General features: G+C 40.6%; 1 protein-coding gene and 1 pseudogene across 2 annotated transcripts; one reads left to right on the forward strand and one right to left on the reverse strand.

Moving 5' to 3' along the window:
- Positions 1-12,376: 12,376 nt before the first annotated feature.
- On the reverse strand, positions 12,377-13,055 carry LOC149990945 (peptidyl-prolyl cis-trans isomerase A pseudogene; annotated as a pseudogene).
- A 19,909-nt stretch (positions 13,056-32,964) lies between these two features.
- Positions 32,965-96,034, forward strand: AMOT (angiomotin). Of its 2 annotated transcripts, none has more exons than XM_090264614.1 (14): positions 32,965-33,347; positions 40,909-40,984; positions 47,957-48,105; positions 49,972-50,905; positions 58,527-59,028; positions 62,550-62,694; positions 63,521-63,613; positions 66,086-66,231; positions 80,253-80,402; positions 81,172-81,362; positions 89,076-89,198; positions 89,954-90,186; positions 91,330-92,010; positions 92,371-96,034. In XM_090264614.1, exons 4-14 carry the CDS (start codon positions 50,034-50,036, stop codon positions 92,466-92,468), a joined length of 3,234 nt encoding a protein of 1,077 aa, XP_090120740.1. In that variant the 5' UTR covers positions 32,965-33,347; positions 40,909-40,984; positions 47,957-48,105; positions 49,972-50,033; the 3' UTR covers positions 92,469-96,034. The 2 variants fall into 2 exon arrangements, with proteins under 2 accessions (XP_090120740.1, XP_090120741.1); XM_090264615.1 differs by having other exon boundaries at positions 58,935-59,028.
- Positions 96,035-144,179: the final 48,145 nt, after the last annotated feature.

Consider the following 144,179-nt stretch of genomic DNA (forward strand, 5'->3'; position numbering starts at 1 on the left):
CTTGGCTAGTTCTTGTCAGATCCTTTTCTCTGGGAATAAACTGTGCATAATACGGAAACCAGGGAAGCTTGGCCTTCAACCTTGAACAACATTGCATATGTCTTAAGAGGTAAATTAAGTTACATGTGTAAAGCACTCAAAACAGTATTATATGGCAGACACTCAGAAAGTGTTAGTTCCCAAATGGGTATTGAAAATTTCTTTAACTAACTCTGCCATTCATTCTATGCTTTTCTTTTTGTTTTGTACATTTTGATATTATTTATAATTTTTAAAACCACAAGCATGAATTACCCTTATTTTAAAAATTAAAATAATGAAATAAGCCAGCCACAAAATGGTAAGTGCTATATGATTCCACTTACATGAGGTATCTAGAGTAGTCAAATTCATAGAGCCAGAATGTCGAATGGTGGTTGCCAGCAGCTTAGGCTAGGCAGAATGGGGAGTTATTTTTTAATGAGTAAGCAGTTTCAGTTTGGGAAGATGAAAAAATTCTGAAGAGTGATGGTGCTTACAGTCACACAACAATATGAATGTACTGTCAATGAATTGTATACTTAAAAATTGTTAACATTGTAAATTTTGTGTTAGATGCATTTTACAACTTAATTTTTAATTAAAATTTTTTAATTAAAATAACTAAATGAAAATGTTTCTCTCCCTTCTTGTTGTCCTTCTTAGAAGATTTCTGCTTCCTTTTTGTCTCCCATTCAACTAATTTTCCATAATGCTACTAGAATGCCAATCTGACCACAACAGGCTCCACTATAGGATAAAACTCAGTGTTCAGCCTGATATAAAAAGCTCTTCACCTAAAGCCTCTGCCTAGCCCCATCTCTTTAACACTGCTCTATTTTGTTTCTCCAGTCAAGCCATACCAAATTTCTCTTATATTTCCAAACATGTGGCATTAATGACTTATCTCTGCTAAAATGCCTTCTCAGAGTCCCTTATCTGCCTGAGGAACACCTCATCCTTCAAGACTAGGCTTAGTGTCTGCTCTGTGGAGCCTTCTTTGAGACACCCTACCTAAGGCCAAGCAGAATACTACCTCTTTTGTACCCCCACTCTACTAGTATAGCAGTCTACCACTGCAGGTAGCATGCTGCATTGCAAAGGTTTGTTTATATGTCTGTGTCCCTCACTAGACTGGGAGGACCTCACGGCTCGTTCATGTTGTATCCCAGGGTTTAGAGCACAGTGCCTGCAACACAGGAATTGATTAATACATTGTTGAGTGAGTGAATGAATATAGAAAATTGGAAGCACAGATTTGTTCATTTTTATCCCCATTTCTACCATGACTATCAAAATCATTTTTCTAAAAAATCCTAGCCCTGGCTGCTGTGGCTCAGTGGATTGAGCATCGGCCTGCGAGCCAAGTGTCGTTGGTTCAATTCCCAGTCAGAGCACATTACTACGTTGCATGTCAGGTCCCCAGTTGGGGGCGTGGGTAAGAGGCAACCACACAGTGATGCTTCTCTCCCTTTCTTTCTCCTTCCCCCTCTCTCTAAAAATAAATAAACAAACAAACAAATAAATAAATTATAAAAAAAATCCTTAAAGAGACTCTGTGTTGTCAGGGCAGCAGGCAGACCAAAACCTGATGATGGCAAAGAAAAGGGGTAGCCGGCCTCAAATGCCTAAAGTCTCTGCATTTCTTCTTCTCTCCTGCCCCTAAAGAAACCACATCAGTCTTGGAGCAAAGGGTGTTTTTCCTTTATACTGCCTGACTGATAAAGGATTCAAAGTTGGGGAAGGGAGAAGCAATGGAGAGAAGTCACAGAGGAAAATAAATTTTGTGTTGGACGTGAATATTTTTTTTCATAAAAATGCTATTGTGTATGTTGTATACACCACTTTACTTCAAGAACATTGTGGTTAAGTAGCCTTGGGGGGACTAGAATGTGCCCATAATTTATAACATTGTTTATGTGGGGAAACTGTTTCTGAGTTCAGAAAAACAAACCTTTGGAACTTAACTTGGAGACTTCCTGAATTCTTTTTGAAAGAATTGTCAGTATTTCAATGGGAATCTAGAGATATATGAAAATGAAGAGTTTTAATCAGGGTAAAAGTGATCATGGCTACATTTAACTCTAACAGTGTAGGTATTATGACTATATTATACCAATCTTATTCTGTAGTTCTCAAAATATCCATCATTGCAACTAGTATTATATTCTATAACAAGGTAATTGAAATAACATAGAAAACTGCAGGTGTCCATTTTAACCGTGCCTCATAAAGATTCATCATATGATATAACCTACATGTGTCACACACAATTCCTGCAACTTTGCTTCAGGACACAAGCAGCCTGTAAATTGATGCACCCTCTCTAAAGCACTTTTATACATTTTCAGACCATGAAAATGACTCACTGACTTATAGTTTGTCATCAGGGTAAAATATTCCCTGAAATAAGTCTTCTATGTAGGGAACCTCTGTACATAAACAAATGAATTTGAAAGCCCATATGACCTAAATTGTTATTTCTGGTCATTCCCCTTCCCACATCCAAATGTTTGTGATATATCACTGCATAGTTGAAGGCTGCAAGGCAATATGCATTATTTGAGAGAAAACAGTTCATTTACTGACACTACACAGAAGAGTTGAAGAGGCATTCTTCTTAAAAAAATAGAAGCAGGAACCTAAAACTGGTTTAAAGAATCACCATTTTCTTGTTAGAGAAGCAATCATGGATATCTGTCAAATACTAATGGCAGTCTGTCAATCATACTTCAGCCCCACCCCCCCTGTTTTCAAGAGCTTGTCTTCTTATTGTAAAACTAGTTTTTAACTATTTCCAAAGCAACAGAATTATATTGCTGCTATGTGTGACTGAAATGTGTGACAGGTTATTTGGATTGTGATTCCAAGGCCCCAGTTATATATGACCCTATGAGCGAACACACTCTCCTCATTCAATAGAGCCTTGTGTCTACATAATGTCAAACAAATGGTGGGGCATTAAACAAATAATGAGCTGATTCAGTAACCTGTGGAGTGTCTCAGGTCATGTCTACATCATAGGTTGGCAACTTGAAATTATTCTGAGAGGCATAATCAAGCCTGCCCCACAGCAAGACAAATTGTCTGGGCTACCCCCCCCCCCGCCCACACACACACACATCCCCTCTGGATACAGATTACTGAATGCATTGAACACACTCATTCACTAAATATTTAAATGAATGAACCTTAAGAAGGCTCTCAGGTGTCTGTGAGATGTACTAAAGTCATCTGATAGTGTTTCCAGTTTTAACCACCTGATTCATACTCATTTAAAGGAATCACCTACTCTTATATATAACATTTTTTTAATGTTTGCTCAGGGATATTTTAGGCAAATTAAGGGGATTACTCTGGTTGTCTACTGACTGGGGCAAGGCTGGATTCAAAGGAATGGATATATTAAGGGTAGGGCCTGTGGAGGGTAGAAGGGGTAGGCAATAGGCGGAAGAGTTAAGGGAAGGAGGCAAAAGATATGGGCCTCAGGATTTGCTTTTTTTTTACTCAGGAGAACAAGGTTTATATTTGGGGGAAGATCTGCAATCTTCCGCCATGTCAAATCTGATTCTTTGAACTGGATTTTTTTTTTTTAATTGTTGTTCTATTAAAGTTGTCCCAATTTCCCCCCATTGCTTTCTACTGCTCTACCCACCTCCCACCCTGCTCCGACAGTCAATCCCTGCCCTGTTGTCCATGTCCAGGGGTCATTTATACTAGTTCTTTGACTACTTCTGGTATCCTTATGATACGGATATTATTATGTTTCTTGTTGTCCTGCAGCTCTCTTAAACCCTCTTCTTTCTTTTTCAGTATTTTTTCATTTTGTTGCTCTTTCTGGGAATTTTTTTCTATCTTGTCCTCCACTCGCTTATCCCATCCTCTGCTTCGTCTAGCTTGCTTTTAATTCCTTGTACTATGTTCTTCATTTCAGATATTGTATTCTTCATTTGCTCCTGGCTCTTATTGACACTTTCTATGTCTTTTTTTCATGCTGGTGTAGTTCTCAGTAAGTTTCTTGTAGCTTCCCTGGAGTCCTTTGTTGTTCTCCCTGAGCTCATTGAGCATCCTTATAACCATTATTTTGAATTCAATGTCTGATAGTTTGCTTTCCTCTATTTAATTTAGCACGTTTTCTGGGGATTCCTCCTTTCCTTTTGATTGGGATTGTTTCTTTGTCTCATATTTTAGGTGACTCATTTTATTTGTTTCTGCTTCTTAGATTCATCTTTTTGACTCCCTGTCTTCACAGTATGACCTTCTGTGGGAGATCTGTGGGATTCAGTGGTGCAGTCTCCTTGATCTTCTGAACTTGATGCTTTTGGGATACCCTTTATTCCGTTTATGAGGGCTGTCTAGTTTTAATTCAGTTTTGGTTGTTGTTGGGTTGTTCTTTGGTGACTCCTTCCCTTCAGCTAGCTGACAGGGTCACTCCACCCACCATGACTTGTATGCTGTTGTAGAGGTGCTGCCAGAAAAACCAAACAACTCAGGAAACAAACCCATATCCACAAAAATATCCCCCATCCACAATCACACTATCAACAGCAAATGAGCCAATATTAATAAAGGTGTAAAGAGATTAAGACTATTATAAGAAAGGGAAAAGAGATGACTGAAAGAAAAATGATTTGTGAGAGAGGAGAGGGAGAAGCAATAATAAGAGTCATGAATAGGGACAAGGCAATGAGAGAAAGTAAAATTTACATTGTAAATAAAAAAGGCAGGGAAGAAGGCAGAATGAAGAGAAATGAAGCATATAGTGTATATGTGTGTGTGTGTATGAGAGAGAACAAAAGAAGAAGAAAAAGAAGAGAGAAAAATAGGAACCAAATTAGAGAAAAAGTTTCACTACAGCACTATTGACATCCAATGAGCAAGGTGGGATGGGACTAAAAGAGGAAAAAAAGAAAAAAATACCTTAAGAGATGTCTAGAATAAAGGGAAATGCTTTTGAGATGATAGAGAGAGAAGGAATACTAAGAATGAGGAATGAAAACATGGCTATAACAGGGAAACATTTAAATTTAAAATGAAAAATGAAAGGGCTGGAGGAAAGTAAAATGGAGTAGGAGAGGGGAATAAGATTTGAAATACCAAAGTAGTGACGATCTATGAATAAAATTGAAGAAATGCAATAACAACAACCAAATCCACAACCAATGAGCAAAGATTGATCAAGGTGGAGAAAGAATAAGGTATTTTAAGAACGGGAAAAAGAATGCGAGATGACTAATGACAAGAAAAATGATTTTGAGAGGTGGGAAAGGGGAGAAATAGGAAGAGTATGGGATAGAAACAAGTCATAGCAAGAGAAAAGAAAGAATTTAAAATGAAAATAATAAGAGAAAATAAGATGGTAACATAGAATAAGAGAAGGAGCAAAATATGAGATTTGAAATAAACTATAATAAAAAACTAGTGACTTAATATGCACAAACTTGAAGGACAGGAAAGGAATGTTAAAAAACTATGCAGGAAAGAGAATGATGCAAATCATGAAGAAGTCTGTGATGGAATTTGTCTCGGTACTATCTAGTTACTGCTTTCTTCTCTTTCTGGATCTGCCACTGGTGATGTCAGATCATGTCCCAGTATGGGCCTAGGCAGCCTGTTACAGACTACCAGCATCCACAACCTGCAGCTGTCTCCTTTAGTTGTTAATCTCATCAATCTGGAATCAGCAGTCAGGTTTACCACAGGGTAGGGCACAATAATTCCTGCACATGGGGATACTGCTTTCCCTGAGGCTGATGACAGTTGGAGGGGAGTGCTCAGCCTGAGCAAGATGGCTCTTGCAGTATGTGGATTACTCAGTACAGGGAACCCATTAGCTGCTCCCTGAGTTCTCTCCCCAAGCCACTGCCCTCAAACACTCCTCAAATGTCTCTAGTCCACACTACCCTCCCTCTGCCAGAGCCCAGGGTAAGTGACTACAAATGAGATTTTGTGTGTTGGCCCTTTAAAAGGCTCCCTGTGACTCCAGCTGTCTCTCCCTGGCAGGCAGAAACTCTGTTGCTATTCACAGCTGGATGTTATCTGGATTTCTCTCAACTCTGATGTTGTAGGCTGGGGAGCCCAGCTTTGGTTTAGACCCCCCACTTCTCAGGGAGAACCCTCTGGCCACTGAAATGTTCCTCCATACCTTCAGCTGCAGCCCATGGGGCACAGCCAGCCCTCTTGTGTCTCCTCCGCACTCCATACCAGTCACATTATGATGAAGCAGTTTCTTCTGTCTGTCTGTGGTTATAAGGTTTCTCTCCAGCTATTTTTCAGTTGGTTATTCCAGACGATTTCTCTACAATTTAGTTGTAATTCCAGATTGGTCCTGGGAGGAGGTTAGTGTAGCTTCCACTTATTCCTCCACCATCTTGGATCTCCTCTCAGGCCCTTTTTAAGATGGGTAAACTTGGCCTCCTTCCCTCTGCTTTTCTCTATCTCTGAATCCATGTTTTCATCCTTCCCTCCAATCTCAAAACAATATGTGCACCCAGCCATTGTCCAAGCTCAACCTTCTAGCCTTCCTGTGAACATTTCTAGCACTTACTGTCGCATTTAGCATGGATGGTTCAACTGACTAACATAGTCAGTGTCATGGCTTGCCAACAGAACTGCATTATAATCTACCTGAAAGGAGGGATCTTAACTTCTACTTGTTAAAATAGCTGTACAATGCTTCTCATACAGTTCTTGCTAGATGTTTTAACTTGCTTTTCTTTACTTACCAGTGTGCACTGCATCTTCTGACTGAAAAAGACAATAACAACTAAAACATGACTCTACCTTCCCTAATATTTTATCATCTTACTATGTTCTGTTCTTTTGGTGATATTACCCACCCTCAGGATTTCAACTGTCAGCTATGAAAATGGTTTCTAATTGGCCATCTTCAGTTCTAATTTTGCCTCAGAACCCCAGTCCTACCTCTCAAAAGTTACTGAGGAGTTAGATACCCTGCTGTCATCTTATACTTAGCCTTGGAACAAAATCCCCCTATTCCTCCCAAATTGATTTTTGCTCCTTGACATACAGATTTCTGCTAATGGAACATGAGTCTCCAAATTGTTTGTTTACTATGAACAAGACATTGAGCCCAGAAAGCATGTTGGCATTTTAAAATCTTCCCTCTCATTCTCTGTCTTCAGTCTATCCTGAAGCGCAGTAAGCTCTTCCTTGAAATGTCAAACTAAATTTCCAAACCTTCCTCTCGATTCCTTTTGTGACCCACTCCAGCAATCCCAGAACTCATGATCGTAAGCTTGCATTATAATAGTCTTCCAGCTGGTCTCCATGCTAGTATTTCCTTCTTCCATTGCAGTGGTTCTCAACCTTTGATGCATATTAGGAATACCTGGAGGTCTTTTTAAAATACTAAGGCAAAGACTCTATCCCATACCATTAAACCAGAACCTCTGGGGCTAGAAAAAAAGACATCAGTATTTTGTAAAGCCCCCAGTTGATTTTAATGTGCATCCAAGTTGTGAACTAGTACTTATTCCATTCTACTCACTACTGCCAGGACCTCTACAAACACTGCTTTGAGTCTGTGACATACTGGTTCAAAACTTTTAATAAGCCTCCGCTGACCAACTTGAAGGCTCCTTACAATCTCACTCAATTCTATTTCATGAAACCTATGCCTTTCCAATTCCGTGACCATCTGCTGGAATGCCTTTCTTCTGCCTGTCCAAAGTTTGCTCATCCTTCAAGGTCCAGTTCATTAAAAAAAAAAAAAAAAAATCTTTCCCTAAGGGATCCAGGTCAAAGTGATTATCTAACCTCTGGGTACTTATGGCATTTTTGGCCTATGTAGTCATTTCCTAAGCATCACCTTGTACTGTAGTAATATTTTCTGTTTTTATGTCTCATTTTCCTAGTTAGTTTTTAAGACCTAAACATAGTCTATATCTACCATATGGGCCCACTGTATTCATTCCAAAGCTATGAAAAGTATATACATTCAATAACTATATTGATTGGTTTATGTCTATCCTATCATAAAGAATGTTTAACTAATTTATATGCTTGTGCCATGTTGTAATATTATAAAATTAAGCAATATGTTTAATATCTATTCTTTTCAATAGACTGACAAAACAGGATCAAGGTGGAGAGAGAATAAGGGTATTTTAAAAATGGGAAAAAGAATGTGAGATGACTAATGACAAGAAAAATGGCTTTGTGAGGTGGGAAAGGGGAGAAATAGTAAGAGTGTGGAATAGAAACAAATCATAGCAAAAGAAAAGATAGAATTTAAAATGAAAATAAGAGGAAGTAAGATGGTAACATAGAGTAAGAAAAGAAAGAAGCAAAATATGAGATTTGAAATAAACTATAATATAAAAACTAGTGCCTTAATATACACAAACTTGAAGGACAAGAAAGGAATGTTAAAAAGCTATGCAGGAGAGAGAATGACGCAAATCATGAAGAAGTCTGTCATGGAATTTGTCTCGGTACTATCTAGTTACCGCTTTCTTCTCTTTCTATATCTGCCATTGGTGATATCAGATCATGTCCCAGTCTGGTCCTAGGCAGCCTGTTCCAGACTACCAGCATCCGCAGTTTGTGGCTGTCTCCTTTAGTTGTTAGTCTAATCAATCTGGAATCAGCAATCAGGCTTAAACACCACAGGGTAGGGCACAATAATTCCTGCGGGCGGGGCTATTGCTTCCCCTGAGGCTGGTGACACTTGGAGGGGAATGCTCTGCCTGAGCAAGATGGGATTATTTGTTTGATACACCTTATGGGTATAGCTAAAACATGTAGATATTCTGTACATGATAAACCCAAGGGAGGTTATTAACAATTCAACATTTCATGTTCACATGAGAGTGCTGATTCCATTTATCAAACAAGGACAGAAACATTGTTTCTTTAGACTGATCCTCACTTTTGGGTGCTTCAGGGCCCCAATCTATATATACTCTCTAGTGGAGCCAGAGAAGATGGAAAACCCTCTCACTGACCTTCTGATCAATGGGTCAGAAAGTCAGGCTGACAATAAATATTTCTATGATCAGAAATGTTGAAATGGGCCATTTGTACCTGGATGTCATGGTGGTGTAGTGTAAAAACCACTAGACCTGGTGTCAGAGGAGCTGGATTCAAATCCCAGCTCTGTCACATAATTGTCCTGCAACTTTAAGCATATCACTGGGTGTATATGGACCTTAGTTTCTTCATCAGTAAAATGGGATTAATAATAAATAGCATAGTTTTTGAATTTATTAAATAAGAAAATATATGTAACTGTCCCTGGAACATAGTAGGCACTCAATAAAGGTTAGCATGTTTGAATAATAATGCTAAAATATGTTATTTACTTATTTAGCATAAAATATAAGTATTTTAACAAAGGGGAGACATTCAGTTCCCCAATAATTATTCCATAGTTAAAAATATTTTATTTGAAAATATTTTCAAATAGAAAAATTGTAAGAATAAAATAGCACATAGAACACCCACATACCCTTTACCCAGTTTTACCTATTGTTAGCATTTTATCCCCTTTCCTTCTATGTAACTATCAAATCTGTCTATATTTGAGAGTAAGTTGCATGCATCATGACCTTTTGCCTCTAAATTATTTGGTGTATAGTTCCTAGTTATATGGATATTCTCTTACATGCCACAGTACGGTTAACTTCAGTGATTTAACATTGGTACTATATTTTAATCAATCTACTACTTGTTTTCTAGTTTTGTCAATTAGTCCAATAATGTCCTCTATAGCATATTGTCCCCCTGCAATACAGGACCCAGTCTAGGATTGTGTGTTTAAGTTAATTGCCGTGTCTCTTTAGTCTCATGTAATCTGGAAGATTTCCACAATTCTTCTTTATCTTTTACAACATTGGATGGTTCATAAATTTTAAAAGTGAAATGGGGTACTTTTATAAAGTATAGTAGTTAAGAACTTAGCCTTTGAGAGTCCAAGCTCTGCATCAATTAGCTGTGCAACCTTAAGCAGGTTACTTAATGTCTCTGTGTTTCAGTTTTCTCACATGAAATATAGGGTTTATAATGGTACTTCTTAAAGTTGTTGTGAAAATTAAATGAATTGATATACATACAGTACACTGAATAGCACCCAGCATATGATAAGTGCTCAATAATGTTAGATATATCAATTTTTCTATGATTCCAATGCTAAATTAAATGTATATAAATTTACTGAGTACCTCTGACTTGCAAGATATTTTACTAAGGCCAAGTTACATTTACCTCACCATTTACAGAATCATAGACTATTGTACTTCAAAAGTTCTTAAAGATCACTGTTTCTTGATTTTTCTTTGTGTCATAGACCCTTGAGAATCTGGTAAACTGTATGCAAATGCCTCCCAAGGGGTAAAAAACAATGCTGTAGTAGTGGATTGAATGGTGGCTCCCTAAAAATTATGTTTATCTCCTAGTCTCCAGAACCTGTGAATGTGACATTAATTTTTAAAAAGCATCTTTGCTGCTGTAATCAAAAGAAGAATTTTGAAATAAGGAGATCACCTTGGGTTATCAAAGTGGGCCTTGAATTCAATGACAAGTGTTCTTATAAGAAACACACATAGGACATGGGAGAAGAGGAGGTAATTTGAAGATGGAGGCAGAGATGTAGCCAAAAGTCAGGGAATTCTGGAAGCTACCAGAAGCTGGACAAGGCAAGGAACAGAATCTTTCCAACAGACTTTGGGAGAGCATGGCCCTGCCAACACCTTGATTTCAGACTTCTGGCCTCCAGAACTATGAGAGAATAAACTTTTGTTAAGTAACCAAATTTGTGATAATGCATTACATCAACCACAGTAAACTAAAAGAAACACACATATTTACTCACAATCTTGAAAACTTCAATTAGTCAGTGAAACCCAGGTTGAGAAACTCTCTTATTCTTTTTCATTTACTGATCAGGAACCAGGGACTCAGGTAGGACCTAAAGCAAGGTATTGAACTAGGAGGTGTGAAGGCTGATTGTGGCAACCCAAAGGCCCTGATGTGGGACAGGATATGGAAGAATTTCAAGGAACACAGCCATGATAGCTGGGCCTAACAAATCAAGGAGTAGGACTGGAACTTTTTCTGTATACTTCATCATCATCTCAGTTTTTCCTGCTTCCTTAAGAGCCCTCCTTTCCCCACTCCCAATATTTGAAATTCTTTCACATTGAAAGAATTTGAACAAAGAACACTTTAAAAAGAAAGCAAGCAAACCTAATGCAATGGGAATGGGCATACCATTTGTCCAAGTAAATTAAAATATTAGGACTTCCTGACAAGATGGAGTTGTAGATAGACACGCTTCACCTTCCTCCACAACCATAAGAAGAAATACAACTATCTCAAAACAAAAAACAACCAGAACTACCAGAAACTGCATGGAAGTCCAACAAACAAAGATATAAAGAAGTAATACTCATCCAGACAGATAGGAGGGGTGGAGCTGGGGTGGACAGGTTGCGGTGTGGCAACAGTGGCAGTGGCGGCAATGGAAGAGGCAGCAACAAGGCAGTAGCTGTGGCTGGCCAGTGGAAAGTGCAGTCACACATTTTATAAGTCGGGAGGGACAGCTGGGGAGCAATCCCAGACTAGACCAGCCATGGCAGCTCACAGTTCCAGCCCCAGGAAAAATAAAGCTTCATTGTTTCTGACTGTTAAAACAGTGGGGGTTGAGGCGGAGGAAGAAACTGCCGGTCTCTTAGCAGTCTGCTTGTTTACAGGCCCCCACAGTCCTAGAATGTCCACAAACCCACCCACCCTGGGAGCTACAACTATGGCAACAGTTAGGGGGGCACCAGAAGTGCCTGGAAAAGGGGCAAGCTTTGAACAAGCATCATTGTTCCCTCTCAGACCCCTCCCCCACAAACAGCACCATAATGTGGTGAAACAAGTTGCCCCACACTGGTGAATACCTAAGGCTCCGCCCCTTATATTGTAACAGGTACAACAGCTCTACCTAAGACACAGAGGCAAACACAGGAGGCTGTCAAGTTCAGTAGACAGACAGTATGGCCCAAAAGAGGGAGCAGGTCAAGGTTCCAGTGGGAGAACTAAGAGACGAGGAGATAGCCAACCAAACAGACAGAGTTCAAAACAATGGTGATAATGATGCTCATAGACTTGACAAACATGCTTGAGTACAGCAAGCGCATAAGGGAAGAAGTGAAGGCTATACTAGCTTAAACAAAGGAAAATCCACATGAAACCAATGGTAAAGGGAAGGATGCTGGGGTTCAAATCAATGATTTGGAACAACAGGAAGAAATAAACAATCAACAAGTACAGAATGAAGAAACAAGAATTTTTTTTTGACAATTGTTGATTAGTTTTTATTTCATAATCATAAACTTAACTCTGCAATCCAGCTAGACTTGGAAGGGGTAAGAAAAATATGGAACCCAATGAACTGCGGCGAGAGCACGAAGATTACAGAACATTTCCAAGCAGAGAGGGGTGAAGGGGTGCTCTCCTGAGCTACAGAAGGAATGGTCTGGTGGTTAAAATAAAACCCACATCAAATGTATTAGAGTTGTCCACAGTCAGTAATGGTAATCTTCTTGCTGGTCTTGCCATTCCTGGACCCATAGCGCTCCATGGCTGTCACAACACCCGTGCCATCTTTCACCTGGCCGAAGACCACATGCTTGCCATCCAGCCACTCGGTCTTGGCCTTGCAGATGAAGAACTGGGAACCGTTTGTGTTGGGTCCAGCATTTGCCATGGACAAGATGCCAGGACCTGTGTGCTTCAGGATGAAATTCTCATCATCGAATTTCTCCCCGTAGATGGACTTGCCGCCTGTGCCATTGTGGCGTGTGAAGTCCCCACCCTGGCACATAAATCCCGGAATAATTCTGTGAAAGCAGGAACCTTTATAACCAAATCCTTTCTCCCCGGTGCTCAGAACACGAAAGTTTTCTGCCGTCTTTGGGACTTTGTCTGCAAACAGCTCGAAGGAGACGCGGCCCAAGGGCTCGCTGTCGGCAGCGATGTCGAAGAACACGGTGGGGTTGACCATGGCTGGATGTGGGAATATCCGGGGCGGCGGCGGCGGCGTCTGCAAGGCGCAAGAATTTTTAAAAAATGAGGAGAGGCTTAAGAACCTCTGGCACAACTTTAAACATGCCAACATCCAAATCATAGGGGTGTCAGAAGGAGAAAAGGAAGAGCAAGAAGTTGGAAACTTGTATGAAAAAATAATGCAGGAAAACTCTCCAAATTTGGCAAAGGAAATAGACATACAAGCCCAGGAAGCACAGAGAGTCCCAAACAAGCTAGACCCAGGGAGGACCACACCAAGAAACATCATAATTAAAACGTCAAAGGTTAAAGATACGGAGAGAATATTAAAAGCAGCAGAAGAGAGTTACCTGCTAAGAGGTGTCTATAAGACTATCAGCAGATGTCTCAAAAGAAACTTTGCAGGCAAGAAGGGACTGGCAAGAAATATTCAATGTAATGAAAAACAAGGACCTACAACCAAGATTACGTCCTCTATCCAGCAAGGCTATCATTTAAAATGGAAGGGCAGATAAACTGCTTCCCAGACAAGGTAAAGCAAAAGGAGTTTATAATCACCAAGCCATTATTTCATGAAATGTTAAAAGGACTTATTTAAGAAAAAGAAGATCAAAACTATGAACATTAAAATGACAACAAATTCACGACTATCAACAACAGAATCTAAAAAATAAAAACAAACACAAACCAAGCAAACAACCATAACAGGAACAGAATCATAGGTATGGGGATCATTTGGAAGGTTACCAGCTGGGAGTGGGAAGGGGGAGAAAAGGGGAAAAGGTGCAGGGATTAATAAGCATAATAGATAGGTACAAAATAGACAGGGTTATATTAAGAATAGTATAGGAAATGGTGAAGTCAAAAAACTTATATGCATGACCCATGGACATGAGCTAACGGGGGTGGGATTGCTGGAGGGAAGCAGGGTACTGGGCAGAGGGGAGCAAAGGAAAAAATGAGACAACTGTAACAGCATAATCAATAAAATATACTTTAAAAAAATATTAAAAACACAACCATTTCAGAAAAGACTATACATGTGGCCATGTTAGAGTTCAAACCTGAAGCTAGTTTTGGAGAAAGTTCATGTTCCCCAAACTCAATAGCCAAGAAATGCTTTTAGGGACCTGGTCTCATTTAGACCTTGTTGTGGGTTGAATCGTGTCCACCAAAAGATGTGTTGACATCCTAACTTGTAAATATGACCTTAAAAATAGGGTCTTCGCCGATGTAATCAAGTTAAGATGAGGTCGTTAGAGTGGGCCTTAATCTAGTATGACTGTCATTCTTATAAGAGGAAAACCTATGTGGAGACATAGAAACACAGAGAATGAAGATGGCCATGTGAAGACAGAGGCAGAGATTGGAGTTATATTGCCAGATGTCAAAGAATGCCTCTGGCTACCAGAAGTTGGAAATGACAAGGAAATATCCTTCCCTAGAAGCTTCAGAGGCAACGTGGCTCTGTTAAACCTTGATTTTGGACTTCTAGTCCTCAGAAATGTGAGAGAATACACGTCTGTTCTTATAAGCCATCCAGTTTATGGCACTTCGTAAAGGCAGTCCTAGGAAACTAATGCATGCCTTTATTTGGGTACCCATGAGACATTTACTGAATAACTATGGTCTCAGGCACTATGCTAGACACTGGGGAACACAGAACTAGGACCGGCCATATTCTTGTGTTAAAGCAGACTTCAGTTTTCTACGATAGATTAGGGTATTTCCAAGGCCCCACAGATGCCTTTTTCCTACACTGGGGCCTGGAAAAGACATCTTTTTTTGCCTTATTTTCTCATGTATATAGAGTATGTAGGTGCTCTAAAGACCAGATTTCCCCTGGCATTTCTGACAATTCCTTTTATCTAGGGGCACAGACATTCACACAGCTCCCTCCCATTTGGGGTAGCCATCAGAGGAGAGTGGAAAAGGAGAAATTGGTAGGAATGATCTTATTTTGTTTTCTGCCTATATATTATTACCCAATGAATCCATATTTGCAGTGGTATTTCTCCTGCTCTAAAATGAGGAGCTCCTCCTCACACACTTTATGAAACACTATGTGGGCACCACACTGGGGCACTACTTCATTCCTGAAGTTTAATAGAATACACAGTTAATTTTATGTCAAAATATGAGGCCTTCACCTCAGGGTTTATTTTGAGTGTGAGGGAAAGGTGCATGTTGAATGCCAAATAAAGATCAACCTCAGTAATAGAGCCTAGGCCTTATCTCTTGGACCTTGCTGCCACCATGATAAGCCCTTAGCAAATTGATGAAGTAGGCAGTATTTGTCTTTATTTCAGTCCCAGATTTATGGTTGGAAACCCTGTTTTATATCATGCTCCACTTTCTTCTCTCTGCCTAACCCCAGTAAAGTAACCTTACTTGAGTCCTTGTTACATTCTTGGTTTAGCTCACTATGGTAATTTTACTAAGGTACTGATAAGGAGTGACCTTTCAGAGAAGTATCTTATTTTTTATTTTAAAAGAGGGCTATCTTAGAGATCAAAATCCCTCAAAACCAAAAGATATATAGCTTTAATGAAGAACTGGCATGCAGTAGATGAATCCTTTGGGGCAGGTCCTATACCCTGTCCTACTCATGTACTCAGTTCCAAAGGACATATATGGAGCATGTACTCTTTGCCTGGTCTTACGACACATTTTATTTCACTCATTCAGCTCATTGTATTCTTTACAACCACCTTGTTAAGTAGATATTGCCATCTTTGTTTTAAGGAAAAGGAAACTAGGGAACAGAGAATTGAAGTGACTTCCCATGATCACAGAGCAATAATGTATAAAAGTTAGAACTAGTTCCCAATGTCTGTCTTCCTCCCAGTCCAGTACTCTTTCTTCTGTACCACACTGCCTTGTTTAGCTTGTTATAAATCAAAAGAATGCCTCCTTATCTGCAAGATTCTGCTTTGAGCCTTAAGGGATGAGGTGGAAATGAGTACAGCATGTTCATGCCCTTTAAGAACTTAAATATATTTCCTTCAAATCATATCATGTAGTCAGTGCCTCAAGGCTAGTCCTCCATCCCTAGAATATCTCATAGATTGTCTTACAAAGGTCTAAGGAACTCTTATTCAGAGAATCACTCATGGTCAGGGACGAAAGAGGGAGGTGGTTGGTGATGCTTTCATTCAGATGCTGTCTTATATCCAAAATTCTGAAAGACTTCCTTCTACAATATAAGCATGATATTTCCCTGAGTAAGCAGTAGCCTCTTGTTAACGTCCAGTATATTGCTAACCTCCTGCCTCCCAGAAAGAAGTCAGCTGACTCTCCTAAATAGGTTGTACTTTTTCTGTTGAAATACAGATTCCTATATCCTCAAGTCTTGCCCTCTCCAAGAATGGACAGTTTCTGTGACTTTTTCCCTGCTCATAGCATCCCCTAATCCTCCCTGCCCCTGTATTTTCAATCCTCTGTCACTATCATGGTTTCCATGCTCTGTACCTATCAAACCTGCTCTCCAGAAGGGATCAGGTTTCAAACTTATATATATCATGTGAATATATTTAAATTCATTCATCCATCCCAGTAACAAATCTATATCTAGACATCACTGATAGAAAAAAAAGACATGAACACTTTCCCATAAAGAACTCATTTTCTAGAGGGAAAAATAGACAGATTATAACAATATAGTAGAATATCATTAAGTTTATATTCAAAGCATGATCATAGTATCATCTAAGATAGGGAAACATCTTACCCACACTAGGAGAATTGAGGAATGGTTTCTCAAGAAAGTAGTGGCTAAGATGAGTCTCCAAGAATAAACTAGTAAATAAATAAACAATGAAGAAGTAAGGATTTCCAGAGAGTTGAGGGTGGGGGCAGGGCTTATAAATTTCCTGTGGTTCTGGCTCAGATAATTAGGCAATAAGGTAAATGATGGTATCATTCATGGAGATGGGTAATATAGGAAGAGGCAGATGAGAAATATGGGTAGGGATGGAGGCAGATGATATGTTTGGTTTTATACATGTTAATTTTGAGATGCCTATGTAATTAATATTCAGGGGATTTCAGCAGGCAGTTTGATACACTGACGTTAATAAGAGATGTGGCAGGTGGTATTGATTTTGGAATCATTAGTCAACCTGTCTCCTTGTTTTTCTATGAGGTTGTAACAAAACCCCTGGGCTGCTCCGATTGAAACAGACCCCACGGGCTGTTTAGTTAGGGGCCCGATTGCCCGCCGCCAGAATTATAACTCTGAATACCAGAGTTTGGTGAAAAGAAAAACGATTGTTTATTTACACATAGTCCTGCCTCCCCCTTCCAGACCTGGCCAGTCTTAGGAAAGTCAGAAACCCCGTTTCCCTACTTTCCAAACACAGTTCAGCTTTACCAGTAGCTGCCAATCACTCAGTTCTGATTGGGGAGGTTCTTTCTGTGCTGTGGTGCCCTCCAGTTCTCAATGCAGGACCGCCTGGATTCTCAGCCTCCTTGTAAACCGCCTTCTTCCTGCAAACCGCATGGATCTCCTCTCCTTCTCAAAGCAGCCTGGCAAGAGCCTCTTCTTAAAGCAGCCTGGAGATCCCTTCTCCAAGCCAGATGGAGGGAGCCCACAAGAGCCAGAGAGTGAGGGCGTGAGGGACAGAGAGAGCCTGAGAGAGAGAGAGCCTCCTAGAGCCAGAGCCAGCCCAAAATATGTCCGCAGCTGCTCCTCTCTCCCTCCCTGCCTCCTCTCTCTCCTCCTGCGTCCTCTCATGCAGTGGGTGTTGCAAAGAGTCCTGACCATTCACAGAACCCTACGTAGGCTCTGTCTGCTTCTTCCATACCAGCCCACAGTTCAAGATCCCTCCCATCTTCCTGAGTCTTGGAAGTAAAGGGGATCTTTGCAACAATGTATCTAGCCACTAGCTCCAGGCACGCAAGGGCATCCTGAAAGCTGCTTCCTTTTCCCTATCTCCCAGCTGCAAACTCTGGGGTTTGTTTTTGGACTCCCCTGTTTCTGTAACAAGGTCATAAAATGTCTTTGGCTTCTGAATCCTCAACAGCAGGTGGAAGAGATATTTTTACTGGGGAAAAACTTCCAGGTATCCTTGAAACACTTTCATGGTTTTGGCTATTGGCTGGCCTTGCCCTGCCAGCTCAGTCTAGCTGCTCTTGACCCAGGATAGGTTTGTGGACTTTGGTTGTGAAATATGATGTGCGCAGTGATTAAGGTATTCTTCAAGGTGGTGGTGAAAGTCACAATAAAGTCAAACTTGGTACCTGCCGGTCTTGGTCCCTCACTAAATAGCACTTATGCATCAAGGAGAACAGGATGGAATGTATATAAGAGGTTGTATATTCCTGGCTTTGGCCTTCTTTGTTCTTAATGCTTTGTAATGTCTTTCTGACCTCTAGTTTACACATCCTCTAAACCATTCTGCACCACCACCAAAATTGTGTAAAACACAATTTTCATCAGTCCCCTAAGCCTCCAAATGAAAAAGTTCTGATTATTTTAGTTGGCATTCAAGTTCCTCAAAAATCTGGTCCTACCTTAGTGTCAAAAAAAGGTTGCTGATACCAATCCCATGCCAACAGTAGTCATCAATCTAGGATGCAGTAAAAGGAGAGACTTTATTCAGGAGAACAGCTTGCAAAACTGAGAAACACAGCCTCCAGTGGAAACTGAAAGTGTGCTCCTGAAGACAAATGGGAGGCCCACTTATATACTTATATATAGGAAATGCCTGCCCAATACCTGATTGATCTATCTTTATGCAAATGAAGAATCCAAATTTGCACAGTCTGACTAGTCTAAATAGCGCTGTCCTGATTGGTCAAAATTGCACATCCTAATTGGTCCTTATGGAGCTGCTCTGATTGGTTGGTAAAGATGCAAGTGAGGATATAGCTACAGGACTCCAATTGGATGCTCAGCTCTTTAGTAGAATTACAATTTCATGAACTCCTATGTAAAGGTAGGCTTAGCCAGCAGGAACATTTTGCAGGAGGCGTGGCAGACCAGTCTGGCTTTTCCCTATACTGCAGCACGCTTGAGAGGCCCCCTGAAAACATTGGCTGCTAGACTCTGATTATAAATTTGGGCCCAGTTAACCACAGGAGTCCTTTTTGACCCATATATTCCTTCTCCAGGTCAACATTAATTACATAGCTGAACTGAATTTTTCCTAGCCTCTACACAAACTGTATACTCACTTGTACTGAAAACAAACCAGAGATTTTCAGATTGTAAACCTCAGTAATGATATTATTGCCTGAGCTTGGAATGTCCTCTATTAACTAGGAATCTTCATTGAACACATTCAGTATACCCTCTTAGCCAAGCAAAGTTCATACAGCTCTCTTCCCTATTATATACAGCAAGCATGGTTACAACAACCATATATTCAAAATAAAATGACAGTTTGACAAATATATGCTTGCAATCAGGACAATCAGGAGAGACTTTAAAATTGAGGTTATTCTCTCATCTGAATTGTATTAGAGAATGCTTTACACAGTTACTTTAGCATTTGTATTTCCAGCTACACTGGAGGCTGAGTCCAAGTTTGTACTTCTTTGTACCCCATCAATCACATGCTAGGTATCTCATAGTTGTTCAGTGTTTGTGTTTAGACTAACTGCTGATGTTCTTTGTTTGAGTCTGATAACAGTCTTTAGGTGTGCCCCACCCTCAGTAACTATGAAGGTAGTGCACAAAAAACAAAACAAAAAAAAATGAGTAAGATTAAATTCTGTCAGAAAATACATTTTAACAGAGGAGATTAGCCCTTCTGCTGAGTAAGCTGAGCCCTAGTAAACTGATCCTGCCTTCTCCAGAGAGCTATGGAAATAAATCACCTGGTGGGTAAAACAGAGTTAGTTTCCATTTGCAGGGGTATTTTAAGTGTCTCCATGGTTTATTCTTCCACAGAAATCTTCCCATATTTAACATCTGCTCCGTCTTCAAATTACCTTGGGCGCTCCGTCTTCAAATTACCTTGGGCATTTTACTAAGACTCGGTGAAAATAAACAAGGATCTCTCACTTTCCAAGTGTCCACCAAAGCCAAAGGGATATTAATCAGAGGCAGCAGGGAAAGGAGCTGGAAGCTGGTCACTCCAAAGGAAGTTAGTTTATTCCCTGGGAAAGAAATGAAATATGAGTTCATGAGGTAGAACAGAAACCTTTTAAACTCTTCACAACTAGACTAGAAATTGAATGGAAGACATAGACGAGAGGGTAAAATGTGGCAATAAATAAGTCAGAAATTTCCTGTAACTTGGGAAAAAAGGTGATAAGGTCAAAACTGCTTAAAAGTCTGTTTTGGATATTGTAGAACATTCTAGGAGTCAGAAAACTTTTTCTGTAAGGGCCAGATAGTAAATATTTTAGGCTTTGGAAGCTACACATGTAGTCTCAGATACATATTTTCTTTTGTTTCTTTTAACAACTCTTTAAAAATGTTTTTAAAAATTCTTTGTAGCAGTTTGTCCACCCTTGCTCTAGAGGATGGTGTGGTGTGTAAATTTCAATTTGATTTCTACTTGAAGAATACTTATTGTGGTAAAATCAACTCTGTGCAGAGGATGGAAACCTAGGGTAAATGTGAAAAGGATTTTGAATGAGCGAAAGAGTAAACCCGAGACTAATTAACCAGAGATCCTCAGCCTGCAAATAGGGCAACTACTCCCAGCATGAAGAACTAGTTGGAGGAGGGGCCAGGTTTGAGTGAATATAAGGGTCTGTGCAAAAACTATTCAAGTTGAGAAAAATAATTGGGAGTGTGATTTGAGCAGGACAGTAAGCATCTGGTCAAATTGAACCTGGGGAACTCCCCCAGGAGCTTTCAGAGCAGGCCCAAATGCAAAGACAGGGGTCAAGGAGAGGCAAACTCTCAGGGTGTTTTTTGACCACAAAGCCAGGGCGGGGGATGTGCTGGGCTTTGTACCAAGCAGCCAAGCCTGCACTTTGGGGATAAGTGAAATCTCTGCAAAATGTAATCTACCTGCCTGGGATCAGTGTAAAATACCTTATAGGGTAGACCCTTAAGGATTTAAAGAAATTATGCCTGAAAAATTGTAGTCTGGGGACCCTGGGAGTTCTGATGCAAGAGAGGAAGAATTTAGAAATGTTCCCTTTCCCCTTCCCCCACAGGAACCACTTTTCACTAGGGAGGAGGAGATCAGGCCTGAAGGTAGAAACTACAGAGTATCTAAAGAGCACCTGACAAATCTGCTGTTGAGAAACCAAGGGAGGGGCTCCCCCTGATGCTGACTGAACACCCCTGAGGGCAATAAGTCTTAAGCTTAGATAAACCTGTCAAGAAGATAGGAAGAACAATGATTTCCTCCATCCACTATAGCCACAGGCTAGAGCCTTTAAGACTGAATAAGTGCTTGGTGCCTAATTGAGAGGAGGAAGGGTTAGTGTGGGCGGTAAGCACACAAACCACAGGTCTCCTCTAAAAATAACCATATATTTCAGTTTCCAAGGTTTCACAAACATTGTTTGATCTGAAGCTCACAACAAGCCAGTGTGGTCTTAAAACAGGACAGAGATTATTCTCCATACTTTTACAAATGAAGGAATTGAGAGTAAGAAGGGTCACACTCAAATCTCTCAAGATTCCAAATCCAATGCTACTTTGACACTACTGCCAGTGTTCTTAGTGAGAAACCCAAGGTGGTAAATGAATGGCAAAAAAAAAGTACATTGCTGGAGAGGCTGGGAGAGAAATGAACAATTAAGTAAGGATGGAGGAGTTGTGAAAAAAACTTAAGGCTTCCGGAAGGCTGGGAATTGAGAAGACTTTTAAATTGAAACAGTTCTGAATCCAGAGTTTGTTCCAAGGAAACAGGGTGATGAGTTTTTTAAATGTTCAGGGTAACCTGGGAAAGCCTGGTCGGGGTGGGCATGGCTTCAAAGGGTTTCCACCTGGGGCAGAGGATTACACCAGAGCAATGAGTTTACCTGCTCAGTTTACCAGAGCTGCTGAGAAAAATAACCTTGATTTTTGATTTAAACACAAAGTAGGATGGGGAATTGAAAAGAATTATAAATGCCTCATTTACACAAAAACCTGTCATGAAATACATGTTTCTTTCACCCAATAAATAATTCCTGAGCATCCACTATGTGCCAGATGTAGCATGTGCTAGGTATTGGGATACAACAGCAAATAACACACTGTCTGTGACCTTGGGGAAACCTAAAGCCAGGTTGGGAATCCAGAAAAATAATGACGAAGCAATGTGATAAGTAACCTGACAGACAACTAGGATGAGAACTGAAACCTAGGTCAAGGGAGGAGAAGAGAGGGTGCTGCTAGCCCACAGCACACCATGTTTCCTTAACACCTGATCCGTGCCCACTCCTACAGGAGTGGAGAGGTAATTGAAATGCTAGAAATGTCATAGTACATGAAACATGACACCTTGTGAAATGAACTACCTAAATTGTGAAACATAAGTCATGGTTCTATTGTTCTGTAACAAGGTTAAAACTAACTTTTTTTCATCAAACTAGAAACTATGAACCATGAAAAAATACAAGCACATTCCCTTTCTTGCCCCTTTCTGACACTATGCTTCTAGAAAGGAGACTGTGGGACTAGAGGGGTGGGACATTCAACTAATGTTAAAAGTTTGCTTGGTTAGGGTCACCTGGGTAGGAGCATGACAGAAATGGTTGTAAGGGAATGTCATGATCCCAGAGTTACACTCTTTGATCACCTGGAGAAAATGAAGGAGGAAAGTTTACCCAAATGGAGGTTAGACACAGTGCTGAGGGCCACCCTGGTCTATATTTGGCTGTAGATGGAACTCTATTAAGAAAACCATAGTAGGAAAAAATTACCACCTAGAATGGAAAAACTAATACAAACCACTTGCTGTTACTATTTTGCAAGAACTTTGTTCAAGATATCTATTATCTCTTGTACAGAAATTAGCTGGCTTCACCTGAATTTCCTTCTTTGTTTCTTTTTAGCAACCCTTTGGATAGAAATTTTAAGTTTGCATAGAAATTACCTGGTTTCACAGACGGTAAGCACTTTGTTAAAATGTACTACTACTACCACTAATAATAATAATAATAATTATTATTATTATTAATAGATCCTATTTATTGAGTACCTTCCATAGTCCAGCACTGTTGGTGGCAACATCACAAATCCTTAAAGATCTTTAAATGTCTACCCACCATTCCCACATCTCTCCAAAATGTAAGCTCCATAAAGGCAGGAATTTTGCCTATTTTGCTCACCAATGTATCCCAAGTGATTAAAATAGTGTTGAACACACAGTGAACACTAAATATATATTTGTTCAATCAATAAGTTATAAAATTGAGATGAGAGGATAAGTGTTTTATACAAGATCACATAACCAGTTGACCGTGGAGATATTATCCCAGTACTACCTGAATGAAAATTGTCTGTCTTTCTGCAACTACACTAGGCTGCCTTTTAGTAAGTCTATTCCAGGTTTACAGTTCTGGTTGGGGTATAGGAAGCAACATTATTCATAAAGTTAGGTGGAACTACCTTCTGGCCATCAAAGGCACTGAGCCAGCCAGTGACACTCTAATTGACCTACTCCCTACTGCTTATGCCTGCACTCTTTCTTCTGATCCTCACTTATTTGCTAGGCACCAAATAAACATACCACCTTATGCTTAAAAAGTTCACACCCACATTTCCTCACCACACTTTAAAGCCCCCTTTTATACACCAAGATCAAGGAACTGGGAGGTGGGAGGATGTGGCTGACACTTCAAATACAGCTCTACACTCTAGGATTTCATCAGCATTCTGAAAACTGTCAGCAGTCAAAAGGTACAAGGAACCCTAAAGATCTTCTAGTTCAATATTCCCACCAAGGGCAGGAATAACTATAAAAAATTACTAACTCAGGCCATTCCATTGGTATCCATAAGGAAGTAAAAGAAGTAAATAGGAAGGTGCCACATGTACACAATGCTACAGGATAAGCCTGACACTTCTTCCTTGACCAATAATTTTCTACTCTGGGAGACAATCTTAAATAATTTACATATTGAGGACTGCCGGCCAAGATGGAGGCATAGACAGACACGCTGGATCTCCCTCCACAACTAAGAAGGAATACAACTACCTCAAAACCAGAAACAACCAGAAGTTGCAGAAAATTGAGCTGCATGGAAGTCCAGCAAACAAATATATAAAGAAATACTTATCCAGACAGGTAGGAGGGGCTGAGCCTGGGCAGAGAGGATACAGTGTGGTGGTGGCAGCAGCGGTGGCAGTGGCAGGCTGGCAGAAAGCACAGTTACAGGTTTTAAAAAGTCAAGAGGGACACCTGGGGAGCATTTCCAGCTCCTCACCAGACTGTGCAGCTCATGGTCCCAGCACTGGGGAAAATCAAGCCTCATTGCTTCTGACTATGCAAACCAGTGGGGGTTGGGGCGGAGGCAGAAACTACCGGTCTCTCAGCAGAGTCCACTTGTTTAAAGGGCCTCCATGGATCTAAAACATCCACAGATCCACCCACTCTGGGAATGATGGCCAGAGCAACAACTAGAGAGACACTAGTCCCACATGGAAGTGGGAGAAGTGCCTGGAAAAGAGGCCAGTGCTGGGCAAGCAGCATTGCTCACTCTCAGACCCCTCCCACACACATAGCAACACAACGTGGTGAAACAGGTCGCCCGGTACTGACGAAAACACCTAAGGCTCCACCCCTTACAATGTAACATGAGCAAAAGCTCTACCTAAGACACATAGGCAAACAAACATAGGAACCTGTCAAGATAAGGAGACAGAGATCTATGGCCCAAAAGGGGAAATGGATCAAGGTTCCAGTAAGAGAACTAAGCGACAAGGAGATAGCCAACCTAGCAGATGAGGAGATAGACAATCTAACAGATGCAGAATTCAAAACACTGGTGATAAAGATGCTCACAGGCTTAACAGATATGCTTGAGTACGGCAAATGCATAAGAGAAGAAGTGAAGGCTATGCTAAGTGAAATGAAGGAAAATCCACATAAAACCAAAGGTGAAGGGAAGAAAACGTGGGTTGAAATCAATGATTTGGAACATAAGGAAGAAAAAAACAGTCAACCAGTACAGAATGAGGAAACAAGAATTGAAAAAAATGTGGAGAGGCTTGGGAACCTCTGGGACAAGTTTAAACGTGCCAACATCCGAATCATAGGGGTACCAGAAGGCGAAGAGGAAGAGCAAGAAATTGAAAACTTATGTGAAAAAATAATGGAGGAAAACTTCCCAAATTTTGTGAAGGAAATAGACATACAAGTCCAGGAAGCACGGAGAGTCCCGGGCGAGCTGGACCCAGAGGGGACCGCACCAAGACACATCATGATTAAAATGCCAAAAGTGAAAGATAAAGAGAAAATCCTAAAAGCAGAAAGAGAAGCGGAAAATTGCCTCTAAAGGGGTGCCTATAAGACTGTCAGCTGATTTCTCAAAAGACACTTTGCAGGAGAGACGGGACTGGCAAGCAGTATTCAATGTGATGAAAAGCAAGGACCTACAACCGAGATTACTCTACTCAGCAAAGCTATCATTTAGAATGAAAGGGCAGATGAAGTGCTTCCCAGACAAGGTAAAGCTAAAAGTGTTCATCATCACCAAGCCGTCATTATGTGAAGTGTTAAAGGGACTTATTTAAGAAAAACAAGATCAAAACTATGAACACTAAAATGACAGCAAACTCACAGCTATCAACAACTGAATCTAAAAAATAGAAACAAAATCCAACTAAGCAAACCAGAATAGGAACAGAATCATAGGTGTGGGGATCATTTGGAGGGTTATCAGCTGGGAGGGGGGATGGGGAGAAACAGGGAAATGGTGCAAGGATTAAGCATAATTGGTTGCTACAAAACAGACTGGGAGAAGTTAAGAATAATATAGGAAAGGGTGAAGCCAAAGAACTTATAGGCATGACCCATGGACATGAACTAAGGTGGGGTGGGGTTGCTGGATGGAAGTAGGGTACTGGGCAGAGGGGAGCAAAGGGGAAGAAATTGGAACTATTGTAACAACATAATCAATAAAATATACTTAAAATAAAAATAAAATAATTCACCTATTTATAAGTTAAATGTTATATCATTATATTAAAACTATTTCTGATATAGTTTATAATATAGAATATGCAATTCACATGAATGCTTAAAGATAGACATGAGACTGGGATAGAGGCTACTGCTCAGGAGAGATCTGTCTGAAGAAGTGACATTTAGCTGAGGCCTGAGAATGAGATTGAGTCAATAAGATGAAGAGTGGGAAAAGAATAGATAGAGTACAGGGGTTATGTGTAGTGCCAATGGCAGAAAAAATAATATATGCTAGGGTTCTAAGGCAGCGGAAAGTGTGGAATTTGAAGAGCTAGAGGCCTAATTGTCCCAGGCCCACATTCTACAGTGACAACATTCTATTATCCCAGAACCTCCTTTAGTACCTCCTAGAGTCCATCTCTTTGCTCACCTACTTCCAAAGCACTATGAAAATCTTGTGGGGGTGGTGGTGGAGAAGGTCCAACAACCTGAGATGTCTACAGATGCTCCAGTGCCACCCCAAATTCCTTATCCAAGTCCAGGAAGCCAGGAACACATAGCTGTCGTTGCTTAAGAATTTTCAACACTTGCTAAAACCATTTACTAGTTTAGATTAGAAACTGCTTGGTATAACAAAAAGTAAACACTGGTCAGCCCATTGCACAAAATATTACAAATAACAATATCAGCTAATGGTTGTAAATGGTGCTCGTTTTATCTTCACCACCATTCTATAAAAATAGGTGCTATTACTACATATTTACAAATAAGGAAACAGGCTCCAAATGTGTCCAAAGTCACATAGCTAGTGATCAACAGAACAAAGATTGTGATACTAGGTCCTTTGGTTCTAAAGCCCATATACTTAGTACCACATTGCACTGCTGAAGAGGGTTGATAGGTAAGAGTGATTCCAAGGGCCTTGATCCCTGTAGGCCACTAAGAAAACCCACTGATCTACCTCCTGGAATTCCCTGAAGAGATTGAATGGAGGGACAGAAAAGAATAAGCTGCGTTAAGTGACTACTGCAAGGCACCATGAGAGGGCCTCTAAACGTTATTTCCTTTGATCCTCACAACAACCCCTCATGGCAGAGAAATTACCCCCACTTTACAGATGAGGGAACTACGGCATGGGATGGTTCAATAATTTACCTTCTTAGTAAGTACTGGAGCTGTGACTGGAATCCAGGCTTGAGCGACTCCAAAAGTCTATACCCTTTCCATCAGAGCACACCTAAGATGGTTTCATATTTAACCCTTCTCGGGTTGCATATTTGCACTCGAATAGATGTCTTTCCTATGTGAATACCACAGGACCATAGCAGATCTGAAGAGAAGGCTGATTGAGGCCCGCAAGGTGGGTCTGCTTTAAATCACACCAGAATGGCACTGACCTACATTCTGCCTGTAGTTCCTGAAGTTGGGCAGCATGCCAGAGAGGATAAATCTCTACTGTAGTCACAGCCTTCTTCTCCTCCAATTGGGATAACAACTCTCAGACACTTCGGGAGCTATAGAGACAGAGAGCACCGAATCAATCAAGAGTTTATTTGCAAAGAGTAATGTTGGAGCATGAACTTCCTTTCAATCGTGAAAACTTCATACATTTAAAGAGTTATTGGCTCAGAAATTTCATTTCTCTCTGACTCTCTTGCAGTGATTTATTTTTTATCATTGACTAAATCACGTTCTTCTTCTCATCCCATCACTTTTTACAGTGCAGACTTGGATGTGTGTTCCTCGGTTTCCCTACCTCCCTCTTGCTCCAGTGAACCTAGGACTTTGCCAACAAACCCTACCAAGAAGTATGGCCAATCTGGCCCTTTCCAGAAACTCAAGCTGCAAAAGGAGATATGGTATTTAGTTAAGCTGAAGTGAAGCCTTACATAAATCATAAAGAGGCAAACCCAGGTTACTCAAACAGGACCCTAGGAGGTTTTTGGGGAATAGACTTGCAGGCAGCTTTATTTCTCTACAGCCGATTTATTTCCAAAATGCTGGGGCCCACAAGTACCCCAGGAGTAACTTGGCTCCCAAATGCTATAGCAGGTCTTGGCCTTGGAGCACAGTTCTGGTGCTGTTTCCTGAATTCCCACATTGCTGTTTTCCACACATGGATCAGGCTTCAAACTTCCTGTGTCTGGACCGTGTGTGTGTGTGTGTGTGTGTGTGTGTGTGTGTGTGTGTGTGTGTGTGTGTGTGTTTCTAAAGAGTGGGAAGGGTGGAGGGGAATCCAAAAGGAAGAGCACTTACCTCAATGCTTGTGTTGCAATTTGTGTTCCTTTGTTCCTCTCCCATTCAGATAAAGCTGCTATTTTGTGATCAGCAGGCTTCTGCGCAAGCAGGGCTAGGGTCCTTGTGAATAAACAGAAGACTAACTTTAGGAGGTGTCCTGGAGAAGGCTACAGTGTTTGTCTCATGTATTTGTAGGGTGTTTTTTGCGAGGGGAGGGGAGAGTTATGTAGAGTAATATATCCTTAGGATTTATTTTCCCTGGTTTATGTGCTTGCCTCTGCTTTTGTTTCTAAATGCATTTAAATGATTTAGTTATTCGCCAGGCAATTAGAGGAAGATGTCCTCATTTCACACTCATAGTTGACTTGGTGGGTGGGTAAGAATGTCATTCAATACAAAGCACTGTGGTTTTGTGATCTTTTCTTCTAGAAGAACTTAGCCAGGGATTGAAGAATTGACTGTGAACTGTGTTCTTCCTACTTTTCTTGTACATTGGGCAAAAATATTGCATGCAAAGGGCAAACTTTTAAAATTAAAACATTTATTAGTTGCTAAAATTAAGAACCAGGAGATTTTTACATTAAAACATTTGATTTCTGGTTTCTCTTGAAAGATCCAATGTCCTGGCCACATTGGACCTACATTTCCCATGGTGTTGACCATGGAAAAGCTGCCCCCTTTACATGGGTCCTTCCTTCTTCTTGACAGCCTCCATCATTTGTCTTGCTTCTTAACATCAAGCCTGAGGGTTGTTACCTTTATATATATAACCACTTTACAATTCAGTGACATTAAGTACATTCAAAATGTTGTACAACTCTGACCACTGCTTCCAGAACTTTTTTATCATCCCAGACAGAAACTGTGTTCATTTAATAACTTTCCATTCCTCACTCCCCTGAGGCCCTCATATCCACTATGCTACATTCTGTCTCTATGAATCTGCCTATTCTAGGTACCTCATAAAAGTAAAATCATATGTTTGTCCTTTTATGCCTGACTTCTTTACTTAGCATAATGTTTTTATGGGAGACTGGGTTTTTTAGAGCATAGACATTGATTTTATTGTATATTAAAGGAGTTGTGTTTTATTGAAAAAATTAAAGGTCAAACAAGACAGGTAATTGGGGATGGAGATTCTTGACTTTTAAGCATAAAGTGATTATTATATTCATTATCAATCAATATATGGAGGTTCTTAATGTTCTTAGGCAACTCAGCATCTTTACACAAGGTGTTTTATAGTTAGTGGTTAATTCTCCATGTATTCTCCAGAGGCTTCTCCATAATTTACAGTCAAGATATGAAGACATAGGGTTGCTTTGGGGATTAGTTAAATGTGTGTGGCATACTTTGCTGTATAAACTCACTCTCTGGAACTAGTTTTCACTCCTACTTTGAACTTTCACAGCTCTTATTGTCAACCCATTCACTTAGCACTTAGCATATGTTTGTTAGTTGTCTTTTTCTGTATATAATCTTCAAGGTAGGAGCCAAGTCTCATCCCTCTTTGTTTTTTCAGTCTTGTCCATAATAGTAACTTGATCAATGTTTGTTGATGTTTGTCACCCCTCCCCCTTCATTTTAAGTAGAGCTGGCAAAGCAGAGCTTTAAATTCAAACTCGGTTAAAACAAACTGGAGGGTTTTCAGGGTAAAAACAAAAGGGAGTCTTGAGTAGCAGGAGACAAGGAACACCTAAGACGCTTAGAGACCTGGGCAAAGCCTCCAAGGTACCAAAAAACCTGTTGTTTGCCACAGGCTAATAAGTGACTCACACACAACCTGATCCACCCACCATTCATTTCAGAGCTGTGCTCATTCTACTCTATCAAAATTTAAATTTGTAAGAGAAAAATAATGCCCCAGGTAGGATTTGAGGAGGGGGTATTAAAGAAATTCTGTGTTTTCGGAATTTTCATTTTATTAAGGCCCCTTAGCTGTGGGGAAGTGAGGTTGGAAAAGTCTTTTGAGGACAACTTCAAGGGTGGCGGCAGGCATCCTAGAAACACAGCCACCAAGCCTTAGCTACTAGGATTTGTCCCCCAGCATCTTCTGTAATGGCAAAAGGTGAGAAATGGCTGAAATTACCTCTCAACAGGAGAATGAGAACAAGAATTTTGTCACATCTATGCAATGGAATACTGAGCTATTATGACTAAGAATGAGGTAAAGGAAGTTATCCTGAGATGGAAGGATATTAAAAAGACATAATATATTTTGAAGATTATGCACAGGAATAGAGAGAAAGGGAGAAAAGGACTATGAGAATGGAGTGGTAGAAAGGAATTCTTCACTCTTTTTAGTAAGGTTTTAATTTTGCCATATTCATATTTTATTTTTTCCATTTTAACTGCATTGTTATTTTAATCACTATCCTGTTGCCACTGTGACCAGTAGTATCCTGCAGCATATACCCACTCTGTCTAGCTCTGCTGTCCACCCCAGACCCAAATAACAAGGCAGAAATAATTTTCCCTTGATTCATAAACCAGGTGTCTCCATGTCTTTAACGATCAAAATCTCACCATGCCCATGAAAAAATCATCTGAATAACTTCACCTCATACAGAATCATACCAAGAATACATTTTGTCCATGCAAATCTTTCAGCAGCACTAGCAGAGTGCTCCGCGCATTGAGGTTACTGAGACCCTGTTTGCGGTGTGACATTGTTTCCTAAGAGCACACTTTCTCTTGTATGCCTTGATCCATGGCTCTTCAGGAAGCTCCTGTTAGGCAGGCTTGAATTAGATGTCAATTTTTCATTGACATGAGTTCATTATAATAGCTTTGTGTTGTCAAGGCCTCTATATTTATTTAGACTTGCTTCCTCCTTCTAACATTTTCTAGGAAATATGGATCTGTAGAGAATGGCGGTTTCCATGGTAAATGTTCCCTCATATTTGTTTTCTCAAGTTCACTTCTGATATACACAGCATGATTTCCTTTTTTCAGTACCAGCACCACAATAGATTTAGGTTGTGGCGCCACTGCAGAACTTGTTTAAAAAAGAAATCTCACCCACCCTGGTTAGAAAAGGGATAATTTATTATTCTAACTGTAGGGAGCCTACTTCATATCCACCACAAAAACTGTAGGAAGAAAAGGTTGATTTTTAAAAATACAGTCACAAAACCTACACACCTTAGATGTAAATGCTTAAAACAGATGAGCAAAATATTTGATTCTCAAACACTTGTGAGACTCTCCACCATGTGACATGCACAAGTAGAAACACATACATGTGTGAGGTGCTTTGTGACTTACAGTTTTCAAACAATTCATTTTATTTTCATATACCAGTGCCATTAAGTTAATAGGGTATATCGTACAGCCTTTATTTACACAGGAAAATTAAGGCTCAGAGATGTTAAGCGACTTAAAAGTCGCACAACAGCCCTATATGAGTTCTTTAGTTCCAAATTCCATGTTATTCTGCTACCTCTACACTGTTTCTTTGTGCTTTTATTTCCCAGATATTAAAACGGTAGATTTTCAGTGTCCCAGTATGCTGTTCTCAACCTTATGTTCTTAAGCTATATCGACACAGTATTTTGCTGTTGGGAAGTGTGAACAGCACATGGACACTTCACGTACTTTTTCCCCCTCGTGGCCTAATGAATTCAAGGGGGAAAAAAGTTAACCTATTCCCAGAGGGCCGGACAAGGCCATAAAGGTGTACCAGAGCCGGCCGGCACACGCTCTTCGGAGACTGAAAAACCAAGCGTCTCATCTTTCTCCTCTCAGCTGTAGCTAGGCGAGAACGGAGAGCTAGACAATAGTCTCTTGTTTAGTTTTATTAATTTTGAGGGCGGGGGGGAAAAAGGATCAGATCGACGGCGTAAAAGACCAATTGCAAGCAAATCCTAGGCCAGAACTCGCCAACCGGTAGCAGAAAAAAAAAAAAAAAGTGGGTGGGGCTTACACTTATCCGTCTGCTCCACCCAGGTCGGACCGCCCAGCCTGCCCAAGAGGCGGAGGCTCCCCAGAGCTCTGCCCACGCCAGCCCCGCCGCTAGCGCAGCCCGCCACTGGGAGGGGGGCGGGGACGTGGGTGTGAAGGCGTGTGGCTGGTGGGGGTGGTGGGAGACGGGGTGCGGAGGAAGAAAAGAGGGTGTCTCGCAGAGCTGCGACCTGGTTGGGAGCCTGCTGGTAATAGGAAGCAAGAAGGGAAGGAAAACGAACAGCGCGCTGCTCCTTCCCGCATTTTAGGCTTTGCGAGAAGCTGCTTTTCAGCGTTTCTATTTTTTGTTCCTTCCTCCTGCTTCGGGTCGAGGAGCTGTACTGGCTCTCCCACGCGACTCTACTCCGCTGTTGCCGTAGATTATTATTGTAGTTTGCAAAACCCTTTCCTTCCTTCCAGCCAGTCCTTGCGTAGACTGTAACCAAATTGTGCCACGTTAGTAGGAGGACTAGAGCTAGGGCCCCGAGTTTTCGCAGGAGGGGCTGGACCCCCGCCGTTCAATTGTTTGAAACTTCCCCGCCCTCTGGCCCCGCCTCTCTTCCGTCCCCTCCTCCCCACCCCCAGCTCCAGTGTCGGGCAAGCTCCCTCAGTTTTTTCCCCGCCCTCTACTCCTCCCCCTTCCATAGTCCACCCCCCCCCCCCCCGCCCCCTGCTCCTGGGTGGTTCCAGCCGCTCACCGCAAGAAGAAAAGCCACCCATTCGTTCCCCTTCCCTACCTCCCATCCTTTGCCCAGGAGCTGCCTTCATCGCAGTCACGCCCCTTCCTTCCGAGGAGATATCTGACTGCCCAAGCTGGTAGTCCCTGATTTATTTCTCCATCTCCTCTCCCTTTCGCTTCATCTTCTCTTAGTTCTCACCGTCCCCTCCACCCCCACCTCGAGTCTGTCTCGCCTCCGACCATCCGCTGCTCCACCCCTCCGGCCCGGTATCCTGCCTGTCCACTGCCACCAAGGAGAACCCGGAGAGAGGCGCGAAGAGGGGAGCAGCCGGGATTTGGGGCTTCCCCCCTGCCCATCCCTGGCCTTTGGCCCGGGAACGAAGCCAGTTGAACGAGAGAGAGTCGTCACCTTGTCTTCGTTGCCTTCAAGGGTAGGAGACTCGTGGTTAATTTTCCCGGGGAACTGGGGCAGGATCCATGGTGGCATGAACTTGATCGTGCCCTCGGCGTGAGTCGATCTACAGGCGTGTGGGGATACCCATGTGTTCTACTTTCTTTGCAGCTGGCCATGAGTTTTCTGAGATGTGCAGCAAGTTAAATTGGTTAAAAATGGGTGCTCCTTTCCCCTCCTATGGAGATGCTAGTGGGTACCACAACTTGATGATCCTTTTACTTTCTTGCCTCCTGGGGTCCTTGTAGGTAGTTAGGTCTCTAGGTTATGAGGCACAAAATAAATTAAAAGACCTGAGGGAACTTGAAATCTACATTTAGCTCAGCAGGAAAGTACGTGCTTATCTCAGATTGCTTAGATGCATTCCTCCTAAATGCTTAGGGCTGGGATGGGGGCTTACACTCCCATCCCCTGGGGGCCATGAATTCTTGAAGTTTTAAAGTCTGTGAGTAATCTACAATAATACACTCTTTTCTTGGTGTGTGTGTGTGTGTGTGTTGGTGTGGAGGAGGTTGCTCCTTATCTGCCTTATATATGTTGGTGACTAGTTTTGTGGGATCGTGCAGGTGTCTTCAGGGTCCCAAACCTGGGTCACTGTAGGCTAGTGCTTCAACAGCAACATGGACTTGTCCATATATGAAAATGAAGAGAAGGAAATGTGAGAGGGTAAGTGACAGTCTTTGTAGACTGTGAGCAATCCCTCGTAAATTGCCACTAATAATATAATTTGCAGTAAGAGACGAAATACAATCAAACGAGTGAGGAAAGGGAACTTTTGTGAGAAATTGCATTTCTAATATCTAGCATGTATTTTAGAAAGAATATTCTGATACCTTGGAATGTCTTAATTTAGTTATTCTTCCTCCCATCTCCCCCACCACGAAGAGTGGAAGTTGGGAGGCATTTTAAAACTTTTTTGAATATAACCCCCTTCTCCCATTTGGAAGGGAAGATAGTCACCATAATCTTCAATAATGGAGAGCTAAGATTATTTAAGTCTTCTTGAACTAAGCTTGTGAATACTCCTTTCTCAAGCCAGCCTTTGTGAAACCTTCTCAGACCTTTCAGCACCCTCATTTAGTAGCTAATAATAGTTTGAGATACCATTTTGGATGCCGATAAATCTTCACCCATCTTCCACCTATTTCCAATTGGGCAACATGACAGACATAAGAATGGTGGTGTTCAAAGACCTATTACCAAGATGTCCCCAACCCATTGCTTATTTGGGAACAAATTATTGACTTAAATGTTTAAATAATTTTGTTGGTTGGTTTTAATGGGGGAAAGGAAAGCAGGAAGGGAGAGAAGGAATGTTACAGGGTGACAGTTCTAAAGGCGATCATGTTTCAGATCAGCTGGGAGGGATAAGTTGGCCCGACCAAACTGCATTTTATAACTGGCCTGGGACATTTTAATAGCCAGGTGGTTGTAGAGTAGTTGCATCTATTTACAGATGATAACTCAGGTTCCAGCTATTCTGTATGGGTTTGTGTGGTGTCATTTACAGACACTCTCTGGCACTACATCATACTTCATTTTAAGATACATATTTCCTTGGAAAAGTCTGGGTCTGTAAAATTGAAAGTGCTTTTCCTAACTTCATACTCTAGATATGAAGTAAATCTCTGACCATGCTTGTATGTAGAATAGCTTTTATGTGAAAGTTGTGGATCTGTTTACCTATTTGAAAGTTTTTAGAAGGGAATTTTAAAAATCATGTTCAGTACTCCTTCAAATTCAGAAATTGAAATCTCATTTCGGGTTTATGAAGTAGGATTTATTAGACTAATGCCCAACCAAGGAATTTTGTGGAGTTGCTTTATCTGAAGTTTAGTAAAGAACGAATCAGACTCTTTCTAGAATGCCATAAGAACAATCTATTCAGAAAGCAGAGGGATGGATACTATGACCTTGAGGTCCCATTGAGTGCCAGAATTCTAAGTGGGTACATCTGCTTCTGCGCCTCTCCTAAGAGCTCTCCCAGGGCCTGTGCCTTCTTTAAAAGGGTGTCTTTGTAATTAAGCAGCCCTTCTCCCCCACCCCCTTTCTTCCTTTGATCCAGCTTTTTAATGCGCTTTTTCCATTTGGAGACTAGTGGAGTTTCTCACACTCTTCTACTTCCCTCTTAAGGTTTTTTTTTTCTTTCCCTCCAAAAAAGCCCCCCAAATTCTCAGGATGGTTAGAAGTTCTTTTGTTTTGTTGGTGGGGGTGGTTACCAATGAGGAGGAGTAGAGGATATATTCCCTCTTTGGAAATGCTTGTGACCAGGTAGCCTCCTCCATGGAGAGTGAGCAATAGGAATGCATGAGAACAGTCTATTCTTAGGAACTGTCTGGAAGAAATTGTCCTTTGCACCCATTAAGCCCAGCTTAAAACCACTGAAAAGAGTGGAGAAAGGTATGTGTGTTCATGACCGGGCATTTTAGGATGGTAAATTGGTAAATGTTATGAAATCTCCTATTATATCACCTCTTATCCCCATGGATTCTGTGGGTTTGAAGATCTGCTTGACAAGTTAATTAGCTTGGGACTAAACCAATTTGTTTAGAATTGTGCTCCATTGATTCCCTGTCCCCAGGAATTTTTGTTGGTGGTTTACTATGACATGATGTCTTTAGTCTTGCTTACTTCTTCGTTCCTTGCTGCCTTTTGTAGACTTTGGTCTAAAATCTAGGGTCCCACCCCCAAGTCAAAGGTTAGGATTCGGTCCCAGGAACGAAGAGAACTAAACAGACTGCCCATACTGCATTACTCTGCTTCGTGGTGGGTTTTGGAACCCTTTTAAACCAGAGAAAGGAGGAAAGTTGCCCCGTCCAATCACAACACACAAAATCTGGACTTAAAAAAAGGGGAATAGGAGGTCATTTGCTTTATAAAAGAATCCACCACAGGTTTCTTTGAAAAAACTAGCTTTCTCCTACTTAGTGCCTTTGAGCTATTACTTGATATATAAAAATTCACTATAACTGAGCCTTCTCAGAAACTTATTTATTGCAGAAAGGAAGACATTATAATTTTGTTGTAATGATTACGTTTGAATTAAGTGAGGCTATTGGTTATCCTTTGAAATCTTTTTGTTGTATGGGTTGGAATTAATTGTATGAATCATTTTGGCCTATAATAATGCTGGCCACATTTAGTCCTGGCCTACAATTACTTGTAGAAGGGAGCTAGTATCAGATTTCACAGATCTTGACAACTGTAAGAATGGGACTCTCTATTCCATATATGTGAAATATTTTAATTCCAGTTATTATATTTGAATAACCTGAGGACACAGAAAATTGCTTCAGGTAAATAACAGCAATTTAAATCTGAGAAGCTATGGTAAGCTTTCCTATTGAGCTTATTGGTAAGAGGGACCTGGACTCTTGGCCAGTTCTAACTCAGTTTACCACCCTTGGTAAGTTTCTTCCTCTGTAAATTGTGAGGGTCAGACAGGGTGATTTTGAGAACCAGTTCCCGAAGTTTATGGTTCTCTTCCTAGGCTTTGGTTTCTGGTGTGGATATGAATGATTCCTACTAGAATGGGGTGCAACAGTTGTTAGAAATACAGTCATGTAGTCATTTGGATATTTTTTAAAAAGCCTGTAAGGCTATATCAATATAAATGTGTTCTGTTTTTTATTTTAACAACATATCTAATTAAAAGCTAAGACCCTGCCCAAAACTTTGTCAAGAATCCCATAATCCTAACAGATCACCTGCTTTCGGTTTTTTCTAGTTCCTTTTAGTCCTTGTTTCTGAACTTATGTTAATTTTACATAATAAGAATCATAGAAATGTCCACTGTTGCTTTTATATAGGTGCCCACTTAAGACTTATCTTTATAAATCTGTGTGGAGGAATGAAGTCAGAACCTGACTGAATTTACATGAAGAAACCCATATGTCTGTTTCTTGAATGCCAGAAGAGACTAGGTGTGATTTAGGGGTGTTCATGCATCTAGCAAGGCTGTTAATTCTACTTTCTTGGCCTCTTGTGACCCCTCCATCATTCCTTTTAAACAACAACAAAAAAATGAGGGTTCACTGTTTGTTTTGTCTAAATCACTAGCAACGATCCTCAAATCACTGTAGTGTGATACCTTATTAAGAGGGTACAAATTTGTGTGGACTGTGAAATCTTCCCACATGACAAAGGAAAAGCAAGAAAGCACAAAGGTTTTATAGCTTTGGAAATAATACATTTAAATTACACCAAAAATAAATAGAAAGGAAACTAAGGATTCTGGACAATTAAATAGACATGTGGGGTGTAGCAAGATAACACACACTTTAATGCGTTCTTCGTCTGAGATCTTCACCTTAGTTACAGGGTCCTTTAATTTTCCTTTGATAATGAAGTTATAATAGGTGTATGATTTCAATTTTTGATGGACTCATTTCTGGAAACCAGTGGCTCATCATAAATTAGATTAAAGTTCTTTAACTAGAATAGGAATATGAAGTATGGGTTTTTACTACTTAGTACCAAGTTCAGTACAGGGATTTTTTAAAATGATATGTCCTCATGGGGAAATGCAGATGGATATATTTGCTAATGTCTCCTAAGATCATTTTTGAAAATCGACTTTTTTAACTCTATTGACTGTCCTTCATATTTGTAGTCACTTTTCACTTTTGCCCCCACTTCATGAAATATCATTAGACTATGCGACTTGAAGCTAGAATCTGTGTTTCTCTGCCCAACCCTCTCTGACTTGCCATATGACCAAGGGTAAATGAATTAGCTGCTCTGAACTGCAGTTACCCTTTTGGGAAGCAAGGATATTACTACTTTGCAGAGGTGTGTAGGCATGCTTCATATTGGGCACAAGTTTTGAGGTCATTGGAAGCAAGCTGGTTGCATGATGGTAGAGCAGGCTTATTATAGGGTCCTGGCAAGTGTTGACTTTTAATAAGATTTGCTCTCTTACAGTGTCCTTTGCTTTATTGCCTTATTGACTATAATTGGTTGTGCCATTATTTCTATTATTGACCCTCTTGGTTCTTAAAATAATTACACATTTCATTATATGTGGGAAGTTGAAGTTCTAGTAAGAGGTCTCTAACATTTCCCAAGGTGATGAAAAATAGCTTCAAAAACAGACATCAGTAGAAATGTGCCATAAAGTTTAGTGAGTTCTTCAAAGCTCTTCCAGAAGATTAAAAAAGAGTAAAGCAAATTTCTGTGTCTGTCTACTTGTGAGTGTGTGTGTGTGTTTTAAAGGAGAAAGTTTTGAGTAATATTTGCTTGTGATACATACTGATGATAGCCAGTAACTGAAACCCAGCCATTGTACTGTTTTATACACAGCTGGTTTTTATTAATGATGGAATATTCATGCTTGCTGTACAATTCGTGGCTCATTTCCATGTGTATGTCAGTACTTAAATACCCCCAAAAGCAACATTAAGATAACATTAAATATAAATGTGGCCAAGCTAGAAAGGGTACGTTTTGAGGAGAGGGGGTCTCTCTTATCCTTTCTGGTATTGTTTCAGATCACAATAACTGCCCCCCCCCAACTTCAGGCACTGATGGCTATCTTTTTTTTCTTTTGTATAACCCATAGCAACCTTTACATTTTGATCCTTTGGATATGGACAAATGATCTCCCCTCCCTTCATAACGCAGATGAAACTGATGTATGTGTTTTTTAAGAGCACATTTTCCCTGCACATGCTTCTCATTATCCGAGAGGCCTGGACTCAATCAGTAAAGGAGCAGAGAAACCACATAATTGAAAGGAGAATGACGGTTGTGCATACTTGGAATATTTGTGGGAAGGGGATTGCTGACATCAGAAAATGTAGTGGCCTGAGTGTTAACAGCATTGAAAAGAAATAAGCTTTCTGTATTTCTGTGCATTGAGAATTATTTTTAAGGGCATAAAAAATATGGGCCAGGTTTGACATCCTTTTGTGAAGTTGCCCTGGAAACTTTGATGAAGGTTGTTATGGATAGTTCAATTAAAACTTTCCCCATTAGGAAGCTAATTAGTGTATTACTTAATCATTTGGGTTGTTTTCAAGAGGCATGTGTTTGTATTGAATTAATGACTTTTTTCATGAGATAGGAAACTAAGATAAAAATCACAGGTGGGGAGAATTATTTAAATTGCCTATATTGAAGAAATCTAATTTTCTCTTTATTACATTAGGTTTTCAGTTCAGATTTTTGTTTCACTCTGCTTATATACAGTGATCACATTTTAGTATAGTAGCCAGTTTCATTTTCTTGACCATGGACTATAAACCGAAGCTTATTAATTTGAGTTTCCCATATGAATTGGAGAAATATGTAAAATGACAATAAATCATTTCACGGTAACATTTGTTTTAATTCTCTTCTGTAGTTTGCTTTGGTGTGTGTGTGTGTGTGTGTGTGTGTTTGGGAGAGGTGAATTTTTTTTTTAAAGCAAACAATTTTTGGAGCTAAGAAAATTTTGATGACCCTCTTCTTTCCCCCAAGAACATCAGGAACATTTTAACTGCCTCGGGCTCTCAGTTAGGCTTGTATTAGGGCAATGTGGTGACTTCTGACATGGTACTTTTTGTGACTAGGCTAGTAGTTCTCCCTTGGCAGCCTGAAGGAGAGTCTTTATGATGGGAACTGGAGTGCAGGATTCCTAGCACATTCTTTCTTCTGTACTCTGCATTTTTAAAGAGAATGAATGCTTGCTCCTGAGGTTTCAGGGCCATTTGAAATAGAATAAGTGCTTAATAGCTAAATACGTAGTGTGGCTCTGCTGTGATGCTCATCACCCCCCCGCCCAAATAGTAGGGGTCATTCTGTACATATATTCCCTGACACTATACTTAAGCACATGTCTGCACTAGAGCTTTGGAGAGTGGGCAAGTTGCCTGGGTTATATTACTTGTAGTTTAACTGACTTTACTCTAGTTTTTCCTGGGAAGGCAGGGTCTAGATTCAGTTTTGCAGTGGCAACTCAGTCAAGACAGGTTCTTGAGGCTTGCAAGTCAGGGTGAGGAGGAGGGGCTGACTTTGGGGAGTGACTCAGGCCTTTTGGTATGAAGATATGAAATGCTGGCTCCTGTCCATGCACCTGTTGGATGCCACACCTGTAGTCAGCACCTGAGCCCCACTCAGACACAAAGGCCAGACTGAAGGCAGATGGGGCTCCCTTCAAAAGGGGTACAGCAAAACAGGGAGCTCCCAATTATGTTCGGGGAGCACTGCTGCAAATTATATTTAGCCATTCCAATGCTGGTAAGGGGAAATCTTGGATATTTCCTTCTAGGTGCAGTGCACTAGCTTGCTCATGATACTGTTGGAGCCTCGAGGAAATCTGCTTTCCTAATGAATTTCTCTTGTGAACTGTCCTCTTAAAAACTGGAAAGTCAGTTCTGTGGAGGTTTGTGTCTAATACTAGCACAGGGCAGGAAGTCACAAGACCTGGATTCTTACCCTGGCCCCACCTGTGAGCCACAGTGGAACCTTGGTCAAATTAGTTATCATTAGCTATCTGTCCTGGACTTAAGCTTCTGCAGTTGTAAAATGGAATTAATCACATCTGCCTTATTTCCTCACAGAGCTGCTGAGAAGGACAAATAAGATAACAACTGAAAGAGATTTTGTCTTCTTAGAAGAAAGTCTGAGAAACTAAAGGTAATAGTATTATTGTTATTGTTATTCTATGTCTTTCATTCCTTTTCTTTTTTTCCTGTCACCTGTAGCAAAATCTTTGGGAAGTTGTTATTTACTCAGTATGCAATTATTAAGCACATTTTATGCACCAATTAATGTTTTAGGTATTAGGAATGACACAGTGAAACCTTGCACTCAGTCCATGCTCTCTAAGATCTTGTAGTCTAGCAACTTCCATTTCCAGCTCAACCTATTACAGTGATTTCATCCTGGGTACTTAGAAGCTTAAAGGACAAGAATTCACTTCTTTTTCCTTTTTGAATTCCAACTGGGGACTTTCATTCCTGGAGCAGTGCATTTCAAGGTCTATATAGAAGGTATAAGGGGAAGGGGTGGGGGGTGGAGAGCCATGGGTAAATAAAAGAATTTCTCTCTCACTCTCACATTTGCAAAGTATCTAACACGTGCTCACTTTTTTTCAGGGGCGCAACCTAGTTTCATCTTCGGTTCCATTCTGTTCCTATTCTATATGGTCCAGCCCACTCTTTGACTTCAGCTGTTATCCATATGCTAATTACTCTCCAGAATATATCTCAACCTATCTTTGACTGACGCCTTCCTTTCTAACTTCCCCAACATGATGGTGGTTCTCAGGTTCCTTGTCTCTTACTCAGCTCACAGGTCTTTTCTCAGGGAAGCTTTGCTCAGGTGGCTCAGAGTTTTTGCAGTGTCCTCTGTGTTGCCAGAGCAATCTGCTCATACCTCTGGTTTCCTGTTGGATCCTGCCCCACTGCTTGACTGGGAGCTGCTTGAGGACTGGACTCTGTTTTATTTCTCTTTTTTTTTTCTGTCCACCCCAGAACCTGTACAGTGTCTGGCTATAGTTAAGTGCTTGATGAATGTTTGTGGAAAATAAGGTATGATAAGTGCTCTAATAGGGATGTGTACAAAGTCCAGTAGAAACACTGAGGAGAGAAAATTAGTTTCCCGTATTGAGCAGAGTTTGGGGGCAAGGGTAAGATGGAGAAGGACTAGGAAAAACCTTCAAGGAGAAGGTGGAAAGCACTGTCCTGTTCTCAGAATTCTCACTAAGCAGCCAAGGAAAGAAATGCCTGTTGTGTCTGCTCTTGCTAAGGAATCTCTGGCCTGTTTCCTTCCCTGCCTTAGGATTAGATGAGTTTTATGGTCAAGTCTGAAAATATACCTCTGTATATAACACATTGACCATTTAAGACAGGTGCCACTTAGCCATGTAATGTTAAACAGGGCTGACCTTAAATGTGCCACCTTAACTGTGGCCGAAAATAGAGGTAAGACGGGCTCATTGGTTATGTATACTTAGTTCTATGTAGCACAATATCCTTTAAAATACATTGAATATTGGTATCTGAAAACTAACCAATTTAATTCTGAGAATTTAGCAGGTTCGGTCAGTAGAACTGAATGAATGTCTTCAGGCTGACTGTCAGATCATTCCAAGGGCAAAAATGAAACATGAGATAAGCCATTACAGGCCATGAACCTGTTCTCACCCACCTGATGCTTTTACTAATTAGCTTCTTGGCTGGGTGGCAATTTGGGACAAGTGCATGCAAGCTGGATTCACAAGGGAGTCCACATTCCACTCTGCCATTTTGAAAGCCACTGGCATACTACACTGCTTCTGTTGGCTTTTTTCCTTTCAGGAGTCCTGCTTTGCCCTGGTGGGAAAATGGGAGCAGGATAACTTTTCATTAAATGAAGGAGAGATTTCATGGGGTTTGATATTATGCTAGTTTTATTTTTTTAGTGGGTCGTCTAAAAAACATTCACGCTCCTTGACCCATTAATTTTACTTTTGGGATTTTATCAGTAGGAAAAATGGCAAAATCACAAAGATGTTTTTGTAACGTTATTTAGACTAGAACAAAATTAAAAGCAATTTAAGTGTCTGAATAATTGTAAAATGCGTAAGTGAATCTTGATACACTGATTTAATGGACTGTTACGTGGTCATTGCAATGTTTGTTATGAAGTCTATGGCACAATGTGGAGAAAGTGCTTATAGTAAAGTGAAATGTGGGATCCAAAATTATATATACATTCATATTTCATTGCTTTGCAAAAACAAATACACAAGGAAAAAAACTAAAGGAAATATTCTGTAATGTTAACAATGTTTGGGTAGAATTAGGATTATGAGTGATTTTTTTCTTTGTTAATAAATATTTGCATATTGTGCTTATATTACTTATAAAATAAAGTACAAATAAAAGTGGGTAGTATGCCATTGAAGACAGGATATTGATAAAGCAGACAACTTCTAGGTATATTCTTAAACTTTTCTCAATTTATGCTCAATCTGATTTCATGGACTGCTTATACTCTTTCTGTGGCAAGAAGAAATGGGATGTGATGGCCTGATCTGTTTATTCCTCCCTTGGAATGGGTGTGTGTGGAGAGAGGAGGAGGGATGGTGGCAACAATATTTTCCTTGTTACTTAGTACTTTCCTGCTTATGTACATTTTAGGGTTAATCACTTTTGTTGATTTTTAACATGTTCAACTTAATTGCTTTATTATACAGAAAAGTAAAGCGGGGACCAAATTGACAGCACCTTTGAGTTGCCATCTCAGAGGCGGTTAAGTGACTCTGATCCTCAGTAAGATTTAGAAATGCCAAGGCCTTACTGTGTTTCTTAAAATAAATTTTTAGCGTAATCTGGATTGAAGTAGAGATGGGAGCAAAGAGATGGGGGTGACTCAAAGCCTTTTCTTAAGCTAGTCTTAGATTTAATTTAAGTAAGAATAAGTACCAAATTGTTATGATATTGACAAGACCTAGAACAGGGGCCTGGAAACATTGATCAGTGGAGGTTCCTGTTACTCTCTGATTTATCTGTATATCTTGGTCTAAAGAGAAGAGATTGTGTAAGGTCCTTCCGCCATAGTTTTTACTAAACACATCCCTCTTACCTATCTGGATTTCCCCTGCTGCCATTATCATTTTACTTCCAATGGAATTGAAAAATTAAGCCAGAGTCATAGTCTCTTAAAACTAGAGTCAATTCAATTTAATAAATATTTATTAAACATCTTCTTTGTGTAAGCTAATATGCTAGATAATATATTTTAGTGGAAGGATTATTTCCCTAGGAGTAATAAAACCTGTATTCTGGTCCTGGCTCTGACCACTTCTAAGGTCTGGTATCTTCATTTATTAAAAAAAGGAGGTTGGACCACTGGATGGTCTCCCAAAAATCTTTTCTTGTTTGAGCATTCACTGATTTAAGAACATCTGCACACAGACTGCATTGCAAATAAAGGTTTTACAAAAACAACCTTATTTTATAAAATTGCTGCAGCCTTCTAGAAAAAAAAAGCCACTTTGAAATAATATTAATAGCTAACTTTATTGAGCCTTTACTATGTACCAGGCTCTGTGTTTACACTTTATATGGATTACCTGCTTTCAGCTTTATAAAAACCCTATGAGGTATGAGCACCATTATCCCTGTTTTCCACATGGTGAAATTTGAGACTTGGGAACGTCAAGAGACATGTATGAGGTCAGTTAGAAAGCCATAGATCCAGGATTTGAACTTGGACAGGGTAACTGTGGGCCCCGGCTCTTAACCATGGTGTTTATACTGCCTTCCCATTACCCATTGAAAGTTTAGGGATAACCTGCAAATGGGCCATTGTTTCTTAGCCCTCAAAGCAAGTGAATTAGAATCCTGAGTTGCAAGACTGTTGGGAAAGCTGTTCCCTAGGACACTTCAGGCCATAATATGGACCAACCTGAGAGGACATGAGAGAATTCAGTGGGTTGTTTTGCCTCTCTTTTTGTGTGGGAGTGTGTGTGTGTGTGTGCACGTGTGTATGTGTGTTATGCACAAATACATGCATGCAGATAAGAGAAAACTTTGAACTGGCTTCTTTCCATTTAGCTGGAAGTAAAGTGGTATGAACAAGTTGACCAAGATTTAGCAGAGAAACAGGTTTTCTAGACTTAGATTCTTCTTCCTGATTGGTGGAGTGAGGGATAGGGGCAGAATTGGAGGAGGAGACAGAAGATGTAGAAAGAAAATCTTATAGGGAGGGATATTTCAAAATTTATGTAAGGGGTGGGAATTTGGTCTGCCCTGGCCACCCTGTGATGTTGATTTTCTGGGACTTGGCTTGGAAAACATTGGGTTTTCACTAATGTGTTTTGGCTCAGCCTCCCAGGTGTACTGAAAGAGGCCAATGAATGCAAATGGAGTAAGAATTTAGTTTGGCCTTGCTGCCCTATTGTTATTATAGAAGAGTTGAACATATAGATTCAAATTGCATTTTTAGAGAGAGAACCATAGATAGATACCCTTTCTCCTTCTATCAAATATCCTCAGGGACAGTCTGTTCATCCAGGAGAAATAAGGTTATTTTATTGATTGGAGATGATGTTAGACCCCTCGCAGTTGGTGTAATTAAAACTATAGGAATATTAAAGGTTGCAGAGTTTATACTATTTTAGTTTGTGCACATGAGAACAGGAATATTTTCCTTTCCTTTCTCTAATAAATAAATGGGTGTAGTGTTTTCCTTTTTATGTGAGTCTTAACATGTACATGAACATAAGTTCCTTGTTTTTGGGTATATTTTATTTTATTATTTTTTATATAATTTCTTTTATTTTTTGGTTTTTCAATTACAGTTGTCCCATTTTTCCCCCATTGCTCCCCCACCCAGCCCATCCCTTCTCCCACAATCATATCCCTCCCCGTTGTCCATGTCCGTGAGTCATTCATACACGTTCCTTGACTAGACCCTTCCCTTACTTATCCCCCTTCTCTCCCTCCCCCCTCCCCGCTACTGACTACTATTCTACTCTTTGTTCTATTTAGTTCGTTTATTTGTGTTGCTCTTTAATTTCCTGTATTAGGTGATACCATATGGTATTTTGCTTTCTTTGCCTGGCTTATTTCACTAAGCATAATTCTCTCTAGTTCCATCCTGGGTATATTTTATTGATTATACTATTACAGTTGTCCCAATTTTCCCCCTTTGCCCCTCCTCCAGCAATCCCCCACTTTAGTTCATGTTCATGGATCGTGCATGTAAGTTCTGTGGCTTCTCCCTTTCCTATACTATACTTAACATCCCCCTGACTATTTTGTTCCTACCAATTATGCTTCTTGATCCCTGCACCATTTCCCCATTCTCCCCCTCCCCCTCCCAGCTGATAACCCTCCAAATGATCCCCACACCTATGATTCTGTTTTTGTTCTTTAAGAAAAAAATCATCAAACTGGAGAGAAATCAGCAAAACTTTTTTTTTTCTTAGATTGAGTTCCTTTTTTCTTTTAAACAGAAACAAAAAAAGGCCAGGGGGCGGGGTAATGGGGAGGGACAATCTGTGTCCAATTGACATGAAATTATCTGGGTTTTCAAAAGGTTATGGAAGATAGAGGACAAAATTAAGGGAAGCGAGTATGACTTTGATAAGTAAAATTTTCTTGGTCAAAATTGGCATGAAGAATCTAAATAGTACTGGCAAAGAATTGTATGGTTGTTTTTCTCCAGGGATTCCAGTTTAAAAGCCTTGGGCTGTTTTCTGCATGTTTCAGTTGAAAAAAAAAAAAAAAGACAACTGTTTTGTTCAGAATTGGACAATAGAAGCACAGTGATTATTTACCATAGCTGTGTTAACGGGCCAGCTTCAATTCCAATTACAAGTTCCTCTCTTTGAAATTAGGGAAGACACCCCCAAATAATTACCTTGCAGATCGGAGACAGTTTGCTTTTGATTGTGATTACATATTCGGATGAAACAAGATGGAAAGACAAATTTCCATGTTTGCTCACTTTGTATCTGTTCACTTTATTTTTGGCAATGTTGCAAGGAAATAATGTTAAATTAATCACTGTGTGGTTTTGTGGATTTTTTAAAACACTTGGATGTTTTGGATATGCTCCCAAAATACAGAGATGCTTGTGTGCTTCCTTTGCACTGCCTTGCTCCACAATGGTGTCTCTGGTGCAGATTAAAGCCTTTCCTTTAAGTGATATGAGTGAGTCATGGCTAAGCCAGGACATAAAATCAGTATGTGGGTCATGTGCATGTCACCTAAACATGTAAGTATTGTGGTGGGACCTGCAGGCCGTTTCTCAGGGACAAAGCAGTATTTAGAAATGAGGACTATCTCAAATCCATATCTGGTGAGTGTTTGCAGCTAATCTTTATAGTGTGAGTCCAGTATTTTCCTTTTGCAGAGATACTAGGGCTGAGAAAACAAGTGGAGGCATCTTCTTGAAGGACAGGAGTTGCCGCTATGCATTGAGAAGGGCAATTGCCTTTGCTACTCCAGTAAGAATGAATGAGTCATCGATCAGATTGTAAGCTCTCTGAGGGCAAGAACTATATGTTGTGTGTCTTTTGTAATCCTCGTTATGTTTAGCATGAGGCTGGCAAATGTCTGGAATAGCCAGTATGCAATAAATACTTAATGACTTGGTTAAAAAGGAGTTTGGATTTGGTTCTGCTCATTTGAGGCTGTAGCAGTTGAATCGGGAGCTCCACTGAACATTAATGTTTAACCAAAAACCTACCTTCTGATGACTGCCTTTCCTTCTGGAATGTGGGGCAGTAAGCCTCACTCACCTGCTCTACCACTGACAGCAGTTTAAAGGTTGCACCTTAAAGGTGACGGTGGTTATGGCTTCTATCATCACCCATCAATCCAACTCAGATTTGATGCAGAGGCTTTTAGGGCTAGAACAGAGGAATCTTTTCCAGTCTCAGACCTGGACATTTCCACATCCTGGAGACTGCCCAACCTTCTGAACACACTGCTGGGTAGTGAGGTTCCTTTTTGTCCTGGTGGAAATGGACCTGCCACTCATATAAAAGGCAAGCACATGGGAGAACAAATTATTCCCTTGGAAGAACTGGTTTGTCTAACTGTTGGCCATTGGTGGCAAAACAGAAACAACATTTTTATTTTTCCCCCCTTCCCCTCCTGAACATTTCAGAGTGACCACTGGTTGGACTCTTGGCGACGCTTAACGTGAACCCGAGTGTTAGGGGAGAGGGAATCTGCCGTTGCGGTTTCTGGAGCTGCTCATAAGCAAGAATTCCCTGTCCTGATCAAGGCTTTAAGCCTAAAAGAAAGCAGAAATAGGTATGGATCATTGGTGTGTGTGTGTGTGTGTGTGTGCATTCAAACCTGTGTGTGTGCAGGGTGGGGTATGTGTGGAATGGGAGGGGGTGGTGTACTTACTTCAGGGTCTGGGGCAGCTCAATATCTGGATTTCCTGCCTAGCAGGAGGGGTTTATAAGTTTTTCTTATAACCATACGTACTCCTGTTTCCATTTTTTGAGAAAGGAAAAGTAGTTTGGTAGTTACATTTCCAGTTTTCAGGCTTCAAGAGAGATATATAAATTATACTTGTCAGTCTTCAGAAAATCCCAATCTGACAGGTTAAATACTGGAGGTGGAATGTGTCAATAGTGGAGAGGAAAAGAGGACATGAGGACATGAGGGCAGGTTGCTCAGGCCCTTGCTGTACACTTTCCCCAAAATTGGATTAATGAGATTTAAAAAGGGCCTTTGGAAGGTTAACTGTGGGGTCGAAGTACTCTGTACAATAATTGGAAACCAGGTAGCAGTAATCATGAAAGAAGTGTGAAAGGGGGACAATGACCTTTCTCAATCTACCATACGTATCTCCTGGGTCACTCACTCCCTGTAAGATTAAATGAAAAGGGGTCATGTGTCCAGAGAGACTGGAGGCTATTTACTGTAGAAATCAGGGGCTTGGAACCAGGATTCCAGACTTCTCATCTAGAAACCTGATAGTGGGTTAGGTTGACCTGTATTGTGACATTTTGTGTGACATCATATCCATTACCCAACACTACTCAAGATTCTTAGGGTGAAAGTTTCATTATTGATCATGAATGTGGACTTGCAGTACATAACACGAGAGACAGGATATGTCCAGAGAGTTTGTGAGCCTGTAATGAGTTTACGTGCACTACTATATACAGAGGGAGTAAGGGAGAGAGACAGAGTGAGAGGTCACCTATACTAATTTTTAGGTGGGGAAACAAAAGACAATAAAAGAAGAATCAATTGTTTAGGTTACCCTATAAAAACATGGCATGCTTAGAATTTGAAGCTTGAGTTGTCTTATTACTGTTATGTTTCACTTAATCCATGTTACTTCCTTAAGAAGAATTAGTGATAGTGGAAGGGTATTATAATTATACCCTTTCCAGAGGCACAATTGAAATGAAAGAGGGTTTTCCCTTTAAACTCCTCCTACCCAACAAAAACAACAACAAAGTCTCAAAGACAATTCCAGGATGGCTGAAAGAGAAACTTTATCAATAACAATTGTCCCAAGCCCTTCTCTTACTAAGCAAGGAGCATCCAAAATGGACAATACAAAAGGGATTCCTGTTTTTTAAAAATATATATGTTTAAGAATTTTATGAGATTGTAGAAAGTGATTTTCATCAAGCAGGGCTCATTTCTATCTGGTGCAAGCCAAGCTCTCTTCACCTTTTATTTATATTACTTATTATTTGGCACTTTATTACTTCCTTTACATTGCTGAACTGCTTTACAGATCCTGTCTATGAGGTAACTGTCCTGCCCCAACTGCCACAACCACAAGAAATGGATTTTTTAAATAGAATACAGAGAGATGAACCTTGTAACTAAGGACCTAGGAAATTTGCCCTTTCTGATCACCCTACTTGACTGCTCCAGGTTTGCCCAGTCCTCTTAGGAGTTATGTCAAGATTGAATATTTAACCCATGCTAAAAGTGAAAGATGAAACAGAACTACTTATGCCTCCAAGTTCCTCACCATGTCAATGCTAGCACCAGGAGTCACAAACAATGAATCTATTAATTCTAGATTCAATTCTCTACTTTGTATCTGCAATGGAATCCTCACGCTTAAATACCCATTTTCTTCCCTTAGAGGAATGATTTATCCATCAATTGGGTGTTAAGCTTCCTGTTTCCCCTTCCTAGGTCAAGGGCAGCCCAGGTGCCCAATTTCTCTCTCTCTTCACAAGGCACCACCAGCAATAGAGATGAGAAATTCTGAAGAACAGCCAAGTGGAGGAACCACAGTGTTACAGCGTCTGCTACAAGAGCAGCTTCGCTATGGCAATCCTAGTGAGAATCGCAACTTGCTTGCCATACACCAGCAAGCCACAGGGAATAGTGCTCCTTTCTCAAGTGGTGGTGGGAACCCTGGTCCTCAGAATGATGTGTTGACTCCCCAGGATCACCACCAACAGCTTGTGGCACACGCTGCTAGACAAGAACCCCAGGGGCAGGAAATCCAGTCAGAAAACATCATCATGGAGAAGCAGCTTTCCCCTCGAATGCAGAATAATGAAGAACTCCCAACCTATGAAGAAGCCAAAGTCCAGTCCCAGTACTTTCGGGGCCAACAGCATGCCAGTGTTGGAGCTGCTTTCTATGTCACTGGAGTCACAAACCAGAAGATGAGAACTGAGGGACGCCCATCAGTTCAGCGGCTCAATCCTGGGAAGATGCACCAGGATGAAGGACTCAGAGACCTTAAGCAAGGACATGTCCGCTCTTTGAGTGAACGACTTATGCAGATGTCTCTGGCCACCAGTGGAGTTAAGGCCCATCCACCTGTTACCAGTGCTCCCCTTTCCCCACCACAACCCAATGACCTCTACAAGAATCCCACAAGTTCCAGTGATTTCTACAAGGCCCAAGGGCCACCTCCAAGCCAGCATAGTCTGAAGGGCATGGAACACCGAGGCCCCCCACCAGAGTATCCCTTCAAGGGCATGCCACCTCAGTCTCTAGTGTGCAAGTCCCAAGAGCCAGGGCACTTCTATAGTGAGCATCGTTTGAACCAGCCAGGGAGAACAGAGGGGCAACTGATGAGGTATCAGCATCCCCCTGAGTATGGAGCAGCCAGGTAAGAGAGTTCCCTTTCTCTAATTTTCTGACCTCATCTCCAACCAGCTTCTGTTGTGTGTTAGGAATCTTAAGGGAAGGAATGGGCAGGTGTTTGGTGTAACAGACTCAGCAATGCATGGCTGGCCCCTGATTTAGTAAATTTCCTGCCAAGCTGAATTTCTATACATAATTAATTAGCACTATATTAACATTCCCTGAACTTATAGGTTGAGTATGGCCTCAACGCCTAGTGGATGATTTCAGCAGCTATTTGCTGTTCCATCTCTTAGGAAATTGAAAGAAAGGTCAGTGTTCCATCTTGTGAGTTATTAAGCCCTTCCTTTAGGAGCAGAAGAAAATTATCTGACTTTAATTAGTTTGCAATATCCTATCACTTCTACTTATTCCCCTCTACAAAGCTCTCATCACATATGTTTGTGAACACATCTTTCTGCAGAATTACTGTGATTCTTTTAACCACTAAACAAACACCCAGATATTACTGTGGGGGAACTATACATGTGTAGGTTCAGAATGTAACTTGTATGTCCTTTCAGTTTATGAAGTCTGGATTAGTTCATCTTTCTTTTGTAGAGACCTTGTTAGCTGCCTGTTATGGTTTTAGACATCTAATTTAAATTTGCATCATATTATATAGAAGTTTTGGTCACATGCTAAAATGTATAAGGCAAAAAATACACCCATGACTTCTGTACCACTTGCTGTTAGTTCAGGAGTACTGTACTGTTTCATATATTCAGTTCTTTTTTTTTTTTTTTTTTAATTCAGTTCTTAAAAAGAGGGATGGGCAAAAGTAGGTTTACAGTTGTGAGTGCGTGAAAGAGTTTATTCTTGTATCATTATTTATTAATTAGTGTATGATTTATTTGTATTACTTTTGCCCACCCATGTATACTTCTGATTTACTTAAGGGGCCACTGTATCAACCAGACCTTAGATTCCATTATCTCATTCATCATTCCTATTGATACTACTGGGACCATGTCTGTGATTAGTAATATTTAAGCATATGGGGCAGAGGGAAGGTTTCAACCATGGGCAGCAATGATGGAAGTTATGTGGTATTCCTGCCCTTTACCATGGGTAATTATGGGTGGCTGTGAGGTTTGAAGTGCCTGGAACTAGGATGGCCTTTTCCATAGAGGACTGCCAGACTAGACTTGTGATCTCCTTGATGTCTGTTTGTCTCCTGTCTCCTTATCACTGCTTTGGGGAAAAGCCTCTGGGCTTGAAGTTCTTCATTAGGTGACTCAGGATACAAGGCAGTCAGGGTGGTGGAGTAGAGGCAGGTAAGAGAATGCCTCTGCATTTCCTGGTATTTCATCATTTCGCCTTCCAGGTCCATTTTTTTAGCCAGAGACAATTCACTTTGGGTTCCACCCTTAACTTTTCCAGTTTAGGATTTTTTTTCCTTAACTCAGGTTGATTTCCTAACCTTTTTTTCGACCTCCTCTTTGCAGCTTTCAAAGGTCTGATAAGTTCTGATAAATGACTTGGAACAGGAAATGGGGTAAGGGACAGGGTCCTTCCAGTTTAAGTGAGAGCAAGGACCCAATTCCCATCTGCCCAATGAAACGGAAGACCCAGGGAGGGGTTGGTCTGTTGGATTGCTTAGCTTAGTGGAAACCCATCCAAGCTCGCAAACTGTCAGTGAAGCTGGGGTTTTTGTTTTGTCCTTCCCATTAGTATGGAAGAGTCTATGGGACTCCCTACCTACCGTATGTGGATGGGCTGACATCTGTTGCCTTGTGGGAGGGGAGTGTGTTGGCTGGGGTGTGGAGCAGAATCCAAAGCCCCACTCAGTACATGGCCCCCCTTCCCAGGAAAGCTATTTTCAGAACTCATTCACCAGTATTGTTCATGATCTGAAATGGCTCCCACAGTGTTTAAAGCTAAAAGGAAAAGTCCTTTGATCTGCCTAAATAAATAATAAGGAACCCCAAAAAGGATATTTTTCTTCCCATGCTGATTAAACCACCAGAGAAATTTAGCTGCGTCTGTTTTACAGGAAGATATTGTATTTTCTCTTCCCTCCTACATTATCTGTGGCTCTATTTTCCTATCCCCAAAAGCAATAGAGCCAATGCTGATTACCCTCTCTTGAGTAGTATTTTAATACACAGCTCTGCTCTAACTTTTTTTTTTTTTCCCACTCTGGGAGAGGAACAGGGTGCTTGATATGTCTGATGAATAATCAAACTTAAAAGATGCTCTGTGTAAAGTTTGGGTCCGCATCAAAAAAATTCCAGCAATAAAATGTTTTCAGGGCATGGGATGAGGGACGGCACCTAGTGACAAATTACTGGCAAGGGGAGGTAGTAGAATTGCTTTCTAGAAATGTACACTTTTAAGTGGTGACAGATTTGTCCTCCTCATTTCCTTTAACAGTTTGTGAATACCTTTCCAAGTAACTGCTGCTAGCACCAAACAATTAGAAGACTAAATTCTTAGTTCTTAATCCCATCCAACCCACAAATTACAGATATGTATGCAAAGCAAGCTCTTCTAACAAAGTGCTGTTCAAAAAACCTTTGCCTTTCAAGGTGCAGTGAAATGTTAGAGATTTGCTGTTAAAATGAATAGAATGTTATAAACAATATTTTTATTACTTCATCTTCCGTGTACCCCCCTCCCCACTTAAAAAATAAATATCCTCAATGCTCAGATCTCCAGATAGGAAACAAGGCCAAGCTATGTGAAGAATTAAAAATTTTCTGAATCTTTGTCTTTTTAAGTGCTGAGCCTTTTCTGCATTTGGGGTTTTAGATTTATCAACTGCTTTAAAAAATTAAGTCTTTTCTGTTTGTAAAGCAGCCACCTCCTTTCAGTTGTTGAAATCATGCCCAGATCTGAGGTTTCTCGAATCCTTGTTTAGTGGAATCTAAGGGTGACCTAACTCTGTAGTTCAGAGCAGAGCTGGTTGTGCAAGAGAAACCATCAAGAATTTGCGGCCCTCTCCAGGATTCACATATTCACCATCACGGAGCCTGGGAAAGGCACTGTTTCTGTGGGGAGAATAAATTGGGTTCCAGGCTGTTGGTGGCATCTGCTCTGGTGAGAGTGTGAGTGTGTGGGCTTGTGCATATGTGGGCCAGGAGCGTGTAGTATGTGTAGGGGAGCTGGATGGATGTGTGGCTGGGAAGGGCAGGGGCTTCTAGTTAGTGAGGAAGCAGGGTAGAAGGTGCTTTGTCAATTCAGTGGATTTACCTTTGCTTTCCTTTTTTGTGTGTGTCTTTGTAAGCTGTCTGTCTCTGGGAGGGAGTTCTCCTTGCTTTGGAGGGGATGCTGATTTTGGCCATTGGCTTCAGTCCTGCATATATGTCTTTTTCCCTTTTCTGCAGAGCACTAGGGACCCACGTTGTCTTAGGAAGGGGCAGGATGAAGGGAGGGAATGGGCAGGGAGGCAGGTCAGGGCTTCCATGGGATCATGTGATTCTATTGTCTGCTGATGGCTTGTTCCTGGTTAATATGTCAGTGGGCAGCAGTTCGTGCTGCTGTGCTGGGTAGTGGACCGCTCACCCAGCTACCAGCTTTATTATTACTGTTATTCTTGTTACTTAATCTTGAGTGTATTTTTGCTTCCTCTGACATCCCCCCAGCTCTCCCATACCCCTGTCATTTTTCAGCCCCCTCCTCTCAGTGGGAACTTCACAAGAGTTAATATGGTCCTGCTTTATTGTGGTGGGCGGATGCTGGAACCCAGATGGAGTTCGTTGGCTGGAGGGCTTTCTCTCCCTTTGCAACTGCCCAAGCCTTGCTTCATGTTTGCAAACCTGCCAGGGACGGACTGTCTTGGTTTTCCCTACACCACGGTTTCACTGAAATCTGCTTCCTTTTCCAGCCTGGGGAACCTGAGAGGCAGCTTTTTTGTTTCCACTTATCTCTTAGGCAATGCCTAGAGTTGTGGCCAGGGTCACTGCAGTCCTGGGCTTATTTGACTCTGGAGACATCTTTCCACAGACCTTGTGGTCTTCTCCTTCCCAAGGTCCCCAGGAGGCCATGAGCTGTTTAGTGAATGGAGGGTCCTTTCAGCCTCCAGGCAGGAGGGAGACTATGGCTAATTTGTTTGAAGGAGAGGCCTGGGTTTCTGATAGGGTCCAGGGGAGTTGAGGGTGGGGAGGAAGCCCAGTTCAGAACTAGGTATTCAGTCTTTAAAAGAGAACACCTCCTAGGCCTTGGGTTTCCAAATTCTGGCAATGAGGATGAAAGTTAATGTGGTCATTTTCCCCTTAAATTTTGAAAATTTGAGAACTGGATTGGAGACCATGAAATGTGAGCTCTTATTTTCTGCCCAGTATATCCAAAAACCCCAAAAAATTCCAGGACATTATATTTACCTCTAGGGAGATTGTATATGTATATAATATATACATACACACACATATATATACGTGGTCAGCCCCTGGCTGGTTTGGCTCAGTGGATTGAGCGTCGGCCTGCGAGCTAAGTGTCGCTGGTTCGATCTTCCAGTCAGGGCACATCAGAGAAGGAAAACTCTGACTCCAAAAAACCTCCGCTGCCTTGCGGCATACCTCTTCAGGGGAAAGGCTAAGGGAGTAAACCCCGACAGAAAATCCGGAGCCGGAGTCCCTAAGGCGGTTTGACGTTGTAGTCAACACCGGCAACTCCTGCGGCGCACCTGAAGCCAAGCTGTATTGACTCCGTCTTTCCCTTGGACCCTTCAGCTGCGAAGAGAGGGGGGGTCTGCTGCATGGGCAACAGCAGACCCTCCATATCACCCTGCCCAGGCTCTGTAGCTTCAACTTCACTGGAGAGGACACTCCAGCGTCATCGCAAGATGTCGATTCAACACGGGAGGAGACACTGTCACTCCCGAGTCGGACTGCACAACCATTCTCGGCGGTGCAGATAGACTCTTAAGAAGCTACACCATCGTCTCTCGAGACGGACGGCTGCCGACAATATACGTGGTCTGTCCAGAAAAAGTACAGCATTGTTAATATAACAAAAATGGTTTATGTCACATGGATGTAACCTGGCAGCCAAGGAGAGTGGACTGGAATGTGCATGCGTCATCAATGACGACTTCACTGTACTAGTTAGTGGGGGCAGTGTTGAGTGAGCGCGTGCTCTTTGTGGCCATTGCATTCAAAATGACGGAGCAAGTAGGTCAACAAATTTGTATCAGATTTTGCATTCATTTTGAACATTCCTCTGCGGAAACTATTTGGATGATTCAGAAAGCTGCAGCTATGGGCAACTGGTAACTGGCAGCTTCATCACAACGTGCCCACTCATGCACCATGTCTTGTGCAGTTTTTTTGGTGAAACATCAAATTACCCAGGTGACTCAGGCCCCCTACAGCCAGTTTTGGTTCCCTGCAACTTCTGGCTTTTCCCAAAACTAAAATCATCTTTGAAAGGGAAGACATTTTGGTCTGTCGATGAGATTCAGGAAAATACGATGGCAATTGGGAGACCTGTGTGAGGCCCCAAGGTGCCTGCTTTGAAGGGGACTGAGGAGTCATTGTCCCGTGTACAATGTTTCTTGTATCTTGTGTGTTTTCCTATAAGTGTACCTATTTTTCATATTACATAGCTGAATGCCTTCTGGACAGAGCATATATGTATAATTATGTATAATATAATATTCGCTTTTACTCAAAGAGGAAGAAGAACATATAGACAATTTTACTTCTAAGGGAAATAAAGTTCCTCAATATGGAAAATGGAGAAAGACTCTTCCCCGAATAAGTTTATAAACAGCTCCCATGCTTTTGATTGGATGAGTGCTTTGAGCTCTTGGCAAAAAGGTTATGTAAAAGCAGTAATTTTCCAGTTGTAATCATGAGAACCATATAAATTTTTCCATCCACAAATAGTTCTCATGCCCTCTTCAAAATTCAGTAATTGTTTATAGTGACATAGGTATGAAATTGGAAGAATGTAGGTACACCAGAGGCATTGATGGGGCTGAGAGACAGAAACTAGGGCCTGAACAAGTTTGAAGACTCTGTTGAACATCCAGGTGTAATTGGGTATCCATGAGCAAGTGTTTGGAATGATTTTCTAGCTGTAAAAATTCCTAATAGTGAGAATCTCTTGAAGGGAATATATAAATGAACAATAATGATAACTGGAGTATGGGTAGGAGGGATGTGCTTTGGCACCTGGAATATGAGTTAAAAGTTAATTGCTCCTGGTGATTTGTCCTGCATCTGTCATGAATTTTGCAATTCAGTGCAAAGATTAAATGGATATCCCACAAGTAAAATCACTTAACAGGGTCAACCAATCTCACTGAGAGGTAGATAAGAGACTCTTTGTAATTCCTGTTGAACTCCAAAATGAGAAGAGCCCAGTATTTTTGTAATTCATTTACAACCTCAGGAATGGCTCTTGCAGATAAAATAACTTGAGCAATGTTATACAGCTAGTAAGCAATAGAAAAGGTCTCTAAACTCTGTTGCAATCCAAATCCCATGCTTTCAGCCATCTGTCTTTCCTGGATGGACAAATATCAACTGTAGAACAAGAATCCACAGCATGTGGGAGTATATGAGGTTCATTGGGCAAAGCTTTTTGTCTTTAGTGTATACTAACAGATACTTTCCTGGTAGTAGTTATGGTGGAAGTGATGTATTCATGTACTCTGATTTCAGTTCCTCTTACTGGCTAGTAGTCCGGTATTAGGTATAAAAATTGGAGAGCCATATTAAGCAATGTACCACAGTTCTCTTTCTGGAACTTCCCTTAAGTAATATAGGCTTGCAATCTGAACCATCAGTGTTAGGAAATCAATATATTATGGTAGTGGATAGAGCCTGGAAATGGGAATTGGGAAACAAGGGTTCTACTCTGGCACTACCACTAACTCACTGTAATATTTGACAGATTGCTTCCCCTTTCTGGACCTCAGTTTCTCCCTCTGTTGAATGACAGAGTTTGACTAAATTATTTCACTGAAGCCTTTCCAGTCCTTATATTTGTAATTCAGTACATCAAAAATTGTATAATAATGTTGCATATAATCCCCTCCAAGCCATGGTATTATTACTACTAGTAGACATCAGTCAGTTATTAATAACTGTTATCAATAACAATTATTTGGTATCTCTAACAAGAATTTACATATCCTCAAGTAATCTTTTGTGGAAATGTTTATTATCAAAGAGAGTTGCAGATAGCAAGAAGGGAGTGGTTTTGACTGCTTTTCGCTATTTCCCTCTGGGCAAGTGGAACATATTTTCTAAATTTGACTCTTTACGTGTGCCGGAGAACATGTAGAATGTCAGAAAAGGTTTAGTTTAAAATGAAGTGAAAAAAAATTACCTCATAGAAGATTCATTTAAAATCTTTCAACTCAAGCACCTATTGTATAGGCATACTCCACTTTGATTTTCACAAAGTGACCTTTAAGATCATCTGGTTCGGTCCTCCATTGGATGACATTCCTGTGTGTCAGGCAGCCACAGAAGGTCAGGCCTGGAAAGAACTACAGAGGTCTTGGCAGAGATCCCGCAGTCTAACACTGCCTGCTCTTCATACTGCAGGTGTCCTGGGGGTACTGGAAGCCTCCTCATCTCACTTCCTTGTGCTCTTCTCTCCCAGTACCTTCAGAGAGAGCTTAACCTTAGCATGCCCTCCATGTTTTACAGGCCAACACAGGACATCTCATTGCCGTTGTCAGCCAGGAACTCTCAGCCTCACAGTCCTACTTCTTCCCTCACGTCTGGGGGTTCCTTGCCCTTGCTGCAGTCTCTACCATCCACTAGATTATCTCCTGCCCAACATCCATTGGTCCCAAACCAAGGAGACCACTCAGCTCACCTACCTAGGCCGCAGCAACATTTCCTTCCTAATCAGGCTCACCAGGGTGACCATTACCGTCTCACCCAGCCGGGCCTGAGTCAGCAGCAGCAGCAGCAACACCACCACCACCATCACCAACAGCAGCAGCAGCAACAGCAGCAGCCAGGAGAAGCCTATTCAGCTATGCCTAGGGCTCAGCAGTCTTCTGCTTCTTATCAGCCAATGCCAGCAGACCCTTTTGCCATTGTTTCCAGAGCCCAACAGATGGTTGAGATCCTCTCAGAGGAGAACCGGAACTTGCGGCTGGAGTTGGAAGGATGCTATGAGAAGGTGGCAAGACTGCAGAAGGTGAGACCCCCGTGTTGGGATATTAGAGTCTCCTTTAAATCTTATATGTTTAATATAAATCTTATATGTTTAATATTGATGTAAAAGTCTCCATTTGTGGGTGCCTGCATGACTTATGGGCAGGTCTTCAGGATTCTTATACCTGAAGGTTAGATATGGATCAAACTTTGGAATAAGTCTCTGCCTGTCTTTCTAGGAGAAGGAACATTTTACATTTATGTGGAGGAAAAAACATATTTATTGGTTTTTTCCAGAGAAAACTTAACTGATTGTTTTAGAATTTCAATAGGTCGAAAACACCGATGATGTCTGTGTAGGTGAAGGACCTGCCAGCATAAAGACTTTTGTCTTGATTGTATTTTCCCAAATACTAAATTTGAATTGTAAATATAAAACCATAGTTCCTAGAAATATCTCACCACCGAAGTTAGATCCTGTCCTGCCTTGTTCTGGAAAGGGCTTAGAGCACTTTTCCAAGTGGGAGTTCCCATGGTAACTCTTACTCAACACTCCCTTCCTTATTCTTTTTGCTTTGGTCCTTCCCTGCAGTTTAAATTCAACATCTGCTCTCTTTCTCTGGTGTATGTGTGTGGGGGGGTGGGGAGGGGGTTTAGCACCACAGCTGGGTGACAGGTGACAGCCCTAGGCTGAGTAAGTAGAAAAAGGAATGTTTGTCCCCAGTTCACATTCTTCCCTGGGCCCCTCCTGTTTCTTGCAGCTGGGACTTTAGCTCTTGAGTGCCCTAAGCTAGGAACCTCAGCTCTTGGCTTCCAGGGGCTGTTGGTGAATAGGGTTATGCCTTTGGCAGCCTCTTTGCAGCTTTTGTCATTGTAGAGCTCAGGTGGTTTGATCTCCGGACAAAGACAATGTGAACTGTTCAGGGAGGTGAGGGTGAAGGTTGGGGAGGGAGGGGAGGTTGCCTGATACTGTTCAACAACTCTGTCCTTAGGAGATACCCACAAGTGGAAATTTCAGGGGTCTGAATGAAGCTGAAAATTTATAAACACCAAATCTGGGTTCTAAAGGAGAAAGGAGGGCTAAGTATATTTATGTAGTTAAAACACTTCCCCCCAATATTCCTAAATCAGGATGGGGGTTGTTGAGGTGAGAACTGTTTTCCTGTGGCTTTGCTCCCAATTAAAATTATTCTCCCTTCATTCATTTAACTATACCAGCCATCTCCCCCATCACGTTGGTTCATTAAATGGGTCATATTCACACATTAGTGGCAGACTGGCCCAGTTTGGCTGATTAGGTTTAACAGTTGATGCCCTTCCCCAAACTCTCTGTCTAGGGTGGCCCCAGCCACATCCTTGCTACAGTAACTGAAGGATAGACCGAAATTGTCTATAGACCCTCTTCACCAAAGGATCCATGGTGAATTTTTTTGAGGAGGGTCGTGGGTGACAGGAAGAGGAGCAGAGTGGGATTTGTGTTGTTTGTTCCCAAATATGGGGAAAGATACCTCAACTGAGTGTAATTGGCACAGCCTGAGTGTTGGGGAAAATGAAGGCCAATCCAGTGCTGCAGTGGATGAGAGGCACAGGTGAAGTGGAAGAGGAGGAGAAAGTGGGGAGAATGAGGTAGATACCAGATGGAGCTAGAACAAATAAGGAGGCCCAAGGTTTATGAGGGGTATAAGTAGATAGAATAAGTCTGGAAACTCACCACCACCTTCCCTCTCCCCTGCCCCCACCGTGATGCAGAACAAACTAGTGGATGTGCCCTTCTGTGACTTCTTTTCCTTGAAGACTCTGTTGACGGTATACAGCTTGCCCTTTTGGAGGGTACAGTATCTACACAGCAGGGTAGGGGAAAGATTGGCACAAGATCTTGAGATAGAACTTTGAACTACGTGAGGAGAGGGACTGCCTTCCAGGTGTGGCATTCTGTGGGGAACTGGAAAGCCTTGTATTCTAAATGCTGCCCAGCGCAGACCAACACCAAGCTGCTCTTTCAAATGGAAATGTTTATTTTCTCTACTGAGCACTTGAATTTCACGCAGAAGCTTTATCAGGCTCAAGCCTTGCAGATCATGTCGCTAAATGCCATTCACCAGTTTTCCCCTTCTGTGCTGCTATCTTGGTGCCATCTGCAAGGAGAAAAACACTCTCAAGTCTGCTCTTTTCTGTGGTGTAAGCCTCATTTGTTTGCGGACAGTCCTGCATCAGGCATAATTTTGGAGGAGGGGCAGGTGAAATCTGAGTTGTTTGGTAACCCCACCTTTCCCCCAGTCTCCCACTGGGGGCCTGATATTTCTCCCCATAAAGCATCCTGAGCTTTGTTAAGGAGGAAAGTGGAAAACTGGGAGGGAATGTAGAATGTTTTCAAGAATCAAATTTAATTTGAAAATTGCTTAATAGACCATAGTGTTTATTTGTCTTATACAAATTATATGCAAATATCTCTGTAGTTATTATATGTGCAATGAAACTATACTGGTTCCAGAAAGATCCTGGAGTCTAATTTCTTATTTTGTTCCTGTTTTGGGCTGATGGAGGGCAAAACCCTTTCTTTCCCTTTGATGTTTTGTGGTGTCCCCCCCCCCATTTACAAGCTTTGCAGGAGCTTCATAAGACAACTTTGATCATGAATTTATGTTCAAAAATCTGTACTGGTTTCCCACTGACTATGGAATAAAGTCCAAATGCCTGGCATTAAAGCCCTTTTATGATCTGAATCCAGTCTATCTTTGTAGCCAGGTCTCATCAGCTTCCTTTTGTGTACCCCACAGTGTCCAGACAAATAGGACTACTGGTCACTCTGGGAATGCATTTGGAAACTCAGAATAAAATACCCCCCCACCTCTGCTCATTGAGACTTGATGAAGCTTTTAGGATCTGACTCTAAATGCCATCTCCTCCCTGAAATTGTCCTCCTCTCCCTTCACCCCAACCAGGAATAACCTCTTCCTCCCCTGCACTTTATAGGACTACACCTACTTTTCTTAGTAATGTCTCTTTCCCTATATTCTTTTGCTTGATTAGCTCAAAAGCTCCTTGAGGGCAGCAATACTGTCCCCACTCATATTTACATATCCACAGTGCCTTAAAGATTTTCTTGTAAATATTTGGCCCTTGGTAAATATTTGCTAAATTGAACTGAACTACTGCATGAGTCTGAGGTTTAGAGTTTTTAGGGTTTGCTTCTGCCACTAATTTCATGTTGGAAAAGGCAACTTAACTCTTTTGTCTGCTAAACTGGGGAGAGGTATCCTTGTTTAGACAGATCTCAGAGTAAATTGAAATAAACATGTGAAAGCCCTTTGAGTGCTCTAGAATAACATTATCTTCATACTATATACATTATTATTTTCAAAATTAAAAAATGCTTAGATATGAAAATCACTTATAACTATACTTATAAAATTTACTCTCTCCTACCATCTTCTCTGAAAACAGAAACTGTATTTGTTTTTAACCTGAGGAACTGTCCTGACCCAGTGAGATAATTACTGAGCTCAAGGTTGAATTCTGAAGTCCTTCTGGGAAACTGTTCTTATCAGTGTTTTTTCTTTTCAGGTGGAGACAGAAATCCAGCGTGTCTCAGAGGCATACGAGAACCTTGTGAAGTCATCCTCCAAAAGAGAAGCCCTGGAGAAAGCCATGAGAAACAAACTTGAGGGGGAGATTCGGAGAATGCATGACTTCAACAGGGATCTGAGAGGTGAGGGAATCACATCTGAAGCATCAGCCAAGATGGTGAAGGAGCATACATTGAGGCTCTTAGTTTTGTTCAGCCTACTAATATGACTAATAAATTACTGTGATAGTACTTGACCCTAAGCTCATTTAATCAAGGTGGGAAGAGCTGGTGTGTTAATCAGATGGTACCCATCCTGGGACTCCTGGACTCACCTAGCTCACCCTCACAATCAGTGCTGCCTCTCTTTCTTTATAGGTTTAGTGGAGGCTGCTCTTTTGGCTGTGCAAGATTGAAATAGTGTTATCTTCCATTGTTTCTAGGACTCCCTCCTTGTGTTTTTACCTTTACATGATAATATTGAAGATGGTGAGAAATAACCCTTTCGCCACCTTCAAAACTGATGACCTTGGGGATATTATTTTCTATCGTTGGATTTAGGTTATCTTATCTATAAAATGAGGGATCTCAACTGTATGCTGGCTATGTTCCCCTTTCAGCTTTGACATTACATGATTTTAAAGACTTTATACTTAATACCTTTGGTGCTTTTTCTACAGGTGAATGAAAGATAAATTTTGCAGGATTGACTCCTTTGTTGAAATTTAGAATTCTGCACTAAGGTTTTGTCAGTGAGGAGTGAAACTGTTAAGTACTCAACTCCTCTTTTGCTGCACATGGTCTGGTATTATTTGGGAATCCACATTTGCAGACCTGTATCTGTGTTGTGCATTTCTGTGTAACAAGAAGAAGCAGGCTTGTTTTGCCTAAGAACAATATTGAAAGGGCCAACAGCATGTGCATAGAAGTTTGTATATGGGGCTCTGTTGATTGTGTTTGAATTCCACAGAGCGTCTGGAAACTGCCAACAAGCAGCTTGCGGAGAAGGAATATGAGGGAACAGAGGATACCAGGAAAACCATCTCTCAGCTCTTTGCAAAAAGTAAGTCTGAAAGCTTTAGCAGCAGGCATTGTGTGGATGGGAACAAGGTGTGGGAAAAAGTCACACAGTTCTATTTAGCCTAGAAGAGCCAGGACAGAGTGAATTTCATCTAGGGAATATTTTCTCCTGTTCAGGCATGAATTTGGGAGAATTTGTTCTTTACTTTCTAGGCCAAGAAGGCTGCTTGCCACAGCATCTAGTCACACCCATATGGCTTTTTTTTTTGTATTAAACCAGAGAAGTCCCTTGAAATACCTACTTTTGTCATGGCTAGCTGAAAAGGACCTTAGTAGCCATGGGGTACCTTAATGTTGACAAGATTTGTTGTTGAAGGCTCCATGTGCTGGCTGTGGTAAAGATGGGATTAGCATGCAGGATTGATAATGTTTGCAATACCTAACCTGCTCCTGGAACTCACTTAGTTAAAACACCTTGTATTATCATATCATTACCCATTCATGGACTAGAAGGGTAGCTAGAGGGGGAGCAATGCTATGGCCTGAACTAGTGACTATGATTATAGAGTTGGAGGATATGGGGGATTGCAGAGCTATGTTTTCCTTATAATAGGGTTCCCTTTGTCTGGAAGTACTCCCAAGACCAGAACAATGAATTAATCCTCTTCTTTATCAGTCCCTAATGGACTCCACCCAGCTAGACAATGCCTCATTCTTTCCAACTGCCATTATAAACAAGCAATAAAAACTACACAGTGGATTGAGCCCATAGGGAGAATGAGTTCGCGGGAAACAGGAATTACCTCCACTTGTGCAGATACCCTTAGTTGGTGTCCTCTACCCACAGCCTCCCTCAGTATGGCTCCCAGCTGGAGTAGTGCTTGGTGGGACTTGTCAGGCCCCATTTTTGCTGGGCCTCCACACGACCCTTTCAAATCATTCCATGTAATTTCAAGTCAGCTTTTACAAGTTTATTTGATCTTCACTTGCAATATTGCCCTCCCTTTCTGGGTTGCTCTGTTGTGCTCTGGCTTCAGAACTGGGACATTTTCTTTCTCGTTTCCCTGAACCTCCTGTTGTTTTGTCAGTATGTCTTAGAGGAAGGAATGCAGTTTTTCTGGTGTCATCAGTGCCTAGTGTAAATTGTTGTGAAGTTGCTTTTCTGGTGTCACGGTTACCCTGGAAGCTAGTTCACTGGTAGAAAGGGTGGCAGCCTCCCAGGACAAAACAAAACAAAACAAAAAAATGTATGGATTCTTGGCCAGGATCTATTAGTCGACAGTCCTCCCTGTGTGGAGTGGCTATTTCAGGTGTCCTAGTAGCTCTGCTACTAATTTATAAAATGTGGTAATTTAGCAAATCAAACTAACAGCAGAGTGAAAGACTTAAATGATTCTAGAAGGGAAGAGGGGGCTCCACCCCGTAGGCATGGAAGAGGGCATGAATTGTGGCCCTTTAATTTCTCTTGCCCTTGGACTTTGCTTTTGGTTGGAACTGTGGCAGGAGCCAAAAAAGCCCTCTTGAAAAGCCTCCCTGATGAATGTGCTCAAACTACTGTACAGTAGAAAGCATTTAGAACAGCTTGGCCTTAAGAATGGTTTCCACTACTTATCTTGCTAATTGTGGTACTTGTGCAAGTTACTCAAGTCCTCTGAGTCTCTGTTTTCTGATGAAAAATGGAGAAGAGAATAATATCTTCCTTATATGGTTGTCCTAAGTATTAAGTTCATAAGTTTATAACAATACTTGATATACAGTAAGTATTCAACAAATGTTCATTTTTTCCAAGTTACATGTGAATAGATACGTAAAGTCAGAGTGGGAAGGAAGGCAAGGCTGCACTATTAACGTTTCTCCTACAACCTCAAGTATTAAGGTCTCAAGAGGAAGAGTACTTCATCTCCAAATGAGAATCAAAACTGCTCATTCGAGTTTCTGGTACAAGGTCTGTCCTAGTTAGAAGCGGAGGGGCCTAGAGAGGCATGGAGAATGGCTATGTGTGTCATGGTCATGTGTAGGTACAATGTGATTATGGATCTCAGTTTTAAAAATTTTAGTAAAGGCAGGATTTGAAGTTTTGGGCATTTTATGAAATACAGTTTTTAGATTGATTTGATACAGTTTCTTGAGGAAACAATGGGGACATTGACAGGGGTGCTTCAATTGTTCTTTTGCCAATGCAAGACCATTTGAGGACATAAAAATGATTAGACAAGCCTACTTGTTCTTCTGATGAGTGTGTCTATTATCTTTTGTGAAATACTTTTCAAAACAGTCTTTATATCTACTTTCTCAATTGCTTCTGTACAACAACCACCATTAAGTGACTGTTCTTGATTTATACAACAAGTTAGTGGTAGAGCTAATCATAGAGTCAAGATCTTGGTTTCCTGGTTCATTTAGGTATGTGTTAGCACACTAGAATATTTAGTAATGGGTGTGATTGACAGTTATGCTCAGGTAAGGTTTTGAGCCAGCTTTAGAATGGCAGTGTTGGTATTTCATGTCTTGATAGATAAGGAAAGCCAACGTGAGAAGGAGAAGCTTGAAGCAGAGCTGGCCACTGCCCGTTCTACCAACGAGGACCAAAGACGACACATCGAAATCCGAGACCAGGCCTTAAGCAATGCCCAGGCCAAAGTGGTAAAGCTTGAGGAAGAGGTATGTGTAGTTTCCTCCGGTAGCCTGAGGGTGAAAGAGCTGGGAAATCGAGGGCCCTGGGGGCTCCCAATTTTGGTGAACTAGCAGTTGCGCAGTCCCCCAACAGAAAAGTACCGTCTGAGGTATGTGGCTTTTGATTTCTTTTTTCTTCAAGTTCCTTCCTTTTACTCCAGAATACAAAATTGCCACAGTCAAGGAGCAATTTCCATTTGCTCATTCATATAATAAGTTAACATGCTCCCCCAAGTTCTTACTGTATACCTAGCCCTGCCTTAAGCCTGTGGCCTGGGAGACACACACACACACACACACTCTCTCTCTCTCTCTCTCTCTCTCTCTCTCTCTCCCTCCCTCCCCCCCCTTATGGGACTTTATTGTGGAAGGACTAGAAAATTATTTCAGATAATTTAAAGTACTCCAAGGATCTTGAAATCAGAATGGTCCTTGTCTCCTCATGCTCAGTGGGATGTTGGTTCCCACAGGTGAAAAAGAATCTTGATGGCTCTGCCTCTTGTTGTTTGACTTACTTCTCAGATTGATTTTAGGATAAAAGCAATCTAGGGAGTTTTGGACAGAATGGAACCCAGGGACAGTTTACATTTTTTGACAAGCCAAAAGATGTGTCCTGACTCTTACCAGCTAGGTTCTGGAATGTAAGTATGTGGTGGGGTGAAGTTTTCAGAAGTGTGCAAGACTGGATCCTTCCCTTGACAAATGCAAGGGCCCCCAAACTATTAAGCATATGATTAATATGTATCTGATTAGTCTTGATATAGATGTTACTCAGTTTCAACAATAAGCTGTGTTTGTGTGAAATACAGGGAGCTTTGCAGTTGGCTTGTCATTAATTGATCTTGGATGACAGTTGTCATTGTATCAGAGTACTTCTAACTCTTAGATGTTTTACACTTCAGGGAGTAGGTGTGTTCCAGCAAAAAGAAAAAAAAAATGGTGGTAAAGTATAACTTGGTAAAGAAAATTTCATAACTTGCTGACTTACCTATTGTAAAATTTAAATTGTAAGTAAACAAGTTGGAAGTTATATAAATTTGAGACCAAAGTGTTTATTGAACAAGCCCTCAACATTCTGGCTATTGTAGGTGAGGTATCTTTCCTACCTTCACTAAGTGCCTGTTTGTTCCTCCCACTCTCAGTAAAAATGGTTCTAGTTCCTAGAGATCTCCCGACATATATATATACACTTTGCTTCCTTTCTTGGGTATTAAAATGTTTGTTGGAGCTGTGTTGTAGGTTTATACTGTTCTAGAAGGTAATACTATCTAACCTATGATGTCCTTTTACCCGAATTGCTTAATTGTTAAACTTCGGGTTGTGTAAAATGACGCCAGTGTCTTGCTTCATGAGTTGTTTATATCAGAAATATCAATAAATGCGCTATTGTAAATAAGGAATACTTATATGTTCCTGGTGTCCAAGTCTAGGGAGTTTAGCACACCCTTTAGCCTTTTGCTATACATCGTATATTCCCTTCCTTGCCCTTTTTGCAAGGAAATCACAGAGTGAATTATATGATGAGGATAAGACTATATTCTTTTAGAGAAGGGAAAACTGAGAGACCCGCTGAGAAGTAGTTTGCTGGTGGTCACATGGCAAGTCTTGGGTAGAGCCAGGAATAAAACTGGAATCTCATGACTCTTCATTCCCTAGACCCTGCTGCCTGTCTCCCAGTCTGAATCATCCGTTGGTTCCATTCCCAAAAAGAAAATGTGGGCACCTGTTCAGATTTAATAACCTTTGCATCTTTTAATTTAAAAAAAATTGCTTTACCCATTGGGCCTCTTTTTCAACATACTATGAGAAGATTATCCCAATTGCTCTGAGGTTGGGTTGTATAAAACAACCTCGTTCTGCCCTTCCAAGAAGGGTGACCAACTAGGTGGAGATAAGTGGGGACGAAGACTCTGCAACCATCTTGGTTTACAGTGTCTGAGGGCTCAATGGTAACTGGTTATTAATTATGAAAAAATACTTGTATGGAGAGAATATTAATCTGTAGTTCCTACTGGGAAGCCCTCAATGAAAGAGTTGCCTGAAAAACATTTCTGCTTTCAAACTCCTGAGGCTTTTCTGGGCATTTGTTCTAGAGATTTTTAGTCCTTTTCCAAGGCCCTGTCACCAAATAGGTAAATTTATAATTTATAATTTAAAGGATAAGTCCTAAATATTGGCCCATGATTTAATGGTTGCATGTAGTGACCAGATATCTCAAATAAGCTCATCAATTATTGTTTTTAGTCCTCAGCCAACTTGTATTTTTTCATGTAATCTAGTTGTTGGGAAATTCTGAGTTGCTGTTGTTACAGAAGGTAGAACATGTGATAGGCAGAGCAGGCTGGTAGCCTTCTCCCCAACAGAATCCAGAGGCAGAGGCCATGTAATGTCTTCAAGACTCAAATCAGATCACCCCTAGCACATGGAGAGGCTTGAAATCACAACTCAGGGAAAACATACTGGTTCTTATTTCCCTTTTTGTTTTAGCAGCTTATCAGAGCAAGGTTTGCTCAAAGTTAGTATTAGTTCTTTGAAGTTTTGCTTTTCTGCTGTGACTCAGCCCCCATTAGGCCTCTTTCTTTCTGGGATAAAATTTTTTTAAGTATGGAACATTAAGGAGATATTTAAGGTGAATAGGTAGCTCTAGAACTAATCTAGTAAGGAGTCTTTATTGTGATTCCTTAACAAAATTAGTAAATTTCTAAATCAAGAAGGGCATTATGAATAGAAAAATATATCCTGCTCTCCGAGATGGCTCAAGTAAGGTCATGTTTGAAAGCAGAGGGCTATGTCAGATCCCTGCCTATGTCTTCTATAAAGCAATAATTTGGTTATGGTTTAGAAATGGCAGCATACATTTTTCTTAGGAGTTCTTCTAAAGGAAACCTTTTTAGTCTGCTTAGCAAATGAGAAGTAGGGAAAATTACCTAAATTAAGCCTTTCATCTAGGAAATATTTTGTTAACTTACTAAGTACAAGGTAGCTCAGGTATCTGTTTTGAACTGCATCAAGATGTTCAGATTAATATATATGTCAAGTCATTGTATCGTACACCTGAAACCGATACAGTGTTATATGTCAGTTTTATCTTAATTTTTAAAATATGGCCCTAACTGGTGTGGTTCAGTTGGTTGGGCATCATCCCGCAAAGCATAAAGTCACCTGTTCGATACCTGGTCAGGGCAGGTGCCCAGGTTGAGGGTTTGGTCCCTGGTCAGGGCATGTACGAGAGGCAACCAATCAACATTTCTCTCTCACATTGATGTTTCTCTCCCTCTCTTTCTCCTTCCCTCCCCTCTCTCTAAACAATAAATAAAGAAATGAAAATTTAAACATTTTTTAAAAGATGGTCAGTGAAAGATTATTACTACTTGAATGGTTTGAGGATCCATGCATGCATTTATTTACCTTTCTCTCTACAGAGTCATAATTTTGATACTTTCCCTGAAATCCATTTCATCTTTCTAATCCCATTAAGTCTCTTGCCCATGATGCTGTATTCACTGTGTTCTAAGCTCTACACAGAAATGGTGTCTCAGGCTTACAGAGAACTTTCTCCTGCACTTCCTCTTTGAGGTTCAGTATAGATTCTCTCATGGACCCTGCTCTACTGACATGGAGGGAGATATCTTGCTGGGAAGAGAATAGCACTCTAACTAAAGAGCAGAACTTTTCTTTTTGTGAGTTACTATGATCCAGGATTTGCCACCAATCTTCAGGCTACGCAGCAGGCAGCCAGCTGAGGCAAATGGTTCCTTTCCATCCTTGCCCTTATCTTTTGGGACACGTATGTCCTATTGAAGTGGAGGCTCATTAAACTCCAAGTCAAAAGAATTTTGTGTCCTACAGCAACCATCGTATTCTCCCATTCAAAGAGACCTTCCCCTGCCCCCACTAATTTGACCTCACTGGAGAGTTTCGACAGATGCCTGGCGTATTCATTCACAAGGCTCAAGGCAGTCTGGGCTTCTGGCTGGCTGTTGTCTTATGATCCAGAGCCGAGCCACCACTTGGGTAATTGTTTTAGGGGTGGTGGGAAAAAGGCCCTGGCAAGATCAAAGAGGGAAGATGCTGTGGGTGGGCTGCTTATACTGAGCAAAGTGTACAGAAAGGAACAGAGAGGAATGAAGGAGGACTGACAGAAAGATGAGTGAGTCTTGTTCTTTAGCTTTAGGCAAGAATGACAACGACAGATATGCAGGAAAAGGGGGCCCAAGTGTTAACCTTTTCTTTCTTTCTTTTTTTTAATTTTAATTTTTTATTTTGTAGAAGGTGAAGGCAGGGAGAAAGATAGGGCCCAAACCAGGAATCGAGCTAGTAATCTTTTGGTTTGCAGGACGATGCCCAACCAACTGATGAGCCACACCAGCCGGGGGCCAAGTGTTAACGTTTTATGAACTGCAATGGCTAGTGATGATTTAGACATCACAGTGATAACTCTTAGTGACAGTACATTATCCAGAGCCCTTTTTCCACTTAACTCAAGCCTCCAAACTAAAATTCTTTACTCCATTTATACCATTAGAGTGTCTATGGCTAAAATTCCCTATTATTTCTAGATATCTTGCTACTTATTTGATTTTTCTTCTTTTTTTTGAGGGGGGGCTTTATAGATGCATAATTATCTGCCATTACACCTATCTACACAGTACCATAACTAGTCTTCTTGGTTCTCACCATTAAAGGAAGATATTCTAAGCATAGACATTGATATGTCTAATCCACGATATTCTTCAAACATTAAGATTTTCTTACAATTCACACAATGGTTATGATGAATTATAAATCTAGATGGAAGATCCAAGGGTGTAAATTATATATTCATTTAGAGTGTTGATAGGAATTCAGATAAAGTACATATCTACCAGGAATCTTTCAGAATGTTTTGATGACTTGTTGAATTATTCGAAGGACATTTCATCTAAGGATGGCATTTCCTATATTTATGGCAGCATATTTTTTAAATAGGTGTTGCTCTACCCAATATGTTAAGAAATTATACCCCCACGCCTAATAGAGATGGATTGACCTCTCTATTGATTTTCTCAGTTTTTCCTGATGATTTTGGCTTTTGCAGTTCCCAAATTGGAAGCCCTGTGTATTTTTATTTAGTTTCTTTAACAGAATGAACTTCATTCCCTTGGTAGCAAGTTTCTAGAGATGGTTTCTACTCTTTAATTCTTTTAATATCCACCAGTAGACCACAGTCTCTTGGCAGTGGACAGAGGCAGCTTGCTAATACCAGGGTAGTGTTACCAAATTGCCTCAGAGGGAACTGTTACTTGGAGCCAGGGACTCCTGGGTAAGGCTAAATCAAATCAAACAAAAATCAGTGAAAGCCCATGGAGCAACATATAGCTGGTTGTATAAAGGAGAGGAGAATGAAAGTGCACTTCCATTGTGACATTTGTGATTCAATGAGTGTTTTTAGAGTTGTAGGCAATAGATTGGAAGACATAATTAAAGATGTCCTCTGTGGCACTGGACTCAGTTCTGTATTATTAGTCTCAATGTCCTTTAGCTCATTCAGTGTTTGTATATGTTAGTGTTCATCCAGCTAGTAATAATAGCCCACCCTCTTTATATATCCATCTGTATACTTCTTCATCATTTATTAAGACTTTATTTTTTAAGAGCAGTTGTAGGTTCACAGAAAAATTAAAGGGAAGGTACATAGATTTTTCCATATTCTCACTGTCCCCACATATGCATAGCTTCCCACATTGTCACCATTTTCCATCAGAGTGGTATATTTGTTAAAATTGATCAACCTATTCGATGCATCATAATCACCCATGGGTGGGTGAAAGTAGGTTTACAGATGTTCATATGGAAAATAATGCAATAATTAATAAATAATAATAATACAAGAATAAACTGTGTCTCACGCCCTCACAACTGCAATCCTACTTTTACCCACCCCTGGAAATAGTAATGTGTATCCATCAATAAGGTATCATACATAGTATTTCCTTTTTCTTTTTCTTTTTCATTGTATTTTCACTGCCCTAAAAATCTTCTCTGTTCTACCTATTCATTCCTACGCCCAATAAATTTTAGCATTTTGAAAGTAGTTCCAAATATGTTATTGTACACCACTCTACAAATCTTTCAAGTTTTATCTTCTTTTGACAAAGTGCACACAGATTATACAGTTAGTGATAAATCTAGTAAAAAACACAAATTTCGTACTTCCAAAATATCCCACCCTATGCTTTGCTTACCAGCGAGTAAATGGAGAAGATTAAGGATTAAGTCATTGCCTTGCAGATGGCTGAGACAAATGGGTAGCTATAGGATCTCTAGAAGTAATTTTGTGTATAGCCATCCTTGAAAAAATAAATTTGAAAGACATCCACAGTTGTTGGAAGGAGGGAAGAGATGCCATCACATGGTATTCATTTACAGGGATCAGATTTTCCTGAGTCAGAAGGGGGTTAAGATATCTGCCAAATGCTTGGGAATGGGTTCAAATTGTTGCAGAAGTGCAATAGAAAAGTATAATTGATTGAGCTCAAGAATATTTGTTGTGTTCTTCAATAAGTTGCTTTTCTGCTGTGCTTTCTCTCCGTTTTCCCCTTTTAAAACTTATCTCACCTATAAGAGGAATCTAATGAACCAAATAAACTAATGGACAAAATAGAACCACAGGCATGGAAACATGGAACAGACTAATGGACCATAGGGGAGGAGGGAGGTTGATGATGGTGGGAAGAAGGGGATGGGACTAGTCAAAGAACATGTGTGAATGACCCACGGACATGGACAACAGTGTGGCGATTGACTGTGGGAGCGGGAGGTGGGATGGACAGAGGAGGACAAAGGGGGACAGTTTTTGACAACTGTAATAAGAATAAAAACTTAAAACATCTTATCTCTTAATAGGAATTATTTGAAACCCTTATCTTGACTTATCAAACAAAGTAAATGCATTTAACAATGTGTGTTTTTTGTTTGTATATTTGCAGTTAGCTAAGCTATACTCGTATTTGTTTTGCTATTTTATAGTTATTTAATAACTGGTCACCAAGAGTATAGTGAACAGTGAATTAGAAGTAGAATCTAAGAGACAATTGAAGGAAAATAGGAGGGCCCTACTCTTAAGTGGCTTACTGAATACTGCCCTCAAATGGAGCAGGGACTTTGACTTCCCATTGCATCACTACTGCTCTCAGGTGTAAAATAGGGCCTGCCACATGATAGTCACTCAATAAATATCTGTTGAATGAATGAATGGATATACGCAGTCTGTCCAGAAAAATATCACATTGTTAATACAACGAGAACGGTTTGCATAACATCAGTGTAACCTGGCAGCCAAGGAGAGTGGACTGGAATGCACATGCATCATCAATGATGACTTTACTGTACTAATCAGTTGGGGTGGTGTTGAGTGAGCATGTGCACTGTGTGGCTGTTGCATTCAAAATGCCTGAGTGAGTAGAGCAACAAATCTGTATCAGATTTTGCGGTAAGCTTGAACATTCCTCTTTGGAAACTATTTGGATGATTCAGAAGTCCACAGCTATGGGCAACTGGTGACTGGCAGCTTTATCACAACGTGCCTGCTTGTGATCACGTCTCATGCAGAGTTTTTTGGCAAAACATCAAATCACCCATGTGACTCAGCCCCCCACAGCCCAGATTTGTTACCCCATGACTTCTGGCTTTTCCCAAAACTAAAATCACCTTTGAAAGGGAAGACATTTCAAACCATTGATGAGATTCAGGAAAATATGATGGGACAGCTGGAAAAACTGTGTGAGGTCCCAAGGTGCCTACTTTGAAGGGGACTGAGGCATCATTGCCCGATGTACAATGTTTCTTGTATCTTGTATTTTCTTCAATATATGTCTCTATTTTTTATAGTACATGGCTGGATACCTTCTGGGCAGACCTTGATATATACATGAATGAAATATTATAAAATGATTACTAGTAGGGTAAACATTATGTATGACATGCTCTAGGGAAAAACAAGGATAAGATTATTCAAGGAAGAAATCCTTAAGAGTTTATTGATATGTTAAGGAAACATGAAATGATCAGACTGAAACCAAAGTTGATCATTTGCATTGTAGGCCTGGTTGAATTTTAAAGCAGTAGGAACCTAGAATATTGATAAAGGCATTTTTAAGAGGCACACCTAGGCTGGACAGGGGAGAATTTGACAGTAGACCATGGGTAAATTGAAAAGTATTAAGTGGTTTGAGATATGGATGAGAGAGAAGAGCTCTTGTCTAAAGAAGTAAGAGAGCAGGTATACAAGTATTTTGGATATAGCAGGTACCTAATCAATACTACTTGAGTGGATATGCTAGCAATAGATTTCTTTTATTCTTTAATAGGGCAGTTTCATAATGTACTACTTGGGGAAGTCTGCTATAACAACTGTATGTAGGATGGAGTGATGTGTGTGTGTGTATACATGTGTGCTTGTATGTAGGTGGGAGAGGGTAACTGAAAGTAAGGAGATATATTAGATTATTATAATAATTTAGTTGTGAAATAAAGACTTAAAATATATAGGGTATAAAAATATAAGGAAATGAAAGAATGTGAGAGATGTTAGTTAGAAATAAGACATAGTGATAGATAAGATATAGTGGGCAGAGGAAAGGGAAGAATAGCAATTCCAAAATTTTGAGACTGGAAAAGTAGGATAAATAATGATAATGGCTGAACTGTCCAAGGGATAGCATTTTGGGGGAAAATGAAAGCAGTCTGGGGCATGTTAAGTGTCAAAGTGAGAAATTTTGCACTCATCTAGAGGTCTGTGATGAAAGACAGCATGATAACCTTAAAAACAGGAATATAAGTAACTGTTGAAAGTGTGGCATGAAGGAGCTCTCCAGTAGTTCTGAGGTATAGAGCAGAGTTTCTCAAGTTCAGTATCATTGACATTTGGTGCCAGATAATTATTTTTTTTTCTAAGAAACTGTTCTGTGCGCTGTGGGATATTTAGCAGCATCCCTGGCTTCTACCCACGACATGCCAGTAGCAACCTACCCCCAGCTGTAACAACCAAAAATGTCTCACACGTTGCTAAATGTTCCCTGGAGGGAAAATTGTGCCCAGACAAGAACTATTGGTATAGAGGTGAACGAGGTGAAATTGGAAGGGAAGGTGGGTCTAAATGGTTAAGACAGAAAGTAAGTGACTTAAGGAATCATATTAGGAGAACCTAGAACTAGGGAAAGGGGGCTTTGACAAGCTTTTGAAAATTGACATTTGGTAAGAAAACTTGAATAGATGGAATGATTTCCCCCAGAATGGATGGAATGATTTCCTCCATTTACTGAATATCTAGAGGGAATTTGGTTTAACTGATGATTCACCTGGCTTCTCCTAGGGAACCATGGCTACCCATCTCTAGATCTGAGTCCCTACCTTAGCTTTGGGAATGTTTTAAGTGAACTTTTACTTCCTTGAACACTGAAAACAGAGAAATAAATCATCTGAGATCTCACAGAAACTACATGCATTTATGTTCTGTCTCTTGCATGCATGTACCTGTATGGAATTCAAGGATCCCATCTTGCCTAGCCTTCTTACTTATTGGTCAGTGTTGAAGGTGAAAGGTGGAAGCTTAGATTCATAAAATATCTGTGAATTAAAAGGCTATTAGAGAACATCTGAGATCATCTGTTCAGCCCAGTGTTGTTGTTTTAACTTCTTAAAACGTAGTACACAGGGTGTTTCTAAGAGCTGCAATGCCATGTCCAAAGGCAATGAGGGGTGAAATACCATGGGGTCCTCGGGAGTATAAGTTATGCAACCATACTAAAATGTTAACTGTTAAAATATGATAGAGTGAAGTAAAATAGGAGTCCCATTTTCTGGAGGAGACAGACAACAAAAACAAATAAATAAACACACACACACACATATATTCATTCTAAGAGTTAACAGTCTTTTTTGAAATGAAGTTTTATGTAAAATCCCAATATATAAAACACATACCAGAGGACCCACCATAGTGGCCTCTGAAGCGCTCCACAGAACACTAGTACTCTGGAACACAGTTTGAAAATCTCTCCAGGGCCTGACAGTTCATCTGTAAAGGACCAGAGAGTAAATATTTTTAGTTTTGTGAACCATACAGTTTCTTTTATAACTGGAACTGGTCATCTCTGCCATTACTGCAGGAAGGCAGCCATAGCCAATGGGTAAGTGAATGGGCATGGCTGGATTTGACCTGCTGCTGACCATTTTGATTTGCTGATTGTGAAAACCCTCCTCATTTTTTATAAATGGGGTCTCTGGAGCTGAAAACAGGTAAGCAGATTACCATTAAGAGCAGAGCTAGGATTAGATTCCAAGTCCTCTGATTACCACCTAGTTCCTTTCCCTTTCATTTTGCTGTCAAATAGAAATTTCTGATATGTATCTGTGTGTGTGTGTGTGTGTGTGTGTGTGTGTGTGTATAAGCATGCATGTGTGTATGTTGTGGGGTATGCACTCTAAGGGTCTTTAGTTAAACAATACCTTAAACTGTAGGTAAAGTATTTATTTCTTCTAAAGTGGAGGTGCCCGTAAATCATATCATTTTGAGAGAATATGGTGTCATGGGAGCTACTCATTGCTTGCATTTAATTGTATCTCTAATGAACGGTTTTTATCCTATAAAGATACCTGAAACTGTATATCATGAAGTGTTTGAGGCCTAATGTTATATGTCTTTCTGGGAAAAATTGCTGCATTTTTAGTGTTTTAATTAGAGATTGATGTGATTAGAGTTACTGAGATAATGAGAACCATGTCAAGGCTATCTAGAGTGAATGTTGAAAGTTGAAAGGACTAGAGCATGTGTGACTTGGCATTAACTTTTTCTTTAAAAAAGAAAAACTCTTGAGTACTTTTTGTACCAGATACTCTACTAAATACTTCATATGTTATCATCTCCATATTATTGATGAATGAGTAAATGGAAGCTCAGGGAGATTAAGTAGCTTGCCTAAGGTTGCATACCTAGTGAATGGGAGAGCCAAGATTTGGACTTGGGCAGTCTGAGGCCAGAGCTCATGACCTTTACCATTTTACTATATGGCCTCTCTCTTTACCTAAGAAGAACCACTGACATTTCTGCCAGCATTGGAAGGTGAAATTGGGGGCCCAGGATGCCACAGATACTGATCTAACATTTCAGAAGCCTAGCACAGAAGATGAATTTGTAGACGTGAGGCTGAAAAAAGAGAGGATTTTCATAACAAAGGTAAAATTGAAGCATATAACATCTAGGATAGTGGTGAATTTAATAAACCATAAAGACCTTTGTTTCTTTCTACATATAGATGAGATATAGAAAACAGTATATAACTTAGATGATAGATGACTTTGTTGATTGCATTTATAGGGTCATGCATTGGTAGCATCCAGGAGTTGTCTTTTTCCATTTATTTATTTATTTATTTATTTATTTATTTATTTATTTATTTAGGAGGGAGAAAGAGAAACATCAGTTTTTGTTGTTCTATTTATTTATACATCCATTGCTTGATTCTTGTGTGTGCCTTAACTGGGGATTGAACCTGCAACCTTAGTGTATCAGGGCAATGCTCCAACCAACTGACATATCTGACCAGGGCAAGAGTTGTCTTTTTCTATCCTTACTCATCTAGAGATTAAGTATTTTCTAGGTGATCATGGTGTTTATGGGTGAGCTGCACTCTTTCTTTTAAAGGAGGTAGAGGAATTATGTCAGCAGCACCGGTCCTTGTACCTTGTGGGACATCATCCTAGTGATAAAGAAAGAAAGCGTAAAGGCATTTTTCATGGTCTGCTTTGTGGAAGTTCTCTGATCTGCATGCCTATGTTCAGTCAACTCAGAAAACTGCCTAGTCCTTTATTATTTTTCCCGTCCAGAGAGGTGGCTCAGCTACAGAATGTTTTGGGGATGCTTTGGTAAGACATTGAGGTTTTCTTTCTCAAGAAAGTCAGAGCATGGAGAAATTTACCTGACCTGGACTGCTTATTTTTCAGTTCTCTGAGATTACATCACAGTATTTTACCATCAAGGCAAGAACTACAAGCTATCTAACTTTAATTGCTTTTATGTATAACTGCTATAAGCCTTAGAAGTTATAGCTAACATTCTTTGCATTTACATTACACTGATCTCCTAGGATTTTCAGAATGATTCACAAATAAACACATTCAACTTTAAATAGCTCATGAGGATTATAGAACCCAAAAAGTGAAGGATAGAGGATTATTTCCTGCTTTCCAATTATTCAAAGCTTAGCAAATAGGAAGGCAGAAACATCCATGGCCTAAAAGGTCTTCAACACTCTAGTTAGTGTTGTTCCAAATAAATAGTCATCTATCCAAGAAAAGGAAGGCTTAAGCTTATTGAGACAAAGAGAATCATAATTTTTGTTCGTTTGTTTTACTTCTTAGGAAAAGATCTAATGGATAAAAAACATCTAGATTTATAATTCGCTGCATCTGGTTTATAAGATTAGGTTGAACTAGACCTTGGAATGAAAGGAAATGTCAAGAAAGTATAGAAAAAAATTTTAAGTTTTTTTTTTTTTTCAGTCACCTAGAGAAAACATACCATGGGGCTGGTTGGAAAATATAATATAGGTTTTCTTCTACCTGGAGAAAGTTCAGCAATTCCAATTTGGGGCGACAGCAGTTAAAAGACAAGAGAGTTTCCCCACTAGAACATGAGATTGGTGTCTGACTGGACATTCTAGATAGCAGTGATTTGAACACATTACCATTAATCAGTTACCTGGCTTCTGCAATGGGGCAGCCAGGTTATTCTGGCTTGGCCCCAGCTAAGTGGGTATGGGCAATGCTGGTAGGTAGCTTAAGGGCTTAGGAATTTCTTGGAAAGTTACAGCTTAGCTGAATTCTTGAATTTCCTTTTGATTAACTTATCAATAATGTTTTCAGACTTAAGTCATAATAGTGAAAGTATCCCTAACCTCAGCTTCCATGAAAATGATGATGACAATTGGAAAATTGTCTGCTTTATAAATAGTCCATGGGTTGATTTTATTAGCAAGGCAGGCATTCCACAAGTCTAATAAAAAAGCATAATCTGTTCATTTACTAACAAATTGGGAAGGATGCACTTTCCCCCGCCTTCTTAGTTGTTGAGGGTGTGTTTACATTCTTTAAAGGGAACTTCTCATTTCTTCATTCCCATGGAGCCAGGATTTGGCTAGTAAGTTGCAAGGGTACAAGAATTTATATTCTTAACCCAAGCCTACTTCTACCTTCACTTTTGGATATGACTCATAGGCTTTTAAAGAGGAAGAGGCACCTTTGACTTAGTTAGTTTTAGATTTGATTCATTAATTTGAGTGTTTTGGAATCTTTAAAGGTGACAGAAAAAAAGGTTGGGAGATTATAGTCCAGTATTATCAACTAGGCTCATAAGTGAGGCAGAAATTACAAATAATCTCTGTTCTTCTAATAAAAGGTAATTACCAGGACTGCAAATTCAAAAAAAATTATAGACTCCTTGTACTTTCAGCAATTGACCACCCTTTTTCTCTCATTTGGAGAGGAGACAGCTACATAAAGGGTGGTGTGGGCTTCCTTTCCATGCCAAATTAAGTCTTTCTCTCTAGAGTGTTCTTTTTTTGTTTTTAGCATATCTCTGCTGTAATGACCAAAGTAAGATACACCTTTCCCCAGAATATTATAGTTTGGAGTAAAGAACAGAAGTGAGGTCATCTAACAATGGGAATCTTAAGAGCTTGCCATCTACTATTATTTCCATCAGTAGAGTGTTCCTTAGACTCTACTAGTGGAAATAGATACGGGGAAGGAGGAAGAGATTAAAAATGGGCTCCTAATTTCTGTCCCTTGTCACATTCTCTGTATAATAAATTCAAGGCATCCTGCTACTCATTGTAAAAAAAAAACTTCATAATTTACTATTTTAGAGCTGGAGAGGAAGAGATCTAAACAGAGGGCTGAATTGGGGGGTGAGCACATAACTGATCTTCTCTTTCCTTCCATCTTGTGACTGCGTGAACCTGGGTTTTCAGCTGAAAAAGAAGCAAGTGTATGTAGATAAGGTGGAGAAGATGCAGCAGGCCCTTGTACAGCTCCAGGCTGCATGTGAAAAACGTGAGCAGCTGGAGCACCGTCTCCGGACACGACTGGAGAGAGAACTGGAATCCCTCAGAATTCAACAGGTTTGGAGAACTTAAAGAAAAGGAACATTCCTGATTGGTTTTTTCCCCCTTGATGTTTGACAAAACATGAAGACAAAAAACAAACAAACAAAAACACACCTCAGGCCCATCTTTAGGATTTTTGCCCCACTTGATCTTACTCCAGAGTGCCTTCTAATTATAAAGATGAAGCCTGCTTACTTAGCTTCCTATCCCAGCAAAATCTTTAATGTCTATTATCTTGCACCTTTTATTTTTTCACATGAACCCCAGAAACTGTAGATCCAATAAGAAGTGAAGATGCTATACAAATAGACTCCTAATCGTTTTAGAATTGGAAATGGTCTTTGGAACCATCTGGCCATATCCCTCCTCATTTTTAGATGAAAGAAAATCAAGACCCAGAAAAAGTTGTATGACTCACTGAAAGTCAAACAAGTTAGGGCCAAGGTAAAGACCACAGCCTAGATTTGTAATTCCCATTTTTTATCGTGTACCATGCAGGTAATAAGAGATGGTGGTTTGTAAAACATTGATCCACTTTCTGAGCAGCATGACAATTTAATATGGCAAGCTCCTTTCTTAATCAAGGGAGTCCATATTCAAGGCCAAGATAGACTGTCCTGTGGGATTAGGAGGAAATTTGAATTCCTTTTCTTTCAGAATCATAATCCAAACTGAAGTGGCTTGGGCAGTAATCCTTTCCAAATATAGGGACTCTTCAGATGGGACTTGACCACCATGCTGCTGTTTCTGCTAATCTGAGGGGTCTCGACATCTCCCCCTACAGCGCCAGGGCACCTCACAGCCTACCAGTGTTTCAGAATACAATGCCACTGCACTGATGGAGCTCCTTCGTGAGAAGGAAGAGAGGATCTTGGCCCTGGAAGCTGATATGACTAAGTGGGAGCAGAAGTATTTAGAGGAAAATGTGATGAGACATTTTGCTCTGGATGCTGCTGCAACTGTAGCTGCTCAGAGGTAAGTACTTGGCTGGTATAGTCACTCTTTGAAAGGCAGGGAGCGGGGCTTGAGGGTCAGGGAGAACAGAAAGTTGACTAATTAGATTTTCCAGCGTGTTATTTTTTCTTCTATAATGTTCCGTTTTTCACCCTAGTTTCTGCTTAAGTGTGTTTTCTTTCATCTGGTTATGCAGGAACTGAATGATTGTGGGGGCAGAGGGTCCAGGATTTGAAAATGAAAGTTACTTATAAACTTATTGGAATCATAGTTCAGCTTTCCTCAGGAGCCAGAACGATCACAGATGGGACCAACTGAACGTTTGCACACCTACTTCACCAGAGCCACAATTTCTTTAAGCAACCTGTGTAGGTTTCTTTGTTTAGCCCCTGAACTGGAGTGAAAAGCTCTCCAGAGAAATGCCACTCAGAAATGAAATGTCACTCGGGAGTGGCTCTTGCCATTTGATAGCTCTGACTCCTCTAAGGTATGCCAAAGGCTATGCTTAACATGAATCTATCCCTGCCCTTTGAGAAGATCTATATTTGAAGGCTGCATTCTCTATGTCCATGAGCCTATCACATGTAGGCCATCACATTCTATTTGATAAAGGAAAGAAAGTAGCAGGAGGATTGTTCCCCTCTTCACAGTATGAACATTGATTTTTGATATTTGGAGGAAACGATGTTCTTATTCAATTTGTCTGGCTCTCTGCTGTTCATAATCATCAGTTGGGAAAGAATGAAACAAAGACAAAAACTAGATTCAAATCATGAGATGAGATGGGCTATGGAGATAAAGATGGAGCCTTGGTCTGAGTTGGGTATTCAAGGTGGCCTATAGCATATTGCATCCAGCTAGGTCTCTATCTAGAAAGTGACTAAGAGTCATAGTGTCGTTTTTTAAACATTTTCCTGAACATGGTGAGCTGGAAGAGTCTGGAAGCACTTGCCAGACTGGGCTGGGATGTGTGTGTGGAGGAGACAATTTATACATTTAGTTTTGAGTCTTTCTTGTGCCAAGTCAGAGGGAGGTCAACTTAAAAGGTGGACTGGTGGTTTGTAAACCTATTGCCAATTTTCCAGGAAGATGTCTTACATTTCTTTGATGTGCTCTGCCTGTTTTCACATACCTTCTATAAACCTTAAATAGATTAAAATGGCCTGTGTTTTGATTTTGAGTTACTCATGGAATTAAGCTTACCTATCTTTCGTTTCTGAGAACAGTGTGCTCAGTACATTCCAGTGTAGTGACAGAGTGCACAGAAACCCATACTATGCTAGAAAATGGTCGAGAAGTTTATAGGTAGGGTAGAAGCAGAATTCATCCTAAGTTTAGCTCCTTGCTCCCAAAGAAACACCTGTGCCCAGCACTTGTTCAGAATTTATTCAGGAAACCCCAGCACTGAAAAGTAGATTTAAGGTAGTTTTGTTGTCTTTGAGCAGAAACATAGACAGATATGGCTCATGAAGTTATGCAGTGTGAGAAAATATCAGAAAGCCAGGGCTCTTTGTACTGGGAAGTTCACTGCTGAAACTAACTTCAGAATAAGACTCCAGGTCAAGAAAAATATGAGGAGATTGTCACTGGGGCCTGGTGTGAAGAAGTGACCCCCCTTCCTTCCTTCCTGGAAAGAGTTGAGTATTAGGGGAAACCCCTTTCAAATGGATTTCTTTCCTGAATCTATTGGCTCCCACAAGGTAGATTTAATTTAAATCGAATGCCTTTAAATCACCAGGTAGAAAGTTTTCTCTATTTTCAGAAAAATGTGCATCCTTATCATTTAAGATGATAAAAAAGCAGCCAGTTCCCCTCTACTAGAAACACCTTACGATAATTCCTCAGGCAAATGTTCCATAACTGTATTGTGTGCCTTTTGCACACCTATTAATCCAGTCCATGGGAGAGATTGAGAGATTGTATTCAAATTCCTGTAAAAACAAAGAATTGGGCCAGATGATTTCTTCATACCCTTTCATTTCTAGAATTATACTGTGTTTACAAAGATAGTGCCCCTTAACATTCTGTCATAGACATTGGTTTCCTTTTTTTACTTTTATTTACAAGATTTCAGATTCGGAAAGTAACATTCAGAAAACTTTATTTCAGAATCTGTGGGCTCTTATGCCTTCCTTTCTGACATCTTCTGCTATTCCTTTCCTGTCTAATGGTTTCAGTCTCCCTCCACCAAGCCCTAAATATAAGTATTGACCAATATCTGCTCTTTTTCTCTTTTTGGGGTAAAAGCTTTATACAGTATTCTGTTTTGTTCCAAAATAATTTTTGAATGCCCAGGATATGGGCTACAGATGGAAAGTGCCCAACATATATTTGAGTAAGGAAGAAAGGAAAGAAAAAAGAAGAAGAAAGGAAAGAGAAAAAAAGAATGAAAGAAAAAAGGACATGGTTTCTAACTCTGTAATTGAAATCCCTAAATCTAGTGCCCCATTTTAATGGCATGCTTGGGTTCTATGTTCGAGGGGGTGCCCCCAAAAAACACTGAAGATATTTATTCTTACATGTTTAAACTTCAGTCATATTCGAAGTATTCTCCATTTGATGCACTACTCCTTTTGAGGTGTTTTTTCCACTGCTCAAAGCAGTTTTTGAACTCATTGATTCTGATGCCTTTTAGTGCTTCTGCTATTTTTTGTTTCACCTCTTCCACATTGGCAAAATGTTTCCCTTTGAGGACTTTTTTCATTTGGGGAAACAACAAAAAAAGTGACATGAGAGATCAGGAGAATAGGGAGGGTAGGGCACAGGGGTCATGCCATTTTTGGTCAAAAACTGCTGAACATTCAGCATGGTGTAGGCAGGTGTGCTCGTAAATCACCCATCATGATATGCATGAACATGTTGAAAGAATCTTCAGAAAAATTCACTGAAGCTGAGCCAAGCCTCTCACAACAACACCAGCTGGTACACTGATACAGATGGGTTCCTAGAACACTCACCTAGCGGGGGAAGCCTTACTACAAGGGGCCTGCCCTCCAGAGGATAACTCCTGTTCTTTTTTTGGAGGGGGGGGGCTTGTATTCTCCTAGTATCTCATGCTTAATGTATCCCCATCATAGCAGCTCATAGTTAAATAATAGGTTGCATAACTAAGACATGTTGTTTGGATGGTACTAATGGTAGTTGTACAATTTTTTCAATTAAGATATTATTTATGTCTTAAAAAATTACCTACTTAAGTTTATGGTTTGATGAATGTTAGTAATTGTATACAATTATAGAGCCACCACCACAATCAGGACAGTGGCCACATTCTAAAAGTGTCTTTGTTCCCCTTTAACTTGATCCCTTCCTCCCATGCCTGCCTCTGGAAAACTAATTTTCTTTTTGTCATAATTTTGCCTTTTCTAGAATGTCATATAAAAAGAATCATATGGTACATACCTTTTGCTTGACTTCTTTCACTCAGCATAATTATTGTGAGATTCATCCAGGTTGATGCATGTATTAGTGGTTTATTCCTTTTTATTGCTGAGTAGTATTCAATGGTATGGATTTACCAGAGTTGTTTATCCATTCACTTGATGATGGATACTTAAATTGTTTACAGTATTTGGCCTTTGAAAATAATAAAATACAGATTTTAACATAAAGGTAGACAACTGTCTTTCCTCAGGTGAGGAGATATATTAAGTGATCTATTTATACCCTTTCCAGCACTGTGATTCTGTGAAGTACCTCTTGTCAAAGGGGGAAATGTCAAAGCAAGAAATCACATTGATTATTTACTGTATGAAGTACTGTTCTAAGCACTTTACAATTATTGCTCATCCTCACAATAATTCTTTCAGATAAGCACTATTATTCATTCTACCGATAAGAAAACTAAGACACAGTTTAAATAGTTTGCCCAAGATTACACACAGCTATCAAGAGGCAGAAGAAACTGGATTTAAATCTACATTTTGACACCTTAACCTCTATACTCTGTGCCTCCCAGATATCATGATTTCAAAGATGATGAAATAGGGATTAATATCTGTTTGAGAGTTGCTATTTGAGGCTTATTATTTAGTCACTTAAAAACATAACTAATCACATTGTAGGGCTTATAGTACAATTCCATATTATTGTGTCCCTGCAGATTCCAGTCTAAATGCTTAATGTAGATGAGGAAAATTATTACCGAGTAGGAGTTCAATCCCAGAAGAACAGAGTTGGCAGTGCAGATTTTTAGCTTCAGCACACAAACAACTCACAAACTGAAGAGCAGCAAAAGCATAAAAGATAACACCTTGTCAACCATGTAGTTTATAAATTTACATTTATTAAATCAGGTTGTTACCTTTCTCAGAATGTGGAAGTTTCATTTTTATTTTGGGCAAAGTAAATTTGGGAAAGAAGGAAGGAAGGGAAAGCTGGAGATAGAAGCTGGTCACACACATTACATGTGTCTACCTTTTCCTTCATTGTAGGCTTTTCTCAGTTTCCATCCTCAGCTTTTTTCCCATTTTACATTCTGTATTAGTTATCTCATTCTATACTGTAGCTTCAAATAGTTAACTCTGATGTCTCTAAGATTAAAGTTAGAATTTTCAAAAACTTGTTGGATATTGTTATATGGTTATTTATATGACACCTTAACTCCAGTGTACCTAAAATCGAAACCCACTATAGAGGTTTTTGAAAAAAATCTCTCTTTAGTTTCCTATCTTAGAAAATGTGTGGTATGCCATCTAATCTAGTCATTTGAGTTAGAAACAACAAAGTTCTCATTCATTCTTCTCTAACCCTAACGCACAAATTTAAACAGTCTCCAAGTCCTAGCAAATCTGCCTTCAGTAGTCTGTTTCCATTTCCCTTGCTATTTCACTGGTTTTTGTTTTCATTATCTCTTGCTGGGATTATTACAATATAATCTTTCTGACCAGTTTGCTTGAGTCTAGTATTATTGCTTCTCTAATCCTTCCATCACCTTTCAGCCAGAGATAATTCTATCGTACTTACACACAACTGGAATCATTGCATTCCTCTTGAAAAACTCTAATTATTTTCAGTACCTGTTGGAGTAAAGTCCAAACTCATTTCTGTAATTGTTAATTATTAACTTCTTTGTCTCCCCACACAAGTTTCTTGCAGCCAGGGACTAGTCTTATCCACATCTAGCTACTCTCCAGCCTCTTACTAGTAACTTTACATACAGAGCTGTACTCACGGTTGAGTTCACATATTAAGTAAACAAAAAGATGCTACCTATGTGAAAAGATGGACTTGAAGTTTAAGAGGCCACTTGATTTTTTAAATTAGGAGGTCATGGGTGACATTCTAGAAAGTAAAGTAAGTAATGTGATGGGGATAACTTTGTTGGAGAAAGGAGTGAGAAAATAACTAAGGTAGTTGCCAGGAACTGTTTACTTCAGAGCTGGAAATGGAGGCTGGAAAATTTAGGATTTGGGATTTGCAGGTTGTGTTTTCAAGCTCAGTGGTTTTCTACTGATGTGCTTAAGGACAGTTTCACAGTATTAGAAGTTAGTAGGTAAAGTTGCTCCTTCAAACACTGTGCTTACTTGCTTTGACCTAACTCATTTGCTTAGTAGCCCATCTTCTAGAATGAAGGTTGATGTGGAAGGCCATCCTAGCAGCTCTGTAAGAATTCACTAAGTGCCCCACATTTTCAGGCTCCATTCCTGAGGAGCTCACAGTGTTCATATCAATTAGCTGGCAGAGCTCTGAGTCCCCAAATGGTCTTTTATGCAATGAACATGGCAGTAAGCCAGCACTGGCTCCCGTAGTGACAAACCATATGCTCAAGTTCCCAGTGTTCATAGATACCATGCACTTTTTAGAGAGGTCTAGCTCTGAAGCCTCAGCCATCACCTGGGAACTCTGTACTTCAGGGATTGCCTCTAGGATTATACCAAGAGCTGGAATTCTTTCAAGTCATACTCTCTAGAATGTTATTTGCCTTCTACGTATACTTTTCTCTCCTAATAATATATATCTTTGTTGAGTGTTTTTACTCTGTCTGGCATACTTCAATTTCATCCCCTAAAGATTCCATGAGATACAGGTACAATTATTATTTCCATTTTACATACGAGTAGACTGAGACTTAGAGCAGTTAACTAACTTCCTGAGTTCATAGTTTGTTAGTGGCAGTGTAGTTGGGAAGGCTGGGACTTGACACTGGTGTGGTCTATAGTCAGAGCCCATGCTCTCAACCCTATACCATGCCACTTCTTCTAGGGTACTTTGAACTTAGGGGCCATTCCCAGTAGGTCTTCAAGTATGTGAACTGCACTAGAGCAAGTGTGGAATTCTGAGATGCTATAATATTTTGAATTTAGCAAATGATGAGAGCCACCGTAGTCCTTCCCTTTCTTTCTCTCCAGTTATTTCTCTATTCAAAAAATTGTTTCAGTCTTGCATACAAGGCACAAGTTTTGGGGGAACAGTATTTTTGCACAAGCACATCAAAATTTCCCAATTTTAATACCAACTTTCTGCCTCTTCATTCCACTGCTCCTTTACTCCCATCTGCACTGGTCAGAATCTCTATGCTAAGACAACACAGCTAGCTGCCAGCAGAAAATATGCCTGGAGTTCTCCCACAGATCTGCGTTCTCATAGAAAATATAATGAAGCAGTGCCAGTTCATTGTTTTCCAAGCCTATTGTCTGATTTCCTTTAAGAGCAATATAATTACATCAATATTCTTCCTAATCTCTTTTTCTTTCCTCCGAAGTTTCTCAAATAAGATCCAGTTTTCTTTATTTCTTTTCCTTTTTTCTTTACTGCTAGTTGTAAATGAACTAAAGGAACATGCATGACCTCACTTATCAACAGGATAAAGGATTTCCATATGTTTTTGACTTGTGCTATTTAGGCATCAGCCATGTCTGTGGCGTAGACCCTCTTCTTTTTCTCCTCTCTCTCTCTTTCTTTCTTTCTTTCTCTCTCTCTCTCTCTCTCTCTCTCTCTCTCTCTCTCTCTCTCTCTCTCTCTCTCACACACACGCACACACACACACACTTTTCTCATTCATTATTCTTTGAGTCAGTGGCCTGAGACACTTTCAGATGGAACATGATGGTCCCTCATGCTGTTGGGATGCTGGCAAGAGAACAGTCACTTAGTTGGGGGAGACTCAATGGAATGGTTTGGAACCAGAATGTTTCAAATGTACATTAGATAGGGATCACACGGCACTGACTCAAAGGCCCTGCTTCTCACTCAGCTCACATGCCCTCCCTGTTGATGTGTCTGTAGTTTTTTTCTAGCTCTCAGATGTCGTTATTGCTATTCATCTGTAGCAATAGCTGTTTAGTATGTTCTCTGATTTCCTTCAAAGTCTAGCTTTCTTTTTTGAAATTTATGACTGTCATGGGAATAAAATGAAAATATATAATATATGTAATATAAATAATATAAAGTGGAAATATCAATATCAATATCTTTCTATTGCCTGGCCATAATCTAAAAACCAGAAGATTTTGGATGGTTGTTTGGCTAGTTTTGAAGGCAAACCCATGCACACTCCTCATAGAATCCCTTACTAACTTTTGCAGCTACTTCCATGCCAAGAACCTCTTCTAGCTCTGAAAGCTATACTTTCCTATCTTGAAAGCTCTTATCAGTAAGTCACCCAGAAACCAATTATTCCTAATAAGTTTGATTTCAGTTTAGGGCTTTCCCAGCAATATCTTTGACTTAGGAAGTAGATAGGATTTATTGATTTTGCTGCCCTCCCATTATTATTGCCTTTTTCCTTCCCAGGGACACAACAGTCATCAACCACTCTCCTAACACCAGCTATGACACAGCTCTAGAAGCTCGCATCCAGAAGGAGGAGGAAGAAATCTTGATGGCCAACAAGCGTTGCCTTGACATGGAGGGCAGGTAAAATGTTGATCTGGACTGTGACAGATCTGAGAAGTTAATGTGGAGACCAGATAGTTCAATAGGGAAGGGCAAGCATCTTCATTCACAACTGGGAAACTTGACAATGTACCCTCACCCACTCCAAGACCTCTGCCAGCCTGTTAGGATTTGAGATTCAATGACCTTTACCTTGATTATTCTCACTCACTGTGGAATTCCAAGTAGTATTTCTTTCCTTATTGGCTTTGGTAACTGCTTTCCATCTGCCCTCTACCAGAACTGAACTGTTGGTATTTGCCCTCCAGGGTATTCTTTCTAGCACTACACATCAGAGTGCTCAGTAAAGAACATCCTCTTATACAGTACCTGATGTATCTTATAAACTCATGATCATTTACTTATTACCTGAAAGTTGTGGCCCATTTATTGAAGCTCTCACCTTCTCACTAACTTCATTTCTGTTGACTCAAATTCTTCACTACACCACCCACTATTATCAATTTACTCTCATATACAGTTTTCTTTTCAGTAGTGTTTTACTTTGGTTTCCTGAAATTTTAGCAGCAACTCCTGGATGCTCTGCTCTATTCATTTGGATGAGCAAAAAGGCACTTAAAAAAATATAGCACACTCTCCCTTGTTTTACAGCTGAGAAATAACTCAAACACCCTTTAGTCAGAAGGATAACAGAAGCTCAAACACATGTAGGCAGTGAAACCATAATATAGAGGTGAAAACATGGTCTTTATATGTTCTTTGTTTTTGGCTCCTAGGATTAAGACCCTCCATGCCCAGATTATTGAGAAGGATGCCATGATCAAAGTACTCCAGCAGCGTTCCCGGAAGGAGCCTAGTAAGACAGAGCAGCTGGCATCCATGCGGCCAGCAAAGTCTCTGATGTCCATTTCCAATGCTGGATCAGGATTGCTCTCCCACTCTTCCACCCTGACTGGAACCCCTATCATGGAAGAGAAGCGGGATGACAAGAGCTGGAAGGGAAGCCTAGGTAATGACAATAAATAGGGGAGATTAAAGTGACGTGTTTAAAGAGAGTCCTGATTTAAATATGTGCTCACACAGCAAGGGAAAGGAGTGATGGTCCAGATTCTAGAGAGGAAAACATAGTATTGGGTTTTTGTCCTCCTGAGATGCTAGCTGCACAGTAGGAGCTCCTCCACACTCTGAAGTCTCACTGAGAGAATGTTGGTTGAATCTGAGACCTTAGAAGATAAGAATCCTGAGTTCTATTTGGGTGGGAAGGAAAATAACTTGATTCCTCTAAAATATTCTCAGATTTGGCCTTTACCATGTAGGGTCTTTTGTCTGTGTTCAAAGTCCATGCAGCCTTCCAATCCTGCAGTAAAATTTTTTTTTTTTAATTCCAGCTTTTTGTGTTCTTTTGTCCCATAAAATTCAAGGACTCAAAGTTCTAGTTAAGCTAAATGCAGCTGGGTGGCAGACTTTTGTTACCAGAATGTTCTGATATGAGAATAGAATGTACTTTTTCATTTCTTCTCTGTCCATTCCTTCCCCTCTAATCAAAATCCCAGAAGTATTTGGGATACCATGAGGCACATTGTTATGGCCTGAGGAAGTAAGCTGTGTATATTTTAATTTTTGATCTTTTTGTTGTTCCTAATACCTTTCTTGGTTCTGTGACACTTGCAGTGTCCTTTGGTTAAAGTAGGCACTTTGGGGACCATAGTCATGGTTAGAGCCTTAGATCACACGATTATTATCACACTCCTCTGCGACTACAGACTTCTTCCACCAATCCTTTCCAGATGTCTAGTAATGGATGGTGTTGGTTAAAAGTGGAACCAAGTGGAAGCATTCTGACAGCTCAGTGGAAATCAATCACCATTGGAAAAGTAAATCCAAACACATACCCAAGACGCTTAAAGATTTAATATAATGTGCTGGGGTTTGGAAAAGGAAAACCAGAAGGGATCTACCAAGTCTGAAAGAAACTTTTAGCCATAATGGGAGGTGCCTGACAAACTGATTTCTGGGTTTGCATGAGGACAAAGTAAAGAATTTAGACCCATTCATATTTCTCCTGAACCTCCTACAAGGAAGAAGAGATAATGGCATGTCTTTATTTGAATAAAATAGAGTTTTCTAACCCTTTTCTCCCTTTCCTTTGTAGGTGTTCTCCTGGGTGGAGACTACCGTGTAGACTCTGTCCCTTCCACACCCTCACCTGTGCCACCGTCAACTCCCCTGCTCTCAGCTCACTCTAAGACAGGCAGCCGAGACTGCAGCACCCAAACGGAACGGGGAACTGAACCAAACAAAACCTCGGCTGTTACTCCAGTCTCTATTCCTGCTACAGTTGCTGCTGCCATCACGGCCAATGCTGCCACCAACACCACCACCATGATAGCTGCTGGTCCAGTGGCTGTTGCTGCTGCCACTGCCACTGCTGTCCCGTCTCCAGCAACTGCTGCTGCTGCTGCTCTTGCTGCTGGTGTTTCTCCAGCTGCTGCTGTTCAGAGTCCAGCTGCTGCCTCTGCTGTTGCTGCTACTGTTGTTGCTCCTACTGCTGCTGCTGCCGCTGCTGCTTTTCAGGTTGCTCCAGCTGCTCTGGCTCCAGTTCCAGCTCCGGTTCCAACTCCGGTTCCAACTCCAGCAGTGGCTCAGGCTTCTGCTCCGGCTCAGACTCAGACGCCAACTCCATCTCCAGCTGCAGCTGCTAATCCAGCTCCAGCTCCAGCTCAAGCTCCAACTCCAGCTTTGGCTCAGGCTGAGGCTCCTGTAACTCCAGCGGCTGCTTGTGGACCACGGCGTTTGTCTATACCAAATTTGACCTGTAATCCAGATAAGACAGGTAATAATTCTCTGTACCAGGTAGCTTTTGATTCTGCCCTCAATTACAGATTTGTTTGTTTATGCCTACTGTTTGGGCACAGTTGGTCATTTGGAGGGAGGTCTTTCATATTTTAAAGAGAATTAGAAGAGATAAGGGCAGAGAGTTTGTAAATTACTCATCTGACACCAGGGTGGGAACAGGGATGAGTCTAGACCTTTCTCCAAGTAGAAGTTAAGAAATGCTCAGGTGAACAAGGCAGGGTGGCAAGCAAGTCTTACTTGGCCATTGGCTTCATAAGGCCTTTAAAACTGTCCATTTATAGAAATTTGTGTTCTTATGCTGTCCCTAAGTGTTTTCTAATCCCTTATTTCTATTTAGATGGTCCTGTTTTCCACTCCAATACTCTGGAAAGAAAAGCTGCTGTTCAGATCCTGGGACAACAGCCTGATGCAGAAATGGTGGAATATCTCATCTAAATGGCCTAATCAAGAGCTGCAGTTTATCAGCAAGAATACTTTTAATCATTTTCCCATTTGTTCTTATTTTGAGGGTGAAGACAAGGGTTGGAATGTTTTCTAAAGGGACTTTTTATTGAGCTGTTATAGTACTTACATAATACCATATGAACTCCAGTCTGTTTTGGTACATTTAGAGAGTACTTCTAAAGACAGATTAATCAGAATGTGCTCTAAAGGTTATTGCTTGGATTCATACAAATACTGGGATGTTAACAGCTGGATATACACCAGTGTGTTCAATGTGCTTAAATTTGTTTATCATTTCCATGTCCCAGGTCATTTTTATTGAAGAGCATAGTAAGTTTGGAAGACAGCATGCAACATGTAGTTCAGAAGTGGGAATCCAGAGAGAATTTTGTAAAGTCACCATCTAGGCAGCATCCAGAGAGAGTTCTTGCTTCAGGCTCATGAAAGGGAATAGTTTTGGGAGCCATATAAACTGGAAGAAAGGCAGGGAGTGTTTGTGTGTGGAAGGGTGCTGGAGCTCATTTTCCCTTCCAGTTTCTCAGCTCCCTGTGCCAGGGATTATTTCTATCATCATTTCAGTGGTGCTTTGGAAGTAAGTTCTCTTGGTTTCCTTTTGGAGGTTCATATATTCATATATATACTCTGGAGTAATTTATGCATTTGGGTAATTAATATATTGCTTTCAGCTGCTAGGATAGTAAATTAGCTGAAACTTCCTCTCTCTTAGAGGCCTTGATGGAGAGTTGCATGAGGTGTTTGCTATATGTGCGCCTTTATGGTCTGTGTCTAGCCATGTACAGCTTGTTTGCCTTTCCTGAGACCAATCTGCTTAAGGTTTGTTTCTTCTTTAGCACAAATTCACTGGCTGCGTCACCAGTCTCAAGCTGCCAACCATTTGAAAAATGAGGAAGCATTTTTGATGACTGGTTGAATACTTTGATTTTCTGGTGACTATTTTGAAATAACTGATTTTGTTTTCCCAAATTCTTAGGCGTATTTGACTGTCACCTCCAAGGGAATAGCATCAGAAGCCCAAAGTACTATGCTGCAGCCAGGGAGAGGTGGGCTGCAGCAATGTCCTCAGCTACCTCTTCTCATGGCCAGTGACTCCATCTTGGAATACTTTTGTAGAACAGCAGGAAATGCACATGTGGGCAGGGACCAAGGAGGCCATGGCTCTAAGCTTTGCCTAAGGGCTGCCTCCAGGGACACAGAGGGGCTTCCTCTTGCCACAGGTCCCTGCTCTGTGTCATTTACCCTTCATTAAGATGATAAAGTGATAGTCAATGTCATTAATAACAGTTTTCAAGGGGTATAGGGGGAGGTGAGGGGAATGGGAGTATTATGTAAGGGTTGGGGGTAGGGGTTTAGGGATGTGTTAGTTAGAAACCAGATTAATAGAAAAGTAGGCCTGATATATTACATTGTGAGGCATAGTGGCTGGAAGGAACTTTAGCAGTATAATAGTCCTACCCCATCATTTGAGTGATGAAGAATTTGACATCTGGATAGTTTGAGTGACTTTTTCAAGATCACACAACACAACTTTCCACTCTGCCAAAACCATGATTATTTGGGGAAACCTTTATATACAAAAAGCCCCATTTTAAGAAAAGGTATCTCCACAGTCTAGGGCATATGTATTTTCTAAAATGTTCCTGCCTTGAGTAGTTTCTTCAGGGTTCTGAGTTCCTGTCTTGCCACTCCTGCAGTGCCTTTTGCACAGTTTTCCTCTTTCCTGACTCTGACTTCAGTATAGAGTCACATGAAACATCTGCCCTAAGAAATCAACCTCACTTCTCTTGCTGTGAGATCAGCTATCTTGGATTATCTTACAGGGTTCCTCTGTAAGTATAGAAATGGCCTATTTAATAGTATTCTTGTGTCATTCCTAATTATCTTCCAAAGAAATGATTTCATGTGTGGGTAAGGAAGAGATAAGAGAGAAAGAGATGTGATTTTTTTTCAGCCAGTCTTGACATTTTCAATAATGAAGTAATTATTCTACACATTAGTCCTGAGTTATTAAGTGAATCCCAAATAGAAATTAAAGTATAGTTGTGATAATACTCGTTCATACTACCCTTTAGTCATAGGGGGAAAAAACTGAAATAATAAAAGCAACAAGTAGCAAAGTTTAGGACTGCTACTTTCTATCTAAATAAATAAATAAAAATAAAAATCAACCTTTCATTTACTCCTTTTATGGTTATAACATATTGCCAGAATTTTTGTTAGCTCTGGGAGCTATAGTTTTAATTACATTCTGTTAAGGTGACAAACATCATGCATTCCACATTGTGTGGCAGCCATCTCTTTAAGCCCATGTATTTTGGGGAAGTAGGAAATTCTTAGTTAAGTATTATTTTGAACTTTCCACAGCCTCTCTGTCCCCTCACACCAGAGAGGGTCCTTTCTGGCTCAGTTTTTAATCCCAGGTAATTTGCTGAAATAAATTGTACAACTAAGAGATGGAAGAAGTCCATGTCAGTGTATTATGTTTACAAAGAAGATAGATTAAGCCTTTTTAGAAGATCTCTAATAGGTATCATTTTAAAAATTCAGGTTTATATGAGAAATCTCAAGGTAGCCACCTTTTCACAATTGTATTGATGTAATATTTGGGGGATCTTTCTGGACTCCCACGTATCTATGCATTTTACTGGCTCCTTGGAACAGGAGGATGACCTTGTTGTGTTGTACTGCATGGTGGTCTTGGGGGACCTTCTAAGTCAGTTTTAGTTCAATGTCTCATGTACAGAAAAACTTCATTAGAACAAACTTTACTTGATATATAATTCTTACTAACAATTTTTATTAAATAAAAGTAGATTGAGCTTTCCTATAAAATTATGTATCTTGATTGTTGTTTTAATGAAGGATTTGTTTTCAGTGCTGCTTTTGAGCTTCAGGATGAGATGACAGCAAGAACCTCAAATATTTGCCATAGGAAACATACTAAGAGACCTACCACATTCTGTTTTATTTATTACACAGTTGGGTGTGTACAACAATTGGAAAATGAACAAAATTACTGTGCAAACTACCTTTTATAAAGAGCCTAAACACTAATAATGTGGCAACTTAAAGTGCATACATATACACTAATTTTTATAAATTATACTCCTGTCTGTTAGCCATACAATCTCCTGTTATCTCAATCGCTCATTCACATATAGACTGTTACTAAAATGTGTGCATTCTTACTGAACATGTTATCAAAGGAAGGAATCAGCTATGGAGTAATTGCCACCAATTCCAGCCCAGCATGATCTTTGGAATATATATTCCAAATGTCATCCATCATCAGTAGGACCAGCATTGGGAATTTGTTTTGTTTTGTTTTGTTTTGTTTTTTCTAGTAGCAGTAATCGGTTACATCTTTCTGGCATCTCTTGTGATTAATGGCATGTGTTTGTAAAATTGATAGCTGGGGTTGGCAGATGGCTAGAGAAGAATCACTTCTGATTTGAAATGTATATGGCCCCATAATGATTAAGACTACATTCTGTAATCAACTAGGCTAGTTCCAATAAAATTAAGCAGGTTTGAATCCACTTCGTGCCTATCTTTTCACTGACAATAAAGTTAGCAATCTTAAAATGCAGTACTGTGTGGAAAATGCTTTGGTCTTCACCCAACAGATGTTTTATCTGAGCTTGTATCCGTGATTACTTTCAATTCAGTACACAGTGAAATTGCCTTTTAAGGGCAGCATGCAGAAGAATTTGTATTTGCTTAAAGTATGGAATTTGATTATAAAGTATTAACACCAACTGGCCTCATGCTCTAAATTGACTTATATATATATCCAGGCAGCATCTATTAAAAGCTTTGCATCTTTTTATCTCCTGGTTCCAAGGGATAAAATGATGGTCACCCAAAGCAGACAATTCATCATTTGGTTAGCATTGTGGAAGGTCCCGTGATGTTCCTTTTGTACCCTTGTTCTTATGCCAATTCATCAGTTTTGGTTGAGAGAGCTTGTTAAAAGCAAATCAATACCACAGACAAGTTGGCTCTTTTCACTGAAAATGTTAAAGCTGCCTTTACAGTGCCCTCCTTGTGCCTCCTGTTTACCACTGAGTCCCAGATTGACTAGGATGCTAAGATCCCCACAGGTTTGTAAATGATGCTTTCCCAATGAAACAGGCTTGATGGGTGTTACAAAATAAATGGGGAGAAGGCATAGAATTCATTCTAAATTTGTATTTTTTAATTAAGTTGGGGTTGCATTCCTCTCTATACTTATGATAAGCACTTTGAAAACTATATGTGTAAAAGCCCACCCCGCTCTTTCAGGACAAAGAAGATGGTATTAAGTTAACCATACTTTCTTACAAAGTGCTGTGAAGCATTCCTTTCAGAAATATATTGTGCCTGGTTCCTAATGAACAAGTCATTTGTGGGAAGAATAAGCAAGTGTTCCTTCAAAAGATCCTTTCTAGATATTATCCAGTGTTATAACTGATCTGATTATCTGTGTGGTACTTCATCTTGCTTCCTGTGGACCTGTCCTACTGTGATAAGTGACTTGTACAGTCTATGAATTACACAGTTGTGGAAACAAACACCTCCTGCTTCCCACCTTCTCCACCTCCATCTTTTCCTGCAGGAAGGTTTTTTACTAGAGGAAAAAAAGTATAAGTGATTTGGTCTTTGAACACTTTCTAAATTTATTGGCAATCACCCTGGCATTTGAGTGAAGACCCCTAAGTGACTTAGTTTCCAAAAAGAAAAATTTCTCCACAACTCCAGAATTTCATACCACATCACAAGTACTCCTCAGATGCACAAACTGGCCAAGTTCACGGTATTTATTTTGGCTCCCATGGTTTTGTTTTATAATTTGCCTTTGTCTCAACCAATGATTTCAGGCATGTGTGATTTGTTGAATAACTACATATTACATGTCATTATGTAAAAGGCCCTAAAGTTTAAAAAATACAGTCCATGATTCTAGTTTATTAAACTGCACACACACACATGCACATACATACATTTAAAATTCATTATGATATGTGAAATGCAAAAAGTTTGAATGAGATACAGAAAAAATGCAAAGAAGGGGATGGGCTGGCACAGAGAGAATGTTGGGGGAAGACAATGAGTTGAGCTTTGAAGGACGTATAGGCATTAAAGTGGTGAACTAGGGGATGGGGACGAACATTCCCTGCAGAAGGAATAATATGTACCAAGGCAATCTCATTATCTCAGACCTGAAATCAAATGAAGACGATGTTGCTAAGATCAAAGGCCTCAGAGAACTACACTGAATTTTAATATCCTCTTAATGGAAATTTACAAACTCACTGGGGTGGTAGGTACTGGTCCATAAGTCAAAAGAACATGGAGTTCTAGTTCTAAACCACTCCCTAAGCAGACATTTACCCTTGGACAAGTCCCTTAAGATCAGAGAGGTAGCCCTGGCTGGTGTGGTTCAGTGGATTGAGCACTGGCCTGAAGGTTGCCAATCTGATTCCCAGTCAGGGCACATGTCTGGGTTGTGGGCCATGTCCTCAGTTGGAGGCATGTGGGAGGCAACCATACATTGATGTTTCACTTCCTCTCTTTCTCCCTCCCTTCCCTTCTCTAAAAATAAAATTAAAAAAAAATAAGTTTACCAATAAACTGAGGATAAATACCTATCCCTGTGGACCTCATGGAGAGGGGATAAAAGAGGTTTACAAAGTGAGAATATAAAAAGATGCCAGTCAAAACAATGGGCTGAATATATCAAGATGAAATGGTTTCTTCAGTTTTTCATTAAAGAAAACTTCAAACACACACAAAAATGGAATAGTGTAGGGCACCCCCATGTGTCTTTTGCAGGGTTTCAACAGTTATTATAACCTTCTCAATGCATGGGCAATCTTTCTTCACTTATCGCCCCTACCCATTCACCCTATATTATTTTTTCCTATATTATTTGAAGCACATCCCAGACATTGCAGCATTTTATCCAGAAATATTTCAGTATTCATTAATATACAATTTTTGATAATGACAAATTTGAAGTGCTACTCCTGGAAATGAAAACAAAACATATAACCCACCAACCAAACAAAATGATAGCATGTTTGTGCTCTGGTGCTTACAAAGTTACTGCTGCTGTTGCTGCTGCTGCTTTTATTTTTATTTTTATTTTTGAATCCATACTCCCGCCTTAAATCAAAATCTACTGTTTCAAAAATGGAGGGGTTCATTCTCCCACAATTCATATATCAAAGGGGAAGATACTTTCTTTAAAGGCTCTCCATTGCAGGTTCTAACCTATTATTTGTCCTCCATTGGGTCATCCAGTTGTTTCTTGTTTTCTCTCATCAGTGGATTTGGTCACTAATTCAAGTTTTGGTCCTTGGATCACAGTTATCCAGTTGTCCTATCCAGCCCCAAATGACCCAATCAACATCCTGGCCTATCATGTTTGTTGACCTCTCTGACTCCACTGACCTTTACATCACATCCACTCCACTTCAGCCTGCTGTACTCATGGCTAACCCAGACCTGGTCATCATGCAGAACTGCCCTATCAAGGTAATCATATACACCAATACCCCACTATCTGGACACAGTTGTCTGTCCTCTCAGTTTTCTTATTCTGACCTTATTTGCCCTTCGACTTCCAAGAGACCTCAAGTCCCTTGATGCCCCATTTCCTCCTAGGATTTTAGCCCTGACCTACCTGATCTGGCCTCATGCTCAAATACTTGAATCCTCAAATCATTCATATACCTTAAAACCTCAACCATTCATCAGAAGCCAGAAATTCATGAATCATCCTTGACACCTCCCTCTGCCTTGTAGTGGATCCATCCCTGATGCTAACAAAATAAATCACAAAATCCATTCACTACTTCCCAATTCTACTGTCAATAACCTATTTTAAGCTGACATTATCTTTCACTTAGTCTATTTCGATAGCATATTCACTTAACTTGATCTACCCCTAGCTTACTCTGTGCTTTTTTATTTATCAGCAACAAATATAGTCAATAACATGTCATTCTTCTGCTTAAAATCTTTCAAAATTTTCCCATTGCAATAATAACAAAATGGGGCCACAAGAAGTAAAACAACTAACTCAAAGTTTTATAGTTGTGGATTTGAAACCCAAATACCCTGGACTCTTATTAGAGTGGAATCATTATCATGCTTTGTTCTAAGTATTTATACTTACAGGACACTATTGTTATGGCATCATTATTTTCTCTGAGATTAACCTAGAACAGTACTTCTTGAAATTTTATCTGAACCATCTTTATTTAAATCACTTCAGGTGTTTATTCACGGTGCACTCTCTTGCCTTTCACTTAAGAGATGCTTCTCATGTAGTTCTAGAGTAAAACACAGAAATTGCATTCTAACAAGCTTCCCAGGAGTTTTTGATGCAGCTCATCCTGAGGCTATCTACTTTGAGAAACACTGATAATTTCCTGGTATTTATCTTACTTCCTGTCCCCTCTTCTGTTCCCCCGCTACATAAAAGACTCCCAGCGGCACACGGTTAAATGAGTAAGTCTGTTTGGACATTAGCTATCACACACACTCTGCTTCAGTAGGTAGCCATTTTATTTTCTTCATTCACTTAGTATTGGGTTGGTCAAAAAGTCCATTTAATTTTTTCCATAAAATAAAATACACATTTTTCATATTCACCAATAAATTCATTGATTTGGATATTTTGAGTATGTGGGTGATCTCCTGCTTGGTGTAACATTGATTGTTCTCAATGAATATCTTGATTTGATCTCTATGAACTTCAACTATCTACCCGATATAATAAAGCATAATATGCTGAAGATGTCACATATTTTCTTTCATTTTCAATATTAAAATGGCCACAGAAAACTTCACCAATTCTGATGTTCTGTTTAATGCATGCTGATATCACAGCTGTCACAATACAATCTACCAAAATTGTTTTGGACTTCCGGCCAAGATGGAGGCTTAGACAGACGCGCTAGGTCTCCTTCTACAACTAGAGAGGAATACAACTACTTCAAAACAAAGGATAACTAGAAATTCCAGAAAATAAAACTACACGGAAGCCCAACATATGAAGTTATAAACCAGCGGCGCCCTTTGGGCAGGTAAGGGGAGCGAAAGGGGGCGGTGCTGTTTGCGGTCGCACCTGAGACAGCGGCGGGGAGAACAACCCCGGCTGCAGTCGAACCCCCGGCAGCTCGCGACCCCAACGCTGGGGAAAGCAGCCACCACATCGCCTTGAACAGTGAGGCCCAGGGGGGCGGGAGGACGGATCCCGGTCTCCTAGCGGAATAACTGTGTGAATTCATCTTGGACCCCCGCCCCCAAAGAAAGCGCCACAGGGCTGCGAAATAGGTCGCGGACAGGCGCCGGTCACTGGGTTGTGACGAGTACACAGGCACTGCCCCCTACAGCCAGCCCAAGAAAACAAAACGCATCTGTCAAAATGAGGCAGACAACTATAGAAATCCCGGTGGCACAGCTCACCAGGCAACAGATGGAGAACCTGACAGATGAACAGATAAGAAACCTGTCAGATGCTCAGTTCTGGGCCATTGTTATCAGGTGGCTTACAGAACTCACAAAAGGTCTGGAAAAAGATGAGAAAGAAGCGAAAAACACTCATAACGAAAGGAACAAAACTACATACGAGACAGATGGTGAGGAAAAAAAATCCAGAGTTCATTTCAACAAACTGGAATATGGAGAAGAAACAAGCAGTCAACCAATGCAGGGAGAGGAAATGGGAAGCAACGATGAGAGGATCAGAAACCTCTGGGACAGCTATAAAAGGCCCAACATAAGAATCATTGGTTTGCCAGAGAGCAAGGAAGATGAACTAGAACTTGAAAAATTGAGTGAAAATATAATAAAGGAGAACATCCCAGACTTGGGGAAGGAAATAGACTTACAGGTCCAGGAAGCACAGAGAGTTCCAAAAAAACTGGACCCAGGGAGAACCACTCCAAGACACATTATAATCAAAATGTCAAAAGTTAAGGATAAAGAGAGAATCTTAAAAGCAGCAAGAGAGAAGAAAAGAATCATGTACAAAGGGGTCCCAATTAGACTATCAGCTGACTTCTCAAGGGAGACCCTGCAGGCAAGAAGGGACTGGCAAGAAATATTCAAAGTAATGAAAATCCAAAACCTACAATCACGAATACTCTATCCAGCGAAATTGTCATTCAGAATAGAAGGGCAGAGAAAGTGTTTCCAGGACAAAATAAAACTGAAAGAGTTCATTAGATCCAAACCACTGTTATATGAGATGTTAAAGGGACTGGTTTAGAAAAAGGAGGATCAAAACTATGAACACTAAAATGAAAACTGCATCACAAGAAACAACAGAAGCTAGGGAATTGAAACAAAGGCAAACTAAACAGGCAACGAGAGTGGAAAAAGAACTATAGGTACGGGGAACATATTGGGGGGAGGTCAACAGGGAGGGGGAATGGGGAGAGGGAGGGAGATGATATAGGAATTAAGGAGCATGGTAGGAGGGAATGGAATAGACAGAGAGAGGTTGAGAAGAACTATATGCACAACTAATGGACATGATCTAAAAGTGGGGGACAACTGGAGGGAGGGGGGCCACCGGGTGGAGGGGAGCAGAGGGAAGGGAAATTGGCACAAATGTAATATTATAATCAATAAAACACATTAAAAAAATTGTTTCGAATGAAGTTAAAGACAACTAAGCCCTACTAGAGCCGTCTTACAGATAAAGACAAATGAACTTTTTTGGCCAATCCAATACTTATGGTGAAGTAGCTGCCTATTCTTTTCATATACAACTCTTTTTTTTTTCTCATCCAGATATGACTCTAAAGTGGTTGGATTTACTGTTCTGATCAAATAAGACATGTTGCTTACTTTTGTTATTGCTTTACACGGTTTGTAGTCCTGAAGACAACCACAGCCATATTTATGATCTTGGCCAGTTCATGTAGCTCCAATGACTGTTCTGTAATATGAAGTCACTGGATTATGATCTCTAATACCCCTTCTGGCTCTTATGTTCCTTGATTCCACAAGACGAAATACTGCCTCCGAGGTCAGAAATACTTTCACATGAATCCAAAATTGGCTATGTGACACAGATTAAAAAATATTTTAAAATTTGAATATACTGAAATATTCTACAAGCCTAAGATCTATTCATCAAGCTTTAATTTTTCTTACTCATTCTGCCCACACTTGATATTTTATTCTCCTGTGTTAGCTATACTTACTCTATTCTCCCACTATGCCTGTCATTTCTCAAAAAAGACATGTCCACAAGAATAAATTTTCCCCCCAAATATAAGGAGATCAAAATAGAGAAAAGGCAGAACAGTTAACATTTAAGGCATGTGTCTACAGTCATTTGCATTTACTCAGTTGTAGGGGACTGAGTGGCACAAACAAGGGAGGATAAAAGGGAAATAACCAAGGCATGTATCATGTTGCAGTAGATGGCCAAAGAAGGATGGCAGTCACTGAGCCACCATGATAGCCATAGGACTAACTAGAGCTAGGAAAAGGGAAATAACATTTTACAACTTGCTACGTGTTAGAAACTAGTTGTGTGACAAATTCATGACATATGCATTCTTCCCAAAAATCAAATTGAAAAGGCCCCAAAATCAAAAATCATATGTCTTTTAAAACTTTTTTTCTCCTCTTACATCCAGGGAAAGATCCATATCTTGTGAGTCTTGGAGACTTGACAATTTGAAAGGCTCTCTTTATAAATTTTTTTTTAATTATGAATATACAACTATACATTAAAGTATTTATTTAGAATTTAGAAATCACAACTAATTACACATTTTGAAAAGGTGACAAATACCACAAAAAATGATAATAAAGAAAGAGACAGTATTTTTATTAATTAACTGCTCAACACACCTCCATAGTACTTTTTTATACTATTGGCTTCATATTTCTTTTGTTTGCTTCTTCATATAACAAATACTTTGTACTATTTTCTGTGAAGAAAATAAGAAGATAATTTAGTAATTCCACTAGCATTGTTGATGAAAATGTATTTTTCTTACTGGTAGTTGAAAACTAAAGCATACAACTCCACACATTTGAAGTAGAACTGATGTTTGTAGAACTTACTCAGGTTTGTGCTCTACAAACATTGTTTTATGCAATTCCCATCAGAGAATAAATAAAAGTATATGCATAGATGAGTATATTATTATTGTTATGTGTTATTGAATATATTACTAACAGAAGAAAACTCAGTCTGTGTTTAGACTTTAGGAAGAACTGAATAATCTGCATACCATTTTGCACATTAGGTTACTGATGGAATTTTCCACAGATTAGCTTCTGGACCCATACACTTCAAACCTTATTTCAGTACCCACATACTTTCAGTGCCAAGTTCCATAGGACACATTCATATAGTGATGAGACCTCTGGCTTTGCACCTTTGCATAGCCTTGCTGGGTAAGTCAGCAAAGCAAACATAAGCATTTCTGGAAGCCATTCCTTTACCAGAATGGTTTAGCAGTGATTTGCCTATACACAGAACTAACTGCAAACCACATAGATATATGTCACTAAACGCAAACTAAATATATCTTCTACTGAGCTTCCCCTTTGCTGGATCTCAAACATGACAGAAAGTGTAATAGAGGGAAATCAGACTGGAAAGAGATAGCAGTTATATTAATTAGGGTTCTATAGAAAAATGAGCAAACAGCAATTATATATCTATACATTATATATGCACATGTATACATAATATGTATGTATGTGTATATATGACAAGCCTGAAATATTAAGGCAGTATTGCTTTTACCCTGAGAAGCCTCAATGTTTGTTCTTAAGGCCTTTAAATGATGTAATAAGGCCCACCCATATTATAAAAGGTTATCAGCTTTACACAAAGTTTACTAATTTAAGTGTTAAACATATCTAAAATGTATCTCCATAGCAACAACTAGATTGGTATTTGACCAAACAACTGGACACTATAGCCTACCCAATTTGGCAGATAAAGCTTTCAATCACAGTAGTCTTAACCAATTTTAAGCAATATGTTAAGCTCTCTTATTTATGCAAATATTGTAGAAACGCATTACCATGTGATCCCATTGCTAGGGACCATCCCAGGGTATTGGGATGAACAATGAGCATATGCGATTCATATCCCACATACAACCTATTAGCAAATCCCATTTGTTACACCTTCAAAATATACCCAGAATCTGATCTCTTCCACTGTGTTCTAGTAGTTTCACCTTCTTCTGTCGTATCACCATCTCTTTCAGAGTTTATTCTCTACTTTGTGTTTTTCATTCAGAGTCGATTATCTCATTTTTTAATTTTGCAGAGGAATGTTTGGATATAATTTTTATCTACTCATTGACAACATTTTGTGTGGTGTTTGTTTTTGTTGCAATTTTTCACCTTTAAAATATAGTATACTGTACTTTTACCAGTACTGTGTTGGTTCCTTTTTTTATTATCTGTCTTTGAACAGTTTGGATTATTCTGTCTCAGCTATTTGCAGGAGATTCCCATGATGGAAAATGGCCAGAGTAGCCTTCTTCCATGCTACATTGTTTCAAAGTTCTATCCCCTACAAGCAGAGAAGTGGGTATTTTATTGCAAATATGGCTCCTCTGTGTGGTTATTTGTCCAGTCTCACCTTGTCAGCCTCTGTTAGCCAAACCTAGTCCAGGACAACATTTAGACAAATTTTACTACACTACTCATTCTAATTCCTGGTCCTGTTGTTGCAAACTAGGGAAATAACTTTGATACCTGAGGATGTACCAGCGCCTTCAGGAAGTATAATTTTGTTGAAACTTCCTAAGATCTGTTGTGCCCTTTCTACACTCTCAGTGTTTTGTCCCTTCACTTCCCATCCCCACTCCCCAATTCCTTCCCTATCTCAGATACTTTTGGCAGCTGTAAGTTTATTTTTTGAGTCTTCATATTTTATCTGTTTAGTAGATAGAATGGAGCCTGTACTCTTTTTTCAATTTTCTTATTGTTCTTGTGTGGTTTCTAAGAAGTGAAAAGAAAAATGCTGATTAATTCAACCATTTTGATGTAAATGATCCTATTTTTGTTTATTATTATATCATCACAGGCTATAGTAGTGCCTGATATAAAGTAGGTGTTCACTGAATATATATTTTTTTGATAAATGAAGGAATGATCAATCTAACAAATTGCATTCTCCACTTTTGTATCTGAGCTATTGCGGTTGCTGGAGAAAGATGAATAGATTGGTGCCACTATACATTTTAGAGGCTCCAATTTCATCTGGGAACTTCTGTATTTGCTCTTGGCCAGCTTCTTGTTCCCCATAGAAAGTACTGCACACATAACTCTATTCTCACATAGCCTGTAAATATCCACTTCCCTCACTCACAGATATCCTCAACTCCACTTCAATGTGAAAGCAGAGCTTTCATTTGGCAACTCAAGGTTCATATTAAAAATATATAACAATAGGACTTCTGGTCAAGATGGAGGTACAGGTAAAAAAATCCTCATCTCTGCACACAACTATAGTAAAAAATACGGCTACACTACAAAACAAAATACCTCAGGAGTGAGGGATCCCAGCCCCAGTCCAGACCACTCAGCCCAGGGCCCCAGCACCGGGCAGATAAATCTGCATAACTTCTGTCTGTAAAAACCAGTGGGGTTTGTGGTGGTGGAAGAAACTGCATCTTCTTAAAGAGCCTGCAATGGATTTAGGACTCATCATCTGGGCAATAGCTGGAAGGGCACCAGTGGCATATGGGTAGAAAGTGAAGTACGAGTGGGGAGATAGCTTCCTCCCAGGCAAAACACAAAATACTAGGTGTCAGGCAGTAGCGTTGGCTCCTCTGTGTACCCTTCCTCACACAGGGCAATAAAGTGGTGACATGGGTTGCCCCACCCTGACAATTATATAAGGCTCTGCTCCATATGACTTAACAGGAAAGCTAAGACAGGAAGTCAAAGCAGCTCTACCTAATACACAAAAACAAACACAGGGAAGCTGCCAAGATGAGGATACAATGAAATATGGTCCAAAGGAAAGAACAGAACAAAACTCCAGAAAAGAAACTAAATGAAATTGAGATAAGCAACCTATAAGATGAAGAGTTCAAAACACTGGTTATCAGAATGTTCCAAGAACTCATTGGACACTTCAAAGTCATAGAAAAGACCCAGAAATAAATGAAGGTTGCATTAAGTGAAATAAAGAAAAATCTACAGGGAACCAAGAGTGGAGATGATGAAGCTGAGAATCAAATCAATGATTTGAAACACAAGGAAGGAAAAAGCAGTCAATAAAAACAGCAGGAAGAAAAAATAATTTAAAACAACAAGGAGAGGCTTAGGAACCCCTGGGACATCTTTAAATGTACAAGCATCTGAATCATAGGGGTGCCAGAAGGAGAAGAGCAAGAAATTGAGAACTTATTTGAAAAAATAATGAAAGAAATTTCCCTCATTTGGTGAAGGAAATAGACAAACAAGGTAAGGAAGCACAAAGAGTCCCAAAAAAGGTGGACCCACAGAATACCACACCAAGACATATCATAATCAAAATGTCAAAGGTTAAAAATAAAGAGAACCTTTAAAGCAGCAAGAGGAAAGCAGACAACTACCTACAAAAGAGTCCCCATAAAATTGTCAACTGATTTATCAAAAGAAAATTTCAAGCTAGAAGAGACTGGCAAAAAGAATTCAAAGTGATGGAAAATAGGGACCTATTATTTAGAATGGAGGGGCAAATAAAGTGTTTCCCAGACAAGACAAAACTAAAGGAGTTTATCATCACCAAACCATTGTTATATGACATGCCAAAGGGAATTATATATATATAAAAGGTCAAAATGATGAACATTAAAATGGCAATAAATTTACAAGTATCAACAATTGAATCAAAATAACAAACTAAATAAACAAGCAAAACAGAAACAGAATCACAGACATGGAGATCATTTGGAGGGTTATCAGCTGGAAGGAGAAATGAGGAAAATGGAGGGAAAGGTGCAGGGATTTAGAAGCATAATTGGGAGAAAAAAAGATGGCAGAAGAGTAAGTGGAAGCTACACTAACCTTCTCCCAGAACTAGTCTGGATTTAAAACTTAATTTTGGAGAAATCATCTGGAATACCCAACCGAACACTAGCTGGAGAGAAGTCTTATAACCATGGAGAGACAGAAAAGGCCGTTACATCACAACGTGACCGGTAGGGAGTGCGGAGACGTGAAAGGGCTGGCTGGGCTCACATGGGTGGCAGCTGAAGGGACTGAGAAACAGTTCAGCAGCCAGGGGTTCCCCCTGATAAGGGCAGGGTCCAAACCCCCAGCTGAGCTTCCCAGCCTACAGCAACAGAGTAGAAAGTAAAATAGTATCCAGCTGTGAAAAGCGAAAAGCCACAGGGTTTCTTGCTACCCAGAGAGCTCTTAAACGGATCACATACGAAAACATTTTGGACCCCACTTACCCTAGGCTCAAGCATAGGGAAGGCAGAGAGGACTAGAGACGCTTGGGGAGAGTTTGGTGTGGTGGCTTTGAGGGGAGAACTGGGGAAACAGCCGACTGGGTCTCAGTGATGACTCATACCTACTACTGCAGGCAGACCATTCGCCCCCGCCCTCCAAGTGGCGTCAGCCTGACGGGAAGCAAAAGCCCTGCCTACAGGAATTAAGCTGCCACACCCACGGTCCTTAAGCCTGACAGCTTATCTCAGATTGAATAGATCAACAACTAAAGGAGACAGTCAAAGGCAGTAGATCCCTGGAAGTCTGCAATAGGCTGCCTAGGCCCAGACTGGTACAGGATCTGACGCCACCAGGGGTAGATCCAGGTTGTGCAGATCATTCTAAGAAGCATCAACAAACAATAGGAATCACAAAAATGGGGAGAGAGAGAAACAACCCCTCCATCAAAAGGAAAGGTAGAATCCCCAGAAAGAGTGCTAATTGAAATAGAGGGGAGCAAACTATCAGATATGGAATTCAAAAGATGGATTATGGAGAAGTTCAATGAGCTCGGTAGAAACTACAAAAAACTCCAGGGAAACTACAAGGAACTTACTGAGAATTACACCAGTATGAAAAAGAACATGGAAGCTATCAATAAGAGCCAGGAGGAAATGAAGAATATGATCTCTGAATTGAAGAACACGGTAGAAAGAATTAAAAACAGGCTAGAGAAAGCAGAAGATTGGATCAGCGAGCTGGAAGACAATGCAGACAAAAACTCCCAGACAGTGCAACAAAATGAAAAAAGACTGAACAAGACTGAAGAGGCTCTAAGATAGCTGCAGGACAACATGAAATGTAATAATATCTGTATCATAGGAATTCCAGAAGAAGAAGAAGAAGAACAAGGGATAGAAAACCTCTTTGAAAAACTAATGACAGAAAACTTCCCTAACATGAGGAGAGAATGTCACGCAAGTCCAGGAAGCACAGAGGGTTCCAATGAAGATGAACCCCAACAGGCCCACTTCAAGACACATCATAATTAAAATGGCAACATTCAAAGACAAAGAGAGAATCCTAAAAGCAGCAAGAGAGAAACAACTAATAACATACAAGGGAGCTCCGATAAGGCTATCATCAGATTTCTCAGCAGAAACACTACAAGTCAGAAGGGAATGGCAAAAAATATTCCAAGCAATGAAAAACAAAGGCCTACAACCAACAATACTCTACCCAGCAAGGCTCTTATTCAAAATGGAAGGTGAAATAAGGAGTTTCCAAGACAAAAGAAGGCTAAAAGAATGCATCTCCACCAAACCAGCATTACAAGAGATGCTAAAGGGTCTGCTTTAAGAAGATGAAGAAACAGAGAGAGACAGAGAGGAACACGATACAAAGGGGGAAAATGACAATGAATAAGTACTGAAAGAAAGAAGGAACTTCTACCATTTGCAACAACATGGTTGGAACTAGAGAGAATTATACTTAGCGAAATAAGCCAGGCAACAAAAGAAAAATACCTTATGCTATCACCTATTACAGGAAACTAATGAACAAGAAACAAATGAACAAAACTGAACCAGAGGTATGTAAACAAGGAATAAACTAACAGTAACAAAGGGGGAGATGGGAGGGAGAGAAGGGGGTAAGAAGGGGAAGGGTCTAGTCAAAGAACATGTATAAATGACTTATGGACATGGACAACTGTGTAGTGTCTGAATTTTGGAAAAGGGAGGGCAGGATGCAGGGAAGCAAGAGGGAGAAAAAAGTGGGACAACTGTAATGGAAAAACAAACAAAGAACATTTTAGTGGGGGAAAAAATGAAAATATAAAGAATGGAAATGTAAGTTCAGTGAATATTAGGACAAGAATTTTTCCTCACACTGTATATTTTTCTCCGTATCTGATCACTTCAGAGTTTGGCATTCTAAAGAAGTAAGTAATGACATAAGTTTCTTTGCATAAACCTAATAAGACCAGTTGTTAATAGAGATTTTTTGACTAAGACTTTGACTGGAATGTCACACCTAAAAGAGACATGCTTGGGCTCTGGTTGTTATCAAAAAGCCCTGAGGAACTGGGATTGACTTTCAAAGGTAATAAAAGTCCACGAGATAAAAGGCCTGGTACCTTGAATGGATGTGCGGTCCATGGCAATCTTTCCAGGGAAGGAGCGAAGGTTGTTTTCCTGAAAGATGGCTAGAAGGGACCTTAAGGGACAATGGAAAACCAGAAGGACTTGGAAAAGACAGGTGTTTCCAGGCAAGGCTGAATGCCAGGTATGTGGTTCTGCTTCTGGGCCCTGAAGGGCAGACTGAAGGTCACCCTAAATATTCCTTGCGTAAATTCCAGCAAAGCAGAACTAAAGGTCATAAGTGATCATTTACTGCTCTTGTTGTGTTTATGCAAATGAACAGGATAAATTAAAAATGGACTTAATGCAGTCCCTTTAATGACGAGGGTAATCTTAGGGACAAAAATTGTGATTCAAAGACAATCACAATGCTCAGTGGTAGACTATAAAGTAGTGCAGCTAACCGTCTTTAAAGTTTCTTTTCATTTAAAATTTGTTTTCATTTGAAAGTTAAACTATGTCTGTGGTATTATCAAAGATGTTTAATTTACAGGCAAGAAGAATGTCAAATGCCTTGCAACTGGATGTCTTTCCGATAAGACAATCCTACAGATTTAGAGCCTTGTATGTGGGTTATGTTACATAAATTAACATGTGTTTTCTGTCTTCAAAGGGCATAAGCCTACGATCTCATTACCTGAGTGATTGTCTGTATGTATAGGCTCACTTAATCCTGTCTGCATTGCTGCCTCCTGAGACTCAATGGTTTGGCTGAACTAAGTGGCTGGGTTGGTGAAGAATGGGGTGGTCTGTGGGCTTCACTTTAAAACTGGTTTCTCTTTTCTGTCCTAATGGCTTGGACGGAAAGAGCCCAGAGGTCTGAGAGGGGGGAAACCTAAACTATTTCCCTCAGCCCAAACTAAGTGTAATGGGCAAAAGTGTTTTGGACAGGTGAGATGTACCTGGCACATCTTCCTCCAAAAAAGCCCTTCTTTTCCCCAATGTGGGACATTGAAAAATTAATACCTGTCTTTTGTCATCTAGTGGTTATAGATTGAATGTCTTTTAACCCTGTTGCCAAATCTGTTGCCCCCAGAATACAACAAGGATGCCAGCCTGTTAAATCAAGCATGTTGTTGTCCGGGGACAGCCAACCGACCTGGAGTCTGCACGATCCTTCCCCATGTGGGAAGGCTACCCTCATCTTCACACCCTCACTCTTATTAGGGATTTCTGGACCTAAGGGTAGGTAGGACAATGACCATATCCAGCTTGAAGCAGCTAGAAGAGCTTGAGATCTTCGCTCATTGTCCTTTACAAGATTATAAAGGGTCTTAAGTCTGAGATGGAGGGATTGTTATTCTTTATTGTTAAAATAATTAATTAATTAATTAATTTTTAAAAAAGAAGAAGAATATATGAAAGAGTGATGCAGGAGAGCTTGTATGTACGACCCATGGGCATGGACGTGGGGGGTGTATTGTTGGGGGAGGGGGGTGCTGGACGGAGCGGAGCAAAGGAAAACAATTGGAACTATTGTAACAATATAATCAATAAAATATACTTAAAAAAAAAGAAATATCAAAAAACAAGAAGCATAATTGGTAGGTACAAAATAGGGAGGGAGATGTTCACAACAGTATAGGTAATGGAGTAGCCAAAGAACTTATATGAATGACCCACGGACATAAACTAAGGGGGAATTGCTAGAGGGAATGGAGGTGGATGGGGACAAGGGGGAAAAAGTGGTACAATTGTAATACCATAATCAATAAAATATGTTAAAGCTAAAGTCTGTAAAACTGAAAAAGTTAAAAAATAAAAATATATAACAACAGATAGAGCACTGCCATTAACCACTCAGAAATCACTTTAGCTGTCTGCAAACAGTTGTTATTGCCACATTGGTGTTAACTATCTCAAAATTAGCCTCAGAAACAACCTTAACTTCCAGCCCTCTAAAATGGTAAATTTACCTACAGCTCCATTCAACTCACCATTTTCCTCCAGTCTGTGAGGATGTCATCATTTTTCCAGATCAAGATTAACACCAACACTTAGACCTTTGCTCTGGACTTCACCCTCATCTCTTCGGGAACTTTGATACGCCCAAAAAGTTCCCTCTTTTTTTAATCTAAAACCTCTCCCCTCCTCCCTGGATCCTCCTCCTTATCAAATTACTGTGCTCAAGCTGCAGTTTCATCTCTTGTTTTCCAAACTACAACAGAGATGAGGAAAGAAGCTGGGATTCAGAAACTAACAGAACAAGGAGAAAGTGCCCTCAAGAAAAGTGCCAATGACTGGAGTTTGAAATGGAAAAAGCTGAGGCCAGCCACTTGAGTACTTCCAAATCCAAGCATTGGTTGCTCTGAAAACTGGGAAAGGGCTGAATCCTTGGAGTAGATCAGTGGGCCCAGCTATGGGGAATCTGGGGGTGGGCAGAGGCAGAGACAAGGAAACCGAGGAGGTGGTGGCTGATAATAAGAGTTGTCTTCAATTTGAAGGGTTGTTAAGTGAAGAGGAAGATTTACATTATGTCCCCCTGGGTTAGGTCTAGGAGCAAGGGGGAAGCAAAGGAAAGGAATATTTATGCAAGGAGAGGAAGAGCTTTCTATCAAAACTATTTGATTAGAGGATGATTAGATCTCCATCTAGTGTATAGTCTAGAGGCCAAGTGATCACTAATAGATTTACCAAACTGCATTGTAATTATTTATCCATGAGATTCCTTCAGGACTGGGACACGTAAGACATATTTTTGTATTCTCTGCATTTGGCACAGTGCCTGGTTCAATGCCTGTTACATACTATGTGCTCAATCATTGTTAGCTATTGATACAATTAATGGTAAGTTCTTTGTTAATGTCCCATAAACTGAATGTATTACATACAATTAAAATAAGCATCATGTGGCCGAGAAGACAGAATTACTTTTCCTAAAATGACATTTTGGTAGTTGCAGAAAAATGAGATAAAATATATGTGAAAGCACTTTGCAAACTGTAACGTGCTATATCAACAGTTAAGTATTTTCAGTGAGCTCATAATCATGGCCCAGCCCTGTGCTAGGTCTTAAAAGTAATTCAATAATATACAAACCTAGGCCCCTGATTTTGAGAAACTTGCAATTCAGGGAGACCAGATAAATGTATATGAAATAATAGGAAAGAACTTCAGCGTTAAATTGCTTGGTGCTATCTACATAACAGTACTTCTGGTGCCCATAGGACCAGTGTAGCCCTGTTACTTTATCAGAGACTGCTGACATTCTTTAAGACTTCACTATTGATTTCAACAGTAACTTGGTTTGTGACCTGGGGGACTGAAATAGCTCATTTGTATCTGTTTTTCTCATCTGTCAAATGGGAATAATAATGCCTGGTTTATTTTGAGGATCAAATGGAGTAATGTACCAGGATGTACTTAGTCAAAGGAAACCATGCTCTAGAAATCAGTTATGATCATTATTATACCAGCATTTCATGCCTCTGCTCTTGTAATGCATAGTTAATATTCATTTTCCTTACTTAACATAATGATAATTGTTACCAAATTTTCTAGCTTCCCCTTCTCCCTCTTCTTTGAGGGAAGATAACTGAGCCTTAGCATAAATCTACTGGCTAGGGTACAAGTTGAAATCTGGGTTAAAGTGGACACTTCTTGGCAAAGTGTACATATCTAGCTATTGAGGAGGACAATGAATTGAGTTCGAGAATGCAGACTAGTTCTTTGGTAGTTGACTTTGTGTTCTTTTCCTTATATGATATGTGCTTCCCTTTCTTGGTTGGACCCCTTCAGGCTGGCCTAGGTGTCTGTTTTTAGTTTTCCCACACTACCTTCTTGCTATGGACTGAATTGTGTCCCCTCTCCCCTCAAATTCATAATTAAAACCCTAACCTCCAATAGGACTGGATTTGGAGGTAGGGCTTTTAGAAAGTAGTTAAGGTCGAATGAGGTTCTAAGAATGGGGTCTTGATATGATAAGATTTGTGGCTTTATAAAGAGATAAAGTGATGTCTCTCTTTTCATGTGAAAGGTCATGTGAGCACACAGTGAGAAAGCAGCTTCCTAACTAGGTAGAAAAGAGCTCTCACCAGAAGCCAAAATCTGCTGACCCTTTACCTTGGACTTGCCTGCCTCCAGAACTATGAGAAAATAAATTTTTATTGTTTAAGTTACTCAGTCTATGTTTATTGTTATGAGAGTCTTTGCTGCCTGAGAGTTGCCGTCAAACTTCAGGCACATGCAGACTTTCACACAGGGGCCATAGAAGAAAGGGCTAGAAATTAGAGGAACAGAAACTCCACCTTGATTTGAGGCTTCTAAACATTGGGGGGGGCAGTGGTGTATGGGGTGTGAATGAGTGGTGCTATTATCCCCAGACAAGGAGCACTGGAATTCAGTGTTGGGTTGGTGGAATCAACAACTGTTTTCCAGCAGTGGGTCATTTGTATTTTAAAATAAACCTCACCTCTGAGCAAATTGCTGAATCTTTCTGTGATAAGGCTGGCTTAATTGAACCGTGAGAAGCTGAGTTGTTGAAGCAAGGAAGAGTCCGTTTCTTTTTTTTTACTGGTCAACTTCTGTAGAGGCCTTCTGTAGCAGATGGTATCATTTCTGCACCTCTTTTGCTATGTTTTTTCCCCTGTTTCTTTAGAACTACAAGTAAATTAAAAATTGAAGTTGATTTAGAAATTAAACTATTTTTTTCTTTTTCTATTACTTTCTTTCTTCCTATTTTTTTTTTTTTGCTTCTGATTCTGTGCTCCATTTAACAGATCTATTTATTACCAGGCATCCAAAGGAACAGTGGCTCCTTCAGACTATATCACCTTAGCAGTCCATGCATCAAGCTGGAATGAAAAACCACAGGCTTGGGGACTGCCTCCTGAATAGGCTTCACCGAGCTGCCCAGAAAAACATTTGGCTTCCAGATGTTATACATGACAAGGCCCTAGTTCTTTTTCATGGTCCATGTGACCTGAGCTATGGATGTATCTGGGATATGGTCAAAGTTACTTGCTATAGACTGTTTTCCAATGAAGTGTGTACAGGTTAGGACAAGAGGCAGATAGGTTATACAGGTTAAGAAGGATTCAGTGACATCTACTGGTCAATCTTGACTATCCTTAAGGCACTGCTCAGGAGACATTTGTGCAGATGTCTAAAAGTAGAGAGTTTTCAAACTTGGTTCCCAAAGGATATGATTGAGTAGGTCTGTTAGGGGATGTGGATATCTGCATATCTAATAAACTCACAAGTTATTCTGATGCACAGTCAGCATTGAAAATCCTTGCCTAAGGAGGCCTCCAAAATTAAGTAGTGAACATAACTGTACAACAGCCAACGTCAGCTTTTCTTAACTAGATCAGTTTCAGACCCTCAGCTTAGATGGTTTAGCAAAAGACAGATATTTCACGCTGATGTTTGATATGTAAGGTGAAATGAATGATCTGTTGTGCTTGGTTTAGATGAAGAACTATGAGGTGGCACATTGAGATAAATGAAATGGAACGTGCCATTGGCATACTGTATTTTATTTCCATTTATTCTATATTTAATAAGTCCTGAGTGGGCAGAAAAAATTTTTCATTCTACTATTTGGTAAAAAAAAATCAGTCCTAGAGAAAACAATATGGCGGAGGAGTAAGTGGAAGCTACACTAACCTCCTCCCAAAACTAGTCTGGATTTAAAACTTAATTTTGAAGAAATCATCTGGAATACCCAACCGAACACTAGCTGGAGAGAAGTCTTATAACCATGGAGAGACAGAAAAGGCCGTTACATCACAACGTGACCGGTAGGGAGTGCGGAGACGTGAAAGGGCTGGCTGGGCTCACATGGGTGGCAGCTGAAGGGACTGAGAAACAGTTCAGCAGCCAGGGGTTCCCCCTGATAAGGGCAGAGTCCAAACCCCCAGCTGAGCTTCCCAGCCCACAGCAACAGAGTAGAAAGTAAAATAGTATCCAGCTGTGAAAAGCGAAAAGCCACAGGGTTTCTTGCTAGCCAGAGAGAAACAGCTGGAGAAAAAGAGCTCTTAGGCAGATAACATACGAAAATATTTTGCCCCCACTTACCCTGGGCTCAAGCAGAGGGAAGGCAGAGAGGACTAGGACTTGTGGAGAGTTTGGTGTGGTGGCTTTGAGGGGAGAGCTGGAGAAGCGGCCAGCAGGGTCCCAGTGCTGACTCATCCCCACACTGCAGGCAGACCATTTCCCTCCAAGTGGCATCAGCCTGAGGGGAAGCAAAAACCCTGCCTACAGGAATTAAGCTGCCAGCTAATCACAGATGGAATAGATTAACAACTAAAGAAGACAGACAAAGGCAGTAGATCCCTGGAAGTCTCCAACAGGCTGCCTAGGCCCAGACTGGTACAGGATCTGACGCCACCAGGGGCAGATCCAGGAAGTGCAGATCATTCTAAGAAGCACCAACAAACAATAGGAGTCACAAAAATGGGGAGACAGAGAAACAACCCCCCATCGAAAGGAAAGGTAGAATCCCCAGGAAGAGTGCTAAATGAAATAGAGGGGAGCAAACTATCAGATATGGAATTCAAAAGATGGATTATGGAGAAGCTCAATGAGCTCAGCGGAAACTACAAAGAACTCCAGAAAAACAAGGAACTTACTGAGAATTACACCAGTATGAAAAAGAACATGGAAGCTATCAATAAGAGCCAGGAGGAAATGAAGAATACGATCTCTGAATTGAAGAACACAGTAGAAAGAATTAAAAACAGGCTAGAGGAAGCAGAAGATCGGATCAGCAAGCTGGAGGACAACTTAGACAAAAACTCCCAGACAGTGCAACAAAATGAAAAAAGACTGAACAAGACTGAAGAGGTTCTAAGACAGCTGCAGGATAACATGAAAGTAATAATATCCATATCATAGAAATTCCAGAAGAAGAAGAAGAAGAACAAGGGATAGAAAACCTCTTTGAAAAACTAATGACAGAAAACTTCCCTAACATGAGGAGAGAAAGAGTCACACAAGTCCAGGAAGCACAGAGGGTCCCAATGAAGATGAACCCCAACAGGCCCACTTCAAGACACATCATAATTAAAATGGCAACATTCAAAGACAAAGAGAGAATCCTAAAAGCAGCAAGAGAGAAACAACTAATAACATACAAGGGAGCTCCGATAAGGCTATCATCAGATTTCTCAGCAGAAACACTACAAGCCAGAAGGGAATGGCAAAAAATATTTCAAGCAATGAAAAACAAAGGCCGACAACCAACAATACTCTACCCAGCAAGGCTCTCATTCAAAATGGAAGGTGAAATAAGGAGTTTCCAAGACAAAAGAAGGCTAAAGGAATACATCTCGACCAAACCAGCATTGCAAGAGATGCTAAAGGGTCTGCTTTAAGAAGATGAAGAAACAGAGAGAGACAGAGAGGAACACGATACAAAGGGGAAAATGACAATGAATAAGTACTGAAAGAAAGAAGGAACTTCTACCATTTGCAACAACATGGTTGGAACTAGAGAGAATTATGCTTAGCGAAATAAGCCAGGCAACGAAAGAAAAATACCTTATGCTATCACCTATTACAGGAAACTAATGAACAACACAAACAAATGAGCAAAATTGAACCAGAGGTATGTAAACAAGGAATAAACTAACAGTAACAAAGGGGGAGATGGGAGGGAGAGAAGGGGGTAAGAAGGGGAAGGGTCTAGTCAAAGAACATGTATAAATGACGCATGGACATGAACAACTGGGTGGGGACTGAATGTCGGAGAAGGGGGGCAGGGGGCAGGGAAGCAAGAGGGGAAAAAAGGTGGGACAACTGTAATGGAAAAACAAACAAAAAAATATTTTAGTGGCGGAAAAAATGAAAACATAAAGAATGGAAATGCAAGTTCAGTGAATATTAGAAGGACAAAGATTTTCCTTCACACTGTATATTTTTCTCCCTATCTGATCCCTCCAGAGTTTGGCATTCTAGAGAAGTAAGTAATGACATAGTTTGTTTTTTTTTTTTTGCATAAAACTAATAAGACCAGTTGTTAATAGAGGTTAGTTTTCTTTTTTTTTTTTTTATTTTGGTTTTTCAATTACAGTTATCCCCTTTTCCCCCAATTTCTCTCCCCCACCCAGCCCACCCCCTCTCCCGCAATCATATCCCTCCCCGTTGTCTATGTCCATGAGTCTTTTATACAGGCTCTTTAATTAAACCCTTCCCTTACTTATCCCCCTTCTCTCCCTCTCCCCTCCCCCCTATTGACTTCTATTCTGCTCTTTGTTCTATTTAGTTCCTTTGTTTGTGTTGTTCTTTAGTTTCCTGTATTAGGTGATATCATATGGTATTTTTCTTTCTTTGCCTGGCTTATTTCACTAAGCATAATTCTCTCTAGTTCCATCCATGTTGTTGCAAATGGCAGGAGTTCCTTCTTTCTTTCTGCTACATAGTATTCCATTGTGTAAATGTACCACAGTTTTTCGATCCACTCATCTACAGATGGGCACTTAGGTTGTTTCCAGCACTTAGCTATTGTAAACAGTGCTGCTATGAACATAGGAGTGCATAAGTTCTTTTGAATTGGTGTTTCAAGATTCTTCGGGTATAATCCTAGTAGTGGAGTTGCTGGTTCAAAAGGCAGTTCCATTTTTAATCTTTTGAGGTAATTCCATACTGTTCTCCATAGTGGCTGCACCAGTCTGCATTCCCACCAACAGTGCAGTAGGGTTCCCGTTTCTCCACATCCTCGCCAGCACTTGTTGCTTGTTGATTTGTTGATGATGGCCATTCTGACTGGTGTAAGGTGGTATCTCATTGTGGTTTTTATTTGCATCTCCCTGATGGCTAATGATGTTGAGCATTTTTTCATGTGTCTATGGACCTTCTGTATGTCCTCTTCGGAGAAGTGTTTGTTCAGGTCCCTTGCCCATTTTTTAATTGGGTTGTTTGTTTTCTTGATGTTGAGTCGTATCAGCTCTTTATATATTTTGGAAATCAGTCCCCTGTCTGTGATGTCATTGGCAAATATGTTTTCCCATATGGTTGGTTTCCTTTTCATTTTGCTGATGTTTTCTTTTGCTGAGCAGAAACTCTTCAGTTTGATGTAATCCCATTTATTTATTTTTTCCTTTATTTCTCTTGCTTTAGGAGATCTTTCCGTGAAGAGATTGTTACGTGAGATATCTGATATTTTCTTGCCTATGTTTTCCTCTAGGACTTTTATGGTGTCACGGCTTACATTTAAGTCTTTGATCCATCTTGAGTTTATTCTCGTGTGTGGTGTAAGTTGGTGGTCTAGTTTCATTTTTTTGCAGGTCCCTATCCAGTTCTCCCAGCACCATTTGTTAAAGAGGCTCTTCTCACTCCATTTTATGTTCCTTCCTCCTTTATCAAAGATTAGTTGACCATAGAGGCCTGGGTTTATTTCTGGACTCTCTATTCTGTTCCACTGATCTATATGTCTGTTCTTATGCCAGTACCATACTGTTTTGATTACAGTGGCTTTGTAGTATTGTTTGATATCTGGTGTTGTGATTCCTCCTGCTGTGTTCTTCTGTCTCAAGATTGCTTTTGCTATTCGGGGTCTTTTTTGGTTCCATATGAATTTATGGAGTATTTGTTCTAGGTCTGTGAAATATGTCATTGGTATTTTAATAGGGATTGCATTGAATTTGTAAATTGCTTTGGGTAGTATGGCCATTTTGATGATGTTGATTCTTCCCATCCAAGAACATGGTATTTGCTTCCATTTATTTGTTTCTTCCTTAATTTCTTTCTTCAATGTTATATAATTTTCAGAGTACAGGTCTTTTATCTCTTTGGTTAAGTTTACTCCTAGGTACTTTATTTTTCTTGTTGCTATAGTAAATGGTATTTTCTTTTTTGTCTCTGTCTCTGCTATTTTATTGTTGGTGTACAGAAATGCCTTGGATTTCTGTATATTTATTTTGTACCCTGCGATTTTGCCAAATTCACTTATTATATTAAGTAGTCTTTTAGTGGAGTTTATAGGATTTTCTAGGTATACTATCATATCATCTGCATATAATGAAAGTTTCACTTCCTCTTTCCCAATTTGGATTCCTTTTATTTCTTTTTCTTGTCTGATTGCTGTGGCTAGGACTTCCAACACTATGTTGAAAAGGAGTGGAGAGAGTGGACAACCTTGTCTCGTTCCTGAGTTCAGGGGGAATGCTTTCAGTTTTTGTCCATTGAGTATGATGTTGGCCTCAGGCTTCTCATATATAGCCTTAATTATGTTAAGATATGCTCCCTTTATTCCCATTTTGCTGAGTGTTTTCATCATAAATGGGTGTTGAACTTTATCAAATGCTTTTTCTGCATCTATTGATATGATCATGTGATTTTTGTCTTTCATTCTGTTTAGGTGGTGTATTATATTTATTGATTTGCGAATATTAAACCATCCTTGCATCCCTGGAATGAAGCCCACTTGATCATGATGTATGATCTTTTTGATGTGTTGCTGGATCCTGTTTGCCAATATTTTATTGAGGATTTTAGCATCGATGTTCATCAGTGATATTGGCCTGTAGTTTTCTTTCTTTGTTGTGTCTTGACCTGGTTTGGGGATTAGGATAATACTGGCTTCATAGAAAGAGTTTGGGATTTTCCCTTCTTCTTGGATTTTTTGGAACAGTTTGAGGAGGATAGGAGTTAGTTCTTCCCTGAATGTTTTGTAGAATTCGCCTGTGAAGCCATCCGGTCCAGGGCTTTTGTGTGCCGGGAGATTTTGGATTACTGTTTCAATTTCCTTCTTTGTTATTGGTCTGTTGAGACTTTCCACTTCTTCTTGATTCAGTTTTGGAAGGTTGTATGTTTCTAGAAATTTGTCCATTTCTTCTAGATTGTCAAATTTCTTGTCATACAGTTGTCTGAAGTAATTTCTAACTATCATTTGTATTTCTGTGGTATCAGTCGTGATTTCTCCTCTTTCATTTCTGATTTTGTTTATTTGTGTCTTCTCTCTTTTTTTCTTGATTAGACTGGCTAGAGGCTTGTCGATTTTGTTGATTTTTTCGAAGAACCAGCTCCTAGTTTCGTTGATCTTTTGGATTGTTTGTTTAGTCTCTATGTCATTTAGTTCTGCTCTGATCTTCATGATTTCATTCCTTCTTCTTGCCCTAGGCTTTGTTTGTTGTTGTTGTTCTAGTTCTTGTAGCATTGTGGTTAGGTTTTTTATTTGAGATTCTTCTAGCCTTTTCAGATATGCCTGTATTGCTATAAACTTCCCTCTCAGGACTGCTTTTGCTGTGTCCCACAGGTTTTGGGTTGTTGTGTGCTCATTATCTTTAGTTTCTAGAAATTTCTTGATTGCTTCTTTGATGTCATTGTTAACCCATTCATTATTTAATAGCATGTTATTCAATCTCCATGAGTTTGGGTGTCTTTGATTTTTTCCTCTGAGGTTGATTTCTAGTTTCAAGGCATTGTGATCTGAAAAGATGCTTGATATGATTTCAATTTTCTTGAATTTGTTGAGGCTTGTTTTGTGACCTATCATGTGGTCTATCTTTGAAAATGTCCCATGTGCACTTGAAAAGAATGTATATTTTGCTTCTTTGGGGTGAAAAGTTCTATATATATCAGTTAGATCCATGTGGTTTAGTGTGTTGTTCAATGCCTGTATATCCTTGGTGTTTCTTTGCTTTGATGATCTGTCTATTGTTGATAATAGAGTGTTGAAGTCCCCTACTATGAGTGTGTTGTTGTTGATATCCTTTTTGTGGTCTTCTAGTATTTGCTTTATGTATTTGGGTGCTCCTATGTTGGGTGCATATATGTTTATCAAAGTCATATCTTCTTGATGGATTGTTCCTTTAAGTATTATGAAATGTCCTTCTTTGTCTCTTTTTATTGTCCTTGCTTTAAAATCCATTTTGTCTGATATGAGAACTGCTACCCCGGCTTTTTTTTCCGGTCCGTTTGCTTGGAATATTTTTTTATATCCCTTTACTTTCAGTCTGTGTAAATCTTTTGTTTTGAGGTGTGTTTCTTGTAGACAGCAAATATGTGGGTCCTGTTTTCTGATCCATTCCGTTACCCTATGTCTTTTAATTGGAGCATTTAATCCATTTACATTTAAGGTTATTATTGACGTGTATTTATTCATTTCCCTTTGTACCTCTGTTCCTCTCCTCTCTTGTTTTTTCCTTCTTTTTTCTTAGAACAGTCCCTTTAGCATCTCTTGCAATGCTGGTTTGGTGGAGATGTATTCTTTCAGTCTTCCTTTGTCTGAGAAACTCCTTATTTCACCTTCTATTTTGAATGAGAGCCTTGCTGGGTAGAGTATTCTTGGTTGTAGGCCTTTGTTTTTCATTGCTTGAAATATTTTTGACCATTCCCTTCTGGCTTGTAATGTTTCTGTTGAGAAATCAGTTGATAGCCTTATCGGAGCTCCCTTGTATGTTATTTGCTGCTTTTCTCTTGCTGCTTTTAGGATTCTCTCTTTGTCTTGGAATGTTGCCATTTTAACTATGATGTGCCTTGGAGTGGGTTTTTGGGGGTTCCTCTTGATTGGAACTCTCAGTGCTTCTTGGACTTGCATAGCTTTTCCTCTCATCAGGTTCGGAAAATTTTCTGTCACTATTTCTCCTATCAGATTTTCAATTCCATGTTCCTTTTCTTCTTCCTCTCGTATTCCGATGATCCTTAAATTATTTTTCCTAATGCTATCCTGTAATTCCCTTACATCTTGTTCATATTTTTTCAATCGTTTTTCATTTTGCTGTATTGTCTGGGAGTTTTTCTCTACATTATCTTCTAACTCACTAATCCGATCTTCTGCTTCGTTTAGTCTGCTTTTGACTGATTCTACTGTGTTTTTCAGTTCAGAGATTGTATTCTTAAGTTCTTCCTGGTTCTTGTTAACGATTTCTATGTCTTTTTTTATGCTGGTGTAGTTCTCTGCAAGTTCCCTGTAATTTTCTTGGAGCTGCTGGTAACTTCCTTGAAGGTTGTCATAGTTGATTTTAAGGATGTCGAGTATATTGAGCTTCTTTACCACCATTGTTTTGAATTCCATGTCTGACATTTGGGCTATGTCTATTTCGTCTATCTCTCTTTCTGAGGATTCCTCTTTTCTTTTCATTGAGGGGTTATTTTTGCGTCTTACCATGTTGTATTCTTTTTGTTTTTATTTATTTATTTATTTATTTATTTATTTATTTATTTATTTATTTATTGGGGGGGTAGTCTGCTTTGACTTCCCTCCTTTGTGGTGTAATATTCTTTATCGAAGGTCTGGGAGTTTCAGTGGTGCAGTCTCTTTGATATCCTGAGCCTGATGGTCTTGAGTTACCCTTTATGTCGTTTGTTTATGCTGTTCGGTTATATTTCAGATGTTCTTTGATAGGATCTTCCTTCTGGCTACTTGGTTGAGAGTCACTCTATCTGCTTTGTCTTGAGTTCTTTTGTGGATATGCTGTTAAAGACATAAACACACAGCCCAGGCAGGAGACCCACACCCTCAGAAAGTATCCCCCACTCTATCCTGCTATTGTTAGCCAACTAGCCCGTATTAATATAAATGTAAAGAGATTTGAGCTTTTATACTATAAGAAGAATAGATACGAGTTGTTTTTGGGGAGGAAAAATATAATTTTTGATAGAGGGGTTGATAGATTAATAATAGTTGAGACTGTGCTAGCCAGTTAGTAATATTTACATTGTATGTTAAGAAAAATAGAAGAAAAGGATAGAAAAATACTTAGTATAGTAAGAAAGTGGGATTGTATTGTATTTGGGTTTATATAGTAATTATATTGTATTATTTAGAGTAATAGGGGGGCTAAGCTAGACACACAAACGAATAAACCACTATTAAAGAGAAAGGATGAGAAGGAGAGGTTATATGCAACACGTTAGAGATAAAGTTTGTTATTATTGGAAGAGGTGGAGGAAAAACACCCCCCCAAAAAATCCCCAAGAAAATAGAAGAAAGAAAGGAAGAAAGAGAGAAAGAGAAGAAGATAAAAAATTTACCACAACCCCCCCCAAAAAAACCCCAAAAGGTAAGCAAGAAAGGAACAAAGAAAGATAGAAAAGAAAGAATACAGAAGAAAGAAAGAAAAAAGAGAGAGAAAAAAAAATTGAACCAAAAAAAAAATATATATATATATATATACCCCCCAAAACCCCCCCCAAAAAAACCCCAGGAAAAGAATAAAGAAAGAATGAAAGAAAAGAAATTATTAAGAAGAAAGAAAGAACAAGGGAGAAAAAATTTGGAAAGAAAAAAAAAAAAAAACGATGTTTTTACTCCGTTTTAGCCTTGGTGTGTTGCCTTCTTTTTCTGGGTCCGCAGCTGGTCTAGTGTGGGAGGTCAGTGGTTCTTGTTCTTTTGCCGGACTGGTGTGCGCACCCGGTTGCCGCTATGGTGCGTGCCCGCGGTGGCCGGCACGGCGCGCTACCTTGCTGCCCGCTGTAGCCAGTTGAGGTGCCCTTGCGCGCAAGCCCCTGCGCGCTCGGACGGCCCGAGAGTTTGCCCCGCGGTTGGAGCCCACTGCTGCCGGGCCGCGGTGGTTCCCCGTTCGTGCCAAGGTGTCTCTGTCCGCGCGGGCGGCCCGAGCGCTTTCCCCGGGATTGGCTCCCGCCTTCGCTGGGCCGCGGCGGTTCCCCGTTCGCGCCGAGGTGACCCTGCCCGCGCGGGCGGCCCGAGCGCTTTCCCCGGGATTGGCTCCCGCCTTCGCTGGGCCGCGGCGGTTCCCCGTTCGCGCCGAGGTGACCCTGCCCGCGCGGGCGGCCCGAGCGCTTTCCCCGGGATTGGCTCCCGCCTTCGCTGGGCCGCGGCGGTTCCCCGTTCGCGCCGAGGTGTCCCTGCCCGCGCGGGCGGCCCGAGCGCTTTCCCCGGGATTGGCTCCCGCCTTCGCTGGGCCGCGGCGGTTCCCCGTTTGCGCCGAGGTGACCCTGCCCGCACAGGCGGCCCGAGAGCTCCCACTGACCCCGGGCTGAGGTGTTTTCGCGCTCGCGCACTGCCCCGTGCCCTCAGTCCCGCTGAGCCGAGCTCCGGGAGTTGGTCTCTCGCCTCTTAGGGCAGGGCCAGGGACACTTGCGCTCAGTGGAATCGAGCGTCCGTGGGTCGCCGCCTCTCGCTGTTCCCGTGCTGCAGCCGCCCCGTTCCCTCACCCGTCTGGGTGGGCACAAACAGAGCCTGCGCTAGTGGTCTGCTTTCCGGCCTAGGGCCCTGCGCCCACGGGAGCTGTCTAGGGGTGTCTGTGCACAGTCCTCTGCGTGTTCAGTGGGCCCTCCCTGTGCCCGTTGGGGTACTGATCTTATGTCCGTTGGGGAGTGTCCGAGGGACGCCTGGACTCACGGCCCCGCGCACCTGGGCCAGTGAATGAGAGCACTTCCCTATGTGCGCCCCCGCGACCCAATGGTAGGGTTGAGGAGTGGATTAGCGCGCCCCTGCGCCTGGGCTCCTCCAGAACGGCCTACCACTTCCAAACTTTCCTCCCGTCTCCACCATCCACTAGAGAAAAATATAAAGGAGAATTATGTTCTCACTTGCCCGGCAGCACGCTGTCTCCTGTCCTTCAGCGCCAATGCCACTTGGTCGAGTCCCGTCTCTGCCAGCGGGCAGAGATCCGCTCTCCGCCTGACTCCTCTCTGGGGTAGCCTGTGGTCGCCAAAAATCCTTTGTGTGCTTCCCGCCACAGCTCGGGCAGCCGCCCCAGTCAGGAATCCCGTTTCGTCCCCTTTTTCTCCGCTATCCTCACTAAACAGGTTGTTCCCAGATGGATTTTCTCTAATCCAGCAGTGCCTTGGCTCAACTCCCGCCAATGTCCAGCTGCTCACTGAGATGTTCTGTCTGCAATTAGACCAAACTGCAGACGGGTCTCCGGAGCCTAAAACCGCAACCTCTCCTCACTCCTCCGCCATCTTACCTCCGAGGTTAGTTTTCTTTTAACTAAGACTTTGATTGGAATGTTATGCCTGAAGGAGACATGCTTGGGTTTTGGTTGTTACCAAAAAGCCCTGAGGAACTGGTATTGACTTTCAAAGTTAATAAAAGTCCACGAGATGAAAGGCCTGGTACCTTGGATGGATGCACGGTCCATGGCAATCTTTCCAGAGAAGGAGAGAAGGTTGTTTTCCTGAAAGATGTCTAGATGGGATCTTAAGGCACAATGGAAAACCAGAAGGACTTGGAAAAGACAGGTGTTTACAGGCAAGGCTGAATGCCAGGTATGTGGTTCTGCTTCTGGGCCTTGAAGGGCAGACTGAAGGTCACCCTAAATGTTCCTTGCTTAAGTTCCAGCAAAGCGGAACTAAAGATCACAAGTGATCATTTTCTGCTCTTGTGTTTATGCAAATGAACAGGATAAATTAAAAATGGACTTAATGCAGTTCCTTTAATGACAAGGAGGGTAATCTTAGGGACAAAAATCTTAGGGAAAAAAAATCTTAGGAAAATCACAATGCTCAGTGGTAGACTATAAAGTAGTGCCGCTAACCATCTTTAAAATTTGTTTTCATTTGAAAGTTAAACTATGTCAGTGGTATTATCAAAGATGTTTAATTTGCAGGCAAGAAGAATGTCAAATGCCTTGCAACTGGATGTCTTTCCGATAAGACAGTCCTACAGATTTAGAGACTTATATGTGGGTTATGTTACATAAATTAACATGTCTTTTCTGTTTTCAAAGGGTATAAGCCTACGATCTCATTACCTGAGTGATTGTCTGTATGTATTGGCCTCACTTAATCCTGTCTGCATTGCTGCCTCCTGAGACTCAATGGTTTGGCTGAACTAAGTGGCTGGGTTGGTGAAGAATGGGGTGGTCTGTGGGCTTCACTTTAAAACTGGTTTCTCTTTTCTGTCCTAATGGCTTGGACGGAAAGAGCCCAGAGATCTGAGAGGGGGGAAACCTAAAATATTTCCCTCTGCCCAAACTAAGTGTAATGGGCAAAAGTGTTTTGGACAGGTGAGATGTACCTGGCACACCTCCTTCCAAAAAAGCCCTTCTTTTCCCCAATGTGGGACATTGAAAAATTAATACCTGTCTTTTGTCATCTAGTGGTTATGGATTGAATGATGTCCTTTAACCCTGTTGCCAAATCTGTTGCCCCCAGAATACAACAAGGATGCCAGCCTGTTAAATCAAGCATGCTGTTGTCCGGGGACAGCCAACCGACCTGGAGTCTGCACGATCCTTCCCCATGTGGGAAGGCCACCTTCCCCTCCACACCCCCACTCTCACTAGGGAATCTGGACCCAAGGGTATGTAGGACGACGACCCTGTCTAGCTTGAAGCAGCTAGAGGAGCGCGAGACCTTCGCCCATTGTCCTTTATAAGATTATAAAGGGTCTTAAGTCTGAGATGGAGGTATTGTCATTTTTTATTGTTAAAATAATTAATTAATTATTTCAAAAAGAAGAAGAGAAGTATATATGAAAGGATGAGGCAGGAGAGCTTGTATGTATGACCCATGGGCATGGACTGGGGGGGGGATTGTTGAGGAAGGGGTGGTGCTGGGCGGAGGGGAGCAAAGGGCAAAAAATTGGAACTATTGTAACAATATAATCAATAAAATATACTTTAAAAAAATCAGTCCTACCCATTGATGTTATAACAGCCCCAGAACTTCAACTCAATTTTTTGTTCTTTTGATTATTTATTCGTGTTTTGATTCAAACCCACTCATTCATTTACTCATTTATTCATCAGACTAATATTCCAGAGATTATACTCTCTTTGGGAATATAGTGAAGAAGGCAAATCTCTGCCTTTAAGGACACTAATGATTTAAAAAAGAATCAGTCTTGGCTGTGTGGCTCAGTTGGTTGGAGTGTTGTCCTGTACACCTCCTGTACACCAAAAAGTTGCAAGTTCGATCCCCAGTCAGGGCACATAGGAGGCAGTCGATCAATGTTTCTCTCTCACATTGATGTTTCTCTCTCTCTCTCTCTCTCTCTCTCTCTCTCTCTCTGTCTCTTTCTCTCTCTCTCTCCCTCTTCCTCTTTCTCTAAAATCAATTAATATATCCTTCAGTGAGAAAGAGAAACACAACACCAAGAAGAAGCAGTCAGGTACAGATGTTACTCAAACAAGGGTGCATATAGGGTGGAATATACACAGGGGGAGAATAGGCAAGGACCTAAAAGAGATACATTTGCGGACTTCCGGCCAAGATGGAGGCGTAGACAGACACACTGCATCTCCCTCCACAACTAAGAAGGGATACAACTACCTCAAAACTAGAAAGAACCAGAAGTTCCAGAAAATCAAACTGCATGGAAGTCCAGCAAACAGATATAAAGAAGAAATACTCATCCAGACCGGTAGGAGGGGTGGAGAGGACTCGGTGTGTTGGCGGCAGCAGCCGTGGCAAGTGGCAGGCTGGCAGAAAGAGCAGTCACATGTTTCAAAAAGTCAGGCGGGACACCTGGGGAGCGTTCCCAGCTTCTCACTGGACCTCACAGCCCATGGTCCCAGCACCAGGGAAAATCAAGCCTCATTGCTTCTGACTGCAGACCAGTGGGGGTTGGGGTGGAGGCAGAAACAGTGGGTCTCTTCAGAGTCCATTTGTTTAAAGGGCCCCCGCGGTCCTAGAATGTCCACAGACCCACCCACTCTGGGAACGATGTCCAGGGCAGAAGCTAGAGGGGCGCCAGTCCAGTGCAGAAGTGGGAAAGGTGCCTGGAAAACAGGGGAGTGCCGGGCAGGCGGCATTGTTCCCTCTTGAACCCCTCCCCCACATACAGCGCTACAACGTGGTGAAACATGTCACCGTGTACTGACAAATCCCTAAGGCTCCGCCCCTAGCAACATAACAGGAGTGACAGTTCTACCTGGGATGTGAAGGCAAACAAACACAGGAGCCTGTCAGAATGAGGAGACAGAGAACTATGGCCCAAAAGGGGAAACGGATCAAGGTTCCAGTGGGAGAACTAAGCGACAAGGATAGCCAACCTAACAGATGAAGAGTTAGACAACCTAAAAGATGCAGAATTCAAAACACTTGTGATAAAGATGCTCACAGGCTTGACTGATATGCTTGAGTATGGCAAATGCATAAGAGAAGTGAAGACTATGCTAAATGAAACGAAGGAAAATCCACACAAAACTAATGGTGAAGGGAAGGAAACCAGGGTTTGAATCAATGATTTCAAACATAAGGAAGAAAAAAACAGTCAACAAGTGCAGAATGAGGAAGCAAGAATTGAAAAAAAGTGAGGAAAACTTCCCAAATTTTGTGAAGCAGATGGACATACAGGTCCGGGAAGCACGGAGGGTCCTGGGCAAGCTGGACCCAGAGGGGATCGCACTGGGACGCATCATTACTGAGATGCCACAGGTGAAAGATAGAGTCCTGGGGGACAGCAAGAGAGAGCTGGGGAATTGCCTACAGGGGGTTGCCTATGGGATTATCTGCTGATTTCTCAGAGGACACTTTGCAGGCAGGAAGGGACTGGCAAGCAGTATTCAATGTGATGAAAAGCAACTTACAACCAAGATTACTCTGTTCAGCAAAGCTATCATTTGGAATGGAAGGGCAGATGAAGTGCTTCCTGGACAAGGTGAAGCTAAAGGAGTTCATCATCACCAAGCCATTATTATATGAAATGTCAAAGGGACTTAAGAAAAACAAGATCAGAACTATGAACACTAAAATGACAACAAACTCACAACTATCAACAACTGAATCTAAAAAATAATAACAAAATTTAACTAAGCAAACCAGAATAGGAACAGAATCATAGGTATGGGGATCACTTGGGGGGTTATCAGCTGGGAGGGAGAGGGGGAGAAATGGGTAAATGGTGCAGGGACTAAGAAGCATAATCGGTTGGTACAAAATAGACAGAGAGATTTTAAGAATAATATAGGAAAGGGTGAAGCCGAAGAACTTATATGCACGACTCAATGACATGAACTAAGGGGGTTGGAATTGCTGGAGGGAAGGAGGTTCTGGGTGGAGGGGAGCAAAGGGGGAAAAATTGGAACTACACCAACAACATAATCAATAAAATATACTTTTAAAAAAGAAGAAAAAAAGAAATACATTTGCTATCATAACCAAACAATCATGTAGTACTTACTAAGTACCAGGCAATATTCTAAATATTTTAAATCTATTAACTCATTTCATCCTCAAAATAATCTTAAGAAACAGATACTATTATTATCTCATTTTATAGATGAAGAAACTGAGAAACAGATTAAATCACTCAGTTTTCAAGAGGCAGAGCTAGGAGTCAATATTTTTCTTAACTGCTTTTTTATATTCTTTCTCTTTGATATCCAAAACCTCCACTATTAGAAAGTCATTTTTTACTCACTGTAACAATCAACAGTAGTAGAATTCATCAAATATTTAGTATATATCATGTACTATACTAAGCATTCAAACTATATTGCTTATCACATTTAACCTTTACAACAAATTAGAATATATATATATATCCTAATTTTAGAAACAGGAAATTGAGAGTCAGATAATTTAGTTCACTTGCTAAAGGTCACACGTCTAGTAAGTGGCAAAGCTTTGATTTGAAACAAGTTGTGTTCGGAGAGACCACACTCTTAACTGTTATACCATGCTGCCTTCCACAAAGTGGTGACACAATTAAGGTAATGCGACACCATAGGGCTGTGGTTAAGAGCACACAATCTCAAGCCAGAATGCCTGGGTTTGAATCTGCTCTTCCACTTATAAGCTGTTGTGACAATGATTCAGTGTTTTCATCTATAAAACGTGGATGGTAGTAATACCAATCTCATAGAGCTATCATGAGGATTGAATGGGTTACTATAAGAAAACATTGAGAAGAATATCTGTCAAAAGGTAAACACTATTACATAATTATTGGTTATTACTAGTATTATTCTTTGACAGAAGTAGCCACAATCCATCTCATTATGAAAGTCTATCAGGTGTTACCTAGCTTGTCATCTAGCAATGCTATGATAAGCTGTGCTATGGGATTTCTAGGGGACTTATAGAGAAAGGCATTCTAGGCAAAGGTCGTCGTCGGCAGCCGTCTGTCTCGAGAGACGATGGTGTAGCTTCTTAAGAGTCTATCTGCACCGCCAAGAATGGCTGTGCAGTCTGACTCGGGAGTGACACGGTATCTGTCTCCTCCCGTGTTGAATCGACATCTTGCGATGATGCTGGAGTGTCCTCTCCAGTGAAGCTGAAGCTACAGAGCCTGGGCAGGGTGATATGGAGGGTCTGCTGTTGCCCATGCAGCAGACCCCCCTCTCTTCGCAGCTGAAGGATCCAAGGGAAAGACGGAGTCAATACAGCTTGGCTTCAGGTGCGCCGCAGGAGTTGCCGGTGTTGACTACAACGTCAAACCGCCTTAGGGACTCTGGCTCCGGATTTTCTGTCGGGGTTTACTCCCTTAGCCTTTCCCCTGAAGAGGTATGCCGCAAGGCAGCGGAGGTTTTTTGGAGTCAGAGTTTTCCTTCTCTGATGTGCCCTGACTGGAAGATCGAACCAGCGACACTTTAGGCAAAGGTACACAGGTCAGAAATAGCATGGTGTATTTGCTGTTGAGGAATGCAAGGTGTTCGAGACAATTGGGGTAGGACATAGTTGAAGAAGTGTCCAAAGCATAAGTCACATCCTACAGAGCTTTACATGCTACACACAGGGATTTAGACTTAACTCTTTGCAGAGTAATAGAAGGTTTTAAGCAAGAAAGGGGCATGACAAGCTTTGCATTTTAGAAAAATTACTCTGGAAGGAGCCTGGTGGATGGATTGAAAGGGGCCAGCCTTGAAGCAGATAGTTCCCATAGTTGTTTTTGTATGTTTGTTTATTTATTTACTCATTTATTTATGTGTTCATTGAGTAATAAGGAATGTCTGAACTAGAGCAAGTAGTAGCAATGAGAATGGAGAGGAGGGAAAGATTCCAGAGACAAATGGGAAATGGCATTCACAGGACATAATGAGTGATTGAATGTAGTAGGGGAGGGTAGAGAGGAGAATCTAAGATGATTCCCAGGTTTCTGGCCTAGATGGCTTGGGGAACAGTGGGGAAATGCACTAAGAGTACACAGGAAGAAAAGAACGTTGGGGGTGGGGTAGGGATAATTTATTTTAGGTTGGAACATATTGAGTTTGAGATGGCTTTGGGCCATCCAAGCTGAGATGACCAATAGGCAGATGACTATACAGGTCTGAAGCTCAGGAGAGAAATCTATACTAGAGATAAAGATTTTGGCTTTATCAACCTGTATGTTGTATCTAAGGCCACAGGAATTGTTGAGATTGCATAGAAAAAGTATAGAGTGCAAAGAGAAAACAAGCAAGACAATAACCTTAAGTCACAACATCATTTAATGGGTGGACACAAGAATGAAGCCTGGGGTAGACCAGACTCTGAGGAAAAAGAGAACCAAGAACAGGTTCCTGTTGGGAATTGGGGTAAAATTTTGCCAGTATTTCATTGGCATTGTTTATAGTACCTAAGACTGTTGACATTCTTTGCTGCCAATAAGCCCTTTCTCCTCATGAGAATTCCTAGGGACAAAATATCACTTTAATAGAAAAGCTGAAAACAATGTATGGCTCTTTAGGAAAGCTGGGTTGCAGTACATAGCATAGATCAGAAGTCTAAGTAGGGTTTTCATCTCCTTCTAAAACCTGTTACTCTCTGAGTAGAATCTGGAGGAGGCTGCAAGAACAGAGCCAAGGGCAAATTCTGTGACCCCTTTATCCACTTAGGTGTCTGAAAGAATGACAATAGGAGAGGGAATCCCAGTTTAGTAAAAGAGAGAAAATAGATGATAGCAGAAGAGGAGTCAGAGAAATAAATAGTAAAACAGGCTAGAGAGGGAGAAGAAATTCCCAGGGAAGGTGGAGAGTTTCAAGAGTGGTGCCTAGTGTAAAAGGCAACCAAGAATTCACATAGGTAAGGCAGCAGAGGAAAGGGTTGGACTTGTCTCCTCATTTTGCATTCTGATTCCCATGCCCAAGCACTATAGCATCTGCAGTGGAACAGGCTGTTAATGAGCTCAATTGTTCTTTGCTTGCACCCTTAGTTTGCAAGGATGGTGGAATGTGGGGATCTGATTTACAATGTGAACTGAATCCTTGCATATTAGAAAACACAAAGGAGGAGTAGTAAACTGGTAGTTGACAGATTTGATTTATTTGACCTTAGCAGTATTTGCCAACATAAAATAATCAGGAGAGTTCCCATAAAATTATGCATTTCTGTCTTCTCTTGAAAAATTAGATTTGGTAAAGCTGATCCAGCACCATGAATGATCACAAATGGTGGTTGTCACCTTTGGATAGACACGTGTTCTTTAGTTTGCCACTTCCTTTCCTACTTTCTTTTTGTATCCAGGCTGTCTCACTAATTCATGTCAATAGCCAGGCATTTGCCAAGTACAGAAATTTGAAAGGACCGTGGAAATTAACAGATTGGCATGCACTAGAACAAGAGTTGGCAAACTTATTCTGTAAAAAAACAGATAGTAAATATTTTAGGCTTTTCAGGCCATGCAGTCTCTATATCAGCTACTCAACTCTGCTACTGCTACTGTAGTCTGAAAGCAGACATAGACAGATTTGTAAACTAATGGGTGTGGCTATGTTTTAATAAAATGATATATATAGACTCTATAATAGAAATTTCATATAATTGTCATGGTCATGAAATATTATTTTGATATTTTTTGAACAAGAACAAATGTAAAAAAAAAAAATTTTTAGTTCATAGGCCACACAAAAACAGGCTGCTTGAGCACACTTGACCTATAGTTCTAGTTTGCCAAACCTTGGCCTTAAGAATTGATATGTTTAACATGGTAGATGGTATGTAAATCAGAGGTATTCGTCCCCCAGTTAGGACATGTGCTCATGCATATAATCTGGGAAAACATGGTTATGGGTACCACAAAGTCAAGACTGGCTTGAGGACGCAACTTTCTTTTTTTTAAGTATATTTTATTGATTAAGCTGTTACAGTAGTTCCAATTTTTTACACCTTTGCTCCCCTCTGCCCAGTACCCCCCTTCCCTCCAGCAATCCCACCCCCTTAGTTCATGTCCATGGGTCATGCATATAAGTTCTTTGGCTTCACCCTTTCATATATTATTCTTAACTTCCCCTGTCTATTCTTTTTAAGTATATTTTATTGATTATATTTTTACAATAGTTCCAATTTTTTCCCCTTTGCTCCCCTCCGCCCAGCACCACCCCTCCCCCAACAATTACCCCCCTCAGTCCATGCCCATAGGTCATACATACAAGCTCTCCTGCCTCACCCTTTCATATATTCTTCTTCTTCTTTTTAAATAATTAATTATTTTATTTTATTTTTTTTACTTTTTCTTCCTTTAGACCACTTTATTTATTTATTTTTTTAATGTGTTTTATTGATTATAATGTTACATTTGTCCCAATTTCCCTTCACTCTTCTCCCCTCCACCCGGTGGCCCCCCCTCCAGTTGTCCCCCCCTTTTAGACCATGTCCATTAGTTGTGCATATAGTTATTCTCAACCTCTCTCTGTCTATTCCATTCCCTCCTACCATGCTCCTTAATTCCTATATCATCTCCCTCCCTCTCCCCCTTCCCCCTCCCTGCTGACCTCCCCCCAATATGCTCCCCATACCTATAGTTCTTTTTCCACTCTCGTTGCCTGTTTAGTTTGCGTTTGTTTCAATTCCCTAGCTTCTGTTGTTGTTTCTTGTGATGCAGTTTTCATTTTAGATTTCATAGTTTTGATCCTCCTTTTTCTAAACCAGTCCCTTTAACATCTCATATAACAGTGGTTTGAATCTAATGAACTCTTTCAGTTTTGTTTTGTCCTGGAAACATTTTCTCTGCCCTTCTATTCCGAATGACAATTTCACTGGATAGAGTATTCGTGGTTGTAGGTTTTTGCTTTTCATTACTTTGAATATTTCTTGCCAGTCCCTTCTTGCCTGCAGGGTCTCCCTTGAGAAGTCAGCTGATAGTCTAATTGGGACCCCTTTGTACATGATTCTTTTCTTCTCTCTTGCTGCTTTTAAGATTCTCTCTTTATCCTTAACTTTTGACATTTTGATTATAATGTGTTTTGGAGTGGTTCACCCTGGGTTCAGTTTTTTTGGAACTCTCTGTGCTTCCTGGACCTGTAGTCTATTTCCTTCCCCAAGTTTGGGAAGTTCTGCTTTATTATATTTTCACTTAATTTTTCAATTTCTAGTTCATCTTCTTCACCTTCTGGCAAACCAATGATTTTTTTTAATGTGTTTTACTGATTATAATATTACATTTGTCCCAATTTCCCTTCCCTCTGCTCCCCTCCACCTGGTGGCCCCCCTCCCTCCAGTTGTTCCCCCCCTTTTAGACCATGTACATTAGTTGTGCATATAGTTCTTCTCAACCTCTCTCTGTCTATTCCATTCCCTCCTACCATGATCCTTATATTCCTATATCATCTCCCTCCCTCTCCCCATCCCCCCTCCCTGTGACCTCCCCCCAATATGTTCCCCGTACCTATAGTTCTTTTTCCACTCTCGTTGCCTGTTTAGTTTGTCTTTGTTTCAATTCCCTAGCTTCTGTTGTTTCTTGTGATGCAGTTTTCATTTTAGTGTTCATAGTTTTGATCCTCCTTTTTCTAAACCAGTCCCTTTAACATCTCATATAACAGTGGTTTGGATCTAATGAACTCTTTCAGTTTTATTTTGTCCTGGAAACACTTTCTCTGCCCTTCTATTCTGAATGACAATTTCGCTGGATAGAGTATTCGTGGTTGTAGGTTTTGGATTTTCATTACTTTGAATATTTCTTGCCAGTCCCTTCTTGCCTGCAGGGTCTCCCTTGAGAAGTCAGCTGATAGTCTAATTGGGACCCCTTTGTACATGATTCTTTTCTTCTCTCTTGCTGCTTTTAAGATTCTCTCTTTATCTTTAATTTTTGACATTTTGATTATAATGTGTCTTGGAGTGGTTCTCCCTGGGTCCAATTTTTTTTGGAATTCTCTGTGCTTCCTGGACCTGTAAGTCTATTTCCTTCCCCAAGTTTGGGAAGTTCTCCTTTATTATATTTTCACTCAATTTTTCAAGTTCTAGTTCATCTTCTCCGCTCTCTGGCAAACCAATGATTCTTATGTTGGGCCTTTTATAGCTGTCCCAGAGGTTTCTGATCCTCTCATTGTTGCTTCCCATTTCCTCTTTCTGCATTGGTTGACTGTTTGTTCCTTCTCTATATTCTGGTTTGTTGAAATGAACTCTGGATTTTTTTTCCTCACCATCTGTCTCGTATGTGGTTTTGTTCCTTTCGTTATGAGTGTTTTTCGCTTCTTTCTCATCTTTTTCCAGATCTTTTGTTAATTCTGTAAGCCACCTGATAACAACGGCCCTGAACTGAGCCTCTGACAGGTTTCTTATTTGTTCATCTGTCAGATTCCTCATCTGTTGCCTGGTGAGCTGCGCCACCGGGATTTCTATAGTTGTCTGCCTCATTTTGAAAGATGCGTTTTGTTTTCTTGGGCCGGCTATAGGGGGCAGTGCCTGTGTACTCGTCATGACCCAGCGACCGGCGCCGTTCTGCAACCTTTCTCGCTGCGCCGTGGTGCTTTGTTGTCACAACCCAGCGACCGGCGCCTGTCCGCAACCTATTTCGCAGCCCTGTGGCGGCGTGTGTGGGGGCGGGGGTCCAAGATGGATTCACACAGTTATTCCGTTAGGAGACCGGGATCCGTCCTCCCATCCCCTTGGGCCTCACTGTTCAAGGTGATGTGGTGGCTGCTTTCCCCAGCGTTGGGGTCGCGAGGTGCCGGGGTTCGACTGCAGCTGGGATTGTCCTCCCTGCCACTGGGATTGTTCTCCCTGCTGCTTTCCCTGGTGCGACCGCAAACAGCACCGCCCCTTTTCGCTCGTCCTACCTGCTCAAAGGGCGCCGCTGGTTTATAACTTCATACGTTGGGCTTCCGTGTAGTTTTATTTTCTGGAATTTCTAGTTATCTTTTGTTTTGAAGTAGTTGTATTCCTCTCTAGTTGTAGAGGGAGACCGAGCGTGTCCGTCTAAGCCTCCATCTTGGCCGGAAGTCAAACCAATGACTCTTATGTTGGGCCTTTTATAGCTGTCCCAGAGGTTTCTGATCCTCTCATCATTTTCCTCACTTCTTGTTTTCTCTCTCTGCACTGGTTGACTGCTTTTTCCTTCTTTGTGTTCTGGTTTGTTGATTTGAACTCTGGATTTTATTTCCTCACCATCTGTCTCGTATGTGGTTTTGTTCCTTTCAGTATGAGTGTTTTTCGATTCTTTCTCATCTTTTTCCAGATCTTTTGTTAACTCTGTAAGCCACCTGATAACAATGGCCCTGAACTGAGCCTCTGACAGGTTTCTTATTTGTTCATCTGTCAGGTTCTTCATCTGTTGCCTGGTGAGCTGTGCCACCGGGATTTCTATAGTTGTCTGCCTCATTTTGACATACGTGTTTTGTTTTCTTGGGCCGGCTATAGGGGGCAGTGCCTGTGTACTCGTCACGACCCAGTGACCGGAGGCAATCCGCAACCTTTGTCGCTGCGCTGTGGCCCTTTGTCGTCACAACCCAGCGACTGGCGGTGGTCCAGCAACCTTTTTCGCAACTCTGTGGTGCTTTGTGGTCACAACCCAGCGACCGGCACCAATCCACAGCCTTTCTCGCCACGCTGTGGTGCTTTGCGGTCACAACCCAGTGACCGGCGCCTATCTGCAACCTATTTCGCAGCCCTGTGGCGCTTTGTGTGGGGGCGGGGTCCAAGATGGATTCACACAGTTATTCCGCTAGGAGACTGGGATCCGTCCTCCCTCCCTCCTGGCCTCACTGTTCAAGGCGATGTGGTGGCTGCTTTCCCCAGCGTTGGGGTTGCAAGCTGCCGGGGTTCGACTGCAGCCGGGATTGTTATCCCTGCCGCTGGGATTGTTCTCCCTGTCGCTGTCCCTGGTGCGACTGCAAACAGCACCACCCACTTCGCTCTTCCTACCTGCCCAAGGGGTGCCGCTGGTTTATAACTTAATATGTTGGGCTTCCGTGTAGTTTTATTTTCTGGAATTTCTAGTTATCTTTTGTTTTGAGGTAGTTGTATTCCTCTCTAGTTGTACAGGGAGACCGAGCGTGTCCGTCTAAGCCTCAATCTTGGCCAGAAGTCCTAATTAATTATTTTAACAATAAAAAATAACAATCCCTCCATCTCAGACTTAAGACCCTTTATAATCTTATAAAGGACAATGGGCAAAGGTCTCGAGCTCCTCTAGCTGCTTCAAGCTGGACATGGTCGTCATCCTACGTACCCTTGGGTCCAGAAATCCCTAATAAGAGTGGGGGTGTGGAGGGGAAGGTGGTCTTCCCACATGGGGAAGGATCGTGCAGACTCCAGGTCAGCTGGCTGTCCTTAGACAATGGCATCCTTGATTTAACAGGCTGGCATTCTGTTGTATTCTGGAGGCAACAGATTTGGCAACAGGTTAAAGGACGTCATTCAATCCATAACCACTAGATGACAAAAGACAGGTATTAATTTTTCAATGTCTCACATTGGGGAAAAGAAGGGCTTTTTGGAGGAAGGTATGCCAGGTACATCTCACCTGTCCAAAACCCTTTTGCTCATTATACTTAGTTTGGACTGAGGGAAATATTTTAGGTTTTCCCCTTCTCAGGCCTCTGGGCTCTTTCTGTCCAAGCCATTAGGATAGAAAAGAGAAACCAGTTTTAAAATGAAGCTCACAGACCACCCCATTCTTCACCAACCCAGCCACTTAGTTCAGCCAAACCATTGAGTCTCAGGAGGCAGCAATGCAGACAGGATTAAGTGAGGCCTATACGTACAAACAATCGCTCAGGTAATGAGACCATAGGCTTATGCCCTTTGAAAACAGAAAACACATGTTAATTTATGTAACATAACCCACATACAAAGCTCTAAATCTGTAGGACTGTCTTATCTGAAAGACATCCACTTAATTGCAAGGCACTTGACATTCTTCTTGCCTGTAAATTAAACATCTTTGATAATGCCATAGACATAGTTTAACTTTCAAATGAAAACAAATTTTAAATGAAAAGAATCCTTAAGGATGGTTAGTTGCACTACTTTACAGTCCACCACTGAGCATTGTGATTTTCCTTGAATCGTGATTTTTCTCCCTAGGATCACTCTCCTTGTCATTAAAGGGACTGCATTAAGTCCATTTTTAATTTATCCTGTTCATTTGCATAAACACAAGAGCAGAAAATGATCACTTGTGATCTTTAGTTCCGCTTTGCTGGAACTTAAGCAAGGAACATTTAGGGTGACCTTCAGTCTGCCCTTCAAGGCCCAGAAGCAGAACCACATACCTGGCATTCAGCCTTGCCTGTAAACACCTGTCTTTTCCAAGTCCTTCTGATTTTCCATTGTGCCTTAAGATCCCATCTAGACATCTTTCAGGAAAACAACCTTCTCTCCTTCTCTGGAAAGATTGCCATGGACCGTGCATCCATCCAAGGTACCAGGCCTTTCATCTCGTGGACTTTTATTACCTTTGAAAGTCAATACCAGTTCCTCAGGGCTTTTTGGTAACAACCAAAACCCAAGCATGTCTCCTTCAGGCATAACATTCCAATCAAAGTCTTAGTTAAAAGAAAACTAACCTCTATTAACAACTGGTCTTATTAGTTTTATGCAAAAAAAAAAAAAACCAAACTATGTCATTACTTACTTCTCTAGAATGCCAAACTCTGGAGGGATCAGATAGGGAGAAAAATATACAGTGTGAAGGAAAATCTTTGTCCTTCTAATATTCACTGAACTTGCATTTCCATTCTTTATGTTTTCATTTTTTCCGCCACTAAAATATTTTTTTGTTTGTTTTTCCATTACAGTTGTCCCACCTTTTTTCCCCTCTTGCTTCCCTGCCCCCTGCCCCCCTTCTCCGACATTCAGTCCCCACCCAGTTGTTCATGTCCATGCGTCATTTATACATGTTCTTTGACTAGACCCTTCCCCTTCTTACCCCCTTCTCTCCCTCCCATCTCCCCCTTTGTTATTGTTAGGTTATTCCTTGTTTACATACCTCTGGTTCAATTTTGCTCATTTGTTTGTGTTGTTCATTAGTTTCCTGTAATAGGTGATAGCATAAGGTATTTTTCTTTCGTTGCCTGGCTTATTTCGCTAAGCATAATTCTGTCTAGTTCCAACTGTGTTGTTGCAAATGGTAGAAGTTCCTTCTTTCTTTTAGTACTTATCCATTGTCATTTTCCCCTTTGTATCGTGTTCCTCTCTGCCTCTCTCTATTTCTTCATCTTCTTAAAGCAAACCCTTTAGCGTCTCTTGCAATGCTGGTTTGGTCGAGATGTATTCTTTTAGCCTTCTTTTGTCTTGGAAACTCCTTATTTCACCTCCCATTTTGAATGAGAGCCTTGCTGGGTAGAGTATTGTTGGTTGTAGGCCTTTGTTTTTCATTGCTTGAAATATTTTTTTGCCATTCCCTTCTGGCTTGTAGTGTTTCTGCTGAGAAATCTGATGATAGCCTTATCGGAGCTCCCTTGTATGTTATTAGTTGTTTCTCTCTTGCTGCTTTTAGGATTCTCTCTTTGTCTTTGAATGTTGCCATTTTAATTATGATGTGTCTTGAAGTGGGCCTGTTGGGGTTCATCTTCATTGGGACCCTCTGTGCTTCCTGGACTTGTGTGACTCTTTCTCTCCTCATGTTAGGGAAGTTTTCTGTCATTAGTTTTTCAAAGAGGTTTTCTATCCCTTGCTCTTCTTCTTCTTCTTCTGGAATTTCTATGATATGGATATTATTACTTTCATGTTATCCTGCAGCTGTCTTAGAACCTCTTAGTCTTGTTCAGTCTTTTTTCATTTTGTTGCACTGTCTGGGAGTTTTTGTCTAAGTTGTCCTCCAGCTTGCTGATCCGATCTTCTGCTTCCTCTAGCCTGTTTTTAATTCTTTCTACTGTGTTCTTCAATTCAGAGATCGTATTCTTCATTTCCTCCTGGCTCTTATTGATAGCTTCCATGTTCTTTTTCATACTGGTGTAATTCTCAGTAAGTTCCTTGTTTTTCTGGAGTTCTTTGTAGTTTCTGCTGAGCTCATTGAGCTTCTCCATAATCTATCTTTTGAATTCCATATCTGATAGTTTGCTCCCCTCTATTTCATTTAGCACTCTTCCTGGGGATTCTACCTTTCCTTTCGATGGGGGGTTGTTTCTCTGTCTCCCCATTTTTGTGACTCCTATTGTTTGTTGGTGCTTCTTAGAATGATCTGCACTTCCTGGATCTGCCCCTGGTGGCATCAGATCCTGTACCAGTCTGGGCCTAGGCAGCCTGTTGGAGACTTCCAGGGATCTACTGCCTTTGTCTGTCTTCTTTAGTTGTTAATCTATTCCATCTGTGATTAGCTGTCAGGCTTAAAGACTGTGGGTGTGGCAGCTTAATTCCTGTAGGCAGGGCTTTTGCTTCCCGTCAGGCTGACGCCACTTGGAGGGGGGGGGAGTGGTTTGCCTGCAGCACTTAGTACGAGTCAGCACTGGGACCCGGTCGGCTGCTCCCCCAGTTCTCCCCTCAAAGCCATCACACCAAACTCTCCCCAAGGGTCTCCAGTCCTCTCTCTGCCTTCTCTCCACTCGAGCCCAGGGTAAGTGGGGGCCAAAATATTTTCCTATGTGATCCGCTTAAGAACTCTTTTTCTCCAGCTGTTTCTCTTTGGCTAGCAAAAAACCCTGTGGCTTTTCACTTTTCTCAGCTGGATACTATTTTACTTTCCACTCTGTTGCTGTAGGCTGGGAAGCTCAGCTGGGGGTTTAGACCCTGCCCTTCTCAGGGGGAATCCCTGGCTTCTGAGCTGTTTCTCAGTCCCTTCAGCTGCCACCCATGAGCCCAGCCAGCCCTTTTGCATCTCTACACTACCTACTGGTAACGTTGTGATGTAGTGGCCTTTCCTGTCTCTCCGTGGTTATAAGACTTCTCTCCAGCTAGTGTTTGGTTGGTCATTGCAGATGATTTCTCCAAAATTAAGTTGTTAATCCAGACTAGTTCTGGGAAGAGGTTAGTGTAGCCTCCACTCACTCCTCCACCATCTTGTTTCTCCAAGGACGCAACTTTTAATGGGTAGAGGTGAGATACTACACAGAGCTGGCTTTATAAACAGCCTCCACTCTCTGTGAAAGTCCCAAAGACTAGGCAAGAATAAAGAACCCAGAAAAAGACACCCATCTGGAACCAACCAGGCAAAAGAAAGTTGAACCAAATAGTGACCACAATCGGTTAGATTATTTTGTTAACCTCTTTGGCTTTCCTCCTTTTCATGAACAAAGAGAGAGGAAGGGAAAGGAGAGAGAGAGAAGAGAAGAGAAGAGAAGAGAAGAGAAGAGAAGAGAAGAAAGGAGGATGAGAAGGAGAATGGAGGGAGGGTGGGAAAATTGGAGGGAGAGAGAAAGGGAGGGAGGGAGAGAGAGAATATGAATATAAAGACAATTTCTTATACATTTTTTCTTTAAAGCAGAACATTTTCTTCCAAAGCTTGGCACAAACTCATCTGGGGAAAAACTTGACATTAACAGACATTGACTATATGTAGTCTCTGTTTATCCTAAATAGTGTGCATAGTCAAACACATTGTTGTATACATTTTACTGTGTTTAATATTGAACTTGTCTAATTGCTGTCCCAAATGTCACTAAACAAGTGACACTAATGTATATGTCATAGGCACTATACCACCATGTTAAAATGTTTAAAATGTTGAATTCAAACATATTTCTCGCCTCAAGGTTTTAAGAGATTATGCCCTATAATATAGATACACATATTTATTTAAGTGCATGTCATTTTTCTTTTTCTGGACAATACCATATGAAATATTTTATAGTGATCTTTGAGAAAGAGACTTGGGTTGGTGGTGAGGGGTTTATATTTTTCAGTTGGTAACTTTCTATAGTTGAATTTTCTAACCTTTACATGTGTATCACCTTTTTTTTCCTATTTAAGGAGTTTAATTTTCTTGTGTGATAAAATGAGCTTGCATTTAAAAATTATATAGTTGATTTAATTTAAATGTTATTATAACATTTAAAAACATGTGCATTACCTTTGTATAAAAATTCAACAGAGTTAGAAAGGGGAAGATTATGGTTTATTTTTGTTTTTTTCTTTGTATCTCTCTGTATTTAATATAAATCTGAAAGTAATTAAATTGTAAAAAATTTTAATTTAAAACAATATAAATAAAGATAGCTAAAATGGGAGAGCTGTCTGTTTTAAGAATTAGCATGTGCACATCCCAAGGGCCATAAACATTCAGAAGTGTGAGTGATCCCTGTAGCCAGAGAGAGCAAAGGAGAGCCATCATGAGGGCAATGGGACTTGACGCATATGTAGGATTTGATTGGTTTACATGATATGGAGTTCAGATGAGGAAAGTGTACGGAAAAGCCAAAAAGTGAGAATGATCTCTTGTAATCGGGAAATTTGGGAGACTGAGTAAAGTGAGAGATACCACCTACACAGAATGTTCAAATGATGCATATCTGACCCTGAGTGTTCTTCCACCAAATGGAGGATACGTCGTTACAGTTTGTCTACTACCCCCAGCCATCATCAGTCCCCCATTTATTTCCTTTCTCCCATTCTTTTCACAGGCCTTCCATTAAATAACTCCTTTAAAAAAATTATTAGAACCCCAGCTGATGTTCTAGAAAGTTACCACTGGTATTTATGTGAATGATAAACATGTATATGGAATCATATTGGGGAAAGAAAAGCCTTTGGAAATCAGCTAGTTTACCTCTCTCATATACTAGAAAGGGAATATGAGGTCAGGGGGTGTGAAACATCTCGCTATATTATGTAGCCCATTAATGAAGAGCTCCGAATGAAGCCCCGTCTTCCACCTTATAGACTAGTTTTAGCCTACTGTATCCCTTTTGTGTTTATTGGTGGTACATTTGTTTCCCAGACTAGCCTGTGATCTGCTAAGACTCCAGCATGTTATTGATGTCCAGAAAAGGTGAAACGAACATAAAAGCTATGGAATCCATTGGTCACTAGAGAAGCACTATGTTGTGTAGATTGGAGCCTGAGTACTAATGAGTTGCCATGGCAACATCTGAGCATGCATTTCAGGCTCCAGGAAGAAGACAGAATTCTCACATAAGCCTAGCCTCCCATTCCTGTCATAATGGGATTCATCATTCAAAGAGAATGGGCCTCTAACTGTCAAGTGGGTGGGGGATGGGGCAGGGAAGAGATGATGGGAAGGTGGACACTCTTTCCTGTTTGC

This window comes from Furipterus horrens, unplaced genomic scaffold, assembly GCF_987537825.1.
Source record: "Furipterus horrens unplaced genomic scaffold, mFurHor1.1.pri manual_scaffold_17, whole genome shotgun sequence".
In the NCBI taxonomy this organism is placed as follows: Eukaryota; Metazoa; Chordata; class Mammalia; order Chiroptera; family Furipteridae; genus Furipterus; species Furipterus horrens.

What these genes read in the sequence shown, in the direction of transcription:
- AMOT (XM_090264614.1), top strand. Translation starts at nt 50,034, where the DNA reads ATGAGAAATTCTGAAGAACAGCCAAGTGGAGGAACCACAGTGTTACAG. An exon ending in CTCTCAGCTCTTTGCAAAAA is followed by an intron (nt 63,614 to 66,085) that starts GTAAGTCTGAAA and finishes ATGTCTTGATAG; the next exon opens with ATAAGGAAAGCCAACGTGAG. An exon ending in TGGTAAAGCTTGAGGAAGAG is followed by an intron (nt 66,232 to 80,252) that starts GTATGTGTAGTT and finishes CTGGGTTTTCAG; the next exon opens with CTGAAAAAGAAGCAAGTGTA.